Source organism: Delphinus delphis, chromosome 13 (assembly GCF_949987515.2).
Source record: "Delphinus delphis chromosome 13, mDelDel1.2, whole genome shotgun sequence".
Lineage (NCBI taxonomy): Eukaryota > Metazoa > Chordata > Mammalia > Artiodactyla > Delphinidae > Delphinus > Delphinus delphis.
The window spans coordinates 65,965,296-66,107,997 of record NC_082695.1 but is presented as its reverse complement, the minus strand read 5'-3'; the positions used below and the strand labels follow the sequence as shown (position 1 = coordinate 66,107,997).

General features: G+C 42.5%; 3 protein-coding genes across 36 annotated transcripts; all 3 read left to right on the top strand.

Moving 5' to 3' along the window:
* The first annotated feature begins 26,382 nt into the window (after positions 1-26,382).
* LOC132436284 (CXXC-type zinc finger protein 1) lies at positions 26,383-31,859 on the top strand. 2 transcript variants are annotated; one of them, XM_060029072.1, is made up of 15 exons: positions 26,385-26,590; positions 27,374-27,492; positions 27,594-27,694; positions 28,011-28,246; positions 28,337-28,513; positions 28,926-28,952; positions 29,029-29,274; positions 29,442-29,549; positions 29,680-29,864; positions 30,153-30,360; positions 30,443-30,553; positions 30,681-30,730; positions 30,820-30,916; positions 31,189-31,341; positions 31,423-31,859. In XM_060029072.1, the coding sequence occupies exons 1-15, from the start codon at positions 26,588-26,590 to the stop codon at positions 31,567-31,569; spliced, it is 1,968 nt and encodes a 655-aa protein (XP_059885055.1). In that variant the 5' UTR covers positions 26,385-26,587; the 3' UTR covers positions 31,570-31,859. The 2 variants fall into 2 exon arrangements, with proteins under 2 accessions (XP_059885056.1, XP_059885055.1); XM_060029073.1 differs by lacking the exon at positions 28,926-28,952 and having other exon boundaries at positions 26,383-26,590.
* Positions 31,860-55,282: 23,423 nt separating this feature from the next.
* Positions 55,283-72,200, top strand: LOC132436280 (methyl-CpG-binding domain protein 1). 33 transcript variants are annotated; one of them, XM_060029055.1, is made up of 18 exons: positions 55,283-55,470; positions 56,685-56,818; positions 62,976-63,090; positions 63,186-63,352; positions 63,438-63,520; positions 63,692-63,732; positions 64,109-64,255; positions 64,349-64,477; positions 64,641-64,715; positions 64,846-64,965; positions 65,049-65,117; positions 65,712-65,876; positions 66,251-66,550; positions 66,644-66,781; positions 67,132-67,266; positions 67,350-67,411; positions 68,542-68,613; positions 70,313-70,438. In XM_060029055.1, exons 2-17 carry the CDS (start codon positions 56,709-56,711, stop codon positions 68,579-68,581), a joined length of 1,896 nt encoding a protein of 631 aa, XP_059885038.1. In that variant the 5' UTR covers positions 55,283-55,470; positions 56,685-56,708; the 3' UTR covers positions 68,582-68,613; positions 70,313-70,438. The 33 variants fall into 33 exon arrangements, with proteins under 33 accessions (XP_059885038.1, XP_059885034.1, XP_059885036.1 ...); XM_060029051.1 differs by having other exon boundaries at positions 65,709-65,876; XM_060029053.1 differs by having other exon boundaries at positions 65,709-65,876; positions 70,320-70,425.
* A 1,027-nt stretch (positions 72,201-73,227) lies between these two features.
* CFAP53 (cilia and flagella associated protein 53) lies at positions 73,228-138,514 on the top strand. Its single transcript, XM_060029071.1, has 8 exons — positions 73,228-73,461; positions 77,460-77,689; positions 78,191-78,364; positions 101,600-101,903; positions 106,587-106,805; positions 126,286-126,502; positions 128,319-128,421; positions 138,272-138,514. Exons 1-8 carry the CDS (start codon positions 73,228-73,230, stop codon positions 138,498-138,500), a joined length of 1,710 nt encoding a protein of 569 aa, XP_059885054.1. The 3' UTR covers positions 138,501-138,514.
* Positions 138,515-142,702: the final 4,188 nt, after the last annotated feature.

Below are 142,702 nucleotides of genomic sequence, written 5' to 3'. Positions count from 1 at the left end.
AATCTCTCACTCAGGAGAGAGAGAGGTCACTCAGGAGTCTGAACTGCAGATGAGGGCTCCCAGCCGCACTCACAGCAAGCAGCACAATCACGCCAGCCCACGTGTGCCTGCGCCACGCCAGTGCCTGGAGCAGCAAAGCTCGGCCCTCCAGAGCTTAGCAGTTGTGCATTCATCAGTGGGGTGGCTCTACTCCCCTTCACCACATCCCAATGAAGCTACTCCCAGGACCTTCACTAGCCCAGACTTTCCCCTCTGCCTTTTCCCTTGTACCCAGCATGGGTCCTTATCATGTCTTTAACCTCAATGCCTGGACCCAGCTGTTCACCTCCCTTCTCCCCTCCACACAATGCATTTCTGCACTATCAACCCCATTGTTTGTCTGGGTCCAGATCTCCCCATCATCCATTATGCTCCATGAGTCTTGCCCAGCTGTTGTCCTGCCCCTTCCACTCTACCCTGACTCACTGCCAACCGTGGCACCTTTGGATGTGGCAACAGCATTCTTCTTCGTATCTTTTGACTCACACTTGTTATTGTTTACAAAAGTCGAATCAGAGCTGTGATTCAGCTGACAGGAGGGCAGCCAAATAGAGGAGGCAAGGACGGGATGGTCAGGAGTGAGCGCAGTGATCATGGTGGGTCTCAAGGCTCCCTTTCTGAAATGCTGAAATTGATGCACAAGTCCACACTTGGGCCCTGCCTGCCTCCTCAGCTTCATCTCCCAGTACCTCTTGTTTGTAGGGATACACCCATGCCCCTGTGCATGAGCCCTGCCAAGACATCCACAGACCCTGCCAGCCCATCCGTGTTATTTGACCCCTCTGTGTCTTTGCTTACGATGTTCTTGGCTATGTCCCTCTTTATTTTCTACCTCAAGCATTTCCATTCATTTTTTAAAATTCAGCAGATAAATCCACTTCTATCCGAAGCCTTCCTGAACCCCTTCATTTGGGTTAGGTTTCCTTGCAAATTTCCTCCAGCAATTCTGATTCAACTGATCTACGGGTAGGGTTCATGATTAGAATTTTTTAAAAATTCCTCAGAAAATTTTAATGTGCTTCAGGGTTAAACACTATTGAGGGAGAAGAAAAGGAAGAGGGGAAGAACCAAGGAGCTGAGGATATGCAGGTACCAACCTGAGGCTAACCGGTCTCCTTCTGAAATGTAACATTGGGAGATATTATGGGTTGAATTGTGTACCCCACCCCTCAAATTCATATGTTGAAGTCCTAACCCCACTACCTCAGAATGTGACCTACTTGGAGATAGGGTCTTTCAGAGGTAACCAAGTTAACTGAGGTCATTAAGTGGGCACTAATCCAATATGACTGATTTCTTTATTAAAAGGGGGAGATTTGGACACAGATCCCTTGAAAAGGAAGATGAAGTGAAGAGACACAGGTAGAAGACGGCCAGCCACAAGCCAAGGAGAGAAGCATGGAAGGAATCCTTTCCTCACAGACCTCAGAAGGAAGCAAACCTGCCAACACTTTGATTTTAGACTTCCAGCCTCCAGAACTGCGAGACAACAGATCTCTGTTGTTTAAGCCACCCAGCCTGGCACTTTGTTATGGCAGTTCTAGCAAACCAACACAGGGCGTAACTGTAAGAAACTGCTACAGCCATGCCCTGGATTTACTGATTAGTTACAACTAAGCCTGGGTTCTTCCTGATGATGGAGCTATGTATCATTTCAAAAGACCATGAACTCCAGAGGATAGGTTGTTGTGTCCAATATATTCAGTTTAAGAATTGAGTGAGAATGTTCATTTAATGTTTATGTAGTAATGTAGAGTTAAGCTTTGAGTGGAAAACTGTATTCCCAGATGATGCAAAAAAGATGAGATATTGTCACGAAACAGAATACTTTATCTGTGTTTGGAACCACTAAGGCTTCAACCAAATCAAAGCTTTACCTAGAACACAGTATATTTGTTGTCTTCTTCAAACTTGATAAAACAGACTTTGGCTTTACCGATATGCTGGTTGGAAGGCTCCCTTGCCACATGGTCACTAGATGTCAGGGCTCACCATTCTTTTGAGGGCATCAGCAAAACATAATGCAAACTTAGGGAATCTTGGCCACAGATGGGCAGTCAACATGCTCTAAAAGTTTATGAAATTAAACTTCACTATCTTCTTTTTTAGCACTCGCTTTTTCTACTATAAGAGGAGCACATGTTTTTAATTGAAAATTTGAAAAACACAGAAGAGTATAAAGAATAAAATGAAAACTCTCATTACTCCACCTGTCAGAAACAAACGTAGGTCCACGTGCTTACTCCTAGGATAAAATGCATAAATGTGGACCATTTCCAGCATTCTCTGTAAACACCCTCTGCTCATGGTTTCCTCTTCTCTCACTTATTATGACTTTTACCCAAACCTAACCATAATCCCAGCTCTGATCCAACCTTACCTAAACCATAATCTCCCTTTTAAATGTATAATGGCTATTTTTTGAAATTTGTTGGCACTGTGGGTGAAAGGATACATTCACCATTCATAGTACTCACCATGGATACCAAATCTTGTGACAACAACAGCAGTAGGTACCAAACGAGGAAAAAAATTTTTTAATTTTAAAACAGTCATTTTAAAATACAGGTGAAACACTGACACCTGAGGAGATGTCACAGAGAAATTCAACTTTGGTGAAATGTTTGTTCAAATCTATTGCCTGTGTTTTAAGATTGGGTTGTTTAGCTTTTCTTACTTTTGAGTTTTGAAAGTTCCCTATATATTTTAGATAGATGTCTTTTGTTGGATATGTGTTTTTAAAATATATTCTCCCAGCCCTTCTTGTGTTTTCATCCTCTGAACAATGTCATTCACAGAGCAAAAGTTTTGAGTTTTGATGAAGTTCAGTTTCTCTACATTTTTATTTAATGGATCTTAATTTGATGTCATGTCTAAGTACTCTTTGCATAACTCCAGGTCATAAAGATTTTCTCCTATGTTTCCTTCTAGATGTTTTATAGTTTCATGTTTTACATTTAGTTGTATGGTACATTTTCAGTAACTTTTTGCATAAGATGTGAGGTTTGGGCTGAGGTTCTTCTTTTTTTGCATGTGGATGTCCAACTGTTCCAACATCATTTGTTGAAAAATACTATCTTTTCTCCATTGAATTGCCTTTTCATCTTTGCAAACAATCAATTGGCTGTATTTGAGTGAGTCTATTTCTGGACTTTCTATTCTGTTGCATTGATGTATATGTCTATCCCTTCACTAATGCCATCCTGTTTGAATTACTATAGTGTCATGTCTTAAGATGAAGTCGTGTGAACCCACCAAATTTCTTCTTTTAAAAATTGTTTTGGGCTTTCCCTGGTGGCACAGTGGTTGAGAGTCCACCTGCCAATGCAGGGGACACTGGTTTAAGCCCTGGTCCAGGAGGATCCCACATGCAGCAGAGCTGCTGGGCCCAAGCGCCACAGCTCCTGAGCCCGCGTGCTACAACTACTTAAGCCTGAGCACCTAGAGCCCGTGCTCTGCAGCGAGGGAGGCCACCGCAGTGAGAAGCCCGCACACCATGCAGCAACGAAGACCCAATGCAACCAAAAATAAATAAATTAAAAAAAATTGTTTTGGCTATTCTAGTTCCTTTGTTTCCATAAAATTTTTACATAAATTTGTGTATATATACACCAAAAATTCTGCTGATACTTTGATTGGAATTGTGTTAAATCTGTTGCTCAACTTGGGAATGACTGACATATTAAATATATTGAATTATCTAACCCACGTATCTGACATGTTTCTCCATTTAATTACATCTTCTTTTATTTTTCTCATTAGCACTTTGTAGATTTCAGCATACAGATACAGCACATATTTTGTTAGATTTATACTACGTGTTTCATTATTTTGGAGTTATTTAAATGGTATTATTTAAATTTTTTTGCTTTCAAGTTGCTATGATGTTCATATGGTCACACGATTAATTTTGTCTGTTGACCCTTTATCTTGTAGTGTTACTAAACTACTTATAAGCTATGGAAGCCTTTTTTTAAAGTTATTTTTGAATTTTCTACATAGAAAATCATGTTGTTTGAGAATAAGGGAAGTTTTATTTCTTTCTTTCCAATCTGTATGCCTTTTACTTCTTTTTATTTTCTCATTTTACTGACTAGGCTGTAAGTATGATGTGTAACAGGAATGGTAAGAGCAGATGTTGAGCAAGTGACACCTGTTGGCTAGCAGCAACAATCCCAGGGTGTCAACCCTTCATGGTTTGCAAAAGTCAGGATAGCAGAGAAAGACATGACTCTCATAGGCGCCGGATGGAACAATGCTTTCCTCACGTAGAGAAGAGACAGAGCAAGATCAGCTTCAATAGTAAGTGTCTGTCCCTCATGGCCAGCAGGGCTTGCCCAGCAGCTGACACAAGGAAATGGTCTGCATGCACCCCTCTTGTGCTGCAGGTAAAGGAATCCATTACCTCCCCGCCAAGAAGATATAGCAATGGGGTTGGCCAGGTGCTATAGGACACACACCCATAAACAGAACAAAGATGTACGCATTAAGCCTGGAACAGGGAAAGATATTCCCAAGCAAAGAGATATGCCTAGCTTGGGCTGTGAGGGCTCTTTATCTCTTTGCTAGGAAATGTTCCAGGTCAAAGGCCTCTCTTATACAACTGTGCAAGGGGCAAGAAGCTGCACGTGACTGCGTTTCCCAACAGCAGACATCCTTGCGTTGTTCCCATTCTTAAGGAAAAAGCATTCAGTCCTTCACTATTTAAGTGTAGTGTTAGCTATAGATTTTTTTTTTATGGATGCACTTTATCAGGTTAAAAAGTCGATCCTGTACCTTGTACCTTGCACCTTTGCTTAATTTGTTTATTATATCTCATAGTTTATTTTTTGTGAATTCTTTGGTATTTTATGTATATAACATTATATCATCAAAGAATAGAGATGGTTTTACTTCTTCCTTTCTAATCTGGATTTTTTTTTCTTGCCTAATAACTCTGAAATTCCAGTAGAATGTTGAAAACAGTGGTGAGAGTGGCCATTTCTTGTCTTCTTCTTGATCTTAGGTGGAAAGGTTTCAGTCTTTCATCATTTACTATGATACTAGCTGTGGATTTTTTTCAAAGGTATGTCCTTTATCATGTTGAGGAAGTTTCCTTCTATTCCTAGTTTTCTGGGTGTTTTTACCATGAAAAAGTGTTAGTTTTTTATTTTACTTTATTTTATTTTTGCGGTACGCGGGCCTCTCACTGTTGTGGCCTCTCCCGTTGCGGAGCACAGGCTCCGGACGCGCAGGCTCAGCGGCCATGGCTCACGGGCCCAGCCGCTCCGCGGCATGTGGGATCTTCCCGGACCGGGGCACGAACCCGTGTCCCCTGCATCGGCAGGCGGACTCTCAACCACTGCGCCACCAGGGAAGCCCAAAAAGTGTTAGATTTTGTCAAATGTTTTTGTTCATCAATTGAGATGACCATTTTTTCCTCTTCATTCTATTAATGTGGCATATTACATTGGTTGGTTTTCTTTTGTTGAACCACCCTTGCATCTCTGGAGTAAGTCCCACTAGATCATGGTGTATAATTCTTTTAATATGCTGTTTAATTTAGTTTGCTAGTATTTTGTTGAGGATTTTTTGCATCTATATTTTTAAGGGATATTGGTATGTAGTTTCCTTGTGATGTCTTTTCCTGTTATACTTTGGTATCAGGACTGCTGCCCTCATAAAATGAGTTATGAAGTTGCTATAGACTGAATGTGTCCCTCCTAATGTTCATATCTTGAAACTTAATCCCCAATGTAACAATATTTGGAGATGAAGCCTTTGGGAGGTGATTAGATCAAGAGGTGGTGCCCGCACGAATGGGATTAGTGCTCTTAGGCTCCAGAGAGTGCCATTGCTCCTTCCACCATGTAAAGACACGGCGTGGTGACTGTCACCTATGAACAAGGAAGCAGGCTTTCACCAGACATAGAATCTCCTGGTGCCTTGATCTTGGACTTCTCAGTCTCCAGAACTGTAAGAAATAAATTTCTGTTGTTTATAAGTCACCTAGTCTATGGTATTCTGTTGTAGCAGCACAAATAACTAAGACAGTGTTCCCTCTTCTATTTTTTGGAAGAGTTAGAGAACAATTAGTGTTAATTCTTCTTTTAAGTTTGGTAAAATTTACCAGTGAAATCGTGTGGTCCTGGACTTTTCTTTGTTGGGAGACTTTTAAAAAAGAATTTTCACACTTTCTTTGTGTGGTAAAATATGCATAACATAAAATTTACCACTTAAACCATTTTTAAATATAGAGTTCAGTGGCACTAAATACATTCACATTATTCTGTGACAATTACCACCATCATCTCCAGAGTGTTTTCATCTTCCCAAACTGAGCCTCTGCATCCATGAAGCAATAACTCACCATTCCCCTCCTCCCCAGCGGCTGGCAACTACCTGGGAGATTTTTTATTATTCATTCCATTTCTTTAATTATTATAGTTCTTTTTAGATTTTCTATTTCTTCTTGAGGTATTTTGGTAATTTTTGTGTTTGTAGATATTTGTCTAGTTCATACAGATTATCTAATTTGTTGGTGTAAATTTGTTCATAGTATTTTCTGACAACCCTTTTTATTTCTGCAAGATTAGAGGTAAGGTCCCCACTTTCATTTCTGATTTAGTTATTTGTGTTTTCTTTCTCTCACACACACACTCTCTACCTAAATTTTGTTAATCTTTCCTCAGAACTAACTTTTATTTTTGTTGATTTTCTCTATTATTTTTCTATTCTATATTTCATTTATCTCCACTCTGCAAGCCAGAAGGGAGTGGCAGGACATATTTAAAGTGATGAAAGGGAAAAACCTACAATCAAGATTACTCTATCCAGCCAGGATCTAATTCAGACTCGACAGAGAAATTAAAACCTTTACAGACAAGTGAAAGCTAAGAGAATTCAGCACCACCAAACCAGCTTTACAAAATGCTAAAGGAATTTACCTAGGCAGGAAACACAAGAGAAGGAAAAGACCTACAATAACAAACCCAAAACAATTAAGAAAATGGTAATAGGAACATACATATCGATAATTACCTTGAATGTAAACGGATTAAATGCCCCAACCAAAAGACATAGACTGGCTGAATGGATACAAAAACATGACCCGTATATATGCTGTATACAGACTGAAAGTGAGGGGATGGATAAAGATATTCCATGCAAAAGGAAATCAAAAGAAAGCTGGAGTAGCAATTCTCATTATCAGACAAAATAGACTTTAAAATAAAGACTATTACAAGACACAAAGAAGAACACTACATAATGATCAAGGTATCAATCCAAGAAGAAGATATAACAATTGTAAATATTTATGGACCCAACATAGGAGCACCTCAATACATAAGGCAAATGTTAACAGCCATAAAATGGGAAATCGACAGTAACACAATCATAGTAGAGGACTTTAACACCCCACTTTCACCAATTGATGGATCATCCAAAATGAAAATAAAAAAGGAAACACAAACTTTAAATGATACATTAAACAAGATGGACTTACTTGATATTTACAGGACATTCCATCCAAAAACAACAGAATACACTTTCTTCTCAAGTGCTCATGGAACATTCTCCAGGATAGATCATATCTAGGGTCACAAATCAAGCCTTGGTAAATTTAAGAAAACTGAAATCATATCAAGTATCTTTTCTGATCACAGTGCTATAAGACTAGACATCAATTACAGGAAAAAAAACTGTAAAAAATACAAACACATGGAAGCTAAACAATACACTACTAAATAATCAAGAGATCACTGAAGAAATCAAAGAGGAAATAAAAAAATACCTAGATACAAATGATAATGAAAACACGATGACCCAACACCTATAGGATGCAGCAAAATCAGCTCTAAGAGGGAATTTTATAGCAATACAATCTTACCTCAAGAAACAAGAAACATCTCAAATAAACAACCTAACTTTACACCTAAACCAATTAGAGAAATAAGAAAAAAAAAAAAAAAGAAACCCAAAGGTAGCAGAAGGAAGGAAATCATAAAGATCAGATCAGAAATAAATGAAAAAGAAATGAAGGAAATGATAGCAAATATCAATAAAACTAAAAGCTGGTTCTTTGAGAAGATAAACAAAATTGATAAACTATTAGCCAGACTCAGAAAAAAGGGAGAAGATTCAAATCAATAGAATTAGAAATGAAAAAGGAGAAGTAACAACTGACACTGCAGAAATACAAAGGATCATGAGAGATTACTACAAGCAACTCTATGCCAATAAAATGGACAACCTGGAATAAATGGACAAATTCTTAGAAAAGCACAATCTTCCGAGAAACCAGGAAGAAATACAAAATATAAACAAACCAATCACAAGCACTGAAATTGAGATGGTGTTTAAAAATCTTCCAACAAACAAAAGCCCAGGACCAGATAGCTTCACTGGTGAATTCTATCAAACATTTAGAGAAGAGCTAACACCTATCCTTCTCAAACTCTTCCAAAATATAGCAGAGGGAGGAACACTCCCAAACTCATCCCACGAGGCCACCATCACCCTGATACCAAAACCAAAGATGTCACAAAGAAAGAAAACTACAGGCCAATATCACTGATGAACATATATGTAAAAATCCTCAACAAAATACTAGCAAACAGAATCCAACAGCACATTAAAAGGGTCATATACCATGATCAAGTGGGGTTTATCCCAGGAATGCAAGGATTCTTCAATATACACAAATCAATCAATGTGATACACCATATTAACAAATTAAAGGAGAAAAACCGGGGCTTCCCTGGTGGCGCAGTGGTTGAGAGTCCGCCTGCCGATGCAGGGGACACGGGTTCGTGCCCCGGTCCGGGAAGATCCCACATGCCGTGGAGCGGCTGGGCCCGTGAGCCATGGCCGCTGGGCCTGTGTGTCCGGAGCCTGTGCTCCGCAACGGGAGAGACCACAACAGTGAGAGGCCCGCGTAGCGCAAAAAAAAAAAAAAAAAAAAGGAGAAAAACCATATGATCATCTCAATAGCTGCAAAAAAAGCTTTTCACAAAATTCAACACACATTTATGATAAAATTCCTCCAGAAAGTAGGCAGAGAGGGAACTTACCTCAACATGATAAAGGCCATATATGACAAACCCACAGCCAACATCGTTCTCAATGGTGAAAACTGAAACCATTTCCTCTAAGATCAGGAACAAGACAAGGTTGTCCACTCTCACCACTATTATTCAACATAGTTTTGGAAGTTTTAGCCACAGCAATCAGAGAAGAAAAAGGAATCCAAATTGGAAAGAAGTAAAGCTGTCACTGTTTGCAGATGACATGATACTATACATAGAGAATCCTAAAGATGTCACCAGAAAACTACTAGAGTGGATCAATGAATGTGGTGAAGTAGCAGGATACAAAATTAATGCACAGAAATCTCTTGCTTTCCTATACACTAATGATGAAAGATCCTAAAGAGAAATGAAGGAAGCACTCCCATTTATCATTGCAACAAAAAGAATAAAATACCTAGGAATAAACCTACCTAAGGAGACAAAAGACCTGTATGCAGAAAACTATAAGACACTGATGAAGGAAATCAAAGATGATACAAACAGATGGAGAGATATACCATGTTCCTGGATTGGAAGAATCAACATTGTGAAATGACTATACTACCCAAAGCAATCTACAGATTCAATGCAATCCCTAACAAACTACCAATGGCATTTTTCACAGAACTAGAACAAAAAATTTCACAATTTGTATGGAAACACAAAAGACCCTGAATAGCCAAAGCAACCTTAAGAAAGGAAAACGGAGCTGGAGGAATCAGGCTTCTGGACTTTAGACTATACTACAAAGCTACAGTAATCAAGACAGTATAGTACTGGCACAAAAACAGAAATATAGATCAATGGAACAGGATAGAAAGCCCAGAGATAAACCCATGCACATATGGTTACCTTATTTTTGATAAAGGAGGCAAGAATATACAATGGAGAAAAGACAGCCTCTTCAATAAGTGGTGCTGGGAAAACTGGACAGCTACATGTAAAAGAATGATATTAGAACACTTCCTAACACCATACACAAAAATAAACTCAAAATGGATTAAAGACCTAAATGTAAGACCAGACACTATAAAACTCTTAGAGGAAAACATAGGCAGAACACTGTATGGCATAAATCACAACAAGATCTTTTTTGACCCACCTCCTAGAGAAGTGGAAATAAAAACAAATATAAACAAATGGGACCTAGTGAAACTTAAAAGCTTTTGCACAGCAAAGGAAACCATAAACAAGACCAAAAGACAACCCTCAGAATGGGAGAAAATATTTGCAAATGAAGCAATTGACAAAGGATTAATCTCCAAAATTTACAAGCAGCTCATGCAGCTCAATAGCAAAAAAACAAACAACCTCCCCTTAAGGACCAACGTCCCCCTCATTGTCCTGGACTTTGCCCATTAGATTCTGCCCTCTGTTTCCTATGTAATTAATCTCCTCCCCCTTGAATTTAAAAAACAAACAAAGAAAAACAAAACAAAAACCCAGCTCAGATCAATTAATCAGCCAATCAGTAAATCATTCTATACAACTAAATATCCCAGCCTTTAATCATTTTGCTTTTAGCATTGTTTTCCATGAACATTTTTCCCAGTGCATGTTTTAGACCCTCAATAAAGCCTCTTGGTGAATTTTCTAACAACACTACCTGCAGCTGGGGGAATATGTCCCACAGGGCAGTGCAATACAGGATCCGCTATCCCTGTACATTCTATTGCTAAGCTATTTATCATCCAAAATGAAATGTCTGGATTATCTGGCCCATGATCTACTGTGCTGTTCTGTTCTTGACCAGCTCCTGGAGGTCCTGCCCTTTCATCTGGCCTGCCGCATAGATGTTCATGACAAATTTGGAATTGACAACAATATCCTCATCACACTCAGATTTGTTATTGATTAGAAAAACAGGGTCAGGGACTTCTCTGGTGGCACAGTGGTTAAGAATCTGCCTGCCAATGCAGGGGACATGGGTTCGAGCCCTTGTCCAAGAAGATCCCACATGCCGCAGAGCAACTAAGCCCCTGCGCCACAACTACTGAAGCCCGTGTGCCTAGAGACCCTGCTCCGTAACAAGAGAAGCCACTGCAATGAGAAGCCTGAGCACTGCAAGGAAGAGCAGCTCCTGCTCACCGCAACTGGAGAAAACCCTCAGGCAGCAACGAAGACCCAATGCAGCCAAAACTAAATAAAATAAATAAAAAAAATTTTTAAGTGAAAAGAACGGAAAACAGGGTCAGAATTGGAGTTCAGCTGACAGGAGGGGAACCAGATCAGGAATGTCTGATACACAATGGTCATGGGTGAGCACGGTGATTGTGGCAGGACTCACTTTTTTTTTCCCCCTGAAAAAAGTGCCTTCATGGCTCCCTATCATCTTCAAAGGAAAGCCCAGGTTCCTTGGTATGACATACCGGTTGCCCTGGCTCCTGCCTACCTCAGCAACCAGCCTCTCTAGCCAAGCAGTTAATCCCACCCGAACAGCTGTTTCTGGAGGTTGCCACTTCTGTGTGCCTCCAACCGCACCCTACCAGTACAAGCATGCTCTTTGACACCTCTGAGTTTCTGTTCATCACGTTCTTCTGTCCAGAATATCCTTCGGCCCACAAAATCTTTTTATCCTCTGTGAATAATTCGAATCATCTTTCAAAATTTAAGTCAATAATTACCTCTCAAGGGAATCTTCCTTGATCCGTTTAGACTAGGTCATATTTTTCTGAAATTTGCGTTCCTTTATTATTGATGCGCTTTTAACAATTTAATGAAAGTGTTTGCTTTTATATCGTCTCTCCAACTACATCGTGAGTTTCTCATGGGAAAGGACTGTTATGGTAGTTACCATAATCGATTTCCTGAGCGTCTGCACCTTTCCATCAGAACCTGAGAGGAAGCGAGGAACGGAGCCTATGGGCGTGACCAATGGTGAGGTGAGAACTGCGCAGACTCAGCCATTCAAGGAAGTCCTGAGTCCTGGAGTCTTCGGTTCCCATGGAGACAGAGCCGCTTCCGGTCTCTTACTTGGAAAGTATCCCCTCTGAGCGCAGGGCGCTGATAGGCGTCCTGCAGCGGGAGGTGTAGAGCCCCACTCCCAATGGTTATCATGGTAAAACTCGGGGGTTGGCGGGAGTGTGCGAGACCCTTAGATTTCTCCGGCTTTCCCCATCCTTAGGCCCAACCTAGCGCACCCAACTGGATCGCAGTCAGGGCTCCAGTTAGGAGGGGACTGTGCTCTGGTTCACTAGGGCGGTTTGGCAGGTGAGTTCACTACGTACCCTACTCCTAAGAAATATACCCCACTAGTCAGACTCAACATATAAATTATGTCTCTGGAAAATCATAATTTGAGGTCTTGAATGTCCTTCAGTGTCCAAGGTACATCGGGGAGGGGGGTCGGGGATGCTGTCCACTTGTGATAGGTTATGTCCCAAGAGACAGGGCTGAGAGGTTATGTCCCAAGAGACAGGGCTGAGAGGCAGGAGATCTGGGCTCTGAGCTGGCTGTTAACCAGCTTGAGATATGGAACTAGTTCTGCATCTCTTGGAGTGTGGTCTGTGGTATGTGATGGAGCTGTGGATTTCATGCCTATGTCCCTCAGCCTTCTATGACTGCTTTATGTGACCAGTTCTACCCTGAGAGATGCTTGGCGGAACTGACCCTGCAGACCTGGAAACTGGAGGAAGGAATGCTGCTTGCCATAGAATATTGATAATTTCTGCATAGCACTGTAGAATTGTTGGTATAAGCACCCAAATTCCTTTGTTTCTGCCTAACCAGTACAACACTCTAGTAACCCCTCCATTTGCATTTATGCAATTACAGACATACTGATTTAGCCCCACATTGATTCTGCAATGTGTACAGTATGATGGAAGACACAGGAGGTCACAATTATCCCATGCATTGCTGGTGCGAATGTAAAATGATGCAGCCACTTTGGAAAACAGCCTTGCAGTTCATCAGATGATTAAAGGTAGAGTTACCATATGATCCAGCAATTCCATTCCCAGGTATATACCCAAGAGTAATGAAAACATATGTCTATGTAAAAACTTGTACACAAATGTTCATAGCAGCACGGTTCATAACTGCTAAAAAAGTGAAAACAACCCAAATGCCCATCAACGAATGAGTGGTAAAATGTGGTAATCCAAATAATGGAATATTATTTGGCTATAAAAAGGAATGAAGTACTAATACATGCTACCACATGAATGAACCTTGAAATTTTGCTAAGAAACCAGTCACAAAAGTCTACATATTGTATAATTCCATTAATATGAAATGTCCAGTCTAAGCAAATCTATAGAAACAAAAAGTAAATTAGTGCGTGCTTAGGGATGGAGAGGTTGAAGGGAAGTGGGGAATGTCTGTTAATGGGTACAGAGTTCCTTTTTTGAGGTGATGAAAATGTTCTAAATTGATTTTGGTAATCGTTGTACAACTGTGAATATACAAAAAAAACATTGAATTGTACACTGTAAACAGGTAAATTTTATGACATGTGAATTATATCTTAATAAAGATGTTTTCCAAAAAACAATGAGATAAATAAAATACATTGCTCATGAGACTGGTACAGCCACTCTGGAAAAGTTGGCAGTTTTAAAAAACTTACCAAATCACCCTACAATCCCAAGTAGGTATTTACTCAAGAAAAATGAAAATTTATGTTCACATAAAAAATTGTATGCAAATATTTATAGCAAGTTTATTCATAACCACCAAAACCTGAAAACAACCTAAATGCCTTTCAGTAGATAGATAAAATATGGTACATTCATACAAAGAATACTAACACAATTAAAAAGAAGGAACTATTGATACATGCAACAACTTGGATGGATTTCAAAAGTATTAATCCAGGTGAAACAGGCCCATGTAAAAAGTTTCCTTTTATATGACATTTTGGTAAAGATGAAATTATAAATAGTATAATTATTAACATGTTGCAACAAAGGAGTTCCAAACACCCTAAAAGGAAGGGTCTGGCCCAAAGATTCTTCCTGATGGATTGAAGAAGTTGCTTGTACAATGCTGAGATTAAAAACAGTTACCTTATCAAGGAAGAGTTGTAACTAATCTTAAAATACTATAATGGTAGAAAAAAAGTCAGTGACTTCCCTCCTCTCCCGTTTTTGTCAGATCAAAGGAAAATATTTATGAAATGAAAACAGTAACCTTTGTATTTGCCATTCTTCTTTGTAGTATTACAAATGATTTTTCAAAAAATCCTTTATTTAATGAGCAAATATAAGCACATATATTGTAAATTCATAAAGATTACATAATACATTTAAGAATAAACAATACAATGTTTTATAGCTACATTTGTTTTTTGAAATGCAAACAAAAACACTATCTATATTAAGATAAAACAGTAAAAACTGTTCCAAACTATTTCAAAGAAATTACAAGAATTTTTTTTTTGTTCTTTGTTTTGTTTTCACACAATTCCCTGTTATGCTTGAGATCAAAAGAATGTTGGGACAATTACACTTTTTAAAACAGCGCAAAGCAGAGACATAACATGGTAGCCTACCATAAACATTCTGAAACTTGCAAACATTTGTTTTATCTTCCTAAATCATCAAGAGAAGAAAAGGGTCAGTCGGGGACACAGGAGGGAAACAAAGTCATATCACAATACTAGAAAAAAAAGACAATCTGGCAAGTGGTGATAGTAACTTTTAATTCAGTTGTGGCGTGAAAGGTGGTGCCTGGGAGAGAATAACAATTATCACACAGCGGCCTCCAGCAGATCTCCCACTGCTGATGAGATTCCTCTTTCTATCCTAGTACTCATGGCCCACAGAAGGTAGGGAGGATGGAGGCTGACAAACGCAGTCAGATACCCAAGGAAGCAGCCTCACGTCCCCTGTCCAGGTGACACCTATCCCTGATGGGCTGCAAACTCCAGCCAGCCAGTGATGCAGGTTTTCTGACTCCTGCTTCTCCTTGTGTCACGGTCCCCAGGGACCAGTGATGCACTTCCTGGCTTACTGAGGTCAACCCAGTTCCCAAGCCACATGCTCTTCATGCCGCCTGTCGCCGGATCTGAACTGGTTGGGCCAGGGCTCTGTGATCTGGCTCTCCCTAGGCAGCGGCAGAGGGGTGAGTCCTTGAGGGGGGTGAGAGTGGCACTGTCTTGTGACTTTGTTAAATTAACATTTGTTAAGTGAGGCACAGGGTGCAGGTTGGTGACAACAGGACCACAAGAATAATTAGAGAAGTTTATTACTCACAGGTCCTGGAGAAAGTACACTTCATCTCTACAGCAGCTGTCAGGTCAAGGCAGAGTGCAAGAAGGCAGGACACGGGGGCACATGCCCTTGCTAGGGTCCCTGGGTGGAGTGCTTTGGGCTTCCCAGGCTAGGATCCGATAGGTCAATTCAAACCAGAATTTTGGTAAGCCGCAGGAGTTCTATCTAAGGGGTGCATAAGGCATACAGGCGCTGGGAAGCGGGGGAGACTGTTGATCAAAAGAGCTGTTGGGGAAGGCATACCAGGAACTTCTGTTTGCCTGTGACTCTGTGGCTGCCATGGAGGGTGTGCGCTTGCATGAGGGGGCTAGTGTCAGTTTAAGGTCCCTGCAAACCACTTGGCCAAACAAAATGGATGAGGAGGCAGCAATACCCAGGAGTAGTAGCTCAGTTAAACTCTCCGTTATGTCGACATGGGTTTCTCCGTTAAGAGTGAAGGGCGCCCGGCGGCCGGCTGCAGACCCGGCCAGGAAGACGCCCGGCCTCCACCCGGTCCCCGGGGCTCGGCTGAGAGCTACCCTGCCGGTGGGTAGTGTCTGGAAGAGTCTCCCCAGGAGAGTGCCGGGCTCGGGCACAGCCCGGGCCTCCTGTCGCTGAGCCGAGGCCCCTCCAGCTCCAGGTACGCGCTGATCGCCGGGGGATGCAGGATTTCCAATATGAAGACCCATCCTCCCAGGAGCGGTTTCAGACGTTGGACAAACCTGCAGAGGGCGGACGGACCTCACGCGGGACTCGACTTCCGGGGCTCCCTGGCGGGTTGTGGAGCTCTTGGAGTGCCCGAGGTCTCCGGTTGGGGCCCCTCCCGCCGATGCCAAAGCCGAGGCACCCGCAGGGAGCGGAGGGGACCCGGCGGGGGGCGGAGCCGCGGCTGCTGTGGGAGGCGGGGAAGGGATGCTACCACGACCTTCGCTCTCCTCCGCCTGATCCGGGAGGGGCACTCCTGCCCGCCCACCCCCATTTTAAGCCAGTACAATAAACAACAAAATAACACAAATCTTCCCGACGTGCTAAGAAAGCCCGAACTGTGCACTCCTGGTACCAGGTGCGATCTAACCAAACCTTTATACCTATTATAAGATACAATTAGTTGTATAAATTGGAGTTGTATTTAGACCTTCGACTTTGCCAAGGGGAAAGACGTACTAGAACATGGTTTGCCTTCCGGGCAGAACCCCGAAAATATCCAGAGAGGTGGAGGAAAGAATCTCGAAGCCTCGAGCCAAGAGGAAGTACCTGGTCTCGGCGTTCTAGGTTCCCATGGTCACGCTGCCCATTTCCGGCCAGACGCAGACACAGCGCCACACACCTTCCTCTTGGAGCTGGTAGCCCGGGGCAACCAGGACGCCGAACCTTGAAGCACTCCTCACGGGTCGCTGCAATTTCTGACATCCTGCCAGTGTGGCGGCGGTTGACGTACCAGGGGCTCTGAAGATGTAAAGATAACGTTTTGGCTTTCTGGGGCACAGGGGGGTGAAAGGCCTGACACTGCCTACTTGGCAACCCTGGCAATTGAGGAGTTGGGGGGCAGGGAGCTGGACATGGGAAGGGAAAGGGGAAAGAAGGGAGTTAATGACCTGGGCCCTAGACCCTAGAAAGTTGTCCAGCTGCCTCCAATTCCTGGGCCCAGACTAGCCCAGCTGGACCTAAAGTCAGGGCTCACGTTAAGGGGAAAGAATGACATCCCATGTTTCTAGATGGAAAAACTTAATATTGTTACTATGATAGTACTGCCCCAAATTGATCTACAGATTCAACACAACCCCTATCAAAATCCCAGCTCACTTCTTTGAAAAATTAAACAAGCTGATCATAAAATTTGTATGGAAATTTAAGGAACTCAGAATAGCCAAAACAATATTTTAAAAGAATAACAAGTTGGCGGACTCACACTTCCTGCTTTCAAAACTGTCAGAGGCAAATAATCAATAAACAATCTACAATAGTGAGACCATCACTTCAAATAAAACAGTTGATGGCATTTGTTGCCAATGGTAAAATTAGAGCTTTCGTAAGCATGATCATTGTCAACAATACCCACAACTGCTCACATTCGGACAACATAGCCAACTGGTAAAGGAAGCACCAGATCTGAGTCCTCACCCACACCTTGCTCTTATTTGCCACGGTTAAATTCCGGTAGCCCAGTTTCCCAGGGGTAAGCATGGAAAGTAAATGAAGAGTGAGTTAATCATGTGGTTTGGGTCTCTTAGAGCCAGCTTGGGTCTTTTATTCCCCTACCCAACCATGAGGCTGAGCATTCTATCAAACTGGAGGCATGCTTCCTAGAAACTCCACATTACTGCCTATCTTATTGTGTTCTTTACTGGAAACTGAGTTTTGATTGCCCACTTATATAGTTTTTCTTTTTAGAGTCCATTACACTCAAATCAAAAATGTAGATTTTCAGATTAAAATAAATCGAAAAAGGAAAGCAAATTAAACCCATAGTGATCAGAAGGAAGGATAATAAAGATTAAAGTGTAAGTTAATAAAGATGCAAAATCAAAGAGCTAGGTCTTTGAAAAGATTTGTTGTTTTTTTTTTTCACCACACGGCTTGTGGGATCTTAGTTCCCCAACCAGGGATTGCACCCAGGCCCTTGGCAGTGAGAGCATGGGGTCCTAACCACTGGACTGCCAGGGAATTCCCATGAAAAGATATCTTTAATGACAAATTAGCTAGAATGACCAAGAGAAAAGTGATTCAAATTACTAAAATCAGAAGCGAAATAGCAATGTTACGGAAGTAAATGATTATTTTAAAAAATAGTATAAATCATTGCCAATAAATTAGATAATTCAGTTGAAATAGACAAATTCCTAGAAAGACACAAACTACCAAAAATGACTATAACAGAAATAGAAAATCTGAGTAGACCTATAACAAGCAAAGAAACTTAGTAATTTTTAAAACTTCTCACAAAGAATAGCCCAGTCCACATGACTCCACTGGTGAATTCTACCAAATGTTTAAGGATTAAGTAATGTCAATTCTTCACAAACGCTTCAAAAAAAAAATACAAGAGGAGGTAACAGTTCCAACTTATCAAAAGAGGCTAGTATTACTCTGGCACCAAAACCAGACAAAAATATCACAAGAAAATAAAGCTATAGATCAAGATTTCTTATGAATATAAAACACAATATCCTCAATAAATTACTGGCAAATCAAATCCAGCAACATATAAAAAAGATCATACACAATGATCAAGTGGGTTGTATCCCAGGAATGCAAGCATGGCTTAACATAAAAAATTAATCTTTATAAATCAATACTTATAGAATATTAATCTTCTCAATAGACACAGAAAAGCATTTGACAAAATTCAACAGCCCTTCATGATTCAAAAACAAAGCACTCAACACATTAGGAATAGTAGGGAACTTCCTCAACCTGATAAAAGGCATCTACAAAAAAACCCACGGCTAACATCATACTTAATAGGAAAATACTGAATACTTTCTTTCCCTCAAGACTGGCAACAAAACAAAGATGTTTACTTTATGTCTCTATAGATTTGCCTATTCTGGACATTTCATATAAATGGAATCACACAATATGTGACCATTTGTGTTTGCTTCTTTTATTTAGCAATGCTTTCAAGGTTCATGCATGTCGTATTGATAACATGGTGTATGAGTACTTCATTCTTTTATGTAATGGTATAATATTACATTGTAGAGCTATAATACATTTTGTTTGTCTATTCATCAGTTGATGGACATTTCGATTGTTCCCACTTTTTGGTTATTTGTTGCTATGAACATTTATCTACAAGTTTTTGTATGGACGTACATTTTTTTTTTTTTTTTTGCGGTACGCAGGCCTCTCACTGTTGTGGTCTCTCCCGTTGCGGAGCACAGGCTCCGGACGCGCAGGCTCAGCGGCCATGGCCCACGGGCCCAGCCGCTCCGCGGCATGTGGGATCCTCCCGGACTGGGACGCGAACCCGCGTCCCCTGCATCGGCAGGCGGACTCTCAACCACTGCGCCACCAGGGAAGCCCTGGACGTACATTTTTAATTATCTTGGATGAGTGGAATTGCCAGATCAAATGGTAGTTCTATGTTGAACTTTTGAAGGAACTGCTAAAATCTTTTCCAAAGCAGCTGCACCATATTACACTCCCACCAATGTATGAGGGTTCCAATTAATTCTTGGGCCAAATGGTATGGCTAGAGTTGGCTGATTAGACTGGAATCTCACTGTAAGCTGAAAAGTGTCAGGAGTGGTGGGTCATCCTTGGTATCCCTAAAAGCGGGTCAAGAGTTCTATGTAGTCAATCCATCAGGAGCAGATGGGGCCAAAGTCTTTTTCTTTGTGCCCATCCCAGATGGTGGGTGCACTGCAGTGTCTGGTGGTGATCTGAGCAGTGCAGTTTGATCAGCAGCTTGATTACAGTCAATCTCATCAGAGAATAATTCCTTACTGTGAGCATCTACATGAGTGACCAGAAGGTCTGATTAGCAGCTGCAGTTTGTTCATGGCCCCAGAGAAGAGTGTCTTACTCTGCCAGTCTGTACTCTTAAGTGGCAGACCAAACAGCCCAAGAATCAGTAAACAAAGCAAAACAAAACGGGTTCCTGAAGGGAAGTACTGGTTGCAACTATGAAAATGCCTTTTGAGTTCTTCTCATGGATCACAGTGACGACATCTGCTTTTGATTCTACATAGCTGACAGCTTTAACAGCAGCTGTAGCATAGTTGCCAGGTTTTCATGCAAAAGTGAGACTTTCTTTTCTTTTCTTTTCTTTTTTTTTGCGGTACGCAGGCCTCTCGCTATTTTGGCCTCTCCCGTTGCGGAGCACAGGATCCGGACGCGCAGGTTCAGCGGCCATGGCTCACGGGCCCAGCCGCTCCGCGGCACGCGGGAGCCTCCCGGACCGGGGCACGAGCCCGTGTCCCCTGCATCGGCAGGCGGGCTCTCAACCACTGCGCCACCAGAGAAGCCCAAAAGTGAGACTTTCTTGACACTGAGACTTTGATTTGCCAAACAACAGGTTATCATCTATTAAGAGAAAGCTTTGGAATCGGGATAGAAGCACTTGTGCTATACCCTGACCTTGCACTGGTGCCAACGGCAGGGGAATTTGTCCCATAATACTTCTCTACCTTTAGCTCTACCCCAAAGGGGGGAATGTTTCCTGGAAGTTTATGAGCATTTATAGTTAAAGCATATAACACATCAATTTTATTATGTATTTGGCAGAGGAAGCTATAGCAACAGTAGATTAATTGTCCCAGGGCCCTCACCTATATGGTAACTTTAATTTTTTTTCCCCTTTTCACTGTAAGTTTCGCCCAAATTCTATCAGGAGATCATGTTACATTCTGGCTGAGAGCCTGAGGATTGCTGGAGGGTGGTGGAGGCTAGGCTGTAGAGCTTGGCTGGAGCAACTGGGGAGCCTTTTTATGCTTTGGCTCCTCGCCCACTGGATGCGTCCTCCACCCCTGCGTATCTCCCAGTGTCTGGAGAGCACCTGGGTTCCGAGGCTTGCTCTTTCTTCCTCCTCACATGCCACAGCTTAGTCCTGCAGGCCTTGGTACAATCAGCTACCCCTGTGCCTCAACCACCACCCACCCCCATCCACCATGGTAGGATGATGACTTGGGCACCTGTATCCAACAAATCCAACTCAGTAAAAATTTGAGTCCTTCCTCTACCCGGAATTCCCCAGTTTACTTGACATTTTTCCTTTTAAAGCAGCTAAGGTCAGAGTAAAGCAGAGATCAGGGAGGGAGAGAGTAGCTCAGCACCAGTAAGCAAGGCTGTGCGTATACTTGAAGCTTCTTGCAGCTGCCCGCTCACGCTAAGCATACAAACTCATAACATTTTTAGTCTACCCGAAGCTCTATATCCTCATTGCAGACATTATTTATTTTCAGTTTTTCAATCCCCTAATTCACTACCCATAGCCTACACTGCCTTTTGACCTAGGCAGCAGGGTCTGCTCTCCCATTATCCTGATGACATTGCTTTCTTCTCTTGCACTGGAGGTGAGTGAACAACCACCAAAGCACCAGTCAGGTGACTTCTTTCAATCCTACTTCTTGCTGCCCAGTCTGTAAACATTCATTAACAGGTTGGACAATGGGGGACACTTAATCCCCCATCACCCACCACTTAGGCAAGAGCATTTGTTACTGGATCCCAGGGAGTCTTAGTGTTCACTGCCCCAAACTGTCAAGTGGACAAGCGTTCCTTAAGCACTAGTGTGGCGGTTAATGAGGTTCCATGAATCACTACTATAGCTGTTCAGTTGCTTACCATGCTTCCATAGACTCAGTTGGTTAGGACACAACAAGCCCAAATACATTCAGACAGTTCATTGCAGTTAGCAAAAGCACAAGCATCATGATATCAATTTCCTGCATCCCTAGTCCCATGGAAAACATTAAAACAGAGGAGCCATAGAATGGGTAATTAGAACGGTGGTCATTCTTTCACTGAAGAGTCAGCTCTAAACTTAAGCCAAGGGCTTCTATAACCTGCAGCCATATCCAAAGAGGAGGTGAAATGAAGTCTTGAAGTCGACTGCAGCTGAGAAGGTGGATGAAAAATGGTCTTTTGGCGATTTCTGTTAAGGCTGCTTGTCTCCCTTGGTTTGGGGGAATGCAGGGCATTCTACCAAGACTCATTTACACTGCAGTTAAGCTTTGCTTACGTGGCCTGTATGGAGATGTAGAAGGTAAACAGGGTGCCGTGGTATAACTATCCCTCCAAGAGACTTCAAATCTTAAACCAATCTTGCATTCCTGGGATCATTCATGGCATAAATACAGTTGCTCATGGTGTGTTATCATTTTTATAAATTGCTGGATTCAATTTTCTTATATTTTGTTAATGACTTTTTCACCTATGTAGTAAAGAATTTAACCTTGGCCAGAGAGAGGTCTGCCCTTTGCCCTCCTTGGCTTAAGGTGGTAATATCTAACGAAGCCTGTCAATGCTGTTCCTCACAGGAGTCTCTTTGTTTGCCTGCGGACCTTTAGTCACTCGACAGTCAATGTGATTTAGGGTTGTGGCTGGCCATAAGTCTAACAGTGTGATTTAGGGTGAGGACTTCAGGTCACATGGTATCAGCTTGACCTCCTGAGGGGCTAAAAACTGAGATCAGGCACACGGGCAGTCAACAGTGCCTATGTAATGGAACCCCAATAAAGATTCTGGACACCAAGGCTCAGGTGAGCTTCCCTGGTAGACAGTTCTCCATGCATATTGTCATACATCGTCCCTGGAAGCAGCTAACCCTGTCCATGATTCCTCATGGAGAGGATAACTGGAAGCTCTGCATTTGGAGCCCTCCCGCACTCTGTCCTATGACTGATTTTAATCTGTATCTTCTTCCTGTGGTAACAGTGGATATAACAACTTTCAGTGAGTTCTGTAAGTCCTTCTAGCAAATTAGTTGGGGACCCCCAGACTTGCAATTGGTGTCAGAAGTAAGCATGGTCTTGGAGGCCCTTAAACTCTGCCATGATGTGAGAAGTAAAGATGGTCTCTTGGAGGCTGTTCCTCAAATTTTGCAGCATCTATATTCATGGGGTATATTGGTCTATCATTTTCTTTTCTTGTAATGTCTTTGTCTAGTTTGGTATTAGGGAAATGACTCCTAAAAGGAATTGGGGAGTATTCCTTCCTACTCTATTTTCTGAACGACTTTATTTAGGATTGCTATATTTTTCCTCCTTACATATTTGACAGAATTTACTAGTGAAGTAATCTGGACTTGGAGTTTTCTTTGTGGGATGGTTTTTAATCAGAAACTCAAATAATTTTGTATCTATATGGCTACTCAAAGTTTCTATTTCCTCATGTGTTATTTTGGTAAATTGTCTTACTAAAGACAAGGAATTTGTCCATTTCATCTAAGCAGTCAAATATATTACATTAAGTCAGTATAAATGTGTGAATAATATTCTCTAGTCAATATCTGTAGGATCTGTAGTGATGGCTCTTTTGCGTTCATGATTTGGGTAATTTATGTTTTGTCACTGTTTTTTCTTAATTAAATAAATCATATTTAATTTAATAAATTATATTTCAAAAATATAGTAATTGACTATAAATTTAGTTAACTCAGTGTAATTAATTACATAATAAAATTTTAGTTTAATGAATTAAGGTGAATTTGAATTAAAATTTAAATATGTAAAATTAAATGAACTAAATTAAACCATATGAAATAAAATGTAATATACTAAATTAAACCAAAATTAAATTGAAATTAAAAATACACAAGACATTGAATTTAATACATTAAATTAATATTAAATTGTTTTAAACCAAATTAAATTTAATAAATCCAAATTCAATTATGTTAAATTAAATTTAATTTGAGTAACTAAATTTCAGTTAAACTTGAACTATATTGCCTTAAACTTATTTTCCTACATCAAACTGTAATAAAATTAAAAGTGAATTATATAAAATTCATTAATTGATGGTAATAAAATAAATTTATCTAAGTACCTTACCAACACATATTCAACTATACTAAAGTTAATTTAATACATTAAATGAAAAACTAAACTAAAAATTAAATTATATTAATTAAAATAAGTTACAATCCAATTAAGATTAATTCTACATTAATAAATAAAAATGAGGCAAGTCTCATGCTGTATCTGAAGGTCTCTGTTTAGTGGGTTAAAAACCCCTTTGGGGAGGAGGTCACAGAACCCATGTTGTAGCCTCTGTGTCTTGGTGTCTGTGACAGTGTGGAAGAGACCATGAGTAAAAATGTTTAGGAAAGGTGAAAATAAAATCAAGTCTAAACCACGAATAGCAAAAAAGTTGCTACTATGTCCAGAGCCAAGAAAGCCAGAAAAACTCTCAGCCAAGGGTAAAAATTTTCATTTTCCCCAGACCCTTCTCCTCAACCTGAAAGAAAGTCATTTTGACTTTGAACGTGGACATGTGGACATTTATAATGACCACAACTTCCGTATCCAGTGTGTGTGTGGAGGGGGGCAGGTGTACTGACGTTTTGTACCCCACTTGATTTTCATGGTTGCCCAGGTTAGAACATTACCCTGAAGAGATGTCTAGCTCTCTGATCTGTACAGATTTTTGATTATACATAACATAATTTTTTAAAAAATTTAAAAATTAACTTTATAGGAGAGAATACTAAATACATATGAAATAAGAGAACCAACGGGGACATCACCAGGAATTGAGGAAATCTATGCTCCGGTAGTGGTGGGTGTCAGCTAGGCAACAGTAGGGATGAGATGGGGTTAAACCAAAGTGTGCTTTGTTTTGCAGAAACTAGCCATTAATTTGCAGAAAGCTGCAGACACCAGATGTTCCAAAAAGGTTACAGTGCATTCCAGTCAACAAGATACCACAGTGAGAAAAAGTAACCAAGCACCTACTTACTTGCAGTTTTGGGCAACCTAGAGTAACCTTTGCCTCATTATCATGATCATGCCTTCCCCAGGCTTAAAACTCCCCAGCGACACAGTGATTTTTTTTTTTTTTTTTTTTTTTTTTTTTTTTTGCCACACTGTGTGGCATGTGGGATCCTATTTCCCCAACCAGGGATAGAACCCATGGGCCCTGCATTTGAAGCGCAGAGTCTTACCAGCAGGCAAGTCCCTTTTTTTTTTTTTTTTTTGACACAGTGCTTTGAGAGCTATCTCCCTGTCTCCTTACTTGTTGCTAGTAATAAACAAGTAATAAATGCTTCTGCTTTAATTGAAAGTTCTTGGTGTGTTCATTGGCTAAGCACCCCAAGTGACAGACCCATTGTGTGGTCAGAGGAAGACTTGGTGAAGCTGGTGGTCCCTGATTTCAAAGTCTACTTTGGTCCAACCATTCTCACCAGAGATGGTCAGGTCACCAACATTTATGGCCATCGATTGTTGCTCTGGACTAATTCTGATGGATGAATGCTGCTGTAGAGGCCCAGAGGTTGAATCATCTTGCGAGGCCTGGCTAAGGAGTGTGACAGCTGGAAAGAGTGGTGGGAGGTAGCAACACAGATATCAATAAACAATCTACATTAAAGAATATAAGAGAGTTTTATTTGCTCCAAGATGAGGACTGGCCCAGGAGTGCAGCCTCCACCGAGGAAGAAAACACTCCAGAGAAGCATGGTTTTCAGCAGTTTTTTTTTTTTTTTTTTTTTGCGGTACGCGGGCCTCTCCCGTTGCGGAGCACAGGCTCCGGACGTGCAGGCCCAGCGGCCTTGGCTCATGGGCCCAGCCGCTCCGCGGCATGTGGGATCCTCCCGGACCGGGACACGAACCCGTGTCCCCTGCATCGGCAGGCGTACTCTCAACCACTGCGCCACCAGGGAAGCCCATTTCAGCAGTTTTATACCGTGTCAGAACAAAGAACATATATCAGACATGACAGAGGTACATTCCTTCAAGGTTTCAACGGAGATGTATAGTTACAAATTATCAGATACACAGTGAGTGAGCATGACCTTGGCATCTGGGACGGGAACTTTATCTTCCAAGGAATACTAGCATCGGTGTCATAGGAAGGGAAGCATTTCCCCCTATTGTCAGAGTGGGCATGCTTTACTGTAATGGTTAAAACAAATGTACAACATATATTTGACAGACCGTAAGTCAGGCTGTTCCAGTTTACATAAAGTTCAGGCCACATCAGGTATAAGCCTGACTGACTTCCCCAGCCCCCAATATACAAAGATTTCTTCAATCAGAGGTAATGTGGGAGGCATATGACAAAGGGACTGCTTTCCTTCCCAGCGTAAGGCACACAGTATGCCGGCGCCGATTAGTACCTGCAGAAGGGAAAAATGATTTTACGGTGATATGAGAGCGACTTAATCCAGGTAGTGTTCCTAAAGCGGGCCCCTTTCCCTGTGAACATCTAGGCAGTACCAGCTGCTGGCGCCGGAATCGACCGCCAAGATGGCGGCGCCCTCTCGGAAGCCGATTAGCACGCTGCCATGTGTTGCCAGTGAACGTACGGACTACGCCATCTTACGGAATCAGACTCCAAGATGGAGGCGTCCAGAAATACAGGCGTGGCCATGTTTCCTGAGAATGTATGGACTCGCCGCCGTACGGTCTCAGTAGTCAAGATGGCGGCGCCTGAGAGACTGTCGGAGCTCTAGGCGGGCGACCGACTTGTTTGTCGCGGAGCCGACGCACTGGGCCTGCGCAGTAGTGCCTGGGAGGCGCGACGAAAACCGGAAGTGCTGGTGGGCGCTTTTGCAACGGCCGGGGACGACGCTGAGGGACTGTGTAGGCTCGCGGGTCGCTGGCGGGGTTCGAGAAGGGGTGCGCTGGGAGCGGAGAGATGGTGAGTACGAGGTCCCAGGAGGGAGTCGGCGGTAGAGGTCAGTGGGGCTGGAAATGGTGGTGTCCATCGGCAGACGCATGGGGGTTTGTGGCGAACCATAACGGGAGTCAGTGGGCAGAATGGGGCGGGGGACTGTCGAGCCTTAGAATGATGGGGGTCTGCTGGTCAGGTTTTTTTACTCGTGTGTGAACCGTCTGAGAGTTATGTGATGAGCCATTATGCGAGTTCGTAATGGAAGTTTAGTGGTAGTTTCTTGGGGGTCCGAATGGGGGGTTCTTTGTGCGGAGTGATGAGGGGTTTGCGAAGTGTTGTATTGGGCAGTCTGGAGTGAGCCGTGATGAGTCTGTATCGGGGGATCTAGGGGGGCGGGGTTGTCTGTGAGGTTAGTAACGGAGGAACTGAGGGGAACCGTGCTGTCTTGAGACCCGGTGATGGGGGTCTGTGAGATGCCATGACGAGGACAAAATGTGGTGAGCGATGCAGTGTCTGTAACGGGCAGCAGCTGGCTCAGTGGGTGAATAGAATGATGGGGTGTCAGTGGGGTAAGCGATTGGAAGTTCAGAGGCAGAGTGATAGGGGTTTATAAGCAGGCTAAGGGGGTGTCAGCGGTGAGTGAGGGGGGGTGGTCTGTGGGGACTATGGTGGGGAGATTTATGAGGAGCCATGGTGGGAAGTCTATTGGCAGACTGTTGAGGTCTGTGGTGAGCCGTGATAGAGCTGTACTGGAGGGATGAGGCATCATGATGGGGGTTCTCTAAGGAGCCATGTTGGGGGCTCCCACAGGAGGCGGACGCTTCAGACCCAGAGCCTCCAGATGCCGGGGAGGACAGCAAGTCAGAGAACGGGGAAAACGCGCCCATCTACTGCATCTGCCGCAAACCAGACATCAACTGCTTCATGATGTGAGCCGCGGAGCGGTGGGCGGGATGGACACCTGGCCGGGTGGGGAGAGGCCGATGGGTCTGGCCCCTCGCATCTCCCTCACTCGCCCCATCCTCCGCAGCGGCTGTGACAACTGCAACGAGTGGTTTCATGGGGACTGCATCCGGATCACTGAGAAGATGGCCAAGGCCATCCGGGAGTGGTACTGCCGGGAGTGCCGAGGTGAGGGGCCGGAGTGGACAGGGCAGGCAGCTGGGGCTGCCAGGGAGGAGAAGGAGAAGCCTTAATGGGAGGGTGGTTCACGGGGGGTAGTGATCTGCGTCTGTGGGCAGAGTGATTGTTGGTCAGTGCTAAGCCGGAATGGAGGCTCCATCGTGAGCTGTGATAGAAAGCTCCACCGGCAGGGACAGCTCTGCCCTGGAGTAGGGAGACAGAGCAGGCTGGTGGGACCGAAGAGGAGAGAAAAGGAAGAAAGAGTTCAGGTGCCATCCACATCCCCCGGTGCCAACCCACGCTGGCTCCACCCTCTGCCCCGCAGAGAAGGACCCCAAGCTGGAGATCCGCTATCGGCACAAGAAGTCACGGGAGCGGGACAGCACTGAGCGAGACGGCAGTGAGCCCCGGGATGAGGGTGGAGGGCGCAAGAGACCTGCCCCGGATCTGGACCTGCAGCGCCGGGCGGGGTCAGGGACAGGGGTTGGGGCCATGCTTGCTCGGGGCTCTGCTTCGCCCCACAAATCCTCTCCACAGCCCCTGGTGGCCACACCCAGCCAGGTGAGTGGCCGCGATGGCTGGGTTAGGGGAGGTGATCCCATCTCAGGCCCTGCTCGGTTCCTGAGCTGTGTTGCGGGCGCCTCTTGCTAGCATCACCAGCAGCAGCAGCAGATCAAACGGTCAGCCCGTATGTGTGGTGAGTGTGAGGCCTGCCGGCGCACGGAAGACTGTGGCCACTGTGACTTCTGCCGAGACATGAAGAAGTTTGGGGGCCCCAACAAGATCCGGCAGAAGTGCCGGCTGCGTCAGTGCCAGCTTCGGGCCCGGGTGAGCATGGGCAGAGCTGGGCAGGGTCAGGTGGGGGGCCAGGATGTCTGGGAAGAGCTGATTGAGGCTAGGATGGGTGGGCCGGGTGAGGTGGAGCCTAATCGCATACGGACAGGTGGGGAGGGACCTGGCTGGTTCAGACGAGTGAGTCGTGACCAGATGTGCTGGGCTAGCAGGGGAGTCCGCAACCCCAGATGCACGGGGTAGGGCCAGGCGTTCCTAGGTGGTCAGACGTGTCAGCGCAGCTGGAGCAGGGCCGAGCATGTCCTGGCGATGGGGGGCGGGGGGTGCTGGTGTGTCTAGGGAGGCGAGGCGGGGCTCGTTGGTGGAGTCGGGCACTTGTGGGAAGGGCTAGGGCAGGGTCCCCTCCATCCACCTGGGGCTGACCTGGGCCTTCCTCCTGCCGGCACAGGAATCGTACAAGTACTTCCCTTCCTCGGTGAGTCCAGCCCCCCAGGGCGGGCGGGGCCTGCGGGCAGGGCGGTCAGGGCCAGTCCTGAGATTCTGCCCTGCAGCTCTCGCCGGTGATGCCCTCAGAGTCCCTGCCAAGGCCTCGCCGGCCACTGCCCACCCAGCAGCAGCCACAGCCGTCGCAGAAGCTGGGGCGTATCCGCGAGGACGAGGGGGCAGTGGCAGCAGCAGCAGTCAAGGAGCTGCCTGAGGCTACGGCTACACCCGAGCCACTCTCGGACGAGGACCTCCCACTGGACCCTGACCTGTACCAGGACTTCTGTGCAGGAGCCTTTGATGACCATGGCCTGGTGAGCAGACAGAGTGTCCCATGTGGAAGGGTAGTGGTTGCAGAAGCAGAGAGTGTCCATGATGAGGAGAGAGGAGGCAGAGGGTATGGAATACTGACGTGGGGACCGAGCAGGTGGTAGGGAAGTCACGAGTGGAGCAGGCGAATCAGCGTGTGCCTCACTTGCAGCCCTGGATGAGTGACACGGAGGAGTCCCCGTTCCTGGACCCTGCGCTGCGGAAGAGGGCGGTGAAAGTGAAGCATGTGAAGCGTCGGGAGAAGAAGTCTGAGAAGAAGGTGACCGAGAGGGTGCAGTGGGTGTGGGGAGGGAGCGCGAAGGTCAGGGGCTGAAGGGCTGGGGTGCAGGGGGAAACGGGTGCGGGGCTGACTTCAGCTGCGCCCTGCCCTGGCCCATCTTGTCCCACAGAAGGAAGAAAGATACAAGCGGCATCGGCAGAAGCAGAAGCACAAGGACAAATGGAAACACCCGGAGCGCACTGACGCCAAGGACCCTGCGTTGCTGCCGCAGTGCCTGGGCCCTGGCTGTGTGCGCGCTGCCCAGCCCGGCTCCAAGTATTGCTCAGATGACTGCGGCATGAAGTTGGCAGCCAAGTGAGTCATTGCTGGAGGGTTCAGGGGATTCAGGGAGTACAGGGTGGGGCATGGCCAGAGCCCCCTGTGTGTCTGCCGGTCAGTCACCATTCAGTCACCCAGCACCCACCGGGCCATCCACCTGCTCCCGCATCCGTCTGTCTGTCCGCCCAGCCATCTGCCCTTCAGTCACCTGGTTCCTTACCTTTCACCACTGAGTCACCCATCTGCTCTGCGCCCTTGGATCACATTGCTCACCTTACTGCCTTGCCTTCTTCTCTGCTCACCCAATTCACTGCCTCCCTGCAGCCGCATCTACGAGATCCTCCCCCAGCGCATCCAGCAGTGGCAGCAGAGCCCCTGCATTGCTGAGGAGCACGGCAAGAAGCTGCTCGAACGCATCCGCCGGGAGCAGCAGAGCGCCCGCACCCGCCTTCAGGAAATGGAGCGCCGATTCCACGAGCTCGAGGCCATTATCCTGCGGGCCAAACAGCAGGCTGTGCGCGAGGACGAGGAGGTGAGCGGGCACGGGTGCAGCAGCGGCGCAGGGCCCAGTACCTGCTCCCGCCTGGCCTCATCGTCTCCTCTACCCCGTGCAGAGCAATGAGGGTGACAGCGATGACACGGACCTGCAGATCTTCTGTGTCTCCTGCGGGCACCCCATCAACCCACGTGTTGCCTTGCGCCACATGGAGCGCTGTTACGCCAAGGTCAGGGTGTCGGCCTGAGGGGGTGGACGGTGTGGGGACATCCCTGGGTCCCTGGGGGCGGGGGTGCCGTCTCGCGAGGGCACGCGGCGCACATCCACAGTCCCTCCGTTTGTGCTCACCCCTCCAGTACGAAAGCCAGACGTCCTTTGGGTCCATGTACCCGACCCGCATCGAGGGGTGAGTGTGGGCACTGCAGGGGTTAGCGGGGCCGGGCCTGGGTGCCACCCTCCGCTTCCTCTGCTACCTTCTCTGCTCCACACCCCCAGGGCCACACGACTCTTCTGCGACGTCTACAATCCTCAGAGCAAGACATACTGCAAGCGGCTCCAGGTGCTGTGCCCCGAGCACTCACGGGACCCCAAAGTAAGCTTTTCCCTCAGCTTTCCCCATTCTGTCCTCCTCCCTTCCCCCCGGGCCACACTTCCTTCCTCCCTCTCCCGCTTCCCTTCTTCCTGCCGGCCCACTTCCACAGCCCCCACTTGCCCTGCCTCCTCGCCCTCCGTGCCTCTCCTTTCCCTGTTGCATCCCCTCCTACTCCCCCCACCTCGCCTTTCCTTCCCACCCCCCGGCCCCCACTCCTGTCCTCCTCCTGGCCTCGCCGCTCCGCACTCACGCCCACCCCGGTCTCCCCGCAGGTGCCAGCTGACGAGGTATGCGGGTGCCCCCTTGTACGTGACGTCTTTGAGCTCACGGGTGAGTTCTGCCGCCTGCCCAAGCGCCAGTGCAACCGCCACTACTGCTGGGAGAAGCTGCGGCGTGCCGAGGTGGACCTGGAGCGCGTGCGTGTGGTAGGTCTCGGCGGCGGATGCGGGGGGAGGGGGGGTGGCTCGGGGATCCCCTTGTCACGGCTCCCCCTGCTCCCCCGGCAGTGGTACAAGCTGGACGAGCTGTTTGAGCAAGAGCGCAATGTCCGCACTGCCATGACCAACCGGGCGGGCTTACTGGCCCTGATGCTGCACCAAACCATCCAGCACGACCCGCTCACGACCGACCTGCGCTCCAGCGCCGACCGCTGAGCCCCAGCGGTCCAGGTGCCCTCCCGCCCTGCAGCGCGGGCGGGAGCGGCCCCGGAGCCCCCATTTGTCTGGTCTGCCATTCATGTTCCTCCCACGGTCCCTGAGTTTCTGCCTGTGCCCGTGCACCGTTTGACCGCCTGTTTGCCCTTACCACAGGGCCTCAGAACTTCCTCACATCCTTGTCTGTTCTTCTGTCTCTCTGTTCTCTGTGCCTGGGAGGGCTTGCGGAGTCTCCGCACCTTTGCCTCCCCCACTCTGGTTTTGTTAATAAAATTTTGATGAACCAAGAAAGCTAACTGTGGACGGTCTCCAAATTTTTTTCCATTGCAACTGCTTTCCTGCGCCCCTAGAGTAGAGTGGCACACCTGTACTTTGGAGAGGCTGCAGTACAGGTGTAGGCTGCACATATCCAGTCGGCGCCCACTCTGTGCTCTGCAGGCTCCGCCTTGGTCTGTGGGGATATGAGGTGCTGAGGGAGAGTCCAGGGACCTACACTGTCAGCCTGTTCTCTCATTGTGTGACAGTGGGTATACAGTCAGTGCTCAGTCTGTGTATGGCTGATTCATCATTCCTGTGTGAGCAGCAATTTTCTTATTTACTCTTATTGATGGTCTCCAGACCAGAGTTGTATGAAATGACGGACACAAGGCCCTCCTCTTTCCCCAGAAACCCCTGTCTCGGGACGAGTGTACAGCAGGAGCCCACTGGGTTTCTGTCGGGCGCACCAGCCTGTCCTCTCGTTGTCAGGTGCAGTGAGCCGCACAACGCTACCTTTCCAGCCTGGACCCGCCCTCACGGGCCTCCTGTTTGCCTGCAGAGCAGCACCAGCCCTCCCCTGGTGGAAGAAGCTCTGGCCATTGCCAGGCATGACATGTCCCTAGGCGCTCTAGTGACTCCAGCGGGAAGAGAGAACGGGACACAATAGCCCTGGAGGAGATCCGATGTTTTAAGGCAGGATAAGAAAATTTAAGCGTAACATACTCCCTACCCGTATTGGGCCCTCCCCAATGGGCAATGTGCATCTGCATTATACATTAACCAGACGTCCTCTGTAGTGGAATAACTGAGGACATGGAAAGGAGACATGACGCATGAGCCCCCCCCCCCAACAAACTGGGGGCTGGCGAATAAGCCAGAACTACAAACAGTCCTGATTGCTTTGAGCCCCGCCCCCCCCCCCCCCCCCCCCCCCGCAAACCGGGGGCATGTGAATAAGCCAGAGCTGTGAACAGTCCTGAATGCTTTGAGCACCCCCCCGCCCCCCCCCCCGGCAAACCGGGGGCCTGCAAAGAAGCATTGAGTGCTTTGGGCACTGATCCATGAGATGTCCTCAGTCTAATCAGAGTGGTGGGAACGCAAGGAAATGTCCTTGTGCTACTTCAGTATAATCAAAATAATGGTGGGAACTTTGTGCTGCTTTTGCGCTCAAGGACGAAGCATGGCAGGTTCTCAAGAAAGCCAATTATTGCTTGTATAATTAATAAAAACATAGGTTGCTGCTTTAGCACTTCTGAAATGTTAAAAAAAACAAGTTTTAAAGTGTAAACCTAGATAATGCTTTAATAAAAGGTACCACAACAGGACAGACGGCGCTGTTTTGCCTGAGCGAGCGGCAGCCCTCTACTGCTGTGCTTCGGCACAATTCATCTCGTGTGATGAGCTTACTTTCGGCCCTGTCATAAGATAAAGTACAACATTTGGCGCCCGAACAGGGACCTGAAGGTAAGTAATCGCGTGATCGCGGGACCGAAGGGGAAATTGGTCCGCTAGAGTAAGCAAAACCTTCGGCAACAGTAGAGTAACTGTAATGGGGAATTCCCATTCAGTAGAATTTCAATACATTAAACTCCTAAAACAGTTATTACGGAGTTCAGGAGTGAAAGTGAAACCAGAATCTTTTGATGAATTGTTTGCGCTGGTACGTAAACATTGTTACTGGTTTCAATCTACTGGTCATAACCAGTTAAATTTAAAAGTTTGAAAACAGGTTATGCGAGCCTTAAGAAGAGCTCATCAGCATGGAGACCCTATATCTGTCCGTGTTTGGTCTCTTTGTAAATTAATTTCCCTTGCCCTGTAACCGTTACAATCTGAGACGGAAAATGAAAATGGGGTGCACCCTCAGCGTCCGAATTCTGCTCCCGATCATTCTGCTGCTTTTCGTACTCTGTTTCGTGAGTCTCCTATAGAGGACCTTCCTCCGCCTCCTCCTCCCCTTGTGTCTAAGACAGGAGAGGATTTTTCAGATTCCAGTATGAAGGGGCTTTTTCTGACGATGATAAAGGTTAGGAGCAGACTAACAAACAAAATGAGATGCCACTTTCTCAACAGAATGAGATTTCTGATATACTTTCAAAGTTAAAAAAATTTGATGGTTAAATTGGAAAAAAATAAAAATAATGCTAGCACTCCGTCATATCAGGAGCCATGTCCTACTATTCCTTCAGCTCCTCCTTTAGAATTAGCAGCTTATCCTGTTGGAGCCTCTCGTCAGTTTCACTTTCCTCTAAAACCTAAATCTAATAGACTATTGTTGGAAGAAGAGATGAATACGGAAGAAAAGCAATATTCTGAATCATTTTTTGCTTTCCCTATTGTTAGACAAGCTATGCCTGCTAATGGTCAATTTCCGAATGGATATATGAACGTTAAATATAACCCTCATAATGTAAAAATTTAAAAAATGCTAAAAGAAGCCATTAATGCATATGGAATGCATTCTAATTATGTTCAAGGTCTTTTGTTTAGGTATGCTTCCAAAAACATATTAATTCCTCAGGATTAAAAGGCGCTTGCCAAGACTACTACTTGGTGGAAAGAAGAAGGCACCTCCATTGACCTGGGGGCAAATAAAAAAGTTTGCAGACACTGCCAAAAATCTTGTCATTTCACAAGGTAAACCCCACTAGCACCAATCTTTTTGTAGCCATGCTGGCAATGTTGTCTGCAAAAGTAATAAACATATCAGCCAATGAGGTAAATTGTACTAACCATACTTATTGGACTTATATTCCTAACCCTCCTCTTAATATAGGGGTTACCTAGTGGGATGCCCCAATTCTTGTATATGTAAATGAGTCTGGATGGTTGCCTGGTTCTTTTGATGATAGAGGCCCTTTGAAGCCGGAAGAAGAAGGAAGGGTAATAGAAAATTACACGGTGGGTGTTAATGGACCTCCTATTTGTATGGGAAAGGGAGATCATTGCCTTAAAATGAATTATCAGACATAGTTAAGTGTTGTCAAAAATAAAAGCAGATATCATGGGTTATATCTTTTGAGTGCTTATAGTTTTGAAAGTTCTAATTCCACTCTTAATGAGAATGTTTCCGCACCTTATTTGCCTCCATGCCAGGTGCCTCTTGTGGATCGATTATCGGATTGGGTCCATTGGACTCGATGCCGAGGAGATATGGCTCGGATTCTTGTTAGTACTTCTTGGGGAAGCGTCATTGATTGGAGTCCTTTTGGCTCCACCCAAGGAAAAAGCGGTCTGAAAAATTTATACTGGCATAGAAAGGATAACACTATTTATAGCAATACTATTAATGATACCATAGTATGGCATGCAGGAGGGTTTTCTCCTCCTGGTCCTCATTTAAATGGATATCCTATCCAAAAGGATTTATGGAAGCTATGACAGCTTTGAAAAAGATTAATGCCTGGGTAGGACATATGGTTAACAAATCTGGAAATCATAGTTTGACTTTTCATAAAAATGTTACTCGATATACTCGTAGTTGTGTGAAATTACCTTATATATTGTTAAAGGGACCAGCTGTATGGAATGAGACTCAAGGTATTATAATATGTAAAAATTGCTCTCTGTATACCTGCATTAACTCTAGTACATCTTTTTTTTTTTTTTTTTTTTTTTGCGGTATGCAGGCCTCTCACTGTTGTGGCTTCTCCCGTTGCGGAGCTACAAGCTCCGGATGCGCAGGCTCAGCGGCCATGGCTCACGGGCTTAGCCGCTCCGCGGCATGTGGGATCCTCCCGGACCGGGGTGCGAACCCGTGTCCCCTGCATCGGCAGGCGGACTCTCAACCACTGTGCCACCAGGGAAGCCCTCTAGTATATCTTTTAACATATCTACTGAAAGTTTGTATATCTTACGAGCTCGGACAGGTCTTTGGCTTCCTGTCAATCTTGGAAGGAAATGGCAAAAATCTCTTCCTATGACTGTTTTACAATATTTAACTGATACATTAAAAAAAAGTAAAAGATTTATAGAAATGTTGATTGCAGCTGTCATGGGTATTATAGCCATAACAGCTTCTGCTGCAGGATTGCTAATGCTCATTATAATAATAATCATATGTTTAATTATAGTCCGACAACGATTGAAAGTCACCCGCCATACAACATCGCAACAAGCTGCTGTGTTTTCCTTGATGCTGCACAAGCTGCAAAATAATTCCATGTAGTTTAACATCGAGAGTAATGCTGCCGCGTTCTCCTTGATGCTGCAAAAATTACAAAACAAAAAGGGGGAAATGTAGTGGAATAACTGAGGACATGGAAAGGAGACATGACCCATGAGCCCCCCCCCACCCCGCAACAAACTGGGGGCTGACGAATAAGCCAGAACTACAAACAGTCCTGATTGCTTTGAGCCCCCCCGGCAAACCGGGGGCATGTGAATAAGCCAGAGCTGTGAACAGTCCTGAATGCTTTGAGCACCCCCGCGGCAAACCGGGGGCCTACGAAGAAGCATTGAGTGCTTTGGGCACTGATCCATGAGATGTCCTCAGTCTAATCAGAGTGGTGGGAACGCAAGGAAACGTCCTTGTGCTACTTCAGTATAATCAAAATAATGGTGGGAACTTTGTGCTGCTTTTGCGCTCAAGGACGAAGCATGGCAGGTTCTCAAGAAAGCCAATTATTGCTTGTATAATTAATAAAAACATAGGTTGCTGCTTTGGCACTTCTGAAATGTTAAAAAAACAAGTCGTAAAGTGTAAACCTAGATAATGCTTTAATAAAAGGTACCACAACAGGACAGACGGCGCTGTTTTGCCTGAGCGAGCGGCAGCCCTCTACTGCTGTGCTTCGGCACAATTCATCTCGTGTGATGAGCTTACTTTCGGCCCTGTCCTAAGATAAACTACAACACTCCTCAAAGGCAGGAATGTCTGCTCAACCATAAAGATCAATTTTTTCCTTCTCGATGCCAGCAATGTAACTCCTTAGACGATAACATTCTTAATTCTTTCCTAATTTTGTAAGGGGTCATGGTGACCTGGTGCTGCTTCCTATGTGCAGATCTGGACTATGTATCTTTGGTGAACTTTATGTAAGATGTCAGTGTGTCATTTTGATGTACGACCCTTTGTCTCAAAAATGTATATAACTTCTAACAGGCGGAATAGTCCTCAGAGTTTTCTGAACAACTTCTGTGGTTCTAATCCTCAGGTTGGCTCGAATAAAATTCTCTATTTCTCCTTTAGATTGACTGTTGATTAATTTTTCATCAACATAGGTCTTATTCTGTTCAGTACCTCTAGTTGAAGTGGGTATTGTTGAATATTAGGCGGAGGCTTGGAGTTGTCAACAGTCATTTAAATAGGAGTGGCTGACACAGAGGTATATAGTGACAGGGAAACATTTCATAGGCTATACATGTTATCAATCATATTGACTTGTTGCACAAACACTGTACGTGTACTTTTAGCAGTAGGATTTAAGCAAGCAGTGATACACGCCATGCGTAGCTTGATAGCTAGGAAAAGGATAATAATACATACAGTGAAAATAATAATCATCTGTAAAACAGAGCAAAAAAAATTACCTAATCCTGAGGAGAGCCAACTAAACGGATCGTTAAAAGGGTCTTTTTTTTCTTTTAATGTCATAACCATTTTGCCTCTTAAAAATTTTATCTAGGAGCATCTCTACTTCTGCACAGGTATTGATATAAGTGCAACAAGTAGTGTGAGCCATAGCACAACTCCTTGTTTAGCTAGTAGAAAATCAAAGGTAGGGAATTCCCTGGTGGTCCAGTAGTCAGGACTTCATGCTTCCACTGCAGGGGACACGGGTTCGATCCCCAGTCAGGGAACTAAGATCCTGCAAGCGGTGAGGCCAAACAAACAAAAAAAAGATTAGAAAAAAGAAAAGGATATCGAAGGTAACTATTATCCAATACTACTTAGGTTAAGGAATTGAGGGATGTCTCTTGTGCTGCAATGCTTTTTGTAGTCTCTTCGGCTATTTGACCAACGGGTGGCTGATAGATTTCTGACCATATCTCTCTTTACATATACTCCTTCACTAGGAATCAAGATTCTTAAAAGACTTTGCTACCAGGTATCTTAATAACATTGATCTCTTCTGTAATGGAGAGAGAAAGGAGTTTTATCTGTCTCTTTTATATAGACAATGGGATAACATAACATCCCAATAAGCATAAACCTTCTGCCTGTCAGCTCTTAAGATATTTATGTGCCCAGTTTTGGGAAGGTGGGTCAATTCCAATGCCGTATATGAAGACAAAACCTGAGGATGCAAGTGATCCCAAAGTTGCAAGTCCAACAATTGGTTAAATGGCCCCCAGTAGCTATACTCTGTGACAACTTTACTAAAGAATTTTCTTTCCATCCTAAACACTGGGTCAAAAGTATAGCCAGAAGAGAAACAATAACTCTCAATGTTGACAGAGAGACAGACAGTTGGTAAACAGTACAACTGAACCAGTAGGATGGGTCTTAAAGAGCTGGTCTGGACTCTTTGGTTAGCTGTCTGCTACTGTTGTCGATTTCTTCTCATCCCAGCTTGGTGAAGCTTGTCTTAGTTGAAGTCAGGTGTCAGAAACAGGGGTCACGGTCCATTTAGGAGCAGAAGCCTTTTTAAAAAATGAGAGATAGGAACCTAGGAGTTTACTCCTTTGAGCTTTGCAGCACAGGGGTTAGTACTAATACCTGATATGGCCCTTTTCAACGCAGCTGCAAAGCATCTTGTATTTATGCCTTTTCCAATGGACAAAATCTCCAGGTTGCAGTCCATGATCCATAAGGTCTTCATCTCCTGGGAGCTCGCGGTGAAAGGAATGTTGCCAGCTTTTCATTTTCTTTAAGTGCCTTAACGAGTCCCTGACGATAATGCAACATATCACGCCCTTATGCAATGTTGGTTCATACATGCCTTCATCTGGGCACATAGGTCATCCAGCGGTTATTTCAAAAGGACACAGTTGCTGCTTACCAAAAGGAGTGGACCTAAGGTTGAGAAGCACCAATGGGAGAGCTTCTGGCCATGAAAGATGAAAAGCCCCTGAGAGTTTTGTCAGTTGGGTTTTGATAGTGTTGTTAGTTCTTTCTAACAGTCCTGAAGATTGAAGAGGGGGGTGATAAGTGCATTAAAGATGCTGCATTATTGGCTAAACGTCATAAATAGATTTAATTATTTGTCTGGCAAAGTGAGTCCCTGGTCACTATGTAACTCAGAAGGAATTCCCCAAACAGGAATTATTATTTCCAATGGTGATTTACCTACTGTTATACCCCTTGCTCTCCTGCAGGGAAAAGCTTCAACCCAGTGTGAAAACATACAGATCATCACCAAGATTATTTATATCCTCGAGGTGGTGGCATTTGGACAAAGTCCAATTGCCATACCTCAAAGGGTCCCTTAGGAAGAAGAATGTGGCCTTGTGCCCCATGAAGTGGTTTTCTGGGATTATATTTAAGACACAGAGTACAGCAAGTACATACTTTATGAGGCACCATGGGAGAATGTTTCCAAAACTATAGTTTCCCCCGTAAAACCATGTTTCAGGTGCCTAATGAGTTAAAGAATATACGTGCTGGAGTAACAGCCATTGCGCTCTAAGAGACACTATAGGTTTTTAAAATCAGGTCCAAAGCATATTTGTGTGATGGGCTCAAAAATTCCCCCTTTTTGTAGCCACATCTGTTTATCTTCTTTAGTGGCGATTTCTTGAGCCTGTGGAAGGAAATCTTTTACTGGGTTAGCAGGGTTCACAGAGAGCAGTGGAAGTTCTCAAAGCTGAACAGGATGAATTTTTAAAGTTGTCTGTTTTTCTGCAGCATCAGCAAGCTGATTTCCTTTAGCTTCCTTAATGTCAGATTTGGGATGCCCCAGTGTTTTAATACTTGCCAACTGTTTTGGTAGTGGTATAGAACTACAACCTGCAGTTAAGAACTCTGCAACCTGTTTCCATTTTTCGTAGGCTGCCTGAGTTAAGATGGATTTTAAGGTGTTTATGGCCTCTTTTCCTTTTGGCATCCGCTCAACCAGATCAAGCTGGTCAGACTTAAGTAATGCATATAAAGGTTGAGAAATAAGTGGAAAATTAGGTACCCAATTGCTACAATATTCAGTCAGACCCAGAAATCCCCTCAATTGTTTCTTATTTTGGAGAAGTGAGAAAGCTAAAATCTCTTTAATTCTTTTAGAGTTGACTAATAGTCCTTCCTTAGATATAAAGCGGCCCAAATGTTTTACAACAGATCAGCAAATTGGAGTTTATCTTTAGGCAACTTGTGTCCCTTAGAAGCTAGTTGTTGTAACAGATGGATGGTGTCTTTTTGAGAATCCAATTCATTTCTAGAACATGAAAGCAGGGGCTTCCCAGGTGGCACAGTGGTTAAGAATCCGCCTGCCAATGCAGGGGACACCGGTTCAAGCCCTGGTCTGGGAAGATTCCCACATGCCGCGGAGCAACTAAGCCCGTGTGCCACAACTACTGAAGCACACGCATCTAGAGCCCGTGCTCTGCCACAAGAGAAGCCACCGCAATGAGAAGCCCGCGCACCACAAAGAAGAGCAGCCCCCGCTCGCCGCAACTAGAGAGAGCCCGCGCTTAGCAACGAAGACCCAACGCAGCCAAAAATAAATAAATAAAATGAATAAATTTATTTTTAAAAAAAGAACATGAAAGCAAATCATCTACACATTGAATTAAAGTGGAGCCACCAGGAAAGTCTACATCAGCTAAATCAGCTTTAAGCACTTGAGAAAAGTAAGTGGGGTTCTCACTATAGCCCTGTGGCATGGCAGTCCAGGTATATTGATGATTTTCCCATGTGAAGGCAAAAACGTACTGACTGTCCTTCTTTACTAGGATACTAAGGAAGGCATAAATCAATTACTGAAAAATAGCAGCTATCGGCTGGAATGACTGAGAGCAGAGTGTGTGGATTTGGGACCACAGGACAATGGGAATCACAATGTTATTTATAGTTTTCAGATCTTGAACAAATCTCCAACCTTTCCCATTTGCCTTTCTCACTGGTAAGATATGTGTGTGTGACAAGGACTGGTACAAGGAATTATAAGTCCCTTCTTAAGAAAGTCCTGAATAACAGGGTTTATTCCATTGAATGTCTCTGGTTTAAGTGATATTGTCAAATATTCGGTAGAGGCTTGGAGTTGTCAACAGTCCCCTTAACAGGAGTAGCCAATTTAATTTTTTCAATATCTGAAGAAGAAGATGACCATAATTCTTTAGGCACTGGCAATAACAGGTCATTCATTTCTTCTTGGTCTGTTTGAACCACTGATTTTTATAACCATCTATTTTTCAGTAACTAGATTTTGCTCAGCATTAAAATTTCTAAACCTAGAAGCATTTCACCTTTTTGTGAAAAGGCAATATGAGCATTTCTGGCTTCTGAAAGGTCTCTTCCTATCAGATGAATTGGGGCACATTTTACTAGGAGAAACACAAGTTTCCCTGTGATAGTTCCTAACTGAAAGGTTAGCGACTCTGATTTTAAAATTTGCAAAGGTAAATTAGAAACCCCTACGATTTGAATTGACCTTATACTCCAAGGGAGAGGGCAATGAATAAGGGTAGGGTAAAGACCAGAGATTGTAGCCCCAGTATCTACAATGGCCTTTGAAGTTTCCCCTCTGATTGTTGTCTCAATTTCCCCTAAGGTATTGGTGAAGAGCTGGGGGAAGTACCCTCTCATAATTGTCAAGCACTTCTATTTCTTTTTGTTTTGCCATGTTCCAAATTCCATTTAAATGTCTGGCACTCTCATTTGAAGAGACCATGGCTTTTGCACTAAAAACAAGTGCGGGCATTTCGTTTTGGGCCAGGGTTAGAAGAAAAGTGTTTTAATAGGGCCTCTGAGTTGCTGTAGTTGTACATTCATGACTTTAGTGACTCTTTCTTCTTCTTTGGAAGGTTTTAGAGAGATTCTCTGTAATAGTGACAAGCATGTTAGAATGTATTATGGCCCATTCCAATTCATGTCTTTTTTTTTTTTGCGGTATGTGGACCTCTCACTGTTGTGGCCTCTCCCGTTGCAGAGCACAGGCTCCGGACGCACAGGCTCAACGGCCATGGCTCACGGGCCTAGCCGCTCCGTGGCATGTGGGATCTTCCCGGACCAGGACACAAACCTGTGTCCCCTGCATCGGCAGGCGGACTCTCAACCACTGTGCCACCAGGGAAGCCCCAATTCATGTCTTTTAATTAGCTTTGCTATTTTTTCATCTAATCCCTCTTAAAGATTGAATTTAGAATTGGATCATTTTGATGATTTTGAAAACTTTCAGGGGCCATTCCCGGGTGTTATTTGAAGGTTTTCTCAAACCTCTCAAAGGAAAAAAAAGTTTCTCTGCACTTCTGCTTGCATTGGTGGATCATTGCCCACTCTATTTTCTCAGGAAAAATTTTGGGGATGGCTTGGTACAAGTTACGAGCAAGTTCTCGACACCTGTGAACATCTGCATGCTCATGCTTATGAAAATCTTCCATACGTGTCTTCCATTCTCCCTTTTGTAGCCATACTTGGCTTTACTTTTGGATACCAGCAATTGCTCAAGCTATTACAAATCTAAGTATCCTGGCTCATGTATCCTTACAGAATGAATTCTCTTAAAAACCCTAAAGGATCTTGTAAAGGGCCTGGAAAATCCTTAGTTAAATTTTTAAGTTCAGCTCTAGTCCAGGGAGTATATATTAGTTCAGGCTCACCTCTTCCAGTAGGTTTCTCTTTAAAGGTACCCGCAATGATTTTAGGGCTCTCATTTATTCCCTGGGGTCCAGTTAATTTTTCCTTTGGAGGTGGAGGAGGAGGTAGAACAGACAAGTTGAGATATGGACGTTCAGAAAGGAGAAGGTATAAAGTTCAGAAAGGAGGGGAAGGAGGAGGAGAAAGGGATAGGGTAGCTTCTGAGCTTTTCTCCAATTTAACAACAGTTTCTAATAATTTTCAGTTAGTTTCCTGTAAAGGTGTCATTTTATCATTAACATGCTTCAAAGCTTCTAAGTACCAATTGAAATATGCTTCCCATCCTGTCTATGTAATTTTTTTTTTTTTTTTTTTTTTTGCGGTACGCCGGCCTCTCACTGCTGTGGTCTCTCCCGTTGCGGAGCACAGGCTCCAGACGCGCAGGCTCAGCGGCCATGGCTCACGGGCCCTCCTGCTCCGCAGCATGTGGGATCTTCCCGGACCGGGGCACGAACCCGTGTCCCCTGCATCGGCAGGTGGACTCTCAACCACTGTGCCACCAGGGAAGCCCAGTGTCTATGTAATTTTATAGCCGGCATTTTCCAATTTTGCACGCAAGTAAACTAATTTTGTTAAGTCGAATGTTCCCCGTTTTGGCCATTTAAGAGTTAAGTTAGAGCCTCCCATTTTACCAAGTTCTTGCAAGTATCAGCTCTATACATACTGTACATGAAGCCAGCCGAAGTTCCAGTGGGTGGCTATCCATCTGGGAACTGGTAGGCTTTAGAAGCACGATTTCCCATTTTCCTTTTGTTTAATTTGTATTATGAGGTCACAATTTCTAAGGGCGCTGCAGGGTCAGAAGTGTGCTGCTTGTGAGCTTAGCTCCTCAAGGTGTCACCCTTGAGTCGGTTCAGATCTTCTGTGTCTCCGTTTCTCCTGTAAGCTGTCTAAAGCCACCATGGGGGCTTGGAGCACCGTAAATTACCTAAAGTGTTAAAAGGGCATTTCCTATGGGACTGCTACTCATTATAAGGATTAATCCTCAGACACTTCCTCTAGGTTCTCAGTCACCAGAGAAGGCCTGGTGGCTGGAAGGAGCAAATGTCCGTTTTCTTCAGAGATGAATAGGTTCAGTCTCTTGTTCTGCTGTCAAACAGTTTGTTCAAACCATTTATACACAATCTTTCCAACTTGAGCCAAATTTAAAAAGGCCAGCCAACCCAGTTCACTCCAGAGTTCGTTCTTGGCTTTCCCCTTCTAGGAACCTCCATCTAGCCCATTGCCTAGGAAATTCCCCCTCTGTCCCTTTTACCTGGAAATGTACCGGTACCCTTTTAAGACTATAAATCCTAAAATTTTAACAGATTGGATAAAATTCAGGATCATCATGCAAAGCAATGAGGTCCAGATATCAGGAGAACTCACCAAAGCAACTGAGGAATACCAAAAAGCCGGTGGGGCTCAAAGGGCCAGTGCTGGTACTGAGCACTGGTTTAGAGTAGACTCCAGGTGTCCTCTGGTGGGTGTCTCTGATATCCTGCTAACTACGCCAAGCAAATATCAACAAAAAAGTAATCAATATCGATCTAAAGTAGAAATAGAGAATTTTATTTGAGCCAACCTGAGGATTATAACCCAGGAGACAGTCTTTCAGAAAACACTGAGGATTGTTCCACCTGTTAGAAGTCGAAGGCACAATTATATAATTTTAAGACAAAGGATCATACATTAAAATGACACACTGATGCTTTATATAAGGTTCACCAAAGATACATAGAGCAGATCTACATATACAAGGCAAGCAGTCACCATGACCCCTAACAGGATTAGGAAAGGAAAAATTAATCTTCTCTGTAGGTGCACTGCTGGTGTCAGAAGAAGGAAAAAATGATCTTTGCAATTGAGCAGACATTCTTGCCTTTGAGGAACGCTAGTTAATGTATAATACAGATGCACATTGCCCATTAGGGAGGGCCCAACATGGACAGGGAGTATGCTACACTTAAATTTTCTTGTCCTACCTCAAAACATAAATTTTATTCCATCACCTGTTATTCAGGAATTTCTTTTAAAAAGGCCTATAGTTCCCTGTACTAGTCCTTGTAACATGTCTATCCTGCCAGTAAGAAAGCTGAATGGAAAAGACTGGAAATTTGTCCAAGATCTGAGAGCAATAAATAATATTGTAATTCCTCGACATCTTTTGGTCCCAAATCCACACACCTTACTCTCAGTCATTCCAACTAAAAGCTGTTATTTTTCAGTGATAGACTTATGCAATGTCTTCTTTAGCATCCCAGTAGAGAAGGACAATCATACCTTTTTGCCTTCACATGGGAAAATCATCAATACACCTGGATAGCCATGCCACAGGGCTATAGTGAGAACCCCACTTACTTTTCTCAAATACTTAAAGCTGATTTAGCTGATGTAGACATTCCTGATGGTTCTACTTTAATTCAACATATAGATGATTTGATTTTATGTTCTAAAATTGAACTGGATTCTCAGAAAGATACCATCCATCTGTTACATCAACTAGCTTCTAAGGGACACAAGTTGCCTAAAGATAAACTCCAATTTTGCTTACCTATTGTAAAACATTTGGGCTACTTAATATCTCAAGAAGGACTATTGATTGACACCAAAAGAATTAAAGGGGGCTTCCCTGGTGGCGCAGTGGTTGAGAATCCGCCTGCCGATGCAGGGGACACGGGTTCGTGCCCCAGTCCGAGAAGATCCCACATGCCGCGGAGCGGCTAGACCCGTGAGCCATGGCCACTGAGCCTGCATGTCCGGAGCCTGTGCTATGCAAAGGGAGAGGCCACAACAGTAAGAGGCCCACGTACCACAAAAAATAATTAAATAAATAAAAAATAATAAATAAATATATATGCATAAATTTATTTATTTTTAGCTGCATTGGGTCTTCGTTGCTGCACATGGGCTTCCCCTAGCTGCGGCAAGCGGGGGCTACTCTTCGTTGCGGTGTATGGGCTTCTCATTGTGGTGGCTTCTGTTGTTGCAGAGCATGGCTCTAGGCACACGGGCTTCAGTAGTTGTGGCATGTAGGCTCAGTAGTTGTGGCTCGCAGGCTCTAAAGCTCAGGCTCAGTAGTTGTGGTGCATGGGCTTAGTTGCTCCACAGCATGTGGGATCTTCCTGGACCAGAGCTCGAACCAGTATCCCTTGCATCAGCAGGCAGATTCCTAACTACTGCACCACCAGGGAGGTCCCTAACAAATGTCTTGAAGAGAAAAAGACAAGTTGTACCAGCAACTCCCTTATGTCAAATACCATATAGATGGCTCTTGGAAAGCCTGCAAGAGCAGTGACCATGTTTAATACCATGTTAGCAAAATTTCCAATTGATGAGGCTATCAATGAGAGCTCTCTTGGAAGGATCACTTGCACTCTCTCAGGTTCTGTCTTCATATGTGGTATTGGAATTGACCCACCTTCCCAAGAATGGACACATAAATATCTTAATAGCTGGCAGATAGAAAGTTTATGCTTATTGGGATGTTATGTTACCCCATTGTCTATATAAAAGAGACAAATGGACCTCCTTTCTCTCTCCATTACAGAATCAAGAGATCCATGTTATTAGGATACCAAGATACCTGGTAGCAAAGTCTTTTGAGAATCTTGATTCCTAGTGCAAGAGTACATGTAAAGAGAGATATGGTCAGAAATCTATCAGCCACCATTGGTCAAATCATTGGTCAAGTACCTGGAGTGACTGCAAAATGCAGCACAACAGACATCCCTCAATTCCTTACCCCAAGTAGTATTGGATAATTAGAATCACCTTTGATTTTCTACTGGCTAGTCAAGGAGTTGTTTGTGCTATTGCTCACACTACTTGTTGAACTTATATCAATACCTCTGCAGAAGTAGAAATGCTCCTGGATAAAATTTCCAAAAGGCAAAATTGTTGTAAGACTGAAAAAAAAAAACCCTTAAAAAACCTGTTTTGGTCACTCCCTACAGGACTAGGTAATTTTTAATTTTTTTCCCTCTGTTTTACAGATGATTATTATTTTCATTGTATGTATGATTATTCTTTTCACAGCTATCAAGTTACTCATGGCATGTATCATTGCTCACTTAAATTCTATTGCTAAAAGTACATGTACAATGTTTGTGCACAAGTCAATATGATTGATAACATGTATAGCCTATAAAATGTTTCCCTGTTAGCATATATCTCTGTGCTGTTCACTACATTCAATTAACTAATTTCTCCTTTAGTTTGCTTAATTCTGAAGTTTTTATGATGAGGAAATCAGTGTTGCCAAACCAAATGGATCTTGACATTTTAACTGCTTGGCAAGGAAGAATGTGTGCTATAATCCAGACTGAATGTTGTGTTTTCATGCCAGATCTGTCCTCTAGTATAACTCATCTAATGAATCACATTAAAAATTAAATCTCTGCATTAGGGAATCCCCTTCCTAGTCTAGGTTACATCTTGGGTAAATGGTTCAGCTCTGGGGGTTCATGGTTTAAATCTCTGCTTATGACTTTATTATTGTTGTTGGCTATATTGATTGTGTTCTGTATCGTTTATAGAGTAATAATCTATTGTGCTTTTTGCTGCATATACAAACCTGCAAGTAAAATAATGATGTCTATAAGACTTGAAACCATTGATCATACGTATAGCTCTATATAAAATACTGGACAGGCACAATGCACGTAGGAGGAAGATTGGACAATAATTGGCATGAGTTCTATTGAACAGCATGAGGTTAGCTATGAGTCCTTGTCTGGTACTTTACTGACACATAAACCCCTGAAAGATAGAAGAAACTGGCCTATTGGGACCTGGTATTGCAGGACCGGATAGATCCAGGGCAGGTAAGACACCACCCTGGTGTCGAGGGACCGAGCATTTCATAACCTAATACTTTCTATCGAAAGATTAATGATCAAAAGTGGGAAACGATGGAATAAAATTTATGTTTTGAGGCAGGACAAGAAAATTTAAGAGTAACATACTCCCTGCCTATATTGGTCCCTCCCTAATGGGCAATGTGCATCTGCATTATATATTAACCAGACCTCCTGAAAGGCAAGAATGTCTGCTCAACCATAAAGATCATTTTTTCCTTCTTCTCATGCCAGAAATGTAACTCCTTAGAAGATTAATCTTTCTTTTCCTAATCCTGTAAGGGGTCATGATGACTTACCAATCTGGGAGCATTTGCAGCTGCACTCTGTGCTGCTAAAAGGAGTACAGGGGCATTTAGCGGGGCCAAAGCTAAAGACAGAATCTGAATACTAAGTGAGAAACACATCCACATAATAGGAACTGGTGTTTTCCCTCCCCCTGGGGTTCTCGTGACCGTCATTCCTCATGGACCATTAACCATCTGTGTCAGCAAACAGACAAACAAACAAACAAACAAACTAAATGACATTCTTTCACTTTTCATATAAGAGGAAGGCAAGGGTAAAAGTTGAACAGGGAACTCATCTGGCTTGGGCACACTCCTTGTGAGTAGGCTAAAGCTCAGTCACACGGAAAGGGGAGGGGATAAGACTGCAGGCCTAAGATGGAGCTGAGAAAAATGGAATCTGTGTGGTTCAGCCACACATTTCACCCCCAACATCTATATGGCCCACACAATCTTATCTGCCATTCTTCCTTGAATACCCTAGGGCCAGATATTGGGAGGTAACCTGCATGCCTAACCCACAACAGCAATATACACAACAGCAAGCACCAAGAATCCCTGCTAGACAAGGAAGGATGCCTAACAGGGCCATACCCCATATGCCAGGTAAGGAGGTCAACCAACGGATGAAGTCGTCTGCAAAATAAATATTCCCTACATGGTTAATAGCCTTTTTCATACGAGACGATAAATCAGTGATGTTAGATTCATAAGAGGGGCTGTAAGTGCAGCATTGTTGTTGAATTAGGACATGTTTCCCCTTGTGCCTCTGTCAACATATCCAGAGTCGTATGGTTTTGTAAAACTACTTTCCTCATTTGTGCAGTTTCCTGATTTAGTAGAAAAATGCTTTATCTAGAATTATTTAATACAGAAGCAGTGAACTTGGCTAGGGCTTGTATTTCTAATTCAGCATGAATGCCTACATATTGAGGGAGAAAGATAGAGACCAGCCATTCACAACAGGAGAGACTATGGTTCCACCTAGTTTTGAGAGCCAGCAAGTTTGAGAGTGTCTGGCAATGAGGAATAGATCTTTCTTGACAAAGAGGGAAAAGCAGGGGTATAGTGGCCAGTCCACCCATATGGGAGATAAGGCCAAAGATTGGTGCCACGTATCCAGATGCACCTTTGGGTGATAAGAAAGCCCCTGCCTTGAGAATCTTATTTTCTTGACCTGCCCATTCAGTTTGTAAAACCAGGTGGACAAAAGAACAAGAGGTTGGTGGTAGCCACTCGATATGTTTATGTCTGGCGAACCAGGTGTGATTTTGTCCCTCTTTACAAAAAGGAGCAGTATGTCCCAGTTGACCGTGTATAGCACATAACCTCCCAAGATCATCTCAGACATGATAGGCAGTGTCAAGTTTAGAGGAGTTGGGTTCAAGAACAAGCCAAGGAGAAAATACTTTTTACTATCACTACAGTCAAAGGGGGAAATGTGAGCCATGGTGACATCTAGTGCCCCCAACAGGAGTTTACCTGCCATGCCCACCCATTGTCCCCATGCCATGAGGTTGAAAGGCAGAATGACCCATGCATTCCTTCAGTGTTAGACACTGGCAGCAATCTGTACACGCAACAGTCAGAGCAGTTATGGACTTCAGCATAGGTGGTGGCCCAGGACAGAAACACATTGTTGGAGGTAGGTGGCATGAATCCCAGAAGGAAAAGGCTAAGAATGATAAGCATTTGAAAGGTGCCAAGAAAGGCAAATGCTCATTCAGAAACAACACCATAGAAGTTTGGTCTCCATGTACCAGGATCACCCCAGGCTTTGGCACTTTTCCCAGAGGACAATACCAGACATTTTTTCCCTTTATGTCAGAAGTGGGCAGGGAGATATTACATGTGGGACTTCTGGTAGAGCCCATAAGAGGAGCCCTACTTCAGTCCCCCATCTAATTTCAAGGAGAAGATCACCTTGTTTATGGGTGGGCCTTCTCTTAGAAAGGTTGGGGAAATACTATACCAGGGGCTACCCCTTTCCACAAAGATATAAGGATGCCAAGCCACCTGGGAGGGGGATACCATTTAAGTCTCCAAGGTGGGAGGTCCTGTGACACTCTTAGGACAATATCCGTATCCTGCTAGATGGGTCGCAGTCCTCCTTCCAAGACTTGTATTTTTAAGGCCCTAGCTGATGGAGCAGGTGCAGTCAGTGTCTCATAAATAGGTGTTTAGCCTGCTGTGGGTTGCAGTGTTTAATAGCTGGGTGGCCTCTAACAGTCGTGAAGACCATCCTCTTAAAGACCTGTCCAGAGAAGTCTTCTTCAATGTCTCTTTCAGTAACGCATTAACTCTTTCTACCCACCTTGCTGCTGCTGGGTTATAAAGCAGATGGAAGGTTCATAAAATCTCACAGGCTTCTGCCTATTCTTGTACATCATGTCCAGTGAAATGGGTCCTTTGGTTGCTATCTATGTGAGTGGGGTCTCTTATACACTTTCCAACTTGGTCAAACCCCTTGATCTGTCCATTCAGTTTGTAAAACCAGGTGGACAAAGAACAAGAGGATGGTGGTAGCCACACCATATGTTTATGTCTGGCCAACCAGGTATGATTTTTGTCCCTCTTTACAAAAAGGAGCAGTATGTCCCAGTTGATTATGTTTAGCACATAACCATCCCAGATTTGCTCCTTTACTAGCAAAGGATTGCATCAGGCCAGAGGTGGTAATGTGTGTTTGTGTCTCTCTGATAAGGGTAGTAGGTCGATATAGTGCACTTTCCATCCGGTCACTGGGTCAGAGGCTCATTCACTGTGACCAGGGGTATGTCTCAGAGGTTATTGCTGCAGGTTTCAGTGGGGGCAGTCCCAATCCCATTTTTGTCCCTTTTTAACTAGAGAGTATAGAGGTTGTATTATTAGTGCCAGATGAGGTATGAACAGATGCCAATAACCTAGTAAGCCCCCCCTCCAAAGATTGTAATTCCTTGACCAACTGTGGAGTGGGCAAGGCTCGGATTTTATCAATAACTTCAGCCAGCATAACTTTTGTCTTACCCAACCAGACAATTCTGAAGAACTTTACTGATTGCTCAGGTCCCTGGATCTTGTCAGCGTTTATTTCCCATCCTTGGTTTTGGTTTGTGTAAATGTGTCTGTAAAGGGGCAGCAGCTTAGGAGAGGAGAGATAAGTCATCACAGGTTAACATAATGTCATCAGTATAAGATAATTCCGACTCAGAGTGGGGCTTTTGCCAGATTTCCAGGTCCTGAGAGACCATACCATGACAAATGGTGGGACTATGTAAACAACCCTGAGGCAAGACCTGAAAGGTCCATTGCCTCCTGTCCCAGGTGAAGGCAAATTGATCTTGAGGGCTAGCATCCAAAGGAATTCTGAAAAACGCATTAGACAGGTCAAGCATACAATAAAACATTTTCATCACAGGGATATTCTAAAATAGTAGCATTATTGGGAACTGCCATATGGATGGGAGGGACCACCTTATTTAATTGGCTATCATCAACAGTCATCCTCCAAGTCCTGTTGGGCTTCTTTAGCAGCCACACTGGGCTATTATAATTGCTATGGGAGTGTCTGATAACTCTCACCCTTTCTAGTTCTTTAACAGTAGCAGTAATCTCTTCATAGCCCCTAGGCAGCCTATACTGTTTGACATTAACAATACAGTGGGGTGTGGGTAAACGGACATGCATGGCCTACCAACATTGGTGTCACCATTCTGGTGTGAAGGCGACACTCTCCAGTGGTGGTGGTCAAATCTAGGTCTTGTAAAACATCAACACCTAGGATATATTCTGGTACCAGGGAAATGTATACGTGGAACAGCCAGGTTGGCAAACAGACAATTTGGAAATATAATCTGATTTGTCTTATTTGAATAGTTTGACCCCCATGTTTGTCTGTAGCCCATATTTCTCCCTGAAATTTAGAGGGTTTGCCATACAGCAATGTACACTCAGCTCTAGTATTTACCAATGCTAAGACTGTTTGTTTATGTGGGACCAATAAACTGTCAATTCTACATGAAGCCTCCAGTCACTCCCACACTGCATGCACTACAGGGAAACGTTGGCCCTACACCTAGTTCCTCAGTGAGAGGACAATCCACCCCTGGCATTCTACTTTTAGCGGGGGACACTGGGATGCATTGCCACATGTTTATTGTCAGTAGAAAGAGGAGTAATTTGTTTGTCTTCTGCTAGGGACTTCCACAAAGATGACAGGACTGAATTAGGTTTTCTGTTCTTTGGTTTTGCTGTTGTTGTCAATGTTTTATCACTGTTTTCCTTTGGAGTCCCTGCTAACATTAAATCCTGCCAAAGTTGTTTATGTGATACCTGGGTTGGTCCTTTCCCTGCTTATTCTCCACCCTTTGTTTGTTTCTCTTTTATCTCTTTATTTTTGTCTACTTTTCTATTTCCTCCATGGAGGACTCTTTCTGTTTCACTGAGATCTGCTATAATGGCAGCTACCAGAGCTATCACTTTACTGAATATAGGTGCCAGAACTGATACTAAGGTGTCATACCAAACTCCAGGAGCAGACAGTAAGATGCAGCCCTTCATACCTGAGATAAATTATTCTTCATCTGGCCCCATAAAGTTGTCTGGATATATAGCATGTCTCATTCCCAGTTCTCTAATGATGTCTTGTAGTTCTTCCATGGAGTTCCAGTGTAATGGAGGAGATGGGACATCTCCTTTGTTAGGCCAGGGCAGCTTTACCCCAGCCCTAATCCAAGTAACCAAGTCAGCCACCATCCTCAGTTCCCTCCCATTCCAGCAGCATATAACCTTTGTCTCAGGGCTGGCTGTGCTGTCACCAAATCCAGTTTAGACATCTCCAGGCCATTTAGCACGATACTATCTGTTCCTCTGTCCCACAGGCAGAGTAACCATGCAGTTACTCCTTTCCTGGTCTTTTGTTTGAACCTGGCTGTCAACTCAATTACTTCTGCAGAAGAATACTCCCTCATAGTTATCTTTTGGCTAGTTGGTATCACTTCTTGTTCATCTTTGGGCTCACGGGTTGCCTGAGTCTTTGTTTGAATGAGGGGGCAAGCCTTTAGGTCATCTTCCCCTTCAACAACTATATTTCCCTTCTCAGAGAAATCATTACACCATAGATCCCATCGTTTGGGATACCAATTTTCCTGTGAGATAATGGTCCTCACCCTGTTGGATGGTGCCACCCTTGCATTTTTGCCACTTTGCATACCATGACCTCTAGGTGTTCCTCTTGTTGTTGTACGTTTTTGGCTAGTAGGTCTGAATTAGAGAAACAAACACTCTTAGATCCTTTTCTAGTGCCAGGGCCTCTTTAGTTTTCCCCTAGTTCCTGCCTGAGTCGGAGTTCTTTTTCTGCACTCAGTCACAGGGCCCAAAGCAGCAGCCACACTACTGCGGCTATAACATGTTCAATTTCCTACCTTAGCTTCTCTTTACCTACTGCTTTGGTTAGAATCTCCAGTAACCCTTATAGCGTTTTGGGGGTGTCCCTGTACTCACACACCAGTCTGAAGCATTCCAAAAACTTGGCTAAGTCTACCCACATGGAAGAGGCTGGCCATCCTGGGATTTCCCCCACTGACAACAGGCTGTCTCCCAACATGGTCCCCTTACCCATGCCTATTTCATTTTTGGTCTCCTGGCTGGCTCGCCAATTCTTTGAAGACAGGGTTATTGAATAAACCCCCTGAACTGAGAAGAAACTTTGAGACTGAAAAACAAAGCAGGCAACTCCATAAAGTACAATTATGAAGTTTATTGTGGGTAGGTTACATACAGGTAGGATCGGGCAGATTTCAATCCGGAATCATTCACAGCTGCACTATACACCTCCAAATGTGGTACAGGATTATATAAAGGGGCCAAAGCTAAGGATAGAATCTGACTACTGTTACCAAGCCAGATTCATTTCCCTGTATGCAGCAAGCCAAACGCTGAGATGCCAAGCTTTGTAGTAGAGAAAAGCTTTACTCACAAGGCAGCCAAACAAGGAGATGAATCTCAAATCCACCTCCCAAAGATAGGTTTTAGGAATATTTATGGGATAAAGAGACAGGATGGTCTGAGGCATGGGGAAAAGTGATTGGAAATACGAAAAGCGAGGTAATCAGTGATCTGTGCAAGTGTAGTCAAGCTTCATGGTTCTTCATAGGACACATGTTCAAAAACTGGCAGTGTTAGCATGTCCTGAGGGTGGAGTTTTGGGCCTTCTGATGTTAAAAGGTCATCATGCAGGTCCAGTTAGATTGTCAGTAGTCTCAACCGGTCTGAATCGGGCAAGAACTAGCTCCAAGTTCCTGAAAAACAACTTAAGCAACCATTACTACAGTGACCCATATGTCAGGGATGTTATATATAAGGAAGCTAGTGGGAGTTTAGTTTAAAATCAACTAAAAGCAAACTAAAAGCAAGTGAGGCAGGTTAAATTTGGTGGGCCTACTCAGGTTAGCCCTCCATTTCACTACTAAGGGAGAAGCACGTCCATGCCAACGGGAACCAGGGTTTTTTCTCTTCCCAGGGGTCTCAGGACTATTATTCCTCACAAATCATTAACCATCTGCGTCAGCAAAAGGCATTCTTCGAATTTTCATATCAGATGAAGGCAAGGGTAAAAGCTGATAGAGAACTTCTCTGGCGCTCGTGCATTCCTTCTGAGTAGGCTAAAGCTCCTTCACAGAGAAAGGGGAGGAGGGTAGGACTGTGGGCCTATGATGGAACTGAAAAAATGGAGTCAGTGTGGTTCAGCCATACAGCACCTTTGGCTAACTTAATGTAAAGTGTCAGTGCCAGGCTTCCCTGGTGGCGCAGTGGTTGAGAGTCTGCCTGCCGATGCAGGGGACACGGGTTCGTGCCCCGGTCCGGGAAGATCCCACATGCCGCGGAGCGGCTGGGCCCGTGAGCCATGGCCGCTGAGCCTGCGCATCTGGAGCCTGTGCTCCGCAATGGGAGAAGCCACAATAGTGAAAGGCCCGCGTATCACCAAAAAAAAAAAAAAAAAAAAGTCAGTGCCATTTTGATGTTTGATCCTTTGTCTCAAAGATGTACATAACTGTGCCTTCCATTTCTAACAGATGGAACAGTCCTCAGAGTTTTCCAAAACACTGTCTTTCAGATTATAATCCTCAAGTTGGCTCAAATAAAATTTTCTATTTCTTCTTTAGATCGACTATTGATTAATTTTTCCTTGACAGGAGGAACGGTAGAGCACGGGCGCGACCAAGGTAACAGGCGCGAGAGGAGTGTTCTGGCACGACCCCAGCCTTCTCCGCTCCTCCCTCCCAGTTACTCCTTGTGGAGATCGCCAACCAAACAGAGACCAGGAACCCCAATCCCCCTCCTCCCCTTAGGTTGGGACTGGAGAGCGCAGGCGAGAACGAGATGGACGGAGGGGCGCGAAGCGAGGTGCGCAGGCGCTGCAAGTCTCCGATGAGGCGCCGGCCTGAGTGGGACGTCGGCGCGCAAGCGCAGCAGGTCCCTTTAAAAGGGGCACGCTCCTCCACCGGACTCAGCACGCAGGCGTGGAGTCTTCCCTGCTAAGGGTTCGCGCAGGCGGGGTATTAGCGCGCAGGCGTCCCGCCAGGGGGCGGAGCCCGAGAGTTGGGCGGCGGATATCCGGTTCCTGGAGCAACGAACGGCGGCGGCGACGGCGACGGCGACGGCGACGGCGACGGCGACAGCTACAGCTTCTGAGGAAGCGGTTGCGGAGGAGGAAGAAGAGGAGCTGGGCAAGGCGAGAGCCACAGGCGGGACCCTCGCCATGGGTCAGCGGACCTAGAGCGGTGGAAGGTACCGGCCGGGAGCCGAGCTGGTGAGACAGTCGTGGGGGTGGAAATGGAGACCGCTCAGGCGGAGAATGGGGAAGAATTGAGGCTCAGAACGCTGACGGAGAGCAGTGAAGGGCCCTCAGGCCGATGAGTGGGAGGAATGGCGGCGTCGGAATATTGAAGGGGAGTAATGGGGGAATTTAGGGGAAGGACGGGGAGGAATGGGCTCAGAAGACTGACAGGTGGAAGTGTCGGGGTCTTGGACGAGGACGGAGAGGAATAGGGGAGGATCCGAACGCTGAGGGCAGATATCGGGGCCTCTCAGGTTAAGGAGAGAGAAATGGGGGTCCAGAACGCTCAAGGGGAGAAATGAGGGGCTCTCAGGCTGATGACGGGGAGAAATGCGCTGGAATGCTGAAAGGGAGGCACGGGGGTCTCATATGGAGGACGATGAAAAATAGGGGGTCAGAGCGCTGACAGTTAGGGATGGCATGATCCTGGCCCAAGAGGAGAGGAATGGGGTGGGGGGGTTCAAACGCGGAAGGGATGTCTAAAGCTGATGGGAGGATGAGGACGCTGAAGGGAACTTTTTAGCTGCAGAAGAGGGGAATAGGGAGGTTTGGGGGCTTGGGAAGAAATTGTGGCTTAGAGCACCGACAGAGGGAAAATAAGGTGGGCGAGGTTGTCAACGATATGGAGGAGCTGGGGGCTCTGTGGCAGAGGACACAGAGGAAGTCGAGGCAATAATACTGAGGTAGCAGGATAAGAGGACATCAGACAGGGAAGGAATGGAAGAGTTAAAAGACTGAAAGAGAGAGATTAGTGACTCCTGGGTCAAGGAAGGGAATGAATGGGAGGTTAGGATACTGAGGGAGAGTTTGGGACCTGGGTCTGGGGACGAGTCGTATGGGGGCCTCTTGCGCTGAGGATGGGAGGACTGAGGTCTCTCAAGCTGAGACTGGGGGGGGAATTGGGGATTAGGACGCTGAGAGTGAGGAATGCATTGAGGATGGAGACCCTTAGGTTGAGGATGGGGCTACCCGGTCAAGAAGTGGGGGGAATGACAAGCTCCTGGGCCCAGGACAGGGAAGAATGGAGTGGGGATGGGGGTTTTTCTCTTCCTTACATTGGCCAGTTGCTTGTGGCAGGTCCTAGATCTTAAACAAGCATTAATAGATCCGTGGGTTTGTGCGGCCTGGGGCACAACATGTTCCTCCCTAGAGCCTCAGTTTCTCCCACTGCCCCCTCCATGTTGCAGGCCGCTGCTCCTTCTTGTGGCCCCATGGCTGAGGACTGGCTGGACTGCCCGGCCCTGGGCCCTGGCTGGAAGCGCCGTGAGGTCTTTCGCAAGTCAGGTGCCACCTGTGGACGCTCAGACACCTATTACCAGAGGTACTGGGTGGGTTGTGGACAGAGTCAGGGGTTAGGGCTGAGCCTGGTTAGGCAGGGTGAAATCAGGGGATGGGGTTAAATTATGCATACACAGTTGGTCCTTATTATTTGCAGATTCCATATTTGCAAATTTGCTTACTAAAATTTGTTTGTACCCCCGAAGTCATACTCACTGTGCTTTCATGGTCATTTGTGAATATGCACAGAGCAGTGAAAAATAAGTCGCCTGATGCATGTGTTCCCAGCCGAGGTTGCACGAGGCTTTCTTATTTTAGCTCTTGTACTGTAAACAAGTATCCTTTTTGAGGTCTATTTAGTGTTCTGTTTTTTGCATTTTTGTACTTTTTAATGGTGATTTTGCTGTTTGTAGTTGCCCCCAAATGTAGTGTTGAAGTGCTGTCCAGTGTTCTAAGTGCAAGAAGTCGGGGATGTGCAATATGCAGAAAATACATATTAAATAAGTTTTGTTCAGGCATGAGTTGCAGTGCTGTTGGCTGTGAGTTCAATGTTAATAAATCAAAAAGGCAGTATATCTAGAAAAAGAAGAGGAAATTTGCCAATTAGTACATGAGGCTGCTCCAGAAAGTGCTAAAGTAACATCTATAGTATCTGATGAAGCTAAGGAAAAGGTGTTAAAGTGGCTGAATTCGCGGAACCATGAGATGATGATTAAAGTGTAGTGGACAGCGTTGTGAGGCTGAAAGCAAAGGACATTGACAGTCATGTTACCCAGGGTTATGAAAATGTTAAGCCTGTCTCAACTAGTGCTGGCTGGCTCACACGTTTCAGAAGGTGATACATCGTGAAATGTGTTAAATTTGCAAGTGAGGCAGGTTCTGCAGATAAGAGACTGTGGAAGAATTTAAAAAACACCTGATAAGTGTTATACAGGAAAAGGGTTATGTAGAAGAGTAGGTTTTCAGTGCTGATGAGACTGGCTTGTTTTACATCGACAAAGGAACCTATATAACACAGATGGCTTCCAAAGCTCCTGGCTTTAAATCATTCAAAGACCATGCAGTTAATTATTTGTAAGAGGACTGTATTAAGCAGGGTGTCTTTAAACAGAAACACACGTAAAACAAGGTTACATACTGATCAGCTGACAAAATGTGACCAGAGGCTTACAGGAACCTAACCTGTAGTTCCATTAGGAGCAGTGGTTCTGTACTCACTAATTCAGTGTTCAAGGTGACTTTATAGAACAGATTACTGTGAATAATGAGAATTGACTGTAAATACATGAAAATACATTTTTATAAACCAGTTACATTTAAGGATTTAAGGTCTTTTAGAATATGTTAGTGATACGGTTATTAAATTTCTTAAACTTTTTTTGTATGTAAGTTGTTGTTTCCTTGGAGGAATATAGTAAAATTGTACCTACAATTACACTTATTTATATGTTTATAAATAAACATATGGTGTTTTTTAAATGTTCATATGTTTATTTATATTAGTTGTACGTTTATCCACATATTTACAATTTTTATAAAACTTTCAAAATTTATAAATATAAGTGCAATGATCAAGAACTGAAAAGGCCAGAGATTTTACCCTAATTAAGGCAAGATAGCAAGTGAATGTGTCGTGGTTCTGTGGATGCTAGTAGGAGATATGAGGCTTCTGGTTCAGAGATGAAAGACAGTTTATTACTCACAGCATTAGCAGTATCCAGTATGTCATCGTTATTGTGCCAGTTCACCAAATGCCAGTTCCCACAGGGTGACATGAAGAGAGTAATTAATTAGCACCTACACACGCACTGGGTTGTGTTGTAGGAGAGGAACCTTGAGCTTAAGGAATCCAGTCTTTTATAATGTTAGGACAGTAAGGATGCCTTCCCTTTGCTCTGGAAGGACACCCTATCTCTTATCTTCCAAGGCTGATGCTGTACACATATCCTTGAAAAGATAGTTCATAACAAAGGATAGTCAATGCTGCTCTTGAAAGACATGTAGAAATGTGAGAGACCTGTGGAATATTGTCTCCCAACATCAGTTACTTATACTTTGTTTTGTATGTAGTTGCATTTATTTGTTTACATATGTATTTGTATGTATATCTATATGTACACTTACTTATATGTGTACAGTTGACCCTTGAACAATGTAGGGATTAGGGGTGCCAATCCCCTGTGCAGTCGAAAATCCACATATAACTTTTGATTCCTTAAAAAGTTAACTACTGGGGACTTCCCTGGTGGTCCAGTGGTTAAGACTGTGCACTTCCACTGCAGGGGCATGGGTTCAATCCCTGGTGGGGGAACTAAGATCCTGAGTGCCATGTGGCGCGGCAAAAAAAAAAACACAAAAAAATTAACTACTAATAGCCTACTGTTGACTGGAAGCCTTACCGATAACATAAATAGTTAACACGTATTTTGTATGTTGTATATATTATATACTGTATTCTTACAGTAAAATAAGCTAGAGAAGAGATTAAGAAAATCATAAGGGAGTTCCCTGGTGGCCTAGTGGTTAGGATTCTGGGCTTCCACTGCTGTGGCCCGGGTTCAATCCCTGGTCGGGGAACTGAGATCCTGCAAGCCGTGTGGTGCAGCCAAAAAAAAAGAAAATCATAAGGAAGAAAAAGTTCATTTACAGTACTGTACTGTATTTATCAAAACCATAAGTTTACATCATCTGTTTACAAGATGAATTGCTTGTATGTCAGTACCTACATCAATATTGTCTTATATGATACAAAACATTGTAGATATTATACATATTACTAATACCAGACATCAAAAATGAAAAGATAATTGAAAAATTTATGTTTATTTACAGGTATAACAATTCATGCATTGATAACTAAGAAGGAGCAATATGATAGCTTTATGATAGGGTACTATAATTGATACGATTGCTTCATGGATTGCTTCATGGTAGCCTCACCTGTACACTAATGAATGAATTGTAAAATTTTTATGGCATACAGTATTATAATCATATTCATAATACAGTATTGGGAACATTGTTACATTTTTAAAAACGACTTACCTGTGACGATAGGCAGTTTCCCTGATTGCCAGAGAGAGAGGCATACCATATGGTAATGTAATTCTTTGAAAGCAAAGTTATAAAACAGTAAGAAAACTAACATGTTAAGTTTATATTAAATATCTCTCACCTTATGCCTGTGTAAGTATAGGCAATCCACTTCAAGTCTCGCACAGATGAATACTTGGGTGATGAAACGTCTCATACAGTTCTTGCCGTACAGTTGTTAGGTTTTCACACAAAGATACCCACACACAAACATGATAGGTAAGTATTAACTGTACAGCCTGATGATTATTTACTGTTCGTTAAGTGGAATTGGATCATCATAAAGGTCTTCATCTTTGTTGTCTTCACGTTGATTAGGCTGAGGAGGAAGAGAAAGAGGAGGGGTTTGGTCTTGCTGAGGAGGGCGGCAGAGGCAGAAGGAGAGGAGGTGGAAGGGAAGGCAGGAGGGCCAGAACACTCGGTGTAACTTTACAGAAGTACATGGTAATTTCTGTTTGACCTTTTTGCTTTTTCACTTTTCCAAAAATGTTTCTACACAGTACCAATCTTTCTTCCACTGTTTGCTTTAGTTTGTGTCCATATCATAGAATGGTCCGTGTTGTAAAATAAGTCAAAGTATTCTTGAATATCGGAACCCTTCTGCTAGATTGTCTAATGTCAGTTTTTTTCTGGCACTCCTTTTTCTTCGTCTTCTTCCTCATCATCTGGCACTGGTTCGGCAGCGTTCATCTCCATCAAGTTGTCTTGTGTTAATTCCTCTGGTGTGGTGTCTGATAGCTCTTGAATCCAAGATCCATGTCTTGAAACCCTTCATCCCCTCCCCCCTTTTTGCCGTATCCACAATCTCTTTCATGATATCCTTGATTGACTTGGTCGTAAATTCTGGGAATTCATGCACAACATCTGGACACAGTTTTCTCCAGCAGCAGTTATTGTTTTGGGCTTGGTGACTTTCACAGCCTTTTCTATAACGATGGCGTCTTCAGTGGTGTAATTTTTCCAGACTTTCATGATGTTCTGTCTATGAAGGCTCTCTTCCATAGTGTTGACAGTCTTTTCTGTAGAGTACTGTGTGTAATGAGCCTTAAAGGTCCTTATGACCCCCTGATCTAGAGGCTGAATTAGAGACATTGTGTTTGGGGGCAGGTGGACCACTTCGACACCTTTGGTGTTGAATTCATGGGGTTCTGGGTGGGCAGGGGTGTGGTCCAATATCAAAAGAACTTTAAAGGCTGTCCCTTACTGGCAGGGTACTTCCTGACTTCAGGGACAGAGCATCAATGGAACCGATAAAAAAAAGGGTTCTCGCTGTCCAGGTCTTCTTGTACAACCAAAAGACTGGCAGCTGGGGTCTGTCTTTTCCCTTCAGGGCTCTAGGGTTAGCAACTTTATAGATAAGGGCAGTACTGATCATAAACCTGACTGCATTTGCACAAAGCAGTAGGGTTAGCCTGTCCCTTCCAGCTTTAAATCGTGTTGCTCACTTCTCTTTCTTACTAATATATGTCGTTTCTGGCATTTTTTTTGCAGAATAGGGCACTTTGATCTGCATTAAAAACTTGTTCAGGCAGGTATCCTTTCTCCTCAATGATTTTCTTAATGGCGTCTGGGAACTTGTCTGCTGCCCCTTGGTTGGCAGAACCTGCTTCTCCTGTTATCTTGACACGTTCAAAGCCAAACCTCTTTCTACAATTATCAGACCATCCTTTGCTGGCATTAGATTCTCTGGCTTTAGAGACTTCACCTTCCTTTTGCTTTAAGCTGTCATTACAGTGACTTCATTTTTTCTTGAATTATATTGGAATTTATAGGTATGCCTTTCTTATAGCAATCCTGCATCCACATAAGAGCTGCATTTTCAGTGCGAGATAAAAAGGTGTTTTGCAAAAAATACAAGGTTTTCGAGCTGCTGGTGTAGCTGCAGCGATAGATTCATGAATTTCCTTTTTTTTTTTTTTTTTTTTTTTACAATAGTCCTTACAACTGGATTCATTAATCTTGAATTGGAGGGCAACCACCTGCAGATCTCAGTCTATGGTACATGTCAAGCAATTCTGCTTTTTCTTGTAATGTCATGACTTTTTTCTGCTTCTTGGGAGCACTTCCAGCATCACTAGTTACACTTTGTTATGGGTCCCATGATGTTATTCAGGGTTTACGGTATTGCGCTAAACGCGATGAAAATGACATGAGAACCACTGCAAGGGGTCACTTTCTACTGTGATGTGCAGTTTACTGGAGAAACAGTCTGCTCACTCGGAGATGATTAGCCTTCCATGGCATTTTAAGCAGATACTCACAACACTTGAGCTCACTGCGGTAGCAACAGGAGGTGGCTGTTAGATGATTATAGTAGTACAATATGTACTATAGTTGATTTTATGCAGTTATGGTATAATACTGCATCTTTATGTTTGTTTACATTTCTCTTGACTGCGAATGGTACCACATACAGTCTTTAAGTGTGTGATAAATAAGTTTTGATGTTTAAACTTTTATAATAGATTTATGTATATTTTACGGTGGTAAAAGATGAAATAGACTAGTACTACATATATTTTATGCATTCATGACACACCTAACTTTTTCTTAATTTTTTCAATATTTCTAGGCTACGTGGTTCATTGAGTTTTTTTAAATAGTCACAAATCTCCAAAAAATTTTCCAGTATATTTCTTGAAAAAAATCTATGTATAAGTGGACCTGCACAGTTTAAACCTGTGTTGTTCAAGGGCCAGCTATATTTAAAACATTTGTTTGTGTCTTATATAAGTTTTCTTTGTCTATGTATTTAGTATGTAATGCTAACATAGTTACATTATTCAATGTATTTGTGCTCCTATTTGTGTTTATTTTCACTTACATAGAATACCACTAGTAGTACACATTATAAATACATGCACATCTGTTTACATTTATATTACTTATTACTGTTTGTATACTTGCTGGTATTTATACACCTTTTATCTTCCTGCTGTTCAGGATTATTTGGGGTAGTTACTTGGTCGGGGCTCGTAGGCTGATCCCAGGCTGCCTCCTGTTTCCCACCAGCTCTGCAGGCCTATTCACCAGCCCAGTGGGAGGGTTGTGGGGGTGGAGTGGCAGTGGTTCCACCTAGGTACCAACCCGTCCTGGCCCACCCCCAGCCCCACAGGAGACAGGATCCGAAGCAAAGTTGAGCTGACCCGATACCTGGGCCCTGCGTGCGATCTCACCCTCTTTGACTTCAAACAAGGCATCCTGTGCTATCCAGCCCCTAAGGTACTGTACAGTGTGGGATACCCAGGCAGGAGTGGCTGAGCCACCTAACACCCACCCGCTGACTTACATCTTCCTGCCCTTGCTCTTATCTCCAGGCCCATTCCTTGGCCGTCCCCAGCAGGAAGCGGAAGAAGCCTTCGAAGCCAGCCAAGGCTCAGAAACGTCAGGTTGGACCTTCGAAGAGCGAAGTCAGGAAGGAGGCCCCAAGGGATGAGACCAAGGCTGATGCTGGCACAGTCCCAGCCTCACTTCCTGCGCCTGGGTGAGTGTCAGCCTCAAGTGAGCCAGGTCCACGAGGGCTGTGGTTGGGGGTGCACTCGGCCCCACGCCCATGTTTCCCGTCCCAGGTGCTGTGAGAACTGTGGAATCAGCTTTTCAGGGGATGGAACCCGACGGCAGCGGCTCAAGACTCTGTGCAAGGACTGCCGAGGTGAGTGGCCCCTGGGGCACTGGGAGGTAGAGCCGGAGCAGGCTTGGCGTCAGGCTAGGACACAGGTGTCTGGCTGGAGATTGAATGGTAGATGTCAGGATGGAGACAGTCATGAGGTCAGGTATCTGATGCTCCCTTTACATTTCTCTTCTACTCTCTTCCTCCCTGCAGCACAGAGAATTGCTTTCAACCGGGAGCAGAGGATGTTTAAGGTAAGCACGACCTGCTTCCTCCTCACAAGTGTGCGGTGGGAGCAGGATGTGATAGGGGCTGGTGAGAGTTCGAAGGAACAGTGATGGATCCATAGGGTGTCAGAGTCATTTTGTAGGGAGCTAGCTACAGTCAGCTGACAGTAATGGGAGTTAATCAGTAGACACAGTGACGAGGTTCACAGGGGAACAGTAGACATCGTTATGGCCTCAATGATGGTGGCTAATCAGTAGTCATCAGACAGTGAGTGATGAGACAAATGGGGGACGAGCAGACATGATGATGGGGGCCAGTGTGGGGTCAGTAGACACACGAGGGGCAGTGCTCCTGGAGCCACTTTGCCTGGACCTGTGACCTTGCCCCGCCCATTCCTGGCAGCGTGTGGGCTGCGGGGAGTGTGCGGCCTGCCAGGTAACAGAAGACTGTGGGGCCTGCTCCACCTGCCTTCTGCAGTTGCCCCATGATGTGGCCTCGGGGCTGTTCTGCAAGTGTGAGCGAAGACGGTGCCTCCGGATTGTGGAAAGGGTGAGTCGGGCAGGTGGGGTGGGCCCGAGGCTCACCTGCACTCCTGACCCTCATAGCCCTGGCCCCATGCGTCACACCTCCGGCCCCCCACAGAGCCGAGGGTGTGGAGTGTGCCGGGGCTGTCAGACCCGAGAGGACTGTGGCCGTTGTCGAGTCTGCCTTCGCCCTCCCCGCCCTGGTCTCAGGCGCCAGTGGAGGTGCGTCCAGCGGCGTTGCCTGCGGGTGAGTCAGGCTGGAGGGGCTGGTGCTGGTGGGCCGCGGCAGAGCTCACTGTACTGTTACAGCTGCCGCTGCTTCCTCCCAACCTGGCCTTGCCCACCTCATGTCTTCTTTTCTCCTCCGTCCCGTGCTCACCTCCTCGGCCCCGCCTGCCCCTGTCTGCCAGCACCTTGCACACCGCCTCCGCCGCCACCATCAGCGATGTCAACGACGCCCTCCCCTAGCTGTGGCTCCCCCTGCTGTGAGTGCCCCGGCCCACCCTCTGCCTGCCTGTCCCACATGCATGCTTTCTGCACACCTCGGGGGAAGCAGGTGGTCCTGTGTCTACCTGGTACCACCAAGCCTAAACTGTCCTTCTGGCTTTCTCTCAGGGTAAACACGGCCGCCGCAGGGGAGGCTGCGACTCCAAGGTGGCTCCCCGGCGGCGCCCTCCCCGAACCCAGCCACTGCCTGCACTTCCGCCCTCGCAGCCTCCAGAGTCTCCAGAGCTGGTGAGGCCCTGGTGGGCAGGGGGAAGGCACAACCGTAACCTCACCCACTACCTGCCCTGACCCCACCCCATTTGCCTCTGCAGCACCCCAGAGCCCTGGCCCCCTCGCCACCTGCTGAATTCATCTATTACTGTGTAGACGAGGACGAGCTAGTGAGTGGCCTCACCCTACCTGGACAAGCCTAGACTCTCCCAGGGCACTTGGTTAACCCCAAAGAAGCAGATGCTGCCATGGGCCTAATAAGGGAATAGTAAGGCACAGTGATGGGTGCTAGTGTGGGATGAGCAGACAGTGGGGTAGGCACTAATATGGGATCAACAGGTGAATTGACAGTACCTAATGTCGGATGAACCAGCACTCTAGTGGGACTAATAGAGGAACATGGTGACTGAAGTTCACGCAGGTTGAGCAGATGTTGCAGGTGCAGTGATGGGAGCTAAAAGAGTGTCAGCAAAATCCTGCTGGAGATGGGGGTCAAAGACATTGTCTTGGTAGCTAGTGGGGGACTAGCAGACAGAACGATGATACCGTGCTGGAGCAGCCACAGTCCTCGTGGTATCAAGGGCCATCCGGTACAGTGATACTGCCTGGTGCTCGACTAGCAGACACTGAGGTGTGACTAGTGGGGAGTCAGGCTAAGACCAGTGTCCAGCCAGTTCCCTCCAGTGGGGCTAGTGGAGGAGTAACAGGAGCAGCATTGTAACTGTCCTAGTGACAGCGTCCCCCGTCCCTCTGCTCCCCAGCAGCCTTACACGAACCGTCGGCAGAACCGCAAGTGTGGGGCCTGTGCGGCCTGCCTGCGGCGGATGGACTGTGGCCACTGCGACTTCTGCTGTGATAAGCCCAAATTCGGGGGCAGCAACCAGAAGCGCCAGAAGTGTCGTTGGCGCCAGTGCCTGCAGTTTGCTATGGTGGGTGCAGTAGGATGGGTCAGGTGGGTGGGGCGATCAGTGCCAGGCCCCCCGGTGCCTGAGAGGGATGGGCCGGCCTGGTAGGTGGGTGGGGACCGGCCAGATGGGTCCTGCAGCTTCGGAGCGGTGGGTGGGGCAAGGGGTTCCGCCAGCAATTAGCTGACGTTGTGCTGAGATAAATGAAGAATCTGGGTGGCACTGGCATTGCCAACAGGAGACTAGCAGGCTCGGTGACGAGGGGCTCATACCTGAGGAGACTCTGTGCTGGGATTAACGGGGGCGGGGGAAGCGGAGTCACAGGCACATTGATCGGGGCAGGGTAGTGTGGTTGGCCATCGTACCCAGCGGCCATAACACCCCATCTCTCCTCACAGAAGCGGCTGCTGCCAAGTGTCTGGGCAGGTTCCGAGGATGGCGCCGGGCCACCCGCACCTTACCCGCGTCGAAAGAGGCCTGGCTCTGCTCGAAGGCCCCGTCTGGGTCAGACCCCGAAGCCTCCCTTGGCCACGCCCATGGCCCAGCCAGACCGTGCCCAGACTCCAGTGAAGCAGGAAGCAGGCAGTGGCTTTGTGCTGCCCCCGCCTGGCACCGACCTCGTGTTCTTACGGGAGGGTGCAAGCAGTCCCGTGCAGGTGCCTGGCCCAGCTCCAGCCTCCACAGCGGCTCTGTTACAGGTGAGGGTCCCACCTTATCCTGCCCTTCCCGACCCCACCCAGCCTCGTGTGGGGAAGCTGGGACCAAGTCTGCTGCCATCCTCCTTCACGCAGGAGGCCCAGTGCCCTGGCCTGAGTTGGGTCGTGGCCTTACCCCAGGTGAAGCAAGAGAAGGCGGATGCCCAGGAAGACTGGACACCGGGCACAGCCATCCTGACTTCTCCTGTATTGCTGCCTGGCTGCCCCAGCAAGGTGGGGGTCAGTGATGGGTGGTCTGTGAGCAGAGTGATGGTGAGCCATGATGGTGGTTCTTTGAGCAAAGTAATAGTGTGCTGATGACAGCCTCTCACAGAATCATCTCGCCTGTCTGACAGATGCCCCACCCTCCCCAGGCAACTAGTTTTGCCTGCTTTGCTGCCCAGCTAACAGAAGAATGGAAATCTGTGAGGAATGGGAAAGGTTTGTAGGCAGAGAGATGGTTTTTCTGTGCTCAAGTGTGACAGAAGTGGGATTGTCAGCACAGTGACATGTTGGCTGATAGAGACACTTTCCTCAGGCCAGCCCTACCCTTCTGACAACTGCCCGTTTTCCACCTCCCCCAGGCAGTAGACCCAGGCCTGCCACCTGTGAAGCAAGAGCCACCTGACCCTGAGGAGGACAAGGAGGAGGAGAACAAGGATGACCCCACCGCTGACTTGGCCCCAGAGGAGGAGGCAGGAGGGGCTGGCACGCCCGTGGTCAGTGCTGGGGGACACCTCACTCTCCTGACCCTGCTTTAGCCCCACCAGCCATGTTGACCCTGGTGTTAATTCTTCCCCAGATCACGGAGATTTTCAGCCTGGGTGGAACCCGCCTCCGGGACACAGCAGTCTGGTTGCCAAGGTGTGCCCTCCACAGGGAGGGGTGGGGATGGGATTGGGTGGGGTGCCTGTCAGATGTGGGCCCTGAGTCTTAAAAGTACACTCAGCGTTTTGGCATGGTGTTGTGGGAGGTAAAGGCCCCACACCACTGCTCTTGTCACAGTCAGTGACGGGGTTCGTACAGGACCTTAGAGATTTCTCCTGAGGTCCAGGTCAGGGCTGTTCTTCAGGAGGGTTACGGGAGGTGATGGGGGGAGAGGATTTGGTGACCTGTGATGAGATTTGAAAGAAAAAGAAAAGGAAAGCCTTGTCCCCATATCCCTAAGAAAATCCACAGAGGTCAGGCTTAATATATAAATTCTTATTCAGAGAATTATCATTCGGGGTCTTGAAGGCCTGTGGAGTCTCCAAAAGATGAATGGGTGGGCTGGGCAGTGGTGGGTGGGCAGGAGACCTGGGTCCTAAGATGGCTTTGTGATCTGGATCCACATACAACTGGAGTATCCTCTGTGGAAGGGATTAGGCTGTGTTTCTTCAGCCTTTCCAGAGCCCGTTGAGGTCATTTACTGTTTTAGCTGCTGCACAGGACTGTCCCCGCAGGCGTGGCAGTAGAAGGCAGGATAGGTGCCTGTAAGGACTGGGACGGTGGGAGGAGGACAGGGGGATGCTGCCTCCTGCAGAACTGCTGACAGCCCTGAACAGAGCCCCAGACACAGGCAACATAAACCTGTTGGCCTAAACTCCTGGATTCCTTTGTTCCTGCAAACTAGTGTCTGCAGGCCAGAGACTTCTCCACCTGCACCTGGGCAAGTACTGAGGTACTGATTGCGGCCCTTCTGGGTACACTGCAGTGTGGCATACAGTGGTGAATCAATGACCCTGGAAGGCTTATCCTTCAGAAGATACAGGATTTCTGCCGTCAGGGAGCTTATAATCCAACCGGGGAGACTTATTTCCCCTATGCATGAAGTCATTACATATTACCGGAGAAGGTAATGATGTGCTTGATGTGCTACATTGTCTGTAATGGAAGATTTTAGAAGAGAGAAGGGAAAATTAAGGGGAAATGGAAGAGTAGGGAATGGTTTGTGATGCTCCATTTTGCACATAGGGAACCTCATTCAACATACAGACCTGCTCCCTCTTCTCTAGGTCCAAGGACCTTAAAAAACCTGGAGCTAGAAAGCAGTAGACTGGAGGCTTCTGCAGACTGTAGGACTCAAGGTGATATTTACAGACCGACTTTATGAGAGACAACACTGATCTGCTCAGAGGCTGGACCATAGATGGATTGCCAGGGCTTGTGTGGGAGTCAGTAGGAACTGGGAAAACCTACCACCAAACCAGAGGAGCAGGCCTGTTCAGTACTTTGAGCTTATAGAGGAAGTAAGCAGAAAAGGAAGGAAAAGAGTAGAAAGTTGGTGCACCTGCTCCAACCGGTGCAAATCCCAAGAGCCTGAGAAGTGTGGATATTAAGGATGGGGGGAGTTGGGATGGGATGTAATTAAAGCCACCTTCAGCCTAAACAAGCCATCATCATAAATAATTTTAAATACATTTGGATGAGACCTGGCCGTGACTCTAAACATTTCCTCAGGGAGACAGCAGTTGGGAATGTAATGTGAATAAATGAGGAAAGGAACTGCTATTTGGTGAGTTCCTCCCATGGACCTAGTTTAGTCCTCAGAAACATCTTTCTAGAAAGGCATTGGTTTTGCCCATTTTTGCAGACAGGAAAACTGAGATGCAGAGAAACTACATAACTTGTCCAGTGTCGAACAGCTAATATTGATAGAGCCTAGAATCAGACCCAGGTTGTAAAAGCCTTGTCCTAAGTTAAGCCACTAAACTGTTAACTATAACCTATATCTAATAGTGTGTAATAATGTTATATTAACGCAAGTTTCCAGTGACCTTGAAAACAAGGTGGATTACTCTAAGCTTTATAACAAATCCCTTAACACTGCTGCCCTTAGGGTGGTTTAGGGAGCACCAAGCCATTGTGGATGGTGCCACCTTATCAGAGCACCCGCAACTCCTGAGACTGGGTTCTTCCCAGGCCTTGGGTGCTGCATAGGATCCCTCAAACCCAAAGGGCATCTTTCCCCATTGGCGCTGCTTGTTACCGTCACTCCCCGTCCTCAGCCAAAGCAGCCTTCAGAAGTAAAGCTCCTGGCCTGGCTCATCATTCCTCACAACTCGAATCCCCTGTCCCTTGGTGACCTTTGTGCTTGGTTTCTGCTCTCAGCCCCTATCTACTAGGAGTCCGAGTTCCTGCTTCACGTCCTGCCTAAGGGCCAGTCTTGGCTCAGCCCTGCCTCACTTTCCAATTCTGCATAAAGTGCCAAGAAAATTAGACCTGTGATTCATCACTTAGTTAGCTTTACAGTGGCAGGACTGAGTGCATGCCTCCCTCCTTAAATTTTGTAGCCTATGTGCTTTGCTTGCCTTACTCAAGTCCCAGCTCTGCAGCTTTAGATAATTCAGATGTAGATTAAACTTTTCTCTAGTTTAACTCATTATATAGCCCTCTGCCACCCTCCTCTTCTCCTTCCGTTGCCTCACCCTGCCTACTTCAGCCAGAGGCAAGACTGGATAATTTTATTGATACTGTTTTGCTCCCCCCCCCCACAAGGATCCAACCACTCAACCCTAGTATTCTAGTGGTATTTTGACAGTGATGTCCTAAGTGAAATTTATTTGAATAGCATTCTGGTTCATGAGATAAGAGTTTGGTTATTGTGTGTATGAGGATACAGTCAGAAAAGCAGCACCACTAATATAAAGATTTTATGTGTATATGTACATATAAATATGTATATTAAAAGATTTATTGTAGGGATTTGACCTTATGCAGTTGTGGGAGCTGGTTGAACAGTCTCTGTAAGGCTGTTGTTTTTACATCTAATGCTGGAGCTTGAAGTCTGCAGGGCAGGCAATCGGGAAGGGAAGATGGATGTAAAGAGTGGGAGACCGAGGAGACACTGGCGCCCACGAGCACGAGCTGCAAACCACGCGGATGGCCCGGAACCCATGTCAGCCTCTCACCACCTCCAACTTCGATGATGTGGGTTTCCTGCAGAAGAAGCTGGTGCCCTTCATCACAGAGTTAAATATGCATCTGGGCCAGGAATTAGAGAAGCTGAAGGAAGATCCTGGGGAAGGTGGAGCAGCTGCAGGCCTGGCTGCAGGCCTGACTGCTGCCCCATACCAACGAGGTGAGCCAGCAGATAAATGACATGTGTGAACTGCAACAGTGCCTGGTGCCCCTGCACCAACCTTCCGAGTGTGCTGCTGCTTCACTTCTGCCCTCCAGATATCACGCAAAATGTCTCTTGTGGCCCATCCTAACCGGAAGCGTACGGGGAAGGGAGTACTGGGAAACGTAGCCTAGTCAAGGTGACACGTTACAAAGCCACCCTGCCATGAATCAGCTCCCAAGGGTCTCACTACTCACCTGAGGATAAAGGATAACGTGATAAAGCTGCGTTGCTGAAAATGCAAAGCTGAAGACCATGGATTTCATGGTGACCCCAGCAAGTACAGAAATTCTGTCAAGCCCACCCAGAAAAAACTTGCTGGTCTCGGCTATTTTTGTGTCATTCGAGTATTGAGAACCTGGCCCATGGTAGGCACTGTACTTAATACTGGGATTCAGGAATGAAAAAGATATAGTCCATGCAGTTTTATTAAATACATCAATATGTATTTACAAATGGTGAATGGATTTCCAACTTTATCGTGGAATTTAATGGTGAAAACACAGAATTCAGGAAACTGTTGGGAGGACAGCCCTTGCGTGAACCTTGTTGGGGCACAATAGGCATTGGAAATAATATAAATAGTTTCTATCTCTATGCTGTTCTATTTTAAAATTATTTTTAAATGATTTTTATTGTCCCGTTTACTGATTTATACACTTAGTGTTTCTTTTGGAGACTCTTGATGGTGCTTAAGTGTTGATTGACTGCCTCTGAGAAAGTGGTATAGTGGGTGGCAAGAGCAAGGTCAGGTTGTGTCCGTGGACCTTGGGTGAATCACTTCTCTTAGGCCTCCCAGGAGGTTGAGACTTGGTTGAAAGCCTCGTCTCACCGGGCTTGGCTCCTGGCCCAGCCCCTCCACCCACTGAATAGGCCCGCCAGGGGGCTCCGGCGCCCGGACCGCGGTCCTCCCACCGGGGCTCGGGAGACGCTGCCCCTCACCCGCCTGCCTGGGCGGCCCTGGGGCGTGGGCGTGGCCTCCGCTGGGAAGCCGAATCCCCTCTTCACAAAGTGGCTCAACAGGTAAAACCGAAGCGGAATTAAATTACGGGACACGCCCAGGGTGAGGGCGCGGCAAGACGAGCTCAGGACCAACGCTGGGATGTGCAGGGCAGCCGGGTATTGCAAAGGGTCCATTTCCCCTGTCTCGCTGAAAACTCCAGGCTGTAGACCTCGGAGGTTACTTACCGACGGGCGCCCAAGGATCTCAGTGGCTTTTACCAAAACCCGCTCCTAGGCCGAGGGCGTTTTCGTCGCTTCTCTTGCCCAAGGGTGTGGTGTCAGGGTGCTTCCACCCAGACCAGCCGGCGGGCCAGGCACCAGTGGGAATCGAAGATCAAGGAACTGGCCCTCAGGACCGTGTCCAGGGAACGGAGACAACCATCTAATTTCTTTCTTTTTTGTTTGTTTCAGGCTACGTAAACTCTTAGCAGTAAATGAAAATGAGTATTTTTCCGAACTGCAGTTGAAGGAAGAAGCTTTATAGGACATAAAAGACAAAATGAGAGAATTATTAAAAGAAAGTTTGAAAGAGAAGAGAGACACTGTTTTGTGGCTGAAAGCCTGAACCAGCAATTCAGGAAATGGAGTCCAAACCTAGAAACATTACTGCCTACAAAATCCGAAGTGGGCGCATTACAAATGATTAAGCAATGCTAATTTACCGTAAATTGCGGTCTTAAGATGGGATGCACAGTACTATTTGTACTTTGGTTATTACACGTCAGTGACCGACTAGGTGCTGATTTTTTTTTGTGTTGTAGTGATGGTTCTATGTTCACCCCCACTATAGAAAGAGTACCAAAGTGTTATTTGGCTTTTAGGTATTAACTACCACCTTGCTCTTGACCAGAAGTACAGCTGTGGTCTCCACCTGTGCTGAGGGCCCCTTCTAGGTTTCCTGACCTGTGTTGTTTTCCTGCCTGGGATCCGGAATCTCAGAGCCCGATCACCTGCAATTCTAATCCACATCCTACCCCTGGCCCTAGTTTTTATTGTGCCCAGCCAGGTCGTGTCACTGCCGTACCAGCCCATCTGATTGCCCCCCATCCTAGGGTACCTCAAGTCTAAGCCCCGGTTTCCTGATTTTATTAACAAATTTGTCATTACTGGTTGAGTTGGCTGACAAAACAGGCTCTCTCAGCTTTAATTGTTTAGTTGTAAAATGAGGATAATACCCGCTGTTCCATCAATCTTGTAAGATATTTGTGAGGCTCAGAGGTTTTATGTGTGAAAATAACTTGTAAATTCCTGTAAAGAACTACGCGAATAAGGTTGTCTTGTGATGATTTATGTCATGAAGATTAACTTGGAGATGGCCTCAAATTTTAGCCTGCCAACAAAATGCCCACTAACCTTTCTCATGCTTTTAGACCGATTACAAGATATAAATAGAAAAGTCAATTGGAATGTAGTTAGATCTTCGACTAAACTTCGGGTTAAGGAGGCTCTTTTTCTGATATTTGATGAACCCTGGAAGAAGGGAGTGAGGTCGGCGGGAGGCCTGGCGGAGGGCGGGGAGAGGACTGCGCAGACTCAGCTTTTCCACTCCCAGAGGAAGTCGTGAGTGCTGGAGTCTATGGTCACCATGGTGACGGGACCAACTTCCGCCCCCCTCACCTGCCCTGATCCCCGCGAGGCGCACCATGGCAACCGGACCTCTGCGTCGCGGAATCTGGTCCCTCAGGTCGCTGTGGTTGGGGAACCGCGGCGGGCGTCGCCCCGAACCCGAGGGGACTCGAAAATGTACAGCCAGCGATTTGGCATCGTACAGCGGGAGGTTAAGGGCCCCACTCCCAAAGTGGTGATCGTGGTAAGCACGGGATGTGTGTGCGGGACCCTACCGCTTTCTGCGTCTCCCCCAACTCAGCGCAGCCCACCCTGGCCCCCAGCAGGGGTTCTCTCGAGGGAAGCAGGTGCTTGATGCAGCAGCTTGCATTTTGAAAGAGGGAAGGATAAGGTCTCTTGCCTAGCTCTTGTACTCCGTCCCTCCCTACCCCCCAACCCCCCGCGTCATATAATATTTACTTTCTGTATTTGGAGAAACACCACTTTAGGTCTTGAGAGTTTTCAGTCTTCCAAGACTGCTGAAAGAGGTCGTCCCTTTGCAATGCGGAGGGTGTGTCAAGGAAACGGTGCTGGGTCAGGCGGCAGGAAATCTGGGGTCTGGGCTGGCAGTGATGCAGCTGTACGGTCTTGGGCTAGTTCTACACGCCTAGGAAAATCGTGTGTTGAAGGAGTATTGGGCTGTGAGGGGTTGTGAGTGGTTATAGAGCCCTTTCTCTGCTGACTCAACCATAACAGAAGCGTCCCTGCAGGCCTGGGAATAGGAGGTTGGTTGCCTTTAAGGCAGGGGAGGTGGTAGGAGGCCAGGGGAATGCTGCGTGCTGCAGATCCTGCTCAGAACCCCAGAAGCTTGGTCCATGCACCTTTGTTTCTACACACTGGTTTCTACAGGCTAGAAAACCACGTGTAGGCAGGCAATTATAGAGGTATTATTTGAGCCCCTGCTGTGTGCACAGCTCTGGAAAATACAGGGGTGAATACAGTGACCCTGGGAGGTTTACCCTTCTTTAGAAGTCTGATCCCTGCCTTCACGTTGCTTATCATCTAACTGCAGAAACAACTTGCTCATGCACAAAACCATCAAAGGTTAACACAGTATGTAATGATGTGCTATACTGTCTGTGTTGGAACATTGTGGAAGAAATATCAGGGATAATGAAGGGTGCAGTTTTATTATGGTCCATAGTGCGCATAGCAGTTCTCAATGCCCCCTCTTTTTTAGGTCCAGGGACTGTAGGATCTGGGTTTGGAAATCAGTAGAGTGGAGTCTTTTACAGTCTGTACGGTTCAAGGTGATCATTATAGACAGACTTTATGAGGGACAGAAATTGATGTACTTTGGGTTCTGTACGCGAACACTGAGCTCAGGGGCTGGGCCATTGGTCAGGTGATATTACTTGTGTTGGGAACCAATAAGGATTTCTGTTCCACCAAATTACCACCAAACCGGAGAAGGAGGCCTATTGAATACTTTAAGCTTATAGAAGAATAAAGAGGAAAAGGAAGAGGTCAGAGCTGGTGTATCTCAGATGTCAGAGTGTGATAAGAAGTGTGGATGTTAGAGGTTGCAGAGTTGTGGTGGGAGAAGAATTAAAGCCACCAGAGATGAGACTTGGATGCTAAACAATTCCTCCAGGAGAAGTTGGTGAAAGATGAAATGTCTGAAGTAATGGAGAAGCAAAAGGAGCGGCTATTTGGTGAGTGCCTCCTAGGAACCCAGTTATTTACTTCTTGAAATAGTTTTTTAGGAGGACATTTATTTTGCTCATTTTGACAGGTGAGAAAACTGAGACTTAAAAAGATTAAGTAACTTGCTCAAGATCACACAATTAGTAATCAGTAGAGGCCAGGATCAAACCTAGGCTGTAAGACATCATTCTTTAAGACATTAAACTGTAAACTGTAATAGTAGAAACTAATTTGAGATGTTGCAGTAACAAAAGCCTTCAGTGACCTTGAAAGTACAGAGTAGTTATTAAACCCTTTGTTCTGAATTTAGCATGGTTTAAGAGTTGCAGTGTCCATTATGGTGGCCACTAGCCACAAATGGCTTTTGAGCACTTGAACTATGCGTAGAGTCACATGTTGAAATGATAATATTTTGGATATATTGGTTAAATAAAAATATATTATTAAAATTAATTTCCCCTGTTTCTTTTTACTTTTTAAAATACAGCTACTAAAAATGTTATTAAATTATATATCTGGTTTATATTATATTTCTGTTAAACAGGACAGGTTTTGATTACATAATGCTAAGACTCTGCATGGATTGGCACCACCTCGTTGTTAGAGAACTCCAGATCATACCTGTTCATCCAGAGATAAGGTCCTTCCTGATCACAAAGTCCTACACAGGATGCCCAAGCCTTAAAGTGCTTCCTAATCCCCAGCTACTGCTCAGGCTGTTTCTCACCACCCTCCACCCCCATCCCCCTCTTCAGTCAAAATGTACCTCAGAACCTGGTTCTTGCCCTGACAATTTGACAATTGATTCCTTATGACCTTGGTGCTTGGTTCCTGTTCTCAGCCCATTTGTCTACTGGGAGCGTGAGTTCCTATGTATATCCTGCCCAGGGTGCAGTCTTGACCCAGCTCTGCTTTGTTGTCACTGAATCCACGTTCATAAAATGTTTTATGTATTAGAGAACAGTAGTTTGTTAACTAAATCTAGGCTCTAAATAATTTGGATATGAATTAGCTACTTCCCATGATGTAACCCTCAACATCATCCTTTGTCTCCAACCTACCTCAGTTTTGTATTATCTTGTTCAACTAATCTAGGTGTGTGTGTGTGTGTGTATATATATATATATATACACACCCTGAGCCCTGAATCTTTTCATGAAGCTATCTTCACATGTTTATTTTCTTTCCCTAGGAGATTCCCTTACCAAGTCCCAATTCTAAGTGTAAATGATCAGATTGACTCTGCCACATGAGTTAAAAGTTTTGTTACTGGGCTTCCCTGGTGGCGCAGTGGTTGAGAGTCCGCCTGCCGATGCAGGGGACACGGGTTTGTGCCCCGGTCCGGGAAGATCCCACATGCCGCGGAGCGGCTGGGCCCGTGAGCCATGGCCACTGAGCCTGCGTGTCCGGAGCCTGTGCTCCACAGCGGGAGAGGCCACAACAGTGAGAGGCCCGCGTACCGCAAAAAAAAAAAGTTTTGTTACTGTGAATCAGCACACCAGAGTCTCACTACTCACCTAAGGATGATTTGATAAAACTGGCTGAAAATACAAAGCTCAAGACCATGGATTTCATGGTGGCCCAGGAGGAGCAGGAATCACATCAAGCCCACCCATAAACATTGTTTCATTCATTCATCTTTCCCATGCATATTGAGAACCTGATGCTGGTAGGCATGTTCATTGCTAGGAATACAGAAATGAAAAAGATATAGTCCATATGATTTTATTAAATGTGTCAATATGTATTCACAATGATGTATGCATTTCCAACTTTCTGGTGGAAGTTTGTATAAAATGAACATATTTACAGAAATTCAATTTACCCCAAAATGTCAGGAGCACAGCTCTTACATTAAACTTCTGGGCACAATAGAAATAGGAAAAAAGTTCTACCACTAGGGGTTTTTTTTTTTCCCCCTTTTCTTTTCCTCCTTTCCCTCCCTCCCTTTCTATCTTCCTTGCTTCCCTCTTAGTAAAGGGTTTTTCATTGTCACAACTTGTTATATATTGATATATCCTTATACTTAGATAGTAGTCTCTTAATTGAAAGAATTTTTATGTTGGTAACTATGTTGTCCACCCCTGAGAAACAATGTGGGGTAGTTGGTGGCAAGATCAAGGTCAGGAATTAGAAGACCTCTAATTCTTGTTCTATCCAGGCCTGCCCTAACTATTTAAAGCACTTTGAGCAATTAACTTATCTATTGTTAAGTTATAACTTATCTAGATAATCCAGAGATTATCTAGTCAATTATCTATTGACTAGATAATCTCTGGAGCCCTGTTCAAATTTTTAACTTTGTAATTCCATGAACTTTTACTCAAATGGCATTTGAGAAATATTTGAGACTGATTTGGTGACATCTTAGGTATAGGTTCAAAGAATCAAACAAGTTACATCTTAGGCACCTAAGTTTTTTGCAGTTGTAGCAGGATGTATTAGTTTTATATACCAAGTTTTGATTAATATGAGTATTGGTGGAGGTCATGATTAATTGAAAATATGCAATTGATTTTGGGTCTATCATAAGTGATAGTTGCTATTTGTTTTCAGAGAGCCAAGCCTCCCAAAGGCCAAGGGGCTAAACATCATCTGGAAAGAATCCGACGCAGCCATCAGAAGCATCATGCTATTTTGGCTTCCATTAAGTCAAACGAGCGGGATCGCTTGAAAGTTGAGTGGGACCAGCACAATGACCGCAAGTTTGTGGACAGTCTTGTGAAAGCAAGAGTCAAGGATGCCATGCAAGGGTTTATCATCAATACTGAAGAAAGACGAAATAAGTAAGGCTCGTAAACCAGCTGATCCAGACTCTGAAACATTCCTAAAACCACAGTTTGAGATTGATCAATCAAAAATCAAGTGAATTTTTACAGTAAGGATCATGGCTGAGCTATGCATATTCCTACCAAACCAATAGCTATTGCTTGTTTCTATTTTCACTTGTGATAACCTATGTTTGATAGAAAGCAAAAGAACATATTGTTTCAGATTTCTTTATTTTTAATTAAAATCTGCTCATTTTGCTTTTTTGTTGAAGATATACATTACATATCTCATCTGTATGTGATCAAATAAAACATGGCATAGATTAGTATCTTTATTGCTTTAAATGGCAACTAGTCTTATTTTATGGAATACTGTAACGATCTTTCCTTCTTACAAAATTTATGACTGAACGTGTACTTCTGAAATCAGATTTAACAAAATAAAAATCAGTTAGTGAAATGTGGCATGATAGTTTTAATTTCCTTTTCTCTTGTCATTTTGTTTTGTGAACTTAGGTTACGTGAACTTTTAGCATCAGAAGAAAATGAATATTTTATTGAAATGCAATTGAAAGAAGAAACAATTGAGGAGAAAAAAGATAGAATGAGAGATAAAATCAGATTATTAAGAGAGAAGAAAGAAAAAGAGAGACAGGATTTTGTGGCTGAAAAGCTAGACCAGCAATTCAGGTAATGATATCAGAAAAACACACACACAGAATCTGAAGTTGGTATATTAAAAATTATTTAGGAAAGCTAACTACAGTAAAGTGTAGCCTTAAGAGGGTATACACAGTAGTTGTACCTTTAAGTCTTGTTAATTATATATACATCATCGCATAATGCAGATACTGAGGAGTTTTGTTTGTTTTGTGGTGAGAATGCATAAGATTCACTCTCAGCATATTTCAAATATATAATACAGTATTATTGCCTGTAGTCACCATACTGTATATTAGATCCCCAAAACTTATTCATTCATCTTATAACTGAAAATTTATATCCTTTGACCAATATGTTCAGATTTCTCCCACCTCATAACCCCTGAGAACCAGCATTCTACTCTCTGTTTCTATATATTCAACTTTTTTTTCTTAGATTCCACATTTAGTGAGATCATACAGTACTTGTCTTTCTCTGTCTGGCTTATTTCACTTAGTATTATATCCTCCAGGTTCATCCATGTTGTCTCAAATGGCAGAATTTTCTTTTTTATGCTGAGTAATATTCCATTTCATACTTCCTTTATCCATTCATACATCAATGGACACTTAGTTTGTTTCCATATGGTAGTTCTGGTTTTAATTTTTTGAGGGATCTCCATACTGTTTTTCAGAACGGCGATACCAATTTATATTCCCACCAACAGTGTACAAAGGTGTCGTTTTCTCTACATCCTTGCCGACACTTGTCACCTCTTGTCTTTTTTATAATAGCCATCTGAACAGGTGTGAGGTGATATCTCCTTGTGGTTCTGATTTGCATTTTTCTGGTGATTAGTGATGTTTTCACATACTTGTTGGCTATTTGTATGTCTTCTTGGAAAAATGTCTATTCAGGACTTTTGCTCATTTTTTTAGTCAGATTATTTGGTTGTTTTTTTTTTTTTTTTGCTATTGAGTTAAATGAGTTTCTTATGTATTTTAGATATTAACCCTTTAACAGATATATGGTTTGAAAATATTCTCTTCCATTCTGTAGGTTGCCTTTTTATTTTGTTGATTGTTTCCATTGCTGTGCAGAAGCTTTTTAATTGGATATAGTCCTACTGGTTTATTTTTCATTTTGTTGCCTTTGCTTTTAGTGTCATATCCGAAAAATCATTGTCAAGACCAATGTCAAGGAGCTTTTTCTCTATGTTTTCTTCTATGGGTTTTATAGTTTCAGGTCTTATGTTTAAATTTTTAATCCATTTTGACTTAGTTTTTTTTTTTTTTTTTTTTTGTGGTACGCAAGCCTCTCACTGTTGTGGCCTCTCCCGTTGCAGAGCACAGGCTCCAGACGCGCAGGCTCAGCAGCCATGGCTCATGGGCCTAGCCGCTCTGCGGCATGTGGGATCTTCCTGGACCGGGGCACGAACCCGTGTCCCCTGCATCGGCAGGCGGACTCTCAACCACTGTGCCACCAGGGAAGCCCTTGAGTTAATTTTTTTGAATGGTGTATATAGGGATGCAATTTCATTCTTTTGCATGTAGATATCCAGTTTTACCAAGACTGTTTATTGAAGAGACTATCCTTTCCTCATTGTGTGTTCTTGGTCTCCTTGTAAAAGATTGATTGACCATATATGCCTGGATTTATTTCTGGGCCCTCTATTCTGTTCCACTGGTTTATGCAACTGTATTTATGCAGCTACCATACTGTTTTGATTATGATAGCTTTGTAATATAGATGGAAATCAAGTATGTGATGCTTCCAGCTTTGTTCTTCTTTCTCAAGATTGCTTTGGCTATTCATGGTCTTTTGTAATTCAGTTGGAATTTTGGGATTTTTCTTTTTCTGTTTCTGTGAAAATGCCATTCGAATTTGGATAAGGATTGCATTGAACCGGTAGATCACTTTGCGTAGTATGGACATTTTTTTAAATTAATTAATTAATTTTATTTTGTTTATTTATTTTTGGCTGTGTTGGGTCTTTGTTGCTGCGTGCGGGCTTTCTCTAGTTGCGGCAAGCGGGGGCTACTCTTCATTGTGGTGCACAGGCTTCTCATTGTGGTGGCTTCTCTTGTTGCGGAGCACAGGCTCTAAGGTGGACGGGCTTCAGTAACTGTGGCTCACGGGCTTAATTGCTCCGCGGCATGTGGGATCTTCCCAGACCAGGGCTCGAACCCGTGTCTCCTGCATTGGCAGGTGGATTCTTAACCACTGCACCACCAGGGAAGCCCCAGTATGGACATGTTAAAAATATTAATTCTTCCAACCCAAGGGCAAAGGATATCTTTCCATTTATTTGAGTCTTCAATTTCTTTCATCAGTGTCTCATAATTTTCAGTGTACAGATCTTTAACCTCCTTGGTTAAATTTATTCTTTCGTATTTTATTGCTTTTGAAGCTGTTGCAAAAGGGATTGTTTTCTTAATTTCTCTTTCAGATCGTTCATTATTAGTGTAAAAAATGCAACTGATTTTGTTTATTGATTTCAAATCCTATAGCTTTACTGAATTCATTGATTAGTTCTAACAGTTTTTGATGGAGTCTTTAGGGTTTTCTATATGCAAGATCATGTCATCTGCAAACAGATAATTTTACTTCTTCCTTTTCATTTTGGATGTCTTTCATTTCTTTTTCTTGCCTAATTGCTCTGATTAGGATTTCCAGTACTATGTTGAATACAAGTGGCAAGAGTGGGTACCCTTGTCTTATCCCTGATTTTAGAGGAAAAGTTTTCTACTTTTGAGCATGATGTTAGCTGTGCACTTGTTATATATGGCCTTTATTGTGTTGAGCTACATTCCTTCTATAAGTAATTTGTTGAGAGTTTTTTTTTATCATGAATTTGTCAAACCTTTTTCTGTATTAAGATGATCATATAATTTTTATCCTTCATTCTGTTAATGTGGTATATCACATTTATTGATTTGCATATGTTGAACCATCCTTGCATCCCAAGGATAAATTCCACTTGATCATGGTATCTGCTTCTTTTAATGTGCTGTTAAATTTGCCATGCTAGTATTATATTGAGGATTTTTGCATCTGTGTTATTCAGGGATATTGGAAGTGTTTTCTCTTCTTCAGTTTTTTTGGAGGATTTGAGAAAGATGGGTATTAATTCTTCTTTAAATATCTGGTAGAACTCACCAGTGAAAGCATCTGGTCCTGGACTTTTCTTTATTGGTAGATTTTTTTTTTTTTGCAGTACGCGGGCCTCTCACCGCTGTGGCCTCCCCCACCGCGGAGCACAGGCTCCAGACGTGCAGGCTCAGCGGCCATGGCTCATGGGCCCAGCTGCTCCACAGCAAGTGGGATCCTCCTGGACCGGGGCACGAACCTGCGTCCGCCACATCGGCAGGCGGACTCCCAGCCACTGCGCCACCAGGGAAGCCCTATTGGTAGATTTTTGATTACTGGTTCAATCTCCTTACTCATTATTGGTCTTTTCAGATTTTCTATTTTGTCATGATTCAGCCTTGGTAGTTTATATGTGTCTAGGAATTTATCCATTTTTTAGATTATCTAATTTGTTTGCATATAATTGTTCATAATAGTCTCTCATGATCCCTTGTATTACTGCAGTGTCAGTTGTAATGTTTCCTCTTTCATTTCTGATTTTATTTATTCAAATCTTCTCTCTTTTTTCCTTAGCTAGTCCAGCTAAAGATTGTCAATTTTGTTTATCTTTTCAAAAAACTAGCTTTAGTTTCATTGATATGTTTTATCATTTTTCTAGTCTCTACTTCATTTATTTCTGCCCTGATCTTTGTTATTTTCTTCCTTCTGCTTACTTTGGGCTTAGTTTGTTCTTTTTATAGTTCCTTGAGGTTTAAAGTCAGGTTGTTTATTTGAGATCTTTCTTTTCTCTTAATATAGGTGTTTATTGCTATAAACTTCCCTCTTAAAGCTGCTTTTGTTGCATCCCATAAGTTTGGGTATGTTGTATTTCTGTTTTCATTTAAGATATTTTTTGATTTCCCTTTTCATTTCTTCTTTGACCCATTGGTTATTCAGGAGTATGAGTTTAATTTCCACATATTTGTTAATTTTCCAGCTTTCTTCTGGTGTTTGGTTTCTAGTTTTATGCCATTGTGGTCAGAAAAGATACTTATATGATTTTAATCTTTTTAAATCTGTTAAGACTTTTTTGTGACCTAGCATGTGATCTATCCTGGAGAATGTTCCATGTGTACCTGAGAAGAATGTGTATTCTGCTGCTATTAGATGGAATGTTCTGTGTATGTCTGTTAGGTGCATTTGATCTAAAGTATGGTTCAATCCAGTGTTTCCTTACTGATTTTCTGTCTGGATGATCTATGCACTGTTGAAAGTGGAGTATTGACGTTCCCTACTATTACTGCACTGCTGTCTGTTTCTACTTTGATATCTGTTAATATTTGCTTAACATATTTGAGTGCTCTCATGTTGGGTACATATATAGCTGACCCCTTGAACAACACAGATATGAACTCTGCAGGTCCACTTAAATGTGGTTTTTTCAATAAATGCAGTACTACATGATCTGGGATTAGTTGAATTCGCAGATGTGGAACCAGGGATGTGGAGGGCTGACTACAGGACTTGAGCATCTGTGGGTTTTGGTATCTGTAGCAGGTCCTCAAACAAATCCCCTGCAGATACCAAGGGATGAATCTATATTTATAATTGTTATATCCTCTTGATGAATTGCTCCTTTTATCATTATATAATGACTTTCTTTCTCTCTTATTACAGCTTTTGAGTTAAAGTGTATTTTATCTAACATAAGTGTAGCTACCTCTGCTCTCTTTTGGTTTCTACTTGCATGAAATATCTTTTTCCATCCCTTCACTTTAAAGATATGTGTATCCTTAAAGCCGAAGCAAGTCTCTTGTAAGCAGCATATTGTTGGATATTGTTTTTTATACATTCAGACACGCTGACTAGATGATTTCAAATTACCTGTCTTTGAGTTCTCAGATTTTTTTCCTTTGTTTTGTTTGTTCACGCCTGATGTTGATGCTGTCTCTTGGGTTTTTCATTTCATTCATTGTATTCTTCAGCTCCGGAATTTCTGTTTGGTTCTTTTTGATGATTTCTATCTCTGTTGAATTTCTCATTTTGTTCCTGTGTTGTTTTCCTGATTTTGTTGCATTGTCTATCTGTGTTCTCTGGTAGTTTACCAACCTTCCTTAAAACAATTGTTTGGAATTCTTCATCAGGTAATTTGTAGAGCTTTATTTCTTTAGGATTGGTTATTAGAAAATCATCGTGTTCCTTTGTTGGTGTCTGTTTCCTTGATTTTTTGTAAGCTTCGAAGCCTTGTGTTGCTGTCTTTGCATTTAAAGAAGTATTTACCCCCTCCAGTTTTTACTAGCTGGCCTCAGGAAAGAAATACCATCACCAATCAGCCCAGCGAGGGATTCTGAGACCTTTCTCAGACCTTTTCTATGGATGCACCTGCTCTACACTTCTTGTTCTCTCGAGTGTATGTAAAGCATAGCCTCACATCCTGTCTTTGGCAGGATCTGGATTCTCCCTACTGGCTGCTAGAGGAGAAGATGCTGTAAGGGGCAAAGGGGACACTGGGAAGTGAATTTCAATGAACCATTAATATATTTTCCACTCTCTAGTTTTTTGACACAGTAATAAAAATGAAGTTTCATAAGTGGTTTGTGCTCTTAAAGTACGTATTAATTTGGTAACAATTTTTACAGATTTCATAGAGAGATCTTATATAACTAAGTATACAACTTCAAGTTGTATAACTTGCTAGTTAGATGAATTATTAGAATTTTTGAAGAAACAGTTATATCCTGCAACAATATACAGTAGCCCCCCTTATCCATCCCCAGTAAATGTCTGAAACTGGGGCGAGTACCAAATTCTGTATATACTATGTTTTTTCCAATACATACAGACCTATGATAAAATTTAATTTATAAATTAGGCACAGTCAGGGATTAACAACAATAATGAAATGGAACAGTTCTAACAATATACTGTAATAAAATTCATGAATGTGGTCTATCTCTCTATCTCAAAATATCTTATTGTACTGTACTCACCCTTCTTCTCGTGATGATGTGAGATGATAAAATGTCTATGTGATAAGTAAGATGAAGTGAAGTGAATGATGTAGACGTTGTGATGTAGCATTAGGCTACTGGCCTTCTGACCACACGTCAGAAGCAGGATCACCTGCTTCGGGTGATCCTGGATCATTGATCAATGACGATGTTGATGGTTGATGTCAGGAGCAGAAAATGTTGACGGTTGGAGATCCCAAGTGGGTGCAAAATTTCATTACAGTACTTAGAACAGAGTGCAGTTGAAAAACTTATGAATTGTTTATTTCTGGAGTTTTCCATTTAATGTTTTCAGACCACAGTTGACTGTGGGTAATAGAAACTGTAGAAAATGAAATGGTGGATAAAGGAGACTATCATAATTCATTTGAAATCCAACTGTTTTCAGTGTTTTTAATGTAATACCACCAACTCTTTAATACAGAGCAGCAAATATAGTTTTAATTCATTATAACGGTGAAAGGGCAGTGTTAAATTTTGATCAAGGATGCTAAATCAGGCCCCATTACTGAAAATATAATTGAGGCTTTAATGTATACATAAAGTGAGATGAAATTTTTCCTCTTCCTCTCCTTTCCCTTCCTCTTCCTTTTAGTATTCCATTGTGTGAATATACCACAATTTATTCATCTTCCAGGTTATAGGCATTTCAGTCATTTCCAGTTTATTCTTATAAATAGAGCTGCTGTGGACATTCTTGTACATGTCTTCTGGTAGACAAGCACATTCATTTCTTTTAGGTATATTCAGTGGCATACCTAGAACATTTGACACTCTAGAACGGATCATTTTTATTGCTCCAGGTCTTCCAAACAGCAAAATTATTTTCAGTAATAATAATGAAATGAAATGAATAACAGTGACAAGATAACCAGTGATTTTAAATTTATTTATTTATTAATTTATTTTTTGCGGTACGCGGGCCTCTCACTGTTGTGGCCTCTCCTGTTGCGGAGCACAGGCTCCGGACACGCAGGCTCAGTGGCCATGGCTCATGGGCCCAGCTGCTCCGTGGCATGTGGGATCTTCCTGGACCGGGGCACGAACCCATGTCCGCTGCATCGGCAGGCGGACTCAACCACTGCACCACCAGGGAAGCCCAAAATTTTTTTAATTTTTAAATAATTATATATTCACAGAAATTGAAAAGATAGTACAAAAATGTCATGTATTCTTACAGTCCCAGTTTCCTCCAATGGTTATATCTTATGTAACTATAACACAGTATCCTACAAGGAAATTGACATTGGTATAATGTATGTATATAATTCTGTGCCATTTTATCACATGTGTAGATCCATCTAATCCGCCACCACAATCAAGATACAAAACTGTTCCATCATCACAAAAGTCTCCCTTGTGCTCCCCTTTATAGTCACAACCACCACTGTCACCCCCATCATTCCTAACCTCCGGCAACGTCTAATCCCTTTTCCGTCTCCATAATTTCATCATTTCAAGAATTTTATATAAATGGAATCATACAATATGTGATCTTTCAAAATTGGCTCTTTTCAGTCAATGAATTGCCTTTGAGTTTCATCCAAATTGCTGCATGTATCAATAGTTTGTCCTTTTTATTGCTGAGTGGTATTCCATTGCATGGATGTACTTAAGTTTCTATAAATCATTCACTTATTGCAGTACATTTTGATTGTTTCTAGTTTTTAACTATTATAAATGAATCTGATATGAACATTTGTGTACAGATAGTTGTGTGAACATAAGTTTTCCTTTCTCTAGGATAATTGCCATATGCTGGGTCTTATATGTATGCTTAATTTTGTAAGAAACTGACAAATTGTTTTCCAGTGTGGCTGTACGATTTTATATTTCTACCAATAATGTGTAAAAGATTAAGTTTTTCCATATCTTTGCCAGCTTTTCATATTGTCACTAGTACAGCAGAGGTGTGTAATGATATCTCATTGCCACCTTTACTGGCATTTCCCTAATGAGTGGTGGTGTTGAACAACTTTTCATATGCTTATTTGCCATGTGTACATTCAATTTGGTGAAGTGTCTCTTCATATCTTTTCCCATTTTCTAATTGGATTAGCTGTTAAGTTTTGAAAAGTCTTTGTATATTCCAGATATGAGTCCTTTGTAGGATATGTGGTTTAGAAATAGTTTTTCCTAGTCTGTAGCTTGTTTTTTTTTTCCCTCTTAGGGGTGTCTTTCACAGAGAAAAAGTTGGTACATCATGAAAAAAACTTTTTTAATCTCCTACCCCTGTATTGCCTTTCCCCCCTTCCCTCTCCCCACTGGTAACCACTAAGTTTGTTCTCTATATCTCTGAGTCTGCTTCTTTTTAGTTATAGTCATTAGTTTCTTGTATTTTTTTGGATTCCACATGTAAGTGATATCATATGGTATTTGTATTTCTCTGTTTGACTTATTTCACTTAGCATAATGCTCTCCAAGTCCATCCATGTTGCTGCAAATGGCAAAATTTCATTCTTTTTTATGGCTGAGTAGTATTCCATTGTATATATATGCCATATCTTCTTTATCCATTCATCTGTTAATGGACACTTAGGTTGCTTCCATATCTTGACAATTATAAATACTGCTACTATGAACATTGTGGTGTGTGTGTCTTTCTGAATTAGTGTTTGTTTTTTTATTTTTGGATATGTACCCAGGACTGGAATTGCTGGGTCATATGGTAGTTCTGTTTTTACTTTTTAGAGAAACCTTCATGCTGTTTTCCAAAGTGGCTGCACTAATTTACATTGCTACCAATAGTGCAACATCCTTGCCAACATTGTTATTTATGTTCTTTTTGATGATAGCCATTCTTTTTTTTTTAACATCTTTATTGGAGTATAATTGCTTTACAATGTTGTGTTAGTTTCTGCTTTATAAGAAACTGAATCAGCTATACGTATACATATATCCCTATATCCCCCCCTCTTGCATCTCCCTCCCACCCTCCCTATCCCACCCCTCTAGGTGGTCACAAAGCACTGAGCTAATCTCCTGTGCTATGCAGCTGCTTCCCACTAACTATCTATTTTACATTTGGTAGTGTATATATGTCCATGCCACTCTCTCATTTCGTCCCAGCTTACCCTTCCCCCTCCCCGTGTCCTCAACTCCATTCTCTACGTCTGCATCTTTATTCTTGTCCTGCCACTAGTTTCTTCGGAACCATTTTCTTTTTTAGATTACATATATATGTGTTAGCATACGGTATTTGTCTTTCTCCTTCTGACTTACTTCACTCTGTATGACAGACTCTACGTCCATCCACCTCACTACAAATATCTCAATTTCGTTTCTTTTTATGGCTGAGTAATATGCCATTGTATATATGTGCCACATTTATCCATTCATCTGTTGATGGACAGTTAGTTTGCTTCCATGTCCTGGCTATTGTAAACAGAGCTGCAATGAACATTTTGGTACATGACTCTTTTTGAATTATGGTTTTCTCAGGGTATATGCCCAGAAGTGGGATGCCTGGGTCGTATGGTAGTTCTATTCTTAGTTTTTTAAGGACCCTCCATACTGTTCTCCATAGTGGCTGTATCAATTTACATTCCCACCAACAGTGCAAGAGGGTTCCCTTTTCCCCACACCCTATCCAGCATTTATTGTTTGCAGATTTTTTGATGATGGCCATTCTGACCGGTGTGAGGTGATACCTCAATGTAGTTTTGATTTGCATTTCTCTAATGATTAGTGATGTTGAGCATTCTTTCATGAGTTTGTTGGCAATCTGTATATCTTCTTTGGAGAAATGTCTATTTAGGTCTTCTGCCCATTTTTGGATTGGGTTGTTTGTTTTTTTGTTATTGAGCTGCATGAGCTGCTTGTAAATCTTGGAGATTAATCCTTTGTCAGTTGCTTCATTTGCAAATATTTTCTCCCATTCTGAGGGTTGTCTTTAGGTCTTGTTTATGTTTTCCTTTGCTGTGCAAAAGCTTTTATGTTTCATTAGGTCCCATTTGTTTATTTTTGTTTTTATTTACATTTCTCTAGGAGGTGGGTCAAAATGGATCTTGCTGTGATTTATGTCACAGAGTGTTCTGCCTATGTTTTCCTCTAAGAGTTTGATAGTGTCTGGCCTTACATTTAGGTCTTTAATCCATTTTGAGTTTATTTTTGTGTACAGTTTTAGAGAATGTTCTAATTTCATACTTTTACATGGACCTGCCCAGTTTTGCCAGCACCACTTATTGAAGAGGCTGTCTTTTCTCCACTGTATATTCTTGCCTCCTTTATCAAGATAAGGTGACCATATGTGTGTGGCTTTATCATTGGGTTTCTATCCTGTTCCATTGATCTATATTTCTTTTTTTGTGCCAGTACCATACTTTTGATTACTGTAGCTTTGTAGTATAGTCTGAAGTCAGGGAGCCTGATTCCTCCAGCTCCATTTTTCTTTACAAGATTGCTTTGGCTATTCGGGGTCTTTTGTGTTTCCATACAAATTGTGAAATTTTTGTTCTAGCTCTGTGAAAAATGCCAGTGGTAGTTTGATAGGGATTGCATTGAATCTATAGATTGCTTTGGGTACTAGAGTCATTTGCACAATGTTGATTCTTCCAATCCAAGAACATGGTATATCTCTCCATCTATTTGTATCATCATTAATTTCTTTCATAATTGTCTTATAATTTTCTGCATACAGGTCTTTTGTCTCCTTAGGTAGGTTTATTCCTAGATATTTTATTCTTTTCGTTGCAATGATAAATGGGAGTGTTTTCTTAATTTCACTTTCAGATTTTTCATCATTAGTGTATAGGAATGCCAGAGATTTCTGTGCATTAATTTTGTATCCTGCTACTTTACCAAATTCATTGATGAGCTCTAGTAGTTTTCTGGTAGCATCTTTAGGATGTTCTATGTAGAGTATCATGTCACCTGCAAACAGTGACAGCTTTACTTCTTCTTTTCCGATTTGGATTCCTTTTATTTGTTTCTCTTCTCTGATTCCTGTGGCTAAAACTTCCAAAACTGTATTGAATAATAGCGGTGAGAGTGGACAAACTTGTCTTGTTTCTGATCTTAGAGTAAATGGTTTCAGTTTTTCACCATTGAGAAGAATGTTGGCTGTGGGTTTGTCATACATGGCCTTTATTATGTTGAGGTAAGTTCCCTCTGTGCCGACTTTCTGGAGGGTTTTTATCATAAATGGGTGTTGAATTTTGTTGAAAGATTTTTCTGCATGTATTGAGAGGATCATATGGTTTTTCTCCTTCAATTTGTTAATATGATTTATCATATTGAAGAATCCTTGCATTCCTGGAATAAACCCCACTTGATCATGGTGTATGATCCTTTTAATGTGCTGTTGGATTCTGTTTGCTAGTATTTTGTTGAGGATTTTTGCATCTATGTTCATCAGTGATATTGGTCTGTAATTTTCTTTTTTTGTAGTATCTTTGTCTGATTTTGGTATCAGGGTGATTGTGGCATCATAGAATGAGTTTGGGAGTGTTCCTTCCTCTGCATTTTTTTGGAAGAGTTTGAGAAGGATAGGTGTTAGCTCTTCTCTAAGTGTTGGATAGAATTTGCCTGTGAAGCCATCTAGTCCTCGGCTTTTGTTTTTTGGAAGATTTTTAATCACAGTTTCAATTTCAGTGCTTGTGTTTGGTCTGTTCACATTTTCTATTTATTCCTGGTTCAGTTTCGGAAGGTTGTGCTTTTCTAAGAATGTGTCCATGTCTTCCAGGTTGTCCATATTATCCGCATATGGTTGCTTGTAGTAATCTCTCATGATCCTTTGTATTTCTGCAGTGTCAGTTGTTACTTCTCCTTTTTCATTTCTAATTCTGTTGATTTGAGTCTTGTCCCTTTTTTTGTTGATGAGTCTGGCTAATATTTTATCAATTTTGTTTATCTTCTCAAAGAACCAGCTTTTAGTTTTATTGATCTTTGAGATCGTCTCCTTCTTTTCTATTTCATTTATTTCTGTTCTGATCTTTATGATTTCTTTCTTTCTCCTGACTTTGGGGTTTTATTGTTCTTCTTTCTCTAACTGCTTTAAGTGTAAAGTTACGTTGTTTATTTGAGGTGTTTCTTGTTTCTTAAGGTAGGATTGTATTGCTATAAACTTCCCTCTTAGAATTGATTTTGCTGCCTCCCCTAGGTTTTGGGTCATCGTGTTTTCATTGTCATTTGTTTCTAGGTATTTTTTGATTTCCTCTTTGATTTCTTCAGTGATCTCTTGGTTATTTAGTAGTGTATTGTTTAGCCTCCGTGTGTTTTTAGTTTTTACAGATTTTTTTCTGTAACTGATATTTAGTCTCATAGCGTTGTGGTCAGAAATGATACTTTATACTATTTCAGTTTTTTAAAATTTACCAAGGGTTGATTTGTGACCCACAATATGATCTATCCTGGAGAATGTTCCATGAGCACTTGAGAAGACAATGTATTCTGTTGTTTTTGGCTGGAATGTCCTATAAAATATCAATTAAGTCCATCTGTTTAATGTATCATTTAAAGCTTGTGTTTCCTTGTTTATTTTCATTTTGGCTGATGTGTCCATTGGTGAAAGTGGGGTGTTAAAATCCCGTATTATGATTGTGTTACTGTCGATTTCCCCTTTTATGGCTGTTAACATTTGCCTTATGTATTGAGGTGCTCCTATGTTGGGTGCACAAATATTTACAATTGTTATATCTTCTTGGATTGATCCCTTAATTATTATGTAGTGTCCTTCTTTGTCTCTTGTAATAGTCTTTATTTTAAAGTCTATTTTGTCTGATATGAGAATTGCTACTCCAGCTTTCTTTTGATTTCCTTTTGCATGGAATATCTTTATCCATCCCCTCACTTTCAGTCTGTATGTGTCGCTAGGTCTTAAGTGAGTCTCTGTAGAAAACCTATATATGGGTGTTCTTTGGTATCCATTCAGCCAGTCTGTGTCTTTTGATTGGAGCATTTAATCCATTTACATTTAAGTTAGTTATCGATATGTATGTTCCTGTTACCATTTTGTTAATTGTTTCGGGTTTATTATTGTAGATCTTTTCCTTCTTTTGTGTTTCCTGCTTAGAGAAGTTCCTTTAGCATGTGTTGTAAAGCTGGTTTGATGGTGCTGAATTCTCTTGGTGTTTGATTGTCTGTAAAGGTTTTAATTTCTCCGTCAAATCTGAATCATATTCTAGCTGGATAGAGTAATCTTGGTTGTAGGTTTTTCCCTTTCATCACTTTGAATATGTCCTGCCTGTGCCTTCTGGCTTGTAGAGTTTCTGCTGATAGATCAGGTGTTATCCTTATAGGGATTCCTTTGTATGTTATTTGTTGCTTTTCCCTTGCTCTTTTTAATGTTTTTTCTTTTTATTTAATTTTTGATAGTTTGATTAATATGTGTCTTAGCATGTTTCCCCCTGGAATTATCCTGTATGGGACTCTCTGCGCTTCCTGGACTTGATTAACTATTTCCTTTCCCATATAGGGAAGTTTTCAACTATAATCTCTTCAAATATTTTCTCAGTCCCTTTCTTTTTCTCTTCTTCTTCTGGGACCCCTATAATTTGAATGTTGGGGCATTTAATGTTGTCCCAGAGGTCTCTGAGACTGTCCTCAGTTGTTTTCATTTTTTTTTTTTATTCTGCTCTGCGTTAGTTATTTCCACTATTTTTATCTTCCAGGTTACTTATCCATTCTTCTGCCTCAATTATTCTGCTATTGATTCCTTCTAGAGAATTTTTAATTTCATTTATTGTGTTGTTCATCATTGTTTGTTTGATCTTTATTTCTTCTAGGTCCTTCTTAAACGTTTCTTGTATTTACTCCTTGTATTTCCAAGATTTTGGATAATCTTTATTATCATTACTCTGAATTCTTTTTCAGGTAGACTGCCCATTTTCTCTTCATTTTTTTGGTCTGGTGGATTTTTACCTTGCTCCTTTATCTGCTGTGTGTTTCTCTGTCTTCTTATTTTGCTTGACTTACTGTGTTTTTGTGTCTCCTTTACATAGGCTGCAGGTTTGTTGTTCCTGTTGTTTTTGTTGTCTGCCCTCAGTGGCTAAGGTTGGTTCAGTCGGTTGTGTAGGCTTCTTGGTGGAGGGGACTAGTGCCTGTGGTCTGGTGGATGAGCCTGGATCTTGTCTTTCTGGTGGGCAGGACTGCATCTGGTGGTGTGTTTTGGGTCGTCTGTGAACTTAGTATGATTTTAGGCAGCCTGTCTGCTAATGGGTGGGGTTGTGTTCCTGTCTTGCTAGTTGTTTGGCATAAGGTGTCTAGCTCTGTAGCTTGCTGGTCATTTGATGGAGCTGGGTCTTAGCATTGAGATGGAGATCTCTGGGAGAGCTTTTGCTGTTTGATATTACGTGAAGCCAGGAGGTCTCTGGTGGACCAATGTCCTGAACTTGGCTCTCCCACCTCAGAGGCACAGGCCTGACACCTGGCCAGAGCACCAAGACCCTGTGAACCACATGGCTGAGAAGAAAAGGGAGAAAAAACGAAAGAAAGAAAGAAAGAAAAAAAGAAAGGGAGAGAGAGAGAGAGAGAGAGAGAGGGAGAGAGAGAGAGGGAGGGAGGGAGGGAGGGAGGGAGGGAGGAAATAAAGTTATTAAAATAAATTTTTTTTAAATTATTAAAAATTATAAAGTAATTTAAAAAAAGAAAGAAGAGAGCAACCAAACTAAAAAACAAATCCACCAATGATAAAAAGTGCTAAAAACTATACTAAAAGAAAAAAGGGACAGACGGAACCCTAGGACAAATGGTAAAAGCAAAGCTATGCAGACAAAAATCACAGATAGAAGCATACACATACACACTCACAAAAAGAGAAAGGGGAAATATATATGTGTATATATATATATATATATATATATAGAAGGAAGCAAGCAACCAAATCAATAAACAAACCTACCAATAATAATAAACTCTAAATACTAAACTAAGGTAAACATAAAACCAGAAACGAATTACATGCAGGAAGCAAACTGCAAGTCTACAGTTTCTCCCAAAGTCCACCGCCTCAATTTTGGGATGGTTCGTTGTCTATTCAGGTATTCCACAGATGCAGGGTACATCAAGTTGATTGTGGAGGTTTAATCCGCTGCTCCTGAGGCTGCTAGGAGAAATTTCCCTTTCTCTTCTTCATTCGCACAGCTCCTGGGGTTCAGCTTTGGATTTGGCCCCGCCTCTGTGTGTAGGTTGCCTGAGGGCGTCTGTTCTGCACCCAGACAGGACAGGGTTGAAGTAGCAGCTGATTCGGGGGCTCTGGCTCACTGAGGCCGGGGGGAGGGAGGGTTACGGAATGCGGGGCAAGCCTGCAGCGGCAGAGGCTGTCGTGACGTTGCAACAGCCTGAGGTACACCGTGTGTTCTCCCGGAGAAGTTGTCCCTGAATCACGGGACCCTGGCTGTGGTGGGCTGCACAGGCTCCCAGGATGGGAGGTGTAGATAGTGACCTGTGCTTGCACACAGGCTTCTTGGTGGCTGCAGTAGCAGCCTTAGCAATTTATGCCCGTCTCTGGGGTCCGCGCTGATAGCCACAGCTCGCGCCTGTCTCTGGAACTCGTTTAGGCGGTGCTCTGAATCCCCTCTCCTCATGCACCCCGAAACAATGGTCTCTTGCCTCTTAGGCAGTTCCAGACTTTTTCCCGGACTCCCTCTCGGCTAGCTGTGGTGCACTAGCCCCTTCAGGCAGTGTTCACGCAGCCAACCCCAGTCCTCTCACTGGGATCCGACCTCCGAAGCCCAAACCTCAGCTCCCAGCCTGCACCCACCCTGGCGAGTGAGCAGACAAGCTTCTCAGGGTGGTGAGTGCTGGTCGGCACTGATCTTCTGTGTGGGAATCTCTCCGCTTTGCCCTCTGCACCCCTGTTGCTGCACTCTCCTCCCTGGCTCTGAAGCTTCCAGCCTCTGCCACCTGTATCCACCAGTGAAGGGGCTTCCTAGTGTGTGGAAACTTTTCCCCCTTCACAGCTCCCTCCTAGAGGTGCAGGTCCTCTTCCTATTCTTTTGTCTGTTTTTTCTTCTTTCTTTTGCCCTACCCAGGTACGTGGGGAGTTTCTTGCCTTTGGGGAGGTCTGAGGTCTTCTGCCAGTGTTCAGTACGTGTTCTGTAGGAGTTGTTCCACATGTAGATGTATTTCTGATGTATTTGTGGGGAGGAAGGTGATCTCCACGTCTTAATCCTCTGCCAGCTTGAAGGTCTCCCCCGACGATAGCCATTCTGACAGGTGCAAGGTGATATCTCATTGTGGTTTTGTTTCTTTCATTTTTTTTGGCCATGCCTCGTGCATCATGGGATGTTAATTCTCCAACCAGGGATTGAGCCTGGGCCCCCAGCAGTGAAAGCATGGAGTGCTAGCCACTGGACCACCAGGGAATCCCCTCATTGTGGTTTTGATTTGCATTTCCCTGATGATTAACCATGCTGAGCATCTTTTCATGTGCTTTTTGGCCATTTGCATATCCTCTTTGGAGAAATGTCTTCAGTTCTTCTGCCCATTTTTTAATCGGGTTTTTTTTTTCTTTTCTTTTGATGTTAAGTTGTATGAACTGTTTATATATGTTGGATATTAACCCCTTATCAGTCATATCATTTGCAAATATTTTCTCCCATTCAGTAGGTTGTCTTTTCATTTTGTCGATTGTTTATTTTGCTATGCAAAAGCTTTTAAGTTTAATTAGGTCCCATTTGTTTATTTTTGCTTTTATTTCCCTTGTTTAAGGAGGCAGATCCAAAAAAGTATTGCTATGGTTTATGTCAAAGAGTCTTCTGTCTATGTTTTCCTCTAGGAGTTTTATGGTATTCGGTCTTACATTTAGATCTTTAATCCATTTTGAGCTTACTTTTATATATGTTGTTAGAGAATGTTCTGATTTCATTATTCTACATGTAGCTGTCCAGTTTTCCCAACACTTATTGAAGGGACTATATTTTCTCCATTGTATATTCTTGCCTCCTTTATCATAGATTAATTTACCATAAGTTCATGGGTTTATTTCTGGGCTCTCTATTCTGTTCCATTGATCTGTGTGTCTGTTTTTGTGCCAGCACCATACAGTTGTGATTACTGTAGCTTTGTGGTATAGTCTGAAGAAAGGGAGCATGGTTTCTCCAGCTGTATTATTCTTTCTCAAGATTGCTTTAGCTATTTGGGGTCTTTTGTGTTTCCATACAGATTTTAAAATTATTTGTTCTATTTCTGTGAAAGATGCCATTGGTATTTTGATAGGGGTTGCATTGCATTTGTAGATTGCCTTGGGTGTGGTATGATCCTTTTTTAACAATATTAATTCTTCCAATCCAAGAACACAGTGTATCTTTCCATTTCATTTTGTCATCTTCAATTCCATTCATTAGAGTCTTTTAGTGTTCCAAGTACAGGTCTTTTACCTCCTTAGGTAGGTTTATTCCTAGGTATTTTATTCTTTTTGATGTGATGGTAAATGAGATTGTTTCCTTAATTTCTCTTTATGATAATTTGCTGTTAGTGTATAGAAATGCAGCATATTTCTGTATATTTATTTTGTATCCTGCAACTTTACCAAATTCACCAATGAGCTCTAGTAGTTTTCTGGTGGTGTCTGTAGGATTTTTCTATGTATAGTATCATGTCATCTGCAAACAGTTTTACTTCTTTGTTTCCAATTAGAATTCCTTTTATTTCTTTTACTTCTCTGATTGCTGTGCCTAGGACTTCCAAACTGTTGAATAAAAGTGGTGAGAGTGGGCACTCTTGTCTTATTCCTGAGCTTAGTGGAAATGCTTTCAGTTTTTCACTGTTAAGTATGATGTTAGCTGTGGGTTTGTCATACATGGCCTTTATTATGTTGAGGTATGTTCCCTCTGTGCCCCAGACTTCTTTTTAAATGTCCTATATTTGTACACAGTGATTGGACCCCAGATTAAGGAAGGAATTTTTTGGCTTTTTAGTATTTTGTGGTGTTTTTATTAAATGAATATCCTAGGATGTGTGGTCAGAACACTTGATGATATAATGAAGTACCAAGGAACTCCAGGACCAGACTGCCAGGTATTCAGTCCCTGCTCTACTACATATTGAATGTATGAAATTACGTAAGATATTTAACAGCTCTGTGCCTTCATTTCCTCATCTGTAAACTGGGGATAAAATAATAAGAATAATTAGCTTACAATAGTGTTTGTTGCAAGACTGGTTGTTATGAAGATCATAAGAGTTCAAATATGTAAAGTGCTTAGAACAGTGCCTGGCAAATAATAAGCACTTAATAACTGTTGCTAATAATATTACTACTCCTGGGTCTGTGGCTTGGAAAGATACTTAGGCTCCCTGAGTTTCTATTTCTTTCTTTCTTTTCTTTTATTACTATTTTTTATTTATTTATTTTTGGCTGCGTTGGGTCTTCGTTGCTGTGCGCAGGCTTTCTCTAGTTGCGGTGAGTGAGGGCTACTCTTCATTGCAGTGCATGTGCTTCTCATTGCGATGGCTTCTCTTGTGGCAGAGCATGGGCTCTAGGTCCACGGGCTTCAGTAGTTATGGCACACGGGCTCAGTAGTTGTGGCTCAAGGCTCTAGAGTGCAGGCTCAATAGTTGTGGCACATAGGCTTAGTTGATCTGCAGCATGTAGGATGTTCCCAGACCAGGGCTCGAACCTGTGTCCCCTGCATTGGCAGGCGGATTCTTAACCACTGCACCACCAGGGAAATCCGTCTTTTTAAAAAAATATTTATTTATTTATTTGGCTGCACCAGGTCTTAGTTGTGGCATGTGGTATTTTCATTGCCACATGCGGGATCTTTAGTTGCAGCACGTGGGATCTTTTAGTTGCGGCATGCGGGATCTAGTTCCCTGACCAGGGATTGAACCCGGATCCCCTGCATTGGGAGTGTGGAGTCTTAACCCCTGGACCACCAGGGAAGTGCCAGGTTTCGATTTCTTTAACTTTAAAATGGGGATAATACTTGCTGCCCCATCTAAGTTACAAGGCACTTATGAGGGTGAAATCAGATTTTATGTGTGAAAGTGCCATGTGAAGCACTGACAAAATGTTTTCCTCTTATTAATGATTATTATCATTAAAATAGATAGATATTCTATTTGATGTTTTTTAGCTCATCTATTTTAATTTTTGCATATAAATAATTTATATGATATAGTTACATATTAATAACCTCATATAATTTATAAACAATGTTGTGGGTGCTTAGAAGTTTTTTTACTGAAAGACATACATAATCAAAAAAGCTTGAAAACCTACTGATCTAAAGAAGTGTTTATGATACGAGCTCATTCATGCAGTGTTAACACATTATTGACTGGGGGATTTTTGCATAAACTAATGCCTGTGGCCAAAGATTTGTTTTGTAAGTGAATATTGAAACACCCACGTTTGAGTAAATATCAACAACTTTTTTTGCACTTAATGTATTTATTTGAAACTTTGTACATGTCTTACGAAAGCATTCTAATATTTCGTTAGAGTGTGATAGACCCTAGCAGGCACCTCTGTGTGGGGGAACAAAACATCTATTACAAATATACCATGTTTCACTGCACTTTCCCCTGGAAGAGCAGACTCTACACTTTCTGGTGACATTTTTTTTTTTTAGTCCTGTGGATATTATTTCCTCTAGAATACGTTATTTTATTTTACTTGATAGTTGACAAGGTGGATCTTTGCGGGGGACTCTTTTAGAAACGCCACAAGAAGGACCAGGTGCGGGACTACCACTACATTCACCAGAATGGTCAGTTACCCATTCTCTAACTATTGCTAACAAAAGTTGCTTGTAAGTCATTTTATTCTGTGCATTAAAGCTACAATTAATTTTAAACACATTGAATAAACCGCAATTACTCAAATAGAAACCCACTTTCTTATACCATTTTTGAGTTTTCCAGAGGATATTGAAGTTTTCCAGGCATTGATCAGATCGATCAACTCCTTCTATATTTATTATACTCTATTAGACAAGTGGGCTTAGTTATCTGATGGCCACTCCTCCTGTCTTCCTTTCCTGTAGATGCTATGGAGGCGTCATGAATAACTGTCACCATGCGGACTAACCTCTTGTCTTTCCATATAAGAAGAATCACTTCTCCCTTTCATAAGAATGTCATTTCTCCCCTCTGTAGATTTTTAGATTTATCCTTTAATTGGTTTGGTAGACCACAATTATCTCTTATGGTCCCACAAACTCTGGTTTTATTTTTCAACAGTATTTCAGATGTGGACACACTGTTGTAATAATTGTCTTGGTAAATATGGTGCCATGAACTAAGATAAGGTTGTAGGACTGAAACCGTTTCTTGAAGTTTCTTTTCTTCACCCATGTAAATCTCAAGGTTGCATATATATCCGGTTTCACTTTTGCTAACCATCCTGACCGAAATTCCATATTTTGTAAGTTTTCCGGGATTATAGGTTTTGAATCTGAGTCGTCCTCTCCACTTTATCATTGCCTCATCAAGTGATAGCTCTTGTTTGAGTATATAGATCAATTGAAATTTTGGTAGAAAATAATCCAAAAGAGCTTTAACTTTTGAAATTCTGTCTGCAGGAAGTGGAATTTCCAAGTTATCGTTAAAGTGAAGAAATGTCATTATTTGTTCGAACCTTCTTCTGGTCATAATCTTTGGAAAAATAGGTTTCAAGTAAGGGATCAATCGACTATTCTTTCCAGTGTGACTTTCTTATTTGTCCCATCAAAATTTTTAATCCAAGAAACTTCTTCATGTCACTATTGGTTACATCAGTCCATTTTAAAGCCTTATCATACTTTTTATATGATTTTTCATTCTGTTGGTGATACAAGTTTGTTTGAGAAGCGACCAACTTGAAAAAGTCATTACCAAAAATTAATTCTGTTATTTTGCTAATACTTTGCGGGTTATTACATTCAATCGTTATACCTGACACACCTCTAAAGTCTTCTAATTTTTGTTATGAAATGTTGTCCTCAGTTCACTCTTCTGTAGAAGCAAAGGAGCATTCTCCAGCACCGTGAGTTTCATTTTCACTTTCTGTATCAGAATCAATCACTAAGGTTTTTTGTCTTTTTGTTGGTCTAATATTCACATCGTCTGAATCAGAACTGTATTCTGAAGAACTACCATCTTCTGAGACACTAGCATATATGTCACTCAGACAATCAGAGTAAGTATCTGCATAAAATTCACTGAAAAATTCTTCTTGACTCAAAATTTCGCAATGCATTATTTTTGAACATTTTATGATAATAAACTTGCATTTATAATACACACAGGGTTGGTACAAAAACCTAACTGAGCAAAATGTGAATGATAATGACAATCATAAGTTGTGATCAATTTTAAGCTCTAACAACTTCGCATGGTGATGTTAATTGTATCACTCTCTAAAACCATATTGATACGTCTCTGGTCGATAATGTTCGGGTAACAAAAGACGTATTAATACATCTCTGGTCAATAATGTGTTAATTCTGGCATTCTTGGCAGCATGCATCATCAACTGCCTTAAGAATGTCTTTGTACTCTTAGATTTCATATTAAGGAAGGAATTACCTTAAGAAAGTCATTAGCAATAAACAGAAACAGCTACAGAAACAATGTTCATTGCAACATTGTAATAAAAGTTAGACATAACCTATATGTTCATCAAATAGGGGAATGTTTAAGTAAACTGTGATATATTTATAGGCTGTAACCTCTGTTATGCAGCTTAGTAAACTGTAATAAAGTTCTAAGGTTAGGAATTGTTTTAAAGAATATTTCATGAGGAAGCATTCCCAATATAATGGTAGGTGGAAAAATTAACATACAAGGAGATATAGATATGCAGAATAACTCCAGTTCTAGTAAAAATGCACATACATAAGACTGGAAAGAAATATATTAACATGCTAATAGTGATTATCTCCTGATAGTAGGATTACGTGTTATTTTTAGTGTCTTCATACTTTTCTATATTTTCTAGTTTTTCTGCAATGAACATGTATTAGTTTTATACTTAGGAAGAAAGAGTTGATTTTAAATAAAAATTTAAAAATATAAGCCATACTTACTATCCTTAGGCTTTAGATTTCCATTAATTGAATACCTTTGTTAGAGTATGAATCATAGGATTGGGAAGGACTTTAATAAGTTATCATGGCCAATTCTGAGAATTTCAGTGATGAATTTCAGACAGCTGAATTCGTTTTTTTAAATGTTAAAATGTATTTTGGGGGTTTCATTTTGTGTGAAATTGACCACTCTTGCAATAAGAGCTTAGACCTCATCTTTTCTTTCAGTCTTAACAACTCAAATTTCTTTAAAAGTTCTTTATTGAGCCTATTCTCCAAACTTTAGCTTCTTGGTGTAGAATTTGATTTAGAAACCAGGAAGACTTGATGTTTATAAAAAACATTGCCTTCCATCACAGGTTCTCAAACTTGGCTATATGTCAGAACCATCTGAGGAGCTTTTAAAAAGTACAGATGTGTTAAACATTCTGATTTAACAAGTCTGGTCTGGGAGGGGGTAGGGAGGAAGAGGAGAGTAGGGTTTTGAAAATATTCCTAAATAATTTCACAGCTCTTAAATTAAAAATGGGCTCAGTCAAGAACATTTGAAGAAATTTAAATTACTGAGGCTGAAAGAAAGGATGAGGTCCAAACACTTACTGAGATAGCATTTCTTCTTGAATGGTGACACAAGCCTGGTTGTAAAAAGGCAACAAGAGGGCTGTTTTCTCAACTCTAGCAGAAACCCCTTCAGTGGATGTATGCCCTGCCAGGAATCTAGATGCAATGGGGAAACATCACCATGATATGCTAACTCTATCCTTGGGTCTTTTCTTGGATGTACGTGCAGGGTCTCTTTCTACCAAAGCCTTAATCTACTTGTAATGTTGCAGGGACTCATCCCTCTTCTATTTCCTCTATAGTAATAATAGTAGTTGCCATTTACTGAGTTCCTGTTACCTACTAGGTATTTATGTCCATCTAGCTCTGATTCTTACCAGAACCTTGAAAGTCAGTTCTTTCACAGATATAGAAACAGGCTCAGATAGATCGAGTTTTTGATCTAAGGTCACATAGGAAATATCAAAACCAGATTTCAAAGCCTGTTCTGCTTGACTCCAGTGCCTGTGCTTTGTCTGTGGCATCATGGTGCCTGCCTCCTTGCTGCTCCCTCATGTGTTTCCGGTGTTCAGATGGCCTACATCCAGGTCTTTAACTTTCTTACTTCAGTGTCTGACTGTGCAGATTTGTGCCTACAGAGACCAATGTCTTATGAAAGGCTGGGTTTCTTTTTAAAATTGTCCTTTCAGGGAACGCTGTGAGGAGCTCCGTGTTGAGTTGTCCTGTATCCATCAGAAGGCAGTGAGCAAGGATCGGAAAGCACAGATAGCATTTAATGAGGAGCTGAAAAGGCAGAAGCTGGTGGAAGAGCAGATGTTCTCAAAGCTCTGGGAGGAAGACCGACTGGCCAAAGAGAAGCGAGAAGCCAAAGAGGCGAGGAGACAAAGAGAGCTGGTGGAGAACACACGGCTGGGGCTGAATGCCCAGATCACCAGCATCCAGGCGCAAAGGCAGGCAGCGCGGCGGCTGAAGGAGGAGGAGGCGCGCCTTGTGGTGGGTCTTTTGAAATGCTTGTGATAGGACGATGAACTCAGTGGCTAGAATACAGTTTGCCGGCCTGCTACTGTAGTTTGCCTGATGGCCAAGGCTCATTCACAGAGCAACAGACCATGGTCAGAGCCTTGGATTTCAAGGCCCAGCTGACAGTGCCATCTCATTGTATAGGGCAAGTTACTTCACTACTGTGATTCAGTTTCCTCATCTACAAAATGAGGCAAAGGACACTTGTCTTTGTTGTGAGGATGAAATGGGATAATCATCGGCAGTGCCAATGAAGCCTAGTGGCAATTTGGCAACATCCCCCCATTCTTTGATATGGATAATTGATAGTTTCCAAATCCTATATAAAGTGCTTATACAACAGCTACAGTGACCCCCCAGACCACCAGCATCAATAATTTTGTTCCTACAAGATCACTGCCCCTAGTATATACAAATTAGAGTTGTCAATGGAAATGTGTGCAAGCACTCAAAAAGGTAGCAATTTTATACGTATATAAAGCTTTCAACATCTGATGCTTTAATACCACTGAATTTAGGAAGATGGTAGTATTTTCTTGGAGAATCCCAAGTATTGAAATTTGAAACCATAAGAAACATCAAAGGTAAGGTATATGCAGAGCCCAGAAATCTTCTCTGGGTTTAATATTGTTTTATTTTGAAGAGTTTAGTAGATCTCTAAGAAAATCAAAATAGTGGCCCCCAAATGGCCTTATATATACCCCCTCCTCTGATGTAAGATACTTAGTGAGCCAGTTTTACTCACAACACTTCTGACACCAAATGTGTGGTTTTTTTTCTCACATCAGACAATACTCTGATGCTCTGCAGACACTGATTAGGTGTCCTACAATTTGATTCAGTTCTGATACTATATGGAGTTAGTGTCAGACTCCGTAAGTTGAAGGGCTTAGTCCCACAAGACTGCCCTCACTTCAGATACCCATCACAAGTAGTGGGTCCCTAGGTTACCCACACTTCTGTCCAGCTTGGCTACAAAGTCCAAGGTTCTCATGACTCCCCCTCAATTTCAGTAATTCACTAAAACAGCTCATAGAACTTAGGAAAGTGCTTTACTTACCATTACCAGCTTATTGTAAGGTATACAACTCAGAGATGGTCAAATGGAAGAGGTGCATAGGGGAAGGTATGTGGGGTGGTACACAGAGCTTCCATGCCCCCACCACCTTGATGCGTTCAATCCAGAAGCTCTCTGGACCTCATCATTTGGGAGTTTATGGAGGGTTCATCACATGGGCATGATTGATTAATTCAATCACCATTGGTGATTGAACTCAATCTCTGGCCCCTCTTCCCTCCCTGGAGGTCAAGGGGTGGAGCTAAAGTTCCAACTCTCTGATCACATAGTTTGGTCTTTCTAGTTATCATCTCCCATCCTGAAGCTATCTAGGGGGTCCAGCCACTGGTCATCTCATTAGGCTACAAAAGATAATCTTATCACTTTGGAGATTTCAAGGGTGTTAGGAGCTATGTGCCAGGAACCAGGGGCAAAGACAAAATATTTATTTTTTATAGCACACCTAGCTATCTCTATTTCTACCTTACTTTAAAAAAAATTTTTTTTGGAAATAACTTTAACAAGGAGTTGCCAAAAATATTAGAGTTTCTGTGTACCTTTACATGACAAAATATTATATAGAGAGACTTATAAAGACTTATATAATACTTTCAACTAAAGTTACTCCCTTATTTAACTAAACTAAAAAACCCTCCTTTGGATTTCACCAGCTTTTACATGCACTCTTTGGAGGAAGGGGTATAGTTCTATGAAATTTTACCATATGTAACCACTACATTTATGTAATCACTACTGAATCAGGATATAGAATTGTTCCATCATTCAGAGAAACTCCTTCCAGCTACTCCTTTACTGTTATAACCTCTGTCAAAGAAAATTCAATTAACAATCAAGTTAAGAAGGAAAAGAGAATTTTATTCAAGCCAAACTAAGGATTATATAATACAAGAGACAGACTCTCAGAAGCTCTAAGAATTGTTCCACCTGTTAGTAGTTGAAGGCACAGTCATATACATTTTCAAGACAGAGGATCATACATCACAATGACACACTGACATTTTACATAAGTTCACCAAAGATACAGTCCGGGTAAGCACATACAAAGCAAGCAGTAAGTCACCATGACCCCTTACAGAGTTGGGAAAGAATATTAATCTTCTATAAAGTTCTATTGCTGGCGTCAGAAGAAAGAAAAAAGAATTGATCTTTGCCGTGAAGTAGGCATTCCCATCTTTGAGGAGGTCTGGTTAATGTATAATGAAGATGCACATTGCACTGTAAAGGGGGAGGGAGGAGGCCCAAACAGAGAGAGAAAGAATTTTATGTTTACATTTTCATCCTACCTTAAAATATAAATTTTGTTTCATCACCACCCTCAACCCTAACCCCTGGCAGCCACTGATGGGTTCTTTATCTCTATTATTTTGTAATTTCAAGAATGTTTTTCCACCCTTTTTAATGTTATAATTATAACATTTGTTATAATTATAACAGTAATGTCATATTAAATAATAATATGCACATTTTCAAATGCACAGAAGTGGAGAGTACAATGATCATACTCATGTACTGATCTCCCAGTTTCAGCAGCTGTTGCATTTTGACATGTTGATTTCCTATATTCTACCCGCTTCTGTTTTTGTTTTAAAATATGTCCCAGGGACTTCCCTGGTGGTCCAGTGGTAAAGAATCCACCTTACAATGCAGGGGACGCAGGTTCAATCCCTGGTCAGGGAACTAAGATCCTACATGCTGCAGGGCAACTAAGCCCATGTGCCACAACTACTGAGCTTGTGTGCCTCATCTAGAGCCCGCGTGCCCCAAACTACAGAGCCCACGTGCTCTGGAACCCAAGCACCACAACTAGAGAAGAGAAAACCCACACGCCACAACTAGAGAGAAGCCCGCATACCACAACAAAGAGCCCACACGCTGCAATGAAAGATCCCGCGTGCCTCAGCAAAGATCCTGTGGGCCACAACTAAGACCCGACGCAGCCAAAAATATATGTGTGTGTGTGTGTGTGTGTGTGTGTGTGTGTGTGTGTATCCCAGACATGTCATTTCTCCCTTAAATACATCTCTAGTATGCATCTCAACAACATGATTAAGGATATTTTCTTATACAATGCCAATATCAAACCTAAAAAAATTAATAATTCATTGCTATCATCTAAAATCAGCATCAAATTTCCATCACTGTCTAAGTTATTCGACATTTAAATCAGGATCCAAACGTTGTTGTCCTCTTATAAGTCTCTTTTAGAATGAATCACTGTTTATTATTCAAATCTGGTCACATTTGAGATTGAAAGGGGTGCATTTAATTCAGTACATAAGCGCAACAGTGTAAAATCAGAACTATCCTGGGGAAACCAAGACATAGTAAACTGCTTTCAGGTCTCTTAATTTTGAGCAGTTCTCCCCCCATACCATCTTTACCTGCTTCATAGTCTGATTTGGCTGATTGCTGCCTCCTGGTATAGTCAACCTTACTTTTTAAAAAGTGTGGCCTGGAACTTCCCTGGTGGTCCAGTGGCTAAGACTCCACACTCCCACTGCAGGGGCCCCAGGTTTGATCCCAGGTCGGGGAACTAGATCCCACATGCCACAAGTAAAAGTTTACATGCCGCAACTGAAGATCCTGCATGCCGCAACGAATGTCCTGCACGCGGCAACTAAGACCCAGTGCAGCCAAATAAATAAATGAATGAAAAATAAATAAATAAATAAAAAGTGTGGCCTGCTATCCCACTGGCTTTCATGTTTGATATCCATTGTTTTCCCTTAAATATTGCAGAGCATTTTTACTTTTATTGTCTCATTTGACCCTCACAATTCAGTGTGGAATTACTCTCATGACATTAATGGAAAAGTCTAGCATATAACTTCCCTCTCACAAGCCAGAAATCGTGACAATCATGGCTGTTGTGAGTCTCAGTTAGATCAAGTCAATTGGGGATTGTATCCCTCCTCACTATAAATGTGTCATCTCCTGTCCCCGCTGGGCAAGGACTTATCCCTCCAGGAGAGTGCAAATGCCTTTGACAGGAGGATAAATGCCTCAGTTTATACCAAACTCACAGCACCCAACAGCAGTGGTACCCCAGTTAAAACTGATTAGTCAGGCAGTTAAGCTAGCCAGGAGGGTCAGATACATAAGAAAATGAGAGGAATGGGGGAGAGCTTTTAAAGAACAAAATGCTTAATTTACTTTTGTATTTAGCTGATGTGGACATCTCCATTTCTGGACTCTTATTGCTGGTTAATAATGTATCCAAATCTAGATGTGCAGATGTGCATAGAAGACTAAAGTCTGGAAGGTCAATACACCAAAACGTTGAGAATGGTAGCGGGTGAATGGGTATTAAGAATAAAAGTGATTTATCCTTATACTTTTCTGCATTTTGAACTCCACAACTATTTATTACTTTATAATCACACACAGACAGCAATTTCACAAAGCCGTATTGCTGATTCAGCAAAGAAAAGGCAAGTTTTATTTCTTATAGTACCTTTTCACCCAGGAGTGTGTGTTTCCAAGAAACCGTTTATTCTCACCTCTTAAATGAAATGCATTAACTTCTTTGTTTTGTCCAACTGTACTGATACAGTATCTTCACTATTGTTCTGCCATAGGAAAATGACAAAGCACAGGTGAAACTTGAGAATGAACAGGATAGGCTAAAGAAACAGAAGACAAAACAGGAAATAAGGGCTGCTTTGCAAAAAGCCCTCCAAGAGAAGATGGAGCATATTCAGCAGGAATACAGAGAAGATCAGGACTTGAACATGAAGCTCATGCAAAGCGCCCTTCAAAACTTACAGGAAGAGGCTGATAAAAAGAAGCAAAAAAGAGTAAGACATTTATTCAGTGCCTACTGTGTGCTGGATGAGGTTCCTTGTTGAGCTCTCAGTCTTACGGGAGCCAGCCATGTGTAGAATAAAAGCATAACTGCTACTGTAAGTGTGGTCCACGAACCAACAGCATTAGCATCATCTGGGAGGATGTTAGAAACAGAAATTCATAGGCTTCAGACTCAGAATCTCCAAATTCAGATCTTGGCCGGGACAAGAAACCTGTTTTAACAAGTTCTCCCAGGTGATTCTGATGCTCACTAAAATTTGAGAACTCGTACTCTATAACATGGTGTTAGTACTGTGATAGCAGGATGGGATCGCAGGAAGTGGAGTGACTAAGTATGTCCAGAAGTTGGGGAAGTCATCACTGAGAAAGTGGTGTTCAAGTTGTACTTTGAAGGATATGTAGTTTTGACAGGCAAAGAGAGTAGAGAAAATCATTCCAGTGTTTATTTAGCTGTTTCTTTAAAATTTGTATTGAACTCTTTAGGGTGTTGTTCTTTTCCTAAAGGTACTATGATTTGTTTTGTTTTGATAGACTATTTTTTAGAGCAGTTTTAGGTTCACAGCAAAATTGGGCAAAAAGTACAGAAACTTCCCATATACCCCCTGCCCCAACACATGCATAGCCTTCCCCATTCTCAACATCCTCCACCAGAGGGTACATTTGTTACAATCGATGAACCTACATTGACACATTATCACCCAAAGTCCATAGTTTACATTAGGGTCCATTCTTTGGTGGTGTAGATCTATAGGTTTGGACAAACATATGATGACATTTATCCACCATGAGAGTATTATACAGAGTGATTTCACTAGGCTAAAAATCCTCTGTGCTCCACCTGTTCATCCCTTCCTCCACCCCAAACCCCTGGAAACCACTGATATTTTTACTGTCTCCATAGTTTTGCCTTTTCCAGAATGTCATATCATTGGAATCATATAGTATGTAGCCTTTTCAGATTGGCTTCTTTCACTAACTAATATGCATTTAATTTCCCTCCATATCTTTTCATGGCTTGATAGCTCATTTACTTTTAGCACTGCATCCATTCCATTGTGTGGATGTACCACAGTATATTTATCCAGTCACCTTCTGAAGGACATCCTTGGTTGCTTCCAGGTTTTGGTGATTATGAATAAAGTTATTGTGTACATTCTTAGGCAGATTTTTGTGTGAACATAACCTTTGGGTAAATATCAGCATAACCTTTGGGTAAATATCATTTGGGTAAATATCAAGAAGCGTTATTGCTGGATCATATGGTAAGAGTATGTGTAGTTTTGTAAGAACAGCCAAATTGTCTTCCAAAGTGTCTATACCATTTTGCATTCCCACCAGCAGTGAATGAGAGTTCCTATTGCTCAGCATCCTTGTCAGTATTTCGTGTTATCAGTGTTCTGGACTTGAGCCATTCTATTAGGTGCGTAGTGACATATCATTGTTGTTTAATTTTAATTTCCCTAATGTCATGTGACATAGAGCATTAAGGATTCTGAACCCAATTCCAATATGTAGAGTGGTATCCAAGCAATGCTCGGGACACGAGCTGGGTGTCCTACAATTCCGTTCAGTTCTGACACTATCTACCCAGAGATAGCATCGGATTCCACAGGGAAAGGGCTCAGTTCTATAAGACTTCCCTCTACTTCAGTTGCCAGTCACAAGCCCAGATGGTTACCTGTGCTTCTGACCAACTGGCTACAAACTGGAAGTTCCAATGATTTCCCCCTCAAACTCAGGATGCCAATTGCAAATCCAAGTTGTTACTTGACAGACTGGCTGTAAATCAGAGGTTCCCATGACCCCCTCCTTGAGTTCGATTGATTGGCTAGAGCAGCTCACAGAACTCAGGAAACCAGTTTGCTCACTAGCTTACCAATTTATTACAGAGTATATTAAAGGATACAAATAAATAGCCAGATGAAGAGACATATAGGATGAGGTCCTGAACAAAGGAGCTGCTGTCCTCATGGAGTTTGGGGCCTGGCATGGTGGAAGTGTTCTGGTTCCCCAATTCTGAACCCTCTCCTTTGGGGTTTTTATGTAGGCTTCATTACATAGACATGATTGGTTAAGTCATTGGCCATCAGTGATTGATTTCACCCTCCAAACCTTCTCCCCTCCCCAGAGGTCAGGGAACTGGGACTGAAAGTTCCAACCCTCTAATCACATGGTTGGTTCTCCTGGCAACCAGAGGTGTGGTCCAAAAGTCACCTCATTAACAGAACAAAAGACAACTTTGTTGCTCTCATCACTTAGGAAATTCTAAGGGTTTTAGGAGTTCTGTGCCAGAAATGGGGATGAAGACCAAATATATATTTCTTATTATAAATCATAATATCACAAGCATCTTTTTATATGTTTGCCATCTGTATATTTTTGATGAGGTGCCTGTTAAGATATTTGGCTCATTTTTTGAGTTGTTTGTTTTCTTCTTGTTGAGTTTTAAGAGTTCTTTGTATATTTTATCGCGAAAGCACCTTTCCTACCATCTTGTTGTAGCTTCTTCTTTGTCTTTGGACGTAGAATATCTCTTCTGGTAGGTCCCAGTCTTTTTTTGTTAATGGTTGTTCAGCAGTTAGTTGTGATTTTTGTGTTTTCATGAGAGGAGGGGAGCTCAAGTCCTTCTGTTCCACCATCTTGTCTCCAATGCTCTCTGTATATTTTAGATAACAGCCCGTTATCAGATAAGTTTTTAGCAAATATTTTCTCCCAGTCTGTGATTTGTCTTTCATTCTCTTGATCAGAGCTTTCATAGAGCAAAATTTTTAATTTTAATGAAGTCTAGCTTATCTATTCTTTCTTTCATGGATTATGCCTTTGCTATTGTATCTAAAAGCTTATCACCAAACCCAAGGTCACCTAGATTTTCTCCTTTGTTATCTTCTAGGAGTTTTTTTTTTTTTTCTTTTACAACTTCTAGGAGTTTTATGTTTTATGTTTAGATCTTTGGTCCATTTTGAGTTAATTTTTGTAAAGGTGTAAGGTCTGTTTCTAGATTCTATTTTTTTTTTTTTGGCATGTAGATGTCCCGTTGTTCTAGCACAATTTGTTGAAGAGATTCTCTTAACTCCATTGTATAGCCTTTGCTTCCTAGTCAAAGATCAGTTGACTATATTTATATGAGTCTATTTTGGGGCCCTGTGTTCTTTTCTATTGATCTATTGATCTATTCTTTCACCAATTCCATACCGTCTTGATTACTATAGTAAGTCTTAAAGTTGGGCAGGGTCAGTCGTCTGACTTTGATCGTGTCCTTAAATACTGAGTTGGCCAATTTGGGTCTTTAGCCTCTTCATATAAATTTTAGAATCAGTTTGTTGATTTCCACAAAATAATTTGCTGGGATTTTTTTTTTAAATTACATTGAATCTATAGATCAAGAATGGAAGAACTGGCATTTTGACAATATTGAGTATTCCTATTCATGAACGTGGACTATCTCTCTACTTAGTTCTTTGATTTTTCTCATCAGTTTTGTGCTTTTCCTCATATAGATCTGGTACATATTTTGTTAGATTTGTACCTATGTATTTCATTTTTGGGGTGCTAATGTAAATGGTATTGTGTTTTTAATTTCAAATTCTACTTCATTGCTGGTATATAGGAAGTCAGTTGACTTTTGTATGTTAACCTTGTATCCTGTAACCTTCCTTTAATTGCTTATTAGCTCCAGGAGTTTTTTATAGGTTCCTTCAGATTTTCTACATAGACAACCAAGTTATCTGTGAAAAAAGACCAGCTTTATTTTGTTCTTCCCAATCAATATACCTTTCATTTCCTATTCTTGTTTTATTGTTTCAGCTAGGACTTTCAGTATAATGTGAAAAAGAGTGCTGAGAGGGGGCATCCTTGCCTTGTACCTGATTTTAGTGGGAAAGCTTCTAGTTTTTCGTCATTAAGTATGATGTTAGTTGTAGGTTTTTTGTAGATATTCATTATCAAATTGAGGAATTCCCACCTTTATTCCTGGTTTACTGAGAGGGTTTTTTTTTTTTATTTTAACATGAGTGGGTGTTGGATTCGGCCAAAACTTTTTTCTGCATTACTTGATATGATCATGTGGTTCTTCTTCTTTAGCCTGTTGATATGATGGATTACATTAATTGATTTTTGCATGGTGAACCAGCCTTGCTACCTAGGATAAACCAATCAGAGAAGAAAATAAATAAATGGAATCCAATTCAGAAAAGGAGAAATAAAGCTGTCACTGTTTGCAGATGACATGATACTATACATAGAGAATCCTAAAGATGCTACCAGAAAACTACTAGAGCTAGTCAATGAATTTGGTAAAGTAGCAGGATACAAAATTAATGCACAGAAATCTCTGGCATTCCTATACTCTAATGATGAAAAATCTGAAAGTGAAATTAAGAAAACACTCCCATTTACCATTGCAACAAAAAGAATAAAATATCTAGGAATAAACCTACCTAAGGAGACAAAAGACCTGTATGCAGAAAATTATAAGACACTGATGAAAGAAATTAAAGATGATACAAATAGATGGAGAGATATACCATGTTCTTGGATTGGAAGAATCAACATGGTGAAAATTACTCTACTATCCAAAGCAATCTACAGATTCAATGCAATCGCTATCAAACTACCACTGGCATTTTTCACAGAACTAGAACAAAAAATTTCACAATTTGTATGGAAACACAACAGACCCCAAATAGCCAAAGCAATCTTGAGAATGAAACATGGAGCTGGAGGAATCACGCTCCTTGACTTCAGACTACACTACAAAGCTACAGTAATCAAGACAGTATGGTACTGGCGCAAAAACAGAAATATAGATCAATGGAACTGGATAGAAAGCCCAGAGATAAACCCACGCACATATGGACACCTTATCTTTGATAAAGGAGGCAAGAATATAGAGTGGAGAAAAGACAGCCTCTTCAATAAGTGGTGCTGGGAAAACTGGACAGGTAAATGTAAAAGTATGAAATTAGAACAGTCCCTAACACCATACACAAAAATAAACTCAAAGTGGATTAAAGACCTAAATATAAGGCCAGACACTATCAAACTCTTAGAGGAAAACATAGGCAGAACACTCTGTGACATAAATCACAGCAAGATCCTTTTTGACCCACCTCCTAGAGAAATGGAAATAGAAGCAAAAATAAACAAATGGGACCTAATGAAACTTAAAAGCTTTTGCACAGCAAAGGAAACCATAAACAAGACCAAAAGACAACCCTCAGAATGGGAGAAAATATTTGCAAATGAAGCAACTGACAAAGGATTAATCTCCAAAATTTACACGCAGCTCATTCAGCTTAATAACAAAATAACAAACAACCCAATCCAAAAATGGGCAGAAGACCTAAATAGACATTTCCCCAAAGAAAGAATGCTCAGCATCATTAATCATTAGAGAAATGCAAGTCAAAACCACAATGAGATATCATCTAACACTGGTCAGTATGGCCATTATCAAAAAATCTAGAAACAATAAATGCTGGAGAGGGTGTGGAGAAAAGGGAACCCTTTTGCACTGTTTGTGGGAATGTAAATTGATACAGCCACTATAGAGAACAGTATGGAGGTTCCTTAAAAAACTAAAAATAGAATTACCATATGACCCAGCAATCCCACTACTGGGCATATACCCTGAGAAAACCATAATTCAAAAAGAGTCATGTACCAAAATGTTCATCGCAGCTCTATTTACAATAGCCCGGAGATGGAAACAACCTAAGTGCCCATCATCGGATGAATGGATAAAGAAGATGTGGCACATATATACAATGGAATATTACTCAGCCATAAAAAGAAACGAAATTGAGCTATTTGTAATGAGGTGGATAGACCTAGAGTCTGTCATACACAGTGAAGTAAGTCAGAACGAAAAAGACAAATACAGTATGCTAACACATATATATGGAATTTAAGAAAAAAAAAATGTCATGAAGAACCTAGGGGTAAGGCAGGAATAAAGATGCAGACCTCCTAGAGAACGGACTTGAGGTTATGGGGAGGGGGAAGGGTGAGCTGTGACGGGGCGAGAGAGAGTCATGGACATATACACACTAACAAACGTAGTAAGGTAGATAACTAGAGGGAAGCAGCCGCATGGTACGGGGATATTGGCTCGGTGCTCTGTGACAGCCTGGAGGGGTGGGATAGGGAGGGTGGGAGGGAGGGAGACGCAAGAGGGAAGAGATATGGGAACATATGTATATGTATAACTGATTCACTTTGTTATAAAGCAGAAACTAACACACCATTGTAAAGTAATTATACCCCAATAAAGATGTTAAAAAAAAAAAAAAAAAGAGTCATGTACCAAAATGTTCATTTCAGCTCTGTTTACAATAGCCAGGACATGGAAGCAACCTAAGTTTCCATTAACAGATGAATGGATAAAGAAGATGTGGCACATATATACAATGGAATATTATTCAGCCATAAAAGGAAATGAAATTGAGTTATTTGTTGTGAGGTGGATGGACCTAGAGTCTGTCATACAGAGCGAAGTAAGTCAGAAAGAGAAAAACAAATACCGTTTGCTTACACATATATATGGAATCTAAGAAAGAAAAAAAAAAGATCATGAAGAACCTAGGGGTAAGATGGGAAAAAAGACACAGACCTACTAGAGAATGGACTTGAGGATATGGGGAGGGGGAAGGGTAATCTGTGATCAAGTGAGAGAGTGGCATGGACATATATACACTACCAAATGTAAAATAGATAGCTAGTGGGAAGCAGCCACATAGCACAGGGAGATCAGCTCCATGGTTTGTGACCACCTAGAAGGGTGGGATAGGGAGGGTGGGAGGTAGGGAGACACAAGAGGGAAGAGATATGGGAACATATGTCTATGTATAACTGATTCACTTTGTTATAAAGCAGAAACTAACCATTGTAAAGCAATTATACTCCAATAAAGATGTTAAAAAAAAAAAGATCAGCTGTTATCCTTATGGGGATTCCCTTGTGTGTTATTTGTTGTTTTTCCCTTGCTGCTTTTGCTTTTCTTTGTATTTAATTTTTGACAGTTTGATTAATGTCTGTCTTGGTGTGTTTCTCCTCAGATTTATTCTTTATGGGACTCTCTTTGCTTCCTGGACTTGATTAACTATTTCCTTTCCCATATTAAGGAAGTTTTCAACTATAATCTCTTCAAATATTCTCTCAGTCCCTTTCTTTTTCTCTTCCTCTTCTGGGACCCCTATAATTTGAATGTTGGTGCATTTAATGTTGTCCCAGAGGTCTCTGAGACTGTCTTCAATTCTTTTCATTCTTTTTTCTTTATTCTGTTCTGCAGTAGTTATTTCCAGTATTTTATCTTCTAGGTCACTTATCCGTTCTTCTGCCTCAGTTATTGTGCTATTGATCCCTTCTAGAGTATTTTTAATTTCATTTATTGTGTTGTTCATCACTGTTTGTTTGCTCTTTAGCTCTTCTAGTTCCTTGTTAAATGTTTCTTGTATTTTCTCAATTCTGTTTCCACGATTTTGGATCATCTTTACTATCATTATTCTGAATTCTTTTTCTGGTAGACTGCCTGTTTCCTCTTCACTTGTTAGGTCTGGTGGTTTTTTTCCCTAGCTCCTTCATCTGCTGTGTGTTTCTCTGTCTTCTCATTTTGCTTAACTTACTGTGTTTCAGGACTTGTTTTCGCAGGCTGTAGTTCCCGTTGTTTTTGGTGCCTGTCCGCAGTGGCTAAGGTTGGTTCACTGTGTTGTGTAGGCTTCCTGGTGGAGGGGACTCGTGCCTGTGTTCTGGTGGATGAGGCTGGATCTTGTCTTTCAGGTCCACGTCTGGTGGTGTGTTTTGGGGTGTCTGTGGCCTTATTATGATTTTAGTCAGCTTCTCTGGTAATGGATGGGGTTGTGTTCCTGTCTTGCTAGTTGTTTGGCATAGGGTGTCCAGCACTGTAGCTTGCTGGTTGTTGAGTGGAACTGGGTCTTGGTGTTGAGATGGAGATCTCTGGGAGATTTTCACCATTTGATATTATGTGGAGCTGGGAGGTCTCTTGTGGACCAGTGTCCTGAAGTTGGCCCTCCCACCTCAGAGGCACAACACTGACTCCTGGCTGCAGCACCAAGAGCCTGTCATCCACACGGCTCAGAATAAAAGGCAGGGAAAAAAAAAAGAATGAAAGAAAGAAGAAAATAAAATACAATAAAGTTATTAAAATAATTATATTAAGAAAAAAAAATTTTTAAGTAAAAAAACAGACAGACAGAACCCTAGGACAAATGGTAAAAGCAAAGCTATAGAGACAAAGTCACACACAGAAGCATGCACATGCACACTCACAAAAAGAGAAAAAGGGGAAAAAATATATGTATCGTTGCTCCCAAAGTCCACCTCCTCAATTTGGGATGACTTGTTGTCTCTTCAGGTATTCCACAGATGCAGGGTACATCAAGTTGATTGTGGAGAATTAATCCGCTGCTCCTGAGGCTGCTGGGAGAAATTTCCCTTTCTCTTCTTTTTCCGCACAGCTCCTGGGGTTCAGCTTTGGATTTGGCCCCGCCTCTGCATGTAGGTCGCCTGAGGGCGTCTGTTCTTCGCTCAGACAGGACGGGGTTAAAGGAGAAACTGCTTCGGGGGCTCTGGCTCACTCAGGCCGGGGAGAGGGAGGGGTACGGAGGTGGGGCAAGCCTGCGGCGGCAGAGGCCAGCGTGACCTTGCACCAGCCTGAGGCGCGCTGTGCGCTCTCCCGGGGAAGTTGTCCCTGGATCACGGGACCCTGGCAGTGAGGGGCTGCACAGGCTCCCGGGAGGGGGTGTGTGGATAGTGACCTGTGCTCGCACACAGGTTTCTTGGTGGCAGCAGCCACAGCCTTAGCATCTCATGCCCGTCTCTGGTGTCTGTGCTGTTAACCGTGGCTCACGCCCGTCTCTGGAGCTCCTTTAAGCAGCTCTCTCAATCCCCTCTCCTCGCACACCAGGAAACAGAGGCAAGAAAAAGTCTCTTGCCTCTTCGGCAGCTCCAGGCTTTTTCCCGGACTCCCTCCCGGCTAGCTGTGGCACACTAGCCCCCTTCAGGCTGTGTTCACGCCGGCAACCCCAATCCTCTCCCTGGGATCCGACCTCTGAAGCCGGAGCCTCAGCTCCCAGCCCCCGCCCGCCCCGGCGGGTGAGCAGACAAGCCTCTCGGGCTGGTGAGTGCTGGTTGGCACCGGTCCTCTGTGCAGGGATCTCAACGCTTTGCCCTCCACACCCCTGTTGCTGCGCTCTCCTCCATGGCTCTGAAGCTTCCCCCCTTCGCCACCCGCAGTCTTTCCCCGTGAAGGGGCTTCTAGTGTGTGGAAACCTTTCCTCCTTCACAGCTCCCTCCCACTGGTGCAGGTCCCGTCCCTATTCTTTTGTCTCTGTTTATTCTTTTTTCTTTTGCCCTACCCAGGTATGTGGGGAGTTTCTTGCCTTTTGGGAGGTCTGAGGCCCTCTGCCAGCGTTCAGTAGGTGTTCTGTAGGAGTTGTTCCACATGTAGATGTATTTCTGATGTCTTTGTGGGGAGGAAGGTGATCTCCGTGTCTCACTCTTCCGCCATCTTGCAGCTCCTCCATAGATTATTGATTTTAGATCTTTTTCTTTACTTATATTTATGTGTGTGCATATATGTATATACATGTGTGTATATTTATATTTATATTCTAGAGGAAGTACATGGCATGCCTTCAGGGACCACAGATAGTAGTCAAAGCAGAGTGCAGACAGAGAGAGGCAGGACCTGAGGCACATGCCTTTGTTAGGATCCATGGGTGGAGTACTTTGTGGTTCCCAGTCTAAGGCTGGATTGGTCAACTCAAAACAAAAGTGTGAGGTTTCAGTAAGCCCCACAGGGGTCTTATCTAAGAGGTATATAAGGGGAAGATGTTGGGAGGTGGGGCACTGTTGATCACAGGGGCTCTTGGGGAAGTCATATTAGGAACTTACATTAGCTTGTGACTCTGTGGACTGCTATCTAGAGCATGCACTTGCATGAGGGCTCGTGTCAATTTGAGATCCCTGCAGGATACTTAGCCAAACAATATGGATTCAGAGGCAGCGATGCAGTAGAGTAGCTTAGCTAAACTCTTTTTTTTTTTTTTTTGTGGTACGCAGGCCTCTCACTGTTGTGGCCTCTTCCGCTGTGGAGCACAGGCTCCGGACGCACAGGCTCAGCGGCCATGACTCATGGGCCCAGCCGCTCCGCAGCATGTGGGATCTTCCCGGACCGGGGCACGAACCCGTGTCCCCTTCATCGGCAGACAGACTCTCAACCACTGTACCACCAGGGAAGCCCTTAGCTAAACTCTTGACAGTCTATCCTGTGATTCCTTGTCATCAGGAATAACAATCACTTGTGTAGTGGGTAAGTTAAAGGACATAGGTATTGTTTTCTTTCTTTAAAAAAAAATTTTTTTTTTGACCATGCCGCATGGCATGTGGGATCCTAGTTCCCATACCAGGGAGCAAGCCTGCACCCCCTGTATTGGAAGCATGGCGTCCCAACAACTGGACCACCAGGGAAGTCCTAGTATTGTTTTCTGAAGCCACCTTAAGGCACATTTAACCAAGGCAATAATGATGAAGCCTATGATAAATAGACTTGCTACTGTTTGGAATCCAGGTCTTAACCATTGCCCTCAGGTGGATGTCGAGAGCCATGAGAACAAATCAGGGACCTCGGAATGTGGGAATTTGTTGAAATACTTTAGTGATATTAAGCATGACCTGTATCTCTTGACATCTGGAGGTTGGCCTGTAACAGTGTTACAATAATAGGGATCATCTCCATGGATAGCTTGCAGACTGGGCAGAGTCAAGTAGACCTGCTCCAGCCCCTTGAGTCAGATCCACAACAGACTATGAATGAGGTGTTATTCATCATTAAGAGGCGATGAGTATACAGGGTGAGGTCCAGCCTTTGTGTCTGAGTATAGTTGGTAGCCCTCAGAAAGTACTGCAGTTACTGTGATGCCTACCCACAGGGTGCCATGTGTAGGGTCTAGATTAGGGTTTGGTCCAGCCTAAATGAGGCTCGAGGTGTTTTGGAGGGAATTAGTACAAGGGTCTGATAACCAGGAAGAGCTATAGGATACGTAGGGACATGGGGCTGTACATCTCGCCCTGAGTGCTCACAGACCCAACATCTTTTTACTTGCAAGTCCTGAGCTGCCACCTTGTAGGTTTGTATGAATATATTTGTCATGTAGGATCTAGGGTTGTGGTGTGGGGCAGGGTCATGGCATGCAGCAGGAAGGAGTTGTGGATGAGATGTAGAGAGGTGTGGAGGTAGCTTTTTGGGTATGGAGGATGTGCTGGCAGTGGTGGTGGTGCTGGGAATAATGAGGGGAGTAGGCCTGTTGTGGATACATCAGGTAGAAAGCAAAAGCTGTAATCTAGTACACTGAGCAGGGAACACAGCACAGAGAATTCCCTGACCATGGGGTCTAGGCAGGTCAGTCAGGCTAGAGGTGCCTCATTGTGACTCATATAGTTTAGAATACATTGTTTGGCTTGCCATAAAGGTGAAATGATGTCTAATGCTGCCAGGCAGTCAGCAGGGGACTTACAGATTTTCAAGGGTTTTTATAGAGGCAAGGGTCGTGAGGCAAGCAGTTAGCTATTTCAGGAAAGTAGTACTCTATAGAGTCTTCTGGGTTGATCCACTGGAGGCGTTTTTGCATCTTGGCCTTGAGGTTAACAGTCACTGTCACCGAACTGCACTTGGGTCGGCTCGCCCAACACGTGCAGCAAAGCCAATCTACTGACACGGGATTGTGGTGAAGGAAAGTACCAATTTGTAGGGCACCAATCAAGGATAACAGGTGGCTCATGCTCAAAAGACCTAAATTCCCTGATGGCTTTCAAGGATGAGTTTTTAAAGACAAAGTGAGGGAGAGGGTCATGGGTAACATGATCAGCTCGTACACAGTTTTCTGACTGGTGGGTGGTGAGGCAACAGGATAATGTTTCGGGAACCTAAATCATCAGTCTTCTGGCTCCCCACAGTTGGGGGTCTCTCCTATAGTCGGGGTCAGGATCTGGTGGGGTACTGGTGTCTATAAAAACAATTCAAGAGTGTGTATCAGATTGCTATCTGGATCCCTCAGGGAGGAACCACAGTCCTCTGACTCTGTTTTATGGCTGACTTATTGTTTAAGTTACTATTACTTTTCTTGCTTGACTGCTTTTTCTTTGTTTCTGCATTACCCCGATTCTCTAATTATTAACTTATTGAGCCTGGTCTTTAAAACTCAAGAGGACGAGGAAACCAAAGCTTTTCCTACAAAAAAGAAGCAGGGGACACAGAGAGCTCTGTGACCGGGAAGGTCCCATAGGGTCCTGCTTGGTTTCAGCAGCCTTGAGGTTAACAGTCACCACAGTCATCACCCCCTGGTGTGGAGGGGATCTGGGAGACAAAAGTCCCAACGTCCAATGAGGTTGGGGCACGTTGTCTCCCTCTTTGTTCTATTGGGTTGTTGTGTTGTCACCTGAGGTGCAGTTATGTCCAGCAGTGAGCCCTTGGTCTGGGGCTATGTTCTCTGCGGAGCTAGTGTGCTTCGGGGTGGCAGAGGCTAGCTTGCACTAGCCTTACACTAGCCTCTTCCCAGGTGGAGAGTCATGAAGGGTAGGAATGGCTGGTTGGTGTTAAGTTCTGAGTATAAATGCTAGAGGCCTGACTCAGGACGAAACTACAAGTATGCGCTCTACTACTAGTTGAGCAGATTCAGTGAACTCCACGGGGTCATCAGGGGCATACCTTGCAAAGGAACACTTGGTGTCCATGACCAAGCTTTGTGGGGACTCTAACCACAATGTGTATAGATTCTGGGCACAATGATAGGCTACTCCTAGGGACATTTTGTGGATGGCAGCTTTGTAATCCAGAGATCACCCCATTAAAACTATACATTAGAGCATGAACTTGCCAGCCAGAGGAGTCTGATTTGGTTACATTGAGATGGCCATTCTGCCTGGGATATAATTTGAGGCATGGTATAAAAGGGAGTGACTCACTTAAGCATCGCTTCTACTGGCACCATTTAATGTAGAGGGAGGTGAACTCTGGGTCAGAATCCATGCCTGCTGGCAAACTGGCAGAAACTCTTCTAACAGGGCCTGCCAGCACCTGGTGCTCTGCTATCCAGTTGCGCCCCTGGCTGGTTTTGTTCCAGCATATCTCCTGAGACATGGTTAGGCCTGAGGGGTCTACTGGTAATCCTATTATCCATGCTGTACACAGTAAGAGTAATAGGCACATCTAAGATCATTTACATTTGACTGACTTGCAGAGGCCTCCTTTGGGGCCAGCAATCTGGATACTGACCAAAGGTGGGGTATAGTTGCTTTGGAGCATGAACTTATTTACCTCTTCATCTAAGGTTAGGTAGGGACCCAGCCCACATCTGCTGATAGAGGCTGCTAGATCCCAGGATCCTTTTTGGATTTCATTTCCTAATGTGGTTGACAACCACTAGGTTGAGGGCCACTTTTCCTCTCTCCGAGATCCACACAGTTCAGCTAGTGGGTCCTGGAGCTATAATTTCAATCTCCAGCAAAATTTGTGATGAATTTGTTTTAATTAACCAGCCTTTATAACCCAAATAATGAGTCGTAGCTGGTGGCCCTAGATTCGTGACTGATACTGAGTCATCTTCTGGGTCAATAAAATCTGTATAATCATGATTCTAAGGAATTTGGTAGGGATTTGTCCTCTCAGGCTTTCAATTATAAGAGGATCATATTGCACAATCTGCCCTTGACTGGGTTGCCAGCGTGTGGAAGACAGAGAGACAATGGAATAATCAGAATGGTAAGGGGAGTATTCACCTGGTGAGTGGATGTGAGTGGCATCCTCTCTAATGTCAAAGGATTGGAGGTTCCCTTTTAGTACTAACAGGGGAGTCTTTGGAGGAGACTGGTAGTACGTGTGGTGGTGTTTAGAGACATGAAGCTGGGAATTAAGTAGTATTAGAGCCTGGGGCCAAATTTCTGTCCATTTGGGGGACAACACAGTGTATAAGAGCTTGAGGAGTATATCTATGTGTAGGCCATTGTGTCTTTCTGTAAGTCCAGCTGCTTGAGGCTGGTAAGCTAAGTAGAATTCCACAAGATTCCGTATTCTAGAGCCCATGACGGAACAACTTGGGAGGTGAAATGGGTACCTTGATCTGAATCTACTCTTGGTGGGGCAAAGGGGATGAGCACATACTTGATTAAGAAGGAGGTCACATAATGGGAAGCAGCCAGCAGACATCCAGTGAAGGTATGGATGATGGTGCTTGCATACCTATTAGATTTCATGGAGGGCAACAGCAGCCTGATAAACTCCGTATGCCATCTGAAGTAGAGTCTGTCGCTTGGGGCATGTGTCCCCACCAAGCATCTTTCCAGAGTTTTGTTCGGGAGCAAAGGAAGCAATTATCTACCACCACTTTGGCTAGAGCTGGAGTAAAGGGCATACACCTGTATGCCCAATCAGTAAGTGCTGTCACTCCCCTATGGCCTGATATAATATGGGCCCACTCTGCTAGTGGGTATGGCACTGAGGAATAGTTGTGTCCAGGGTCGCTTTTGGTACTCCAGGAGGGGGCTCATACATGTAATTTAGATGAGTCTGTAATGTTACTATATGCTTCTGGTGTTTGCTGTGTGTGTGTGGTGTGTGTGTGTGTGTGTGCAGAGATGAGTGACCCTAATCGGCATGTGTGAGTTGGCTATTTCTTTCCAAATGGAGGCACCCCAGATGGGCTTTCCCTGAATCATGAAATTATCCTTTTGCCATTGTCCAGACTAGACTGTGAATCCATTGGCTACCTCCCAGGAGTGAGGGAAAAATATGTGCCCTTAGAAATCTCATTTTTATGATCTGTCATAGATCAAGGTACACTGCCTCTAACTCTGCCAGTTGGACCGAGTCAAGAAAGCTGTCCTATACTAGGGATGTGCCATGGCCTATGTGTACAATGGTGGTGCTGCCAATGGTGAAGAATACCAACTCCCTTTCCATGTCAGATTTTGTTTGCAAGGAAGGGCCTCCCCAAACTACTAGATGGGCTGGCATGAGGGTGCCACTAGTTGCACCTCAATGTCAGTGAGCAAGGGGCTGGGCATAGGGAAACCACTTTCCTGTAATTTGGAAAGACCCTTGATATCAGATTTAGCCCTTTTCTGAAGGTGCTATTTCCATTTTAACAGTGAGGCCTCAGTGGCCGTGCCGAGCCTCTGCCAGGTTGAACCCCTCACAAAGTGGAGGAACATGGCCTTGTAATTTGGGGGGGACTCCCTGTAAGAAGAATTATCTGGATTTGGGGCCAATTAGGGCCTCTTCAGGATTGGAGGTGAAATCTAGGTCATCTGGGTTGCTCTGTTCAAAGAAGTGATAGATCCATTGACCCATACCAGTCTTACAGAGAGGGAGTCAGGCCTCATCTAGTGTTTTCCATTGGCTTTGAACCTTTGTGGTAATAACCGCAGTAGAAGGGTGATCTCAGTGCCGAGCGTTAAAAATCCAAGTAAACAGGGGAAGGGATTCTCTTTCTATACCTTTAGGGCTAGTGCCTTTGGGTTTGGACTCTCCCTGGTCATTGGAAGCCTCAATTATGGTGTTTCCCTTTTCCCACACGGAAGGCTAGAGGTTGCCCAGAGTTGGGTATTTCCCTTCCCCCAGGTCAGTGAGGCTCTGATAAAACCCCAGCAGGTTAGGCTCTGGTTAAATACTTTCTCCTGAGGCCAAACCTTATTAAGAAGAATAGAATGCTCTGGTGTATTTCAGAATGGTTCATTTTCCCCTCCCCTTGCCATAAGCATGAGGGGATTTTTCTCTGATATTTACTGTAGAACCTGAGGTAAGGTTTTGTGAGTTTACAGGAGGTAAAACTCACAAAAGTGTGGGGTCCCCCTGGATGATTGGGTCCCCTTAGAGTTTTTAACTCAGAGCAGTCCACACTGAGCCTCCAGCCGATCTCATTGTGTTTTCAATTTGCATTTCCATAATAGCTAATGATGTTGACCAACTTTTTTTTTTTTTTTTTTTTTTTTTTGCGGTACGCGGGCCTCTCACTGTTGTGGCCTCTCCCGTTGCAGAGCACAGGCTCCAGACGCGCAGGCTCAGCGGCCATGGCTCACGGGCCCAGCCGCTCCGCGGCATGTGGGATCTTCCCAGACCGGGGCACGAACCCACGTCCCCTGCATCAGCAGGCGGACTCTCAACCACTGCGCCACCAGGGAAGCCCTGACCAACTTTTAATGTGCTTATTTGCCATCTGTATATCCTCTTCAACCAAATGTCTTCTGATATCTTTTGCCCATTTTCTGATTGGATTGCTTATTTGATTTTTCTCTTTCTTTCTTTCTCTTTCTTTCTTTCTTACTATTTTTGCTATTGAGCTTTTTCTTCTCAATTGGATTTTTTTTATTAATTTCTTAACAGCTCCATTAAGGTATCATTCATAAAACATACAACTCACCCATTTAAAGTGTACATTTCAATGGATTTTAGTGCAACCATCACCACAGTTGATTTTAGAACATTTTTATTATCCCACTTTCCCTCTTCCCCTCCCTCCACCCCCAATCCTAAGCAACTACTAATAGTCTGTCTCTATTGATTCCCTATTCTGGACTTTCATATGAATGAAATCATATATTATGGGATCTTCTGACTGGCTTCTTTCACTCAGCATAATGTTTTCAAGGCTTATCCATGTTGTAACCTGTATGAGTAGTTTATGCCTTTATACGGCTGAATAGTATGTCAGTGTATGGATATACCACATTTTGTTCATACATTTGTCAGTTGATGGGCATTTGAGTTGTTTCTACTTTTTTGCTATTATGAATAATGCTAATGTGAACATTCATATGTGAATTTTTGTTTGGACATATATTTTTGTTTCTCTTGGGCATATACCTAGGAGTAGAATTACTGACTCTATGTTTAAGCTTGTGAGTGATCACCAAATTGTTTTTCAAAGTGGCTTCACTGTTCTACATTCTCACATACTTAGGAGGGTTCTGATTTTTCCACATGCTTGTTAACATTTGTTATTGTCTGTCTTTTTTATTTTAACCATCCTAGTTTGTCTAAAGTAGTATGTCACTGTGGTTTTCATTTGCATTTCCCTAATGAGTAATAACGTTGAGCCTCTTTTTCTGTGCATATTGGCCACTTATATATCTTCCTTGGAGTAATCTATCTAAAGGCTACTGAAGTCTTAAGAAGTATATTCAAGTTATTTGCCCAGTTTTTAACTGGCTTGTCTTTTTATTATTGAGTTGTAGGAGCTCTTTTTATGTTCTAGACACAAATCCCTTATCACATAAGTGATCTGTAAATATTTTTCTCATTCTGTGGGTCGCCTTTTCACTCTTGATGGAGTCCCTTGAAGTACAAGAGTTTTAAATTTTGATGAAGTAAAATTTATCTATATTTTCTGTTGTTGCTTGTGCTTTTTGGTGTCATATCTAAAACACTCTTATTACCCCAAGGTCATGAAGATGTCCTGTTTTCTTCTTAAAGTTTTATAGTTTTAGCTCTTACATTTAGGCCTTTGATCCATTTTTTTTAAAGATTTTTTTGATGTGGAGCATTTTTAAAGTCTTTATTGAATTTGTTACAATATTATTTCTGTTTTATGTTTTGGTTTTTTGGCCGCGAGGCATGTGGGATCTTAGCTCCCTGACCAGGGATTGAACCCACACCCCCTGCATGGGAAGGTGAAGTCTTAACCACTGGACTGCCAGAGAAGTACCTGCCTGTGATCCATTTTGAGTTAACTTTTGTATATGGTATGAGGTAGAGGCCTAACTTCATTCTTTTGCATGTGGATATCCAGTTGTCCCAGCACCATTTGTTGAAGAGACTATTTTTCCTCTATTGAATTGTCTTGGCACTATGTCAAAAATCAATTGACAGTAAATGTGAGGGTTTATTTTGGACTCTCGGTTCTATTCCATTAATCTATATATCCATTCCTAGGCCAATATCATGTCTTGATCACTATAGATTTGTAGTAAGTTTGAAATCAGGAAATGTGAATTTTCCAACTTTGTTCTTCATTTTCAAATTGTTTTGGCTATTCCAGCTCCCTTGAATTTCCATTTGAATTTAGGATCAGCTTGTCAATTTCTGCAAAGAAACCAACTGGGATTTTGATAGGGATTATTTTGAATTTATAGACCAATTTGGGGATAATTGCCATTTTAACAATATTGTCTTCTGATCCATGAACATCGGATATCTTTCCATTTATTTAGGTCTTCTTTAATTTTTTTCAGTAATGCTTCTTAGTTTTCAGAGTATAAGGTTTGCACTTCTTTTGTTAAATTATTCCCCAAAGTATGAAACTATGTATACAAGCCATTCTGAGGGTGCAGCTACACCGTCAGATCTTGCTAGTTCTACCTCAAATCTGTGATATTCTCAAAAGAGATCACAGATTGGATCGAACAGCACAAATATAATACCATGAAAGACAGAAGGCAACTGAAATTACCTGTGTTATAAAGCCTAGTTCACAGCCTTAGCTGCACAGTCAAATCACCTGGGGAACTTAAAAGCTATCCATTAGATAGGAATCTCGAGGGGTGAGACTTAGCACTTTTTAAAGCTCCCCAGGTGATTTCAAAGTGTAACTAAGATTGACATTTGCTGTTGTAAATTATCAACTAACTCATCTTCTAGTCAAAGACAGTGCTGTAATAATAGTAGCGACTTATTTTATCAGGTTGATATTTCATCTACCTAAATTAAAATAAAGTTGTATAATTGAAAATTATTTGGGAACTTCTTTGAGAAAGTATTTGAATTACTATTTGAACTGTTCAAAAATGTGTTATAAAACATTTCAAACAGTTGCAAAGAATAGTACAATGAACCCCCATGCATCAATTTCCTAACTTCAACAACCATCAACCAATAGCTATTCTTGTTTCATCTGTCCCTCCCACCCATTTTCCACTGTCACCCGAATTTTTTTTTAATAAATTTATTTATTTATTTTTGGCTACATTGGGTCTTCGTTGCTGCATGTGGACTTTCTCTAGTTGCAGCAAGCGGGGGCTACTCTTTGTTGTGGCGTGTGAGTTTCTCATTGCAGTGGCTTCTCTTGTTGTGGAGCACAGGCTCGAGGCGCGTGGGCTTCAGTAGTTGTGGCATGTGGGCTCAGTAGTTGTGGCTTGCGGGCTCTAGAGCACAGGCTCCATATCTGTGGCGCATGGGCTTAGTTGCTCCGCGGCATATGGGATCTTCCCGGACCAGGGATCGAACCCATGTCCCCTGCATTGGCAGGCGGATTCTTAACCACTGCGCTACCAGGGAAGCCCCACCCCGAACATTTTTAAGTAAACCCTAGAAATAATATTTTACAATATCTGTAAATGTTTCAGTATGTAATTCTGAAATATTGGAATTGTAGCTCTAAAAGATTATTTTAAAACTTATCCTCTATATCATTATTGCACCTAAAAGTTTTAACAACATGAGGTAATTTTTATGTTATGTAGGAAGATATGATAAGAGAACAGAAGATATATCATCAGTACTTGGCACAGCGGCGTGAGGAAGAAAAAGCTCAGGAGAAAGAACTGGACAGAATGTTTGAGAAAGAGAAGGAAAAGAAGATTGCTGAGAAGGACAAGGAGCTGAGACTTAAAAAGGAGGCAAGAAAACAACTTTTGAATGAGGTCATGTGTACAAGAAAACTGCAAGTTCAAGAAAAGTGTAAGGAAATTAATTATAATTATATTATATTTGGGCCTTAATTCAATTTAAGTAGCAACCAAAATATTTATTAAATAAGTATTATGTGTGAAATACTATGAAGAATGTAAAAAGGATTAAGGCAAGATCGCTGCTTTGCAGGGACCTTACCTAATTGAATATTTGAATATCTTTCTGCAGTTGTCTCCATACATCCATACTTGCATGCCTTTGCTTGTGTAGTTTTCTCTCCCTATGATACTTTTGATCTTGAGAAATCCTGGACATCCTTCAAGGCCAGCTCAAATATCTCATTCCTTGAGAGGCCCTCTGTGTTCCTCTATTCATAATAAATCTTCTTTCTGGGGTTCTCACCATTGCTTGTTCACATCTCTTAGCATACCACTGAATTCCCTCAGCTTCAGTGCTTGGTCACAGAAGGAAATATTTGTTGAGAGGATTTCTATACCCAGATGTAAACATTTACTAGTAGGGTACTATGGACTTCACACTAGCTGTCTTTGCAAGAGAAAGCTCATCTTGGTTCCACTGGTTAATTCTCCACTCCAGGAATTATAATGGCAGTTGAAAATTGTTAAGCCAGTATTAGATGGAGTTTTAAGAAATGAGAAGAAAGCTTCTATGATAAAATGATTTCTGTATTGTCCCATGATAAATATTTTAGAATATATTGAGAAAACATGGAAAATTTAAGTATTTGGAACCATTTATAAACAAGGAAATAAAATCAACCATAATGCACCACCCAGGAATAGCTACTGTTCACAACTTCCTGTATTTCCTTCGAGTATTTTTTATTATATATGTCATTTCCCCTCACCAATTAGGATCTTGTTGTATATATTTTTTTACAGCCTGCATTTCCCACTTATCATTAACATTTTTCCAGGTTATTTTTCTTCAGTTGTAAGATTTGTAATGCTGCCTAGAAATCCATTATAAAAATGGACCATAATTTATTTTACCTAAACACAGCTAATGGCCCTTCAGCTTGTTTTGAATCTTTTTCCTCCTGTGTTAGCATTGGAGGTTACTGTCTCTGTACATAGGTTTTTTGGCTCATATATGATTAAGATAAATTCCTGTAAATGGATTTGGGACCAAAGATATGTACATTTTAGATGTATATTGCCTGGTTTTATTTATTCTTTTGTGAACTCTGTTCTGTCATTTTTTTACCTACTGGGTTGTTTAAGTTTTCCTTATTTAATTTATAAGAGACTTACATACTGTTTTTCCAATACTTATTTTGTAATAAATAAAGTCCCCTATTAATATAAATGGCAATAGAACTGTTTGTCCTCAAGAAGAGAAAGGTGAGAAGTGTTCAAACAGTGGTAATCTGGTATGAAAAAGGCTGATCATAGATTTCAATGACAAATGATTAAGAGAAAATCTCTGTAGATTGCAGCACTTATGAATCTAAACCCTATTCTTTCCTTAAAGGAGATGACTACTTCTACCTTATTAAGCTAAGATCCAGCCCAGTGATTCTAAGCTCTGCCTTTCTAAAGACAATATGGCATTGATGCCCCGAAAGATGTCAGCAAGTCTTTTCTGAAAAAGTCATTCAGCGGGCTTCCCTGGTGGCGCAGTGGTTGAGAGTCCGCCTGCCAATGCAGGGGAGGGGGATTCATGCCCCGGTCTGGGAAGATCCCACATGCCGCGGAGTGGCTGGTCCCGTGAGCCGTGGCCCGCTGAGCCTGGGCGTCCGGAGCCTGTGCTCCGCAACGCGAGAGGCCACAGCAGTGAGAGGCCCGCGTACCGCAAAAAAAAAAAAAAGTCATTCAGCAAAAATTACTTTTGTCTTTCTTAGTGCAACGAAAAGCAAAAGAACAGGAAGAACGTGCTATGGAACAGGAATGCATAAATGAAGGTCTTAAAGAGCTTAACCGTGAAGAGAGGGAGGATTTTACAAGGTATGATTTTGTTTTCTTTATTATTACTAACTAACCAAAAATAGGAGATTTTTAGCATAGAAGACAATGTGCCATAATTCATGTATTATTGATGTTATTTTACATCAGTCTTACGTTTGTCCTAAAAGCTCAATTCAGTTTATAAAATTTCATATAAAAATAAGCAACAACCATTTTGGTAAAATTAAATTCTGTACATTGTGTAATTCTGATTATACACATTAGGTATTAAACTAGATAAACATCTTAAAAAATAAAACAAATTAGAAACATTTTTTATAAAGTAGGCACCAACCCTAAATCATAATGAAATGTTTTTTCCCCCATGAAATAAACCCGGAAATACAGCATGACCTAATTAGTTAGATTAACAGAAATGGCTTATGGGGTTATGATTCCATGCAAATGTCCCAGGAAGACTTTTTGTAGCCTCGCTGAGCTGGAAAACTGAAGTGCTCTGGGTGCTTTGAGATGTACCACTTCCCTCCTCGGGCAAGTGTCCCTCTGATCACCATAATCAGGCTCAGGTAGAGAAAATTGGCTGATGCCTCCTTGCAGCCTTTCACAGATCATAGCAGTCCCTTCTCACTGATGACTATGACACCCAATTCAGGTGACCAGTGTGGTGGAGAAAGAGGACCTGGCTCCTCTAATTGCTGGTCACCCTCCCTGTACCTAGGGCCTGTTCCCCGGCTCACCCATATTTGGTGCATAGAAATAAGCTCTCTTCTTTATAGGAAGAGTATGGTTTATATACCTGAGCCTATTGTTACTTGGGGGGCACTACCAACAATATCTGGCCGACCCTACTGACTTCCTCTACTTGTTCTGCTCTGGAGGTCCTTCCTTCTCACTTTTGAAAAGTCTGTTGTTGGAGATGTGAAGGGAATTTAATGAATAACAACTCTCTTCCCTGCCCAACTTTTATTTTTTTCTTATTTTAACATCTTTATTGGAGTATAATTGCTTTCCAATGGTGTGTTACTTTCTGCTATATCATAAAGTGAATCCGCTCTACGTATACATATATCCCCATGTCCCCTCCCTCTTGCGTCTCCCCCCCACCCTCCGTATCCCACCCCTCTAGGTGCTCACAGAGCACCTAGCTGATCTCCCTGTGCTATGCGGCTGCTTCCCACTACCTGTTTTACATTTCGTAGTGTATATATGTCCATGCCACTCTCTCACTTCATCCCAGCTTACCCTTCCCCCTCCCCGTGTCCTCAAGTCCATTCTCTACGTCTGCATCTTTATTCCTGTCCTGCCCCTAGGTTCTACTTCACTCTGTATGACAGACTCTGGGTCCATCCACCTCACTACAAATAACTCAATTTCGTTTCTTTTTATGGCTGAGTAATATTCCATTGTATATATGTGCCACAACTTCTTTATCCATTCATCTGTCGATGGACACTTAGGTTGCTTCCATGTCCTGGCTATTGCAAATAGTGCTGCAATGAACATTATGGTACATGAGTCTATTTTCTCTTTTTTCCGTTTTGCTTCAGAATGTATTTATTTAGGTTTATAAAATATTAAATATATTTATAATGTATGTAAATACATATTTTTTAATCTGAAATTCAAATTTAACCCAGTGTCCTGTTTTTTTTTTTTAACACCTTTATTGGAGTATAATCGCTTTACAATGGTGTGTTAGTTTCTGCTGTATAACAAAGTGAACCAGCTATATATAAACACACATCCCCATATCTCCTCCCTCTTGCGTCTCCCTCCCACCCTCCCTATCCCACCCCTCTAGGTGGTCACATAGCACAGAGCTGATCTCCCTGTGCTATGCGGCTGCTTCCCACTAGCTATCTATTTTACATTTGCTAGTGTATATATGTCCAGTCCACTCTCTCACTTCATCCCAGCTTACCCTTCCCCCTCCCTGTGTCCTCAAGTCCATTCTCTACGTCTGTGTCTTTATTCCTGTCCTGCCCCTAGGTTCTTCAGAACCCCCCCTTTCCCCCCCCCTTTTTTTTTTAGATTCCATATCTTGTGTTAGCATATGGTATTTGTTTTTTTTTTTACATCTTTATTGGAGTATAATTGCTTTACAATGGTGTGTTAGTTTCTGCTTTATAACAAAGTGAATCAGTTATACATATAAATATGTTCCCATATATCTTCGCTCTTGCATCTCCCTCCCTCCCACCCTCCCTACCCCACCCCTCCAGGCACTCACAAAGCACCGAGCTGATCTCCCTGTGCTATGCGGCTGCTTCCCACTAACTATCTACCTTACATTTGGTAGTGTATATATGTCCATGCCTATTACTCGCTTTGTCACAGCTTACCCTTCCCCCTCCCCATATCCCAAGTCCATTCTCTAGTAGGTCTGTGTCTTTATTCCTGTGTTACCCCTAGGTTCTTCATGACATTTTTTTTTCTTAGATTCCATATATATGTGTTAGCATATGGTATTTGTCTTTCTCTTTCTGACTTACTTAACTCTGTATGACAGACTCTATGTCCATACACCTCACTACAAATAACTCAATTTCTTTTCTTTTTATGGCTGAGTAATATTCCATTGTATATATGTGCCACATCTTCTTTATCCATTCATCTGTCGATGGACACTGAGGTTGCGTCCATGTCCTGGCTATTGTAAATAGAGCTGCAGTGAACATTTTGGTACATGACTCTTTTTGAATTATGGTTTTCTCTGGGTATATGCCCAGTAGTAGGATTGCTGGATCGTATGGTAGTTCTATTTTTAGTTTTTTAAGGAACCTCCATACTGTTCTCCATAGTGGCTGTATCAATTTACATTCCCACCAACAGTGCAAGAGGGTTCCCTTTTCTCCACACCTTCTCCAGCATTTATTGTTTGTAGATATTTTGATGATGGCCATTCTGACTGGTGTGAGGTGATACCTCATTGTAGTTTTGGTTTGCATGTCTCTAATAATTAGTGATGTTGAGCATCCTTTCATGTGTTTGTTGGCAATCTGTATATCTTCTTTGGAGAAAGGTCTATTTAGGTCTTCTGCCCATTTTTGGATTGGGTTGTTTGTTTCTTTGATATTGAGTTGCATGAGCTGCTTGTAAATTTTAGAGGTTAATCTTTTGTCAGTTACTTCATTTGCAAATATTTTCTCCCATTGTGAGGGCTGTCCTTTTGTCTTGTTTATGTTTTCGTTTGCTGTGCAAAAGCTTTTAAGTTTCATTAGGTCCCATTTGTTTATTTTTGTTTCTATTTCCATTTCTCTAGGAGGTGGGTCAAAAAGGATCTTGCTGTGATTTATGTCATAGAGTGTTCTGCCTATGTTTTCCTCTAAGAGTTTGACAGTGTCTGGCCTTACATTTAGGTCTTTAATCCATTTTGAGTTTATTTTTGTGAATAGTGTTAGGGAGAGTTCTAATTTCATTCTTTTACATGTAGCTGTCTAGATTTCCCAGCACCACTTCTTGAAGAGGCTGTCTTTTCTCCACTGTATATTCTTGCCTCCTTTACCAAAAATAAGGTGACCATATGTGCATGTGTTTATCTCTGGGCTTTCCATCCTGTTCCATTGATCTATATTTCTGGTTTTTTGCCAGTACCATATTGTCTTGATTACTGTAGCTTTGTAGTATAGTCTGAAGTCAGGGAGCCTGATTCCTGCAGCTCCATTTTTCTTTACAAGATTGCTTTGGCTATTTGGGGTCTTTTGTGTTTCCATACAAATTGTGAAATATTTTGTTCTAGTGCTGTGAAAAATGTCAGTGGTACTTTAATAGGGATTGCATTGAATCTGTATATTGCTTTGGGTAGTAGAGTCATTTGCACAATATTGATTCTTCCAATCCAAGAACATGGTATATCTCTCCACCTGTTTGTATCATCTTTAATTTCTTTCATCAGTGTCTTATAGTTTTCTGTATACAGGTCTTTTGTCTCCTTAGGTAGGTTTATTCCTAGATATTTTATTCTTTTGTTGCAGTGGTAAATGGGAGTGTTTCCTTAATTTCTCTTTCCGCTTTTTCATCACTAGTGTATAGGATTGCAAGAGATTTCTGTGCATTAATTTTGTATCCTGCTGCTTTACCAAATTCATTGATTAGCGCTAGTAGTTTTCTGGTAGCATCTTTAGGATTCTCTATGTATAGTATCATGTCATCTGCAAACAGTGACAGCTTTACTTCTTTTCCGATTTGGATTCCTTTTATTTCTTTTTCTTCTCTGATTGCTGTGGCTAAAACTTCCAAAACAATGTTGAATAATAGTGGTGAGAGTGGGCAAACTTGTCTTGTTCCTGATCTTGGAGGAAATGCTTTCAGTTTTTCACCATTGAGAACTGTGTTGGCTGTGGGTTTGTCATATATGACCTTTATTATGTTGAGGTAAGTTCCCTCTATGCCTAGTTTCTGGAGGGTTTTTATCATAAATGGATGTTGGATTTTGTCAAAAGTTTATTCTGCATCTATTGAGAGGATCATATGAATTTTCTCCTTCAGTTTGTTAATATGGTGTATCACATTGATTGATTTGCGTATATTGAAGAATCCTTGCATTCCTGGGATAAGCCCCACTTGATCATGATGTATGATCCTTTTAATGTGCTGTTGGATTTTGTTTACTAGTATTTTATTGAGGATTTTTGCATCTATGTTCATCAGTGATATTGGCCTGTAGTTTTCTTTCGTTGTGACATCTTTGTCTGGTTTTGGTATCAGGGTGATGGTGGCCCTTAGAATAAGTATGGGAGTGTTCCTCCCTCTGCTATATTTGGAAGAGTTTGAGAAGGATAAGTGTTAGCTCTTCTCTAAATGTTTGATAGAATTTGCCTGTGAAGCCATCTGGTACTGGACTTTTGTTTGTTGGAAGATTTTTAATCACAGTTTCAATTTCAGTGCTTGTGATTGGTCTGTTTAGATTTTCTATTTCCTCCTGGTTCAGTCTCAGAAGGTTGTGCTTTTCTACGAATGTGTCCATTTCTTCCAGATTGTCCATTTTATTGGCATAGAGTTGCTTGTAGTAATCTCTCATGATCCTTTGTATTTCTGCAGTGTCAGTTGTTACTTCTCCTTTTTCGTTTCTAATTCTGTTGATTTGAGTCTTCTCCCTTTTTATCTTGATGAGTCTGGCTAATGGTTATCAATTTTCTTTATCTTCTCAAAGAACCAGCTTTTAGTTTTATTGATCTTTGCTATCGTTTCCTTCATTTCTTTTTCATTTATTTCTGATCTGACGTTTATGATTTCTTTCCTTCTGCTACCTTTGGGTTTTTTTGTTCTTTTTTCTCTGATTGTTTTAGGTGTAAGTTTACGTTGTTTATTTGAGATGTTTCTTGTTTCTTGAGGTAGGATTGTATTGCTCTAAACTTCCCTCTTAGAACTGCTTTTGCTGCATCCCATAGGTTTTGGGTCATCGTGTTTTCATTGTCATTTGTCTCTAGGTATTTTTTGATTACCTCTTTGATTTCTTCAGTGATCTCTTGGTTATTAAGTAGTGTATTCTTTGGTCTCCATGTGTTTGTATCTTTTACAGATTTTTTCCTGTAATTGATATCTAGTCTCATAGTGTGTGGTCAGAAAAGATTCTTGACAAGATTTCAAGTTTTTTAATTTACCAAAGCTGATTTGTGTCCCAAGATATGATCTGTCCTAGAGAATGTTCCATGAGCACTTGAGAAGAAAGTGTATTCTGTTGTTTTTAGATGGAGTGTCGTATAAATATCAATTAAGTCCATCTTGTTTAATGTATCATTTCATGCTTGTGTTTCCTTATTTATTTTCATTTTGGATGATCTGTCCTTTAGTGAAAGTGGGGTGTTAAAGTCACCTACTTTGCTTGTGTTACTGTTGATTTCCCCTTTTATGGCTGTTAGTATTTGCCTTATGTATTGAGGTGCTCCTATGTTGGGTACATAAATACTTAAAATTGTTATATCTTCTTCTTGGTTTGATCCCTTAATCATTATGTAGTGTCCTTCTTTGTCTCTTGTAATAGTCTTTATTTTAAAGTCTATATTTTCTGATAATAAGACTTGCTAATCCAGCTTTCTTTTGATTTTCATTTTCATGGAATATCTTTTTCTATCCCCTCACTTTCAGTCTGTATGTGTCCCTAGGTCTGAAGTGGGTCTCTTGTAGACAGCATATATATGGGTCTTGTTTCTGTATCCATTCAGCCAATCTATGTCTTTTGGTTGGAGCATTTAATCCATTTACATTTTAGGTAGTTATTGATATGTATGTTCCTATTATCATTTTGTTAATTGTTTTGGGTTTGTTATTGTAGGTCTTTTCCTTCTCTTGTGTTTTCTGCCTAGGGAAGTTCCTTTAGCATTTGTTGTAAAGCTGGTTTGGTGGTGCTGAATTCTCTTAGGTTTTTCTTGTCTGTAAAGGTTTTATTTTCTCTGTCGAATCTGGATGAGATCCTTGCTGGATAGAGTAATCTTGGTTGTAGGTTTTTCCCTTTCATCACTTTAAATATGTCCTGCCACTCCCTTCTGGCTTGCAGAGTTTCTGCTGAAAGATCAGGTGTTAACCTTATGGGGATTCCCTTGTATGTTATTTGTTACTTTTCCCTTGCTGCTTTTAATATTTTTTCTTTGTATTTAATTTTTGATAGTTTGATTAATATGTGTCTTGGCATGTTTCTCCTTGGAATTATTCTCTGTCGGACTCTTTGTGCTTCCTGGACTTGATTGGCTATTTCCTTTCCCATGTTAGGGTAGTTTTCAACTATAATCTCTTCAAATATTCTCTCAGTCCCTTTCTTTTTGTCTTCTTCTTCTGGGACCCCTATAATTCAAATGTTGGTGCATTTAATGTTGTCCCAGAGATCTCTGAGACTGTCCTCAATTCTTTTCATTCTTTTTTCTTTATTCTGCTCTGCAGTAGTTATTTCCAGTATTTCATCTTCCAGGTCACTTATCCGTTCTTCTGCTATTGATTCCTTCTAGAGAATTTTTAATTTCATTTATTGTGTTGTTCATCATTGTTTGTTTGGTCTTTAGTTCTTCCAGGTCCTTCTTAAATGTTTCCTGTATTTTCTCCTTCTATTTCCAAGATTTTGGATCATCTTTATTATCATTACTCTGAATTCTTTTTCAGGTAGACTGCCTATTTTCTGTTCATTGTTTTGGTCGGGTGGGTTTTTTCCTTGCTCCTTCATCTGCTGTGTATTTCTCTGTCTTCTCATTTTGCTTAACTTACTGTGTTTGGGGTCTCCTTTTCACAGGCTGCAGGTTCGTAGTTCCCATTGTTTTTGGTGTCTGTCCGCAGTGGCTAAGGTTGGTTCAGTGGGTTGTAGGCCTCCTGGTGGAGGGGTTGGTGCCTGTGTTCTGGTTGATGAGCCTGCATCTTGTCTTTCTGGTGGGCAGGACTGCATCCAATGGTGTGTTTTGGGGTGTTTGTAACCTTATTATGATTTTAGGCAGCCTCTCTACTAATGGGTGGGGTTGTGTTCCTGTCTTGCTAGTTGTTTGGCATTGGGTGTCCAGCCCTTGAGGTTGCTGGTCATTGAGTGGAGCTGGGTCTTAGCGTTGAGACGGAGATCTCTGGGAGAGCTCTCGCCAATTGATATTACGTGGGGCCAGGAGGTCTCTGCTGGACCAATGTCCTGAACTTGGCTCTCCCACCTCAGAGGTTCAGGCCGAACACCTGGCAGGAGCACCAAGACCCTGTTAGCCACACAGCAGCTGTGCAAACTTGGGCAGCCTATTTTATTTTCCATGCCTCAGTTTCTCCATCTCCAAACTTCTGGACCCCCACACTCCAGAGGCCCTCCTTTCAACGTGCTGCCTCTCCCCTTCTGTGCAGGTCCTAAGCCCCTGCCCAACTTTTGAGTCAACTGAGAAATAAGAAAAGTAGTGTGAGCAGAAGGTATTACAGTTACCTACTGGTGTATAACAACACACCCCCAAATTTGTGGTTTAAAGTGAGTTATGATTATGTCTCATGATTCTGTGGTTGACAAGGCTCAGCTGGGTGGTTCTTGCTTGGGGTCTCTCATGTGGTTCAAGTCAGATGCTGGCTGGGGCTACATTCATGAGAAGGCTCAGCTGGAATGCACACCTAAGATACCTATTCATATAGCTTGTAGCATGTACTGACTGTGCCTGGGGATCTCATCTGGTATTACCAGCTGGAACACCTACACATGGCCTCTCCATGTGGCTTGGGGTTCTTACAGTGTGGTAGCTGGTTTTGAGAGGGATAGTTCCAACAGCAAGCATTCCAAGAGACAGGAAGAGCAAGCTGCCAGGCCAATTAAGGACTACATCTAGGATTGGTATAGCATCATTTCTGTCATATTCTGTTGGCCATAAAAAGCAGCCAGTGGCGCAGTGGTTGGGAGTCCGCCTGCCGATGCAGGGGACACGGGTTCGTGCCCTGGTCTGGGAGGATCCCACATGCCGCGGAGCGGCTGGACCCGTGAGCCATGGCCACTGAGCCTGCGCGTCCGGAGCCTGTGCTCCGTAACGGGAGGCCACGGCAGTGAGAGGCCCACGTACTGCAAAAAAAAAAAAAAAAAAAAAAAAAAGCAGCCATGGGGCCCATCTAGATTCAGTGGGATGGAGAAATAAGCTCCACCTCTTGATAGGGGAGTAGAGGTCCACATTGCAGAAGAGCATATGAGAGGGGGCGATATCACTGTGGCAGTCTTTGGAAAATGGAATCTGCCACACAGAGGCGTATGCATGCTGTAATCTCTATTTCTGATAAAGTCTTATATTAATAATGTGGCTTATAGATTGTAAAATGGTAAAACTGCTATGGAAAACAATATGAAGTTTCCTCAAAAAATTAAAAATAGAAATACCATATGATCCAGTAATCCCACTTCTGGGTATAAATCCAAAATAAATGAAAGCAGGACCTTAAAGAGATGTTTGTATACTTGTGTTCATAGCAGCACTATTCACAGTAGCCAAGGTGGAAATAACCCAAATATCCATTAACAGGTGAATGGATAAACAAAGTGTGGTATGTACATACAGCTGAATATTATTCAGCTTTAAAACGGAAGGAAATCCTGTCAGATACTACAGCATGGATGAACCTTGGGGACGTGCTAAGTAAAATAAACCAGTCACAAAAAGACAGATGCTGTATGATCTCACTTACTTGAGGTACCTAGAATAGTCAAATTCATAAAGACAGCAAGTAGAATGGTGGTTACCGAGGGCTGGTGGGAGGGGACAAAAAAGAGTTGTTGTTTAATGGATATAGAGTTTCAGATTTGCAAGACGAAAAGTTCTGGAGATCTGCTTCACAACAATGTGAATATACTTAACACTACTGAACTGTACACTTAAAAATGGTTAAGATGGTAAATTTTACATTATGTGTTTTTTACCACAGTAAAAAAAATCACTATAAATTTTAAAATGTGGCTTATATATTTTTAACTGTGGCTTATATATGGAGGAAATCATCTAGTTAATACTGAACAGAATGAGTCAAACTTACCCACCCGGTCACCAGCAACCCACCCAGTCACCAGCAGTGCCAGACCACTGCAGGCCTCCCCTGCAGGGAGAATATGCCCCCTTTGATACAGAAAGCGGACAAGAAATAGGCAGAACAACTTGTTCCATTTTACCTTCTTCCTTGGAGGGGAGTGAGAGGGGATGGAGAGAGGCCAAGGGCTCTCTCCACATAGCAGTCAATATTTTGAATGAAGAAGAGACATTCCCTCGCTAAAATCAATTTGTTCTAAGGTTGTCTTAATTATTACTGGGTAATAAACACATTATTAAATTTTTCATCTGTTTCTTCCCCACTCACCCTGATTTTAATGGGAATTTTAATTTGACTTTAAAAATTACATTTTAAGTGTAATGGTCTACATAAATCCAAATACTTACTTTGACAGTTTTATACTTTGACATTTCTGATACCTTAGACGCTCCAGTTTAGCCCAGGAGTACAGGAAGCAACTTCAGATGCAAATGTGCTCCCAACAGCAGGCCCGTGAAGCGGAGAAGGAGGAGGAACGCCGAGAGTTTGAAGCAGGGATGACAGCAGAGAAGAATTTCCAGGACAAGATCCAGGAGATCCTGTCCACCCATCAAGTGCTGCCCCGAAATATTCATCCCATGCGGAGAGCATGCCCTAATAAACTTCCACCATAGTTTCATAAACATCAACCTAGTTTTTCTCAGTCTTTTACTATTTTAAACTATAGCATGCCTGTATATCCCTTTTAACTCATGGATAAACTGTTCTTTTATACTGAGTTTGCATAATTATATGCCACGAAAGTTTCTTCTTACAGATTAAACTGTTCCTTTTTGAGATTTCATAGACTGACAAATCTGAATGATCTACTTCCTATCACATAGTTATTTTCCTTATTTATCTCCATGCCTCCCTTTCTTGTTCATTTATTAATAGCTTCACTTTCTTCCATCCATCTGCCAATATGCCCATTTCCTCTTGCCTCCTTTCTCTTCTCTCTCACAGACATAATTCACAATATTAGCAGGGCATTTTTGCAGGAAGAGCTGGGACTATCAGCCACTTTCATTAACCTGCTTATTCAGTCATTAAACAAATGTTTACTGAGTGCCTTTCATGTGCCAGCACCATTCTGGATCCTGAGACTTCAGCAAGAACAAAGCAAGCCCCTTGCTCTCATGGAGATTACATCCTAGTGGAGGAAACCAGGTAGGTGTTAAGTGCTATAGGCAAGAAGTGGCAGGAGTGCTATTTTATTTTATATGTGATAGAATAGATCTCCTGGAGCAGCTGATATTTGAATGAACCAGCCATGTGGCTGTCTGGGGGGAAGACATCCCAGGCTGAAGAAAGAGCCAGTGCAAGGGCCTTGGGGCAGAAGTCTGCTTAGTGCATATGAGGCTTTGCATTTGTGCTGGAGTAGAGTGAGGAGAGAGTGGTAGAAGACTAATTGGAAAGGTAGTGGGGGCCAGATGATGTAAGGCCTTGGAACCAGGGTAAAGACTGGCTTTTACTTCTATAGGAAGCTGTTATAGGGTTTTGAGCAGAGGAGCAACGTGATACGATGTAAGAGGGTTGCTGGCTACCATGTAGAGAATAGACTTCAAGGAGACAAGAAACAAGGATTCAGTTAAGAAGTGATCACAATATCCCAGGTTAGGGGTGATGGTAGTGTGGTAGCCAGCCTCCAAGATGACCCCTAATAATTCTCGATGTAGAGAATGTACACACAGAAGTATGTGTTTATGCCCTCGTATAGTCCCCTTCCACCCTGAATCTTGGGCACTATGTAAAATGTGTGCATATACTGGTTAAAAAAGAAAGGTAGAAAGAAATCGACATGTTCATATTCCTAAAGTTCAGTATTATAATTATTTCTACTTCTTTGAAAAGTTCCCTCCAAGGCTTTTTTTATATGGATACTCATTTTTACATTGTAAATACTCTGCCATGTTTCTTCACCTATCACATTTACAAATGGCTACATAATAGTCTACTGTTTTTCCTATAATTTATTAAACATTAGACTTTGAGTTTATTTCAAATTTGTCACTATTACAAATTTTTCTATACAACATTCCTTTGAATTGTTTCCTTAGAGTCATGCGGTTCCCTGGAGTGGGATTTTTGGGTCAAAGGGGATAAACATTTATATACTTTTGCTTTCAAGCACCACATTTGCAAAAGAAGTTTTTAGAGTTGCAGACTCTTTAGGGAAATATTTTCAGGGCCAGTTGGTATTCTCCCTGAAGGTTTAAAATGTATTTAAGCAAATTGTTTGCTAGAATCTCTGAGAGGTTTTTTCTTTAACCTTTCTACCCATTCATCCACTCTTAACCTCAGCTCTGGGAATCTAGCTCCTCCTTTGGATCCTTTCGAGCCTCCCTGTGGCCAACATTAATCTCTAATCCAAAAGTGGGAGTGGGAGTCCTGGCCACAAAAAAAAGAAAAAAAAAGTCTATCATTGAAGTTTTGTTGAAAATCAACTGACCGTTAATATAAGGATTCATTTCCAGACATGCTACTCTGTTCCATTAATTTGTCTGTCCTTACACCAACACAAAACTGTAGTGATGATCACCGTAGCCTTCAATAAGGCTTGAAATTGGTAGTGTAAGGCATCCAATGTTGTTCTCTTTTTTTCCCGCCCAAAATTGTTTTGTCTATTCTAGTTTCTTTAAATTTCCATATAATCGTTAGGATCATCTTGTCAGTTTCTACAAAAATGCCTACTGAGATTTTGATAGTGATTGCATTGTATCTATAGATCAATTTGGGGAGAACTGCCATCTTAACAATAATGAGTTTTCCAACCCTTGAAGATCTATCTCCCTATCCACTGAGGTCATGTTTAAATTTTTAAGCAATATTTTATGGTTTTCAGTGTGCAGGACTTGTGCTTCTTTTGTTCAACTTATTCCTAAGTGTTTCTCTTCAGTGCTATTAGAAACAGAATTGTTTTCTCAAATTCATTTTTGGATTTTTCATTGTTAATGTATAGCAATGTGACTGATTTTTGTATATTGAACTCGTATCCTGTGACCTTGCTAAACTCACTTATTAGTTCTTGTAGGGTTTTTTTGTTTTTTCTTTTTTGAGATTGTGTAGGATTTCCTACATTCAGGATCATGTCATTTGCAAATAAAGACAGTTTATTTCTTTCCAATTTGGATGCCTGTTGTTTCTTTTTCTTTCTTTAACTGCACTGGTTAGTGCAATATCAAGTATGATATTGAATAGAATTAGAAAGCATAGACATTCTTGACTTGTCCCCAGTTTTAAGGGAAAACGCTCATTCTTTAACCATTAAGTATGATGTTATCTGTAGGTTTCTCATAGATGCCCTTTACCACGGTGAGGATGTTCCCTTCTCTTCCTGTTTTATTGAGAGTCTGTATATAAAGAGGTGTTGGAGCTTATCAAATGCTTTTTCTGTGCCTGTTGAGTTGAACATGTGATTTTTGTTCTTTTGTTCTATTAATATGGTGTATTACATTAATTTATTTTCAGATATTAACTAACCTTGCATATCTGGGATAAATGCCACTTGGTCATGGTTTATGGTTTATTTTTTTTTATTAAGTTGCTGCATTTCATTTGCTAATTTTCTTTTTTTGTCATTGTGTTGATCTTGGTCTGTTGTGTATCTTCCATCTAGGTCTCTTGTGATGTTGTCTGGGTTTGGTATCAAGATATTATCGGCCATATAAAATGAGTTGGAGAGTATTCCCTCTTCCTTTATTTTCTGAAAGATTTGTTAAGGATTGCTATTATTTCTTCCTCAAATGTTTGATAGAATTCACCAGGGATGCCACCTGGGCTTTCTCTGTGGAAAGATTATTTTTTATTGCTAATTTAATATTTTTACTGACTTAGGTCTAATCAGATGTTCTGTTTCTTCTTGAGTCAGTTTTGGTAATTTGTGTTTTTCTACAAATTTGTCTACTTCATCTAAGTTGTCTAATTTAAACACATAAAGTAGCTCATAAAATGTCCTTATAATTATTTTAACTTCTAAAGGGCTTGTAGTAATGTGCCCCTTTCATTCTACTTGGAATTTGGGGTTATTTTGCTACTGTGTGACCAGAAAATAACTAGAAAGTATGACCTCTCCATCCAGTGTCTTTCCCTGCCCCCAACCCAGAATAACTCTCTACCAGAGAGCGTTGCACTTCGATGATTGAAGCAATGTTTAAAAACAAAAGTAAAAATCACTTATTGTTGAATTATGCTGTTTATCTTTTTCTTATTTTTATGTAAAGGAAACTAGCCTTTCATCATATAGATGCAAACATTTTTTTCCAGTTTTTCTGCCCTTTTGATGGCAGAGCAAGGGTCTGGATTCCTGACATTTTATTATCTGGTAGGGCTGATTTCACCACTTTGGTCTCCTTTTACAGTTTTTTTTTCAGAGCTATCATATCGTTTTTTTTTTTTTTTTTCCCAGATCAATACTAGTATCATTTGATTATCCCAGTAATATTTTCATTCAGATTGCATTGGGTTTATAAATTAGCTCAGGGATGCTGTCAACTTTACAATGTTGCATTTATTCAAGAAAATCCACTAAACCTTGGTGAGAATGGTGGGAGTCTATGGCATTTTGGCCTGGAGCTGCTTCCAGATCCCCCTCAGCTGCAGGGACCAGTGGTTCTATCAGGGCAGAGTAGGTTGTAAGGACCTACCTGCAGCCTCACTGCCAGAGGGGGTTGACTTGATTGACAGCAAATTTGGAATAATCCATGCTTGGTACATTGTCAAAACAAGAGCAATCTTGGTGGCAATAAATCAGGGAATGCCAACATCACAGCTAGCTTGAGACTGTGATACTGGTTGGAGCAAGCAACAGACAGACCAGCCAGAAATTTCACAGGAA

What these genes read in the sequence shown, in the direction of transcription:
- LOC132436284 (XM_060029072.1), top strand. An exon ending in CTGTGCGCGAGGACGAGGAG is followed by an intron (nt 30,361 to 30,442) that starts GTGAGCGGGCAC and finishes TACCCCGTGCAG; the next exon opens with AGCAATGAGGGTGACAGCGA. An exon ending in TGGAGCGCTGTTACGCCAAG is followed by an intron (nt 30,554 to 30,680) that starts GTCAGGGTGTCG and finishes TCACCCCTCCAG; the next exon opens with TACGAAAGCCAGACGTCCTT.
- LOC132436280 (XM_060029037.1), top strand. Translation starts at nt 56,709, where the DNA reads ATGGCTGAGGACTGGCTGGACTGCCCGGCCCTGGGCCCTGGCTGGAAG. An exon ending in TCCAGCGGCGTTGCCTGCGG is followed by an intron (nt 64,478 to 64,640) that starts GTGAGTCAGGCT and finishes CCTGTCTGCCAG; the next exon opens with CACCTTGCACACCGCCTCCG. An exon ending in TAGCTGTGGCTCCCCCTGCT is followed by an intron (nt 64,716 to 64,845) that starts GTGAGTGCCCCG and finishes GCTTTCTCTCAG; the next exon opens with GGTAAACACGGCCGCCGCAG.
- CFAP53 (XM_060029071.1), top strand. Translation starts at nt 73,228, where the DNA reads ATGGTCACCATGGTGACGGGACCAACTTCCGCCCCCCTCACCTGCCCT. An exon ending in CTCCCAAAGTGGTGATCGTG is followed by an intron (nt 73,462 to 77,459) that starts GTAAGCACGGGA and finishes ATTTGTTTTCAG; the next exon opens with AGAGCCAAGCCTCCCAAAGG. An exon ending in AGGAGGAGGCGCGCCTTGTG is followed by an intron (nt 101,904 to 106,586) that starts GTGGGTCTTTTG and finishes GTTCTGCCATAG; the next exon opens with GAAAATGACAAAGCACAGGT.